At 39.1% G+C, this 144179-nt stretch overlaps 1 protein-coding gene across 2 annotated transcripts; it reads left to right on the forward strand.

The window, feature by feature from the left end:
- Positions 1-17982: 17982 nt before the first annotated feature.
- Positions 17983-115960, forward strand: RAB28 (RAB28, member RAS oncogene family). 2 transcript variants are annotated; one of them, XM_086407488.1, is made up of 8 exons: positions 17983-18283; positions 22757-22853; positions 27944-28032; positions 41571-41700; positions 98339-98442; positions 105120-105197; positions 113676-113770; positions 115024-115960. In XM_086407488.1, exons 1-7 carry the CDS (start codon positions 18209-18211, stop codon positions 113763-113765), a joined length of 663 nt encoding a protein of 220 aa, XP_086263614.1. In that variant the 5' UTR covers positions 17983-18208; the 3' UTR covers positions 113766-113770; positions 115024-115960. The 2 variants fall into 2 exon arrangements, with proteins under 2 accessions (XP_086263614.1, XP_086263613.1); XM_086407487.1 differs by lacking the exon at positions 113676-113770.
- Positions 115961-144179: the final 28219 nt, after the last annotated feature.

Consider the following 144179-nt stretch of genomic DNA (forward strand, 5'->3'; position numbering starts at 1 on the left):
GTTGATTTAGTTGGCTTAGAAATACCATTATTTTGTGTGTGTGTGTGTTAATGTTCCAGCAACCTTAATGAACTTTTTAGTATTATGAGTTTACTAGAAGATTAACTTTGCTTTTCTATCTAGTTGATCATGTCATCTGCAAAGACAATTTTGTATTTCCTTTTTAAAATTTATAAAGATACCAAGTGATAAAAATGTTAATCAAAGTGGGTATCAAGGGAACATATATCAACATAATAATGGCCATTTGTGACAAACTCAAAGTAACATCATATTCAATGATGAAAAGCTGAAAGTCTTTCCTCTAAATTCAGGAAAAAGGACAAGGATTCCCACTTATACCACTTCTATGTTAACACAGTATCGGAAGCCTTAACCACAGTAATCAGAAAAGAAAAAGGTCATCTAAATTTGAAGAGAAGTAAAACTGTCACTAATTATGCTACAAAAGCTGCCATAATACTTTGTACTGGAACTCTCAAAGTCTCCACCCCAAAACTACTAGAAGTGAATTCAGCAAAGTTGCAGGATGCAGAATTATACAGAAAGATACAGAAATCTGTTGCTATTCTACACACTATCAGAAATAGAAAGTAAAAAAAAAAAAATTCCATTTAAAATCACATTTAAAAGAATAAAATACCTAGGAATAAACTTAATCAAAGATGTGAAAGACCTATACTCTGAACACCATAAAACACAAAAGACCACTAATTGCCAAAGCAATCTTGAGAAAAAAGAACGAAGCTGGAGGTATTGTGCTCCCAGACCTCAGACTATACTACAAAGTTACAGGAATCAATACAGCATGGTACTGGCACAAAATAGAGACACATGGACTCGTGGGGTCACAAAGAGTCAGACACAAATTAGTGAATGAACAACAACAAGACCAGCGGGACAGAACAGAGAGCCCAGAAATAAACCCACACATCTATAGTCAATTAAGACAAAGGAGGCAAGAACATACAGTGCAGAAAAGACAGTTTCTTTAACAAGTGATACTGGGAAAAATTAGACTGCTTCCTGCAAAACAATGAGGTTAGAACATTTTCTCACACCATATACTCAAAATAAACTTAAAATATACATAAAATAGACTTAAAGTGGATTAAAGACCTAAATTTAAGACTTGAAACTGTAAACTCCTTTAAGAAAACATAGGCAAAACATTCTTTGACATATGCTTTGACATATCATAGCAATATTTTTCTGGATCTGTCCCTTGAGGCAAAAGACATAACAAAAATAACAAATGTAACCTAATTAAAAGCTCTGGCGCAGCAAAGGAAATCAATGACAAAATGAAAAGACAACACATGGAGTGGCAGAAAATATTAGCAAAGGATATGATCTATTAGGGGTTAATGTCCAAAATATATAAACAGCTCATACAACCCAACATCAAAAAACAAAGAATCAATCAAAAATGGGTGGAAGACCTGAATAGACATTTTTTCAAAGAAGGCATATGGATGACTAATGAGCACATTAAAAGCTGCTCAATAATGCAATTATCAGAGAAATCAAAACAACAGTGAGATGTCACCTCACACCTGTCAGAATGCTGCTGCTGCGGCTAAGTCACGTCAGTCATGTTTGACTCTATGCGACCCCATAGACAGCAGCCCACCAGGCTCCCCCGTCCCTGGGATTCTCCAGGCAAGAACACTGGAGTGGGTTGCCATTGCCTTTTCCAATGCATGAAAGTGAAAAGTGAAAGTGAAGTCGCTCAGTCATGTCCGACTCTCCGTGACCCCATGGACTGCAGCCTACCAGGCTCCTCCATCCATGAGACTTTCCAGGCAAGAGGACTGGAGTGGGGTGCCATTGCCTTCTCCGCCTGTCAGAATGGCTATCATCAAACATCTACGAGTAAAAAATACTGGAGAAGGTATGGAGAAAAGGGAACCCAAATATACTGTTGATAGGAATGTTGGTAGGACATGGGTTTGAGCAAGCTCCAGGAGTTGGTGATGGACAGGGAAGCCTGGCATACTGCAGTTCATGGGGTCACAAACAGTTGGACACGACTGAGTGACTGAATTGACTGACTGAGGAATGTAAATTGGTAAAGTCATCATGGGAAATGGTATGGAGCTTCCTCATAAAGTTGAAAATAGAACTACCATGTGATCCAGCGATGCCACTCCTGAGTACATATCCAGAAAAAAAAAAAAAAAAAACCCACTAATTTGAAAAGATACATACACCCTAGTGTTCATGGCAGCATTATTTATAACAGGCAAGATATGGAAACAACCCAAGTGCCCATCAACTGATGAATGAATAAAGAAGATATACACAGTGGAATATTATTCAGCCATTAAAAGAATAAAATCCTGCCATTTGCAGCATTATAGATGGACCTAGAGAATAATATGTTTTGTGAAATAAGTCAGAAAAAGACAAATACTATATGATATCACTTATACATGGACTCAAACAGATAATACAAATGAAGTATGTGCAAAACAGGAACAAACTCACAGAAATAGGAAGCAAACTAGTGGCTACCAAAGAGGAAGACAGAAAGGGGCAGGAACAAATAGGGGCTTGGGATTAAGAGATGAAAACTACTATACTATGTATAAAATAAATTAGCAGCACAGGGAATTACAGCCTTTATCTTGTAATAACTTTTAATGGAGTATAATCTGTGAAAATACTGAATCACAAGGCTATATACCTGAAATTAATATATTATAAATTGACTGTAAATTTTTAATGTTATTGTAATGTTTCAGAGTAATTTTGCCTCAAAGTAAGAAAGTTCCCTTCTATTCCTCATTTTATAAGAGGGTTTATTTTTTTTTCTAAATCATAAATAAATATGAACTCTTGGATTGTGCTTTTGTTCTCTGTAATCATAAAAAAGTTAACCTCTTTTGTCTTTTCAAGACCTGAAGTCATTTATGCCCATATTTTGACTTCTACCTACTGCTTTAACCTTCTGATTCACCATGATTTGTGTCTTGAATTCTATTTTATATGCTATCTATTCAGTCTTATATGTACATAGTAGAGGAACTTGCCTCCGATAAAAAGCTTATAGAACTATTTTAACTAGGAGCTTGATTGATAGATGTTGTGGGTCTATGTCCTAAGCTCTGAAACGTGCCAGTGAAACCACACAGGAAAAGCTGTCCTTACAGATGTAATTACATTAGGCATCTCAAGACAAGATAATCCTAGATTAACTAGAAAACTCTCAATGCAATGACAATAGTCCTTCTAAGAGACATACAGAGGTCTTCTCCTCCTTGTCTGTATCAGATAGTCACAAGTCAAGGAGTGCTTAGAGCCACCAGAAGCTAGAGGAGGCAAAGAAGGTTTCTTCACTAGTCTTCAGAAGGAGTATGGCTCTATGGACACTTTGATTTTGGACTTCTGACCTCCAGAACTGTGAACTAATACATTTCTATGGGGCAATTTGTTATAACACTTCTAGAAAACTCATAATATTCTGGTTATTAATTCTTTTTCTATTTTCTTTTTTGCAAACCTCTTCTATGAGCCTGTCTCTTGTCCTTTAGTGGAATATGGGTGATCATCATCTTTTTCCACACAGTGAATCTCATTGTCTTCCAAAATGTCTCCTGAGTTGGGGTTTTGTTTTTTTTTTTCTGGAAAGATTTGAAAAATTTTGTTCTGAAATTAAGGTAAAGGCATCACAGTGGTGACATGGAAAGGTCTGTTTCTTCTTATAGGCACTGACAGCAAGGAAGTTAAGTTGTGTCCTGACAAAAATACAAATCAGTTTCGTAGTTGATAGAACATTATCGACAGTTGTCGTCCAGTCGTTCGGTCATTTCCAACTTCTTGCAACCCGATGGATTGCATGCAGCACACCCTTCGCACTTCCCTTCACTTTCTCCTGGAGTTTGCTCAAACTCACATCCATTGAGTTGATGAAACCATCCAACCACTTCATCCTCTGCCACCCGTTCATGCCTTCAATCGTTCCCAGCATCAGGGTCTTTTCCAATGAGTTGGCTCTTCACATTAGGTGGCCAGAGTATTGGAGCTTCAGCTTCAGCATCAGTCCTTCCAATGAATATTCAGCATTGATTTTCTTTAGGATTGATTGGCTTGATCTCCTCGTTGTCCAAGGGACTCTTAAGAGTCTTCTCCAACACCACAGATCAAAAGCATCAATTCTTCAGTGCTCAGCTTTCTTTATGGTCCGACTCTCACGTCTGCACATGACTACTGAAAAAAACCCTAGTTTTGACTACATGGGCCTTTGTTGGCAAAGTGATGTCTCTGCTTTTTAGTGTCATCTAGGTTTGTCCTAGCTTTAATTCCAAGGAGCAACTGTCTTTCAATTTCATGGCTGCAATCACCATCCTCAGTGATTTTGGAGCCCTAGAAAATAAACTCTGTTACTCTTTCCATTTTCTCCCCATTTTTTGTCATGATCTTAGTTTTTTGAATGTTGAGTTTTAAGCCAGCTTTTTCACTCTTCTCTTTCACCTACATCCAGAGGCTCCTTAGTTATTTTTTGCTGTCTACCATTAGGATGGTGTTATCTGCATTTCTGAGGTTATTAATATTTGTCCCAGAAACCAAGACAAAGGACTGTACTTTCACATGGCATATGTGGGCAAAATTTTTATTAACCTAGAAGAATCAGAGAGGGAAAATAAATCTATAAAAGTAGCTGAAGTTTCTACATTGAGCATGGGCTCAGGTGAACAGTTCTGTGTGTGTTCATGTGTGTGTGTGTTTTAAAGTGTGATTGTTTATTCAGGATGTAGCCTTTTGTAATTTCCTGTACATTACCTTTTTAAGTCTGAGATATATCTTTGTTTTTTTTTTTTTAATGAATATTTCCCTTTAAAATGACTTAAATCTGCAAAATCTCGGACAGATAATATGGTACCACTATTAACACGTGACTATTCATCAACTCAGAAATTAAGTACACTATGTGTAAGTAGAAAATTACTTTCAAGATTCCTAGGATGGTATTAAATTGTCATTACTCTCTGAAAGCATGGATCTTCTGCTACCTTAGATCACCAGTAGAGGACCTTCCCATGCATTCCCAACAATAAGTATTCTTCTCATTGACTAAGAAAATTGATATTTTGGGTGAGGGCTTTGGAGAGAAGAAGCTGGAGTCTTGTAGCTTTGCATATTATACAGTAGAGCTCAGAGACAGGTATGGTCCCCTCAAGTACTTCAGCTTGACCTGAACTACTGGAGTTCAGCTTCAACTTAATTGCAGCACAGCAAGGAGTCCCTTCTGGAAACCAGCTGCTTGATCAGGGATTCATTTATCAGGAGGATTATGACTCCAAACATTTTTCTAAACTGTTGTGGCCATTTAAAAAGGGAAAAAAAGAGGAGTCTGGGGAACTAATTAGGAAGGAGTGGCTCCCCTCTGAGTCTTGACCTTAACCCCACTGAGAAAGTGTGGGATTTACTTTACCTAAGTAAGGAAAGAATATAAATAGTTGGCAAAAATGCTTTGTGGTATGAGTTCCAGCAAGTCGTGAATTGGCCTGATACAGAGATGGAGAGAGGTAACAAAACACAAGAAAAACTCCAAAAGCTTTCAAAGTAACAATTAAATGCGTCATTGTAACACAGCATTATTTTGTGCTTTCCTGATTACAGGAAAATAAACTAATTTGAGTCTGTGATTAGTATATAAAATATGAAAAAAATTCTTTTGGTTTTTGTCAGATTATGAAGTGTTATCACAATACGTCTAGGTGTCACTTTCTATTATTCCACTTAGTATATTGTGTTTTCCTATCTGCATTTTAAATGTTTTTTTATTAATTTGGAAAATGCTCAGGCTTAACTTTGTAGAATTCTTCCACATCTTCTCTTCTTTCTCTAACTCTGTATTACACCTTTTTTTTTTTTTATCTTCTATGTTTCTTAATCCTTCTTTCATTAAAAAAAAAATCTCCTGATATATTTGAGTTACATTCTGGGTAATTTCATTATATCTATCTTCCAGTTACTGAGCTGTTTCAACTGGACTTGAGTTTGGACCGCTACTACTAACATAATCCATTCACTAAGATTTTCTTTTTTTTTTTTTTTAGTTTAAATTTGTTTATTTTAATTAGAGGCTAATTACTTCACAGTATTGTATTGGTTTTGCCATTTCAGTGATTGTAATTTTAATTTCTTAAAGTTCCATTTTAAAGAAAAGCAATGTAATTTTTTGAAAGTTTTAGTTTTATGTTGTGAGGACTTTATGCACTTTGCAAAGCTGTTAGGAGCAAATATTTATGCCTTTTTTCAAGTCTATTTCTGCCATATTAAGTAAACTGTAGGAAAAATGAAGATATAATAGCTAGGAAGCTCAAACGAACAAAAATGAGTACCTCCTGGTATAGTATAAAGAGTTCTTCAGAATATCAGCATTTAATTTAGTCAAAGTACTCTTGTGAGGTGCTTATTCTTATTTCCATTTTATGGGTAACAAAACTGAGACTTACCCAAGGCCTCCAAGCTAGTAATAAGTAGAGCTGAAATTAAACTCATGTTTTATGACTCTCATTTTATTCTATATTTCTTCCAGTATTTATCCTTAAACTATTTTTACATTTATGCCACGGGTTATTAGAGTGTTGAGTAAGTAGGTAAAGGTGCATTATATTTCACTATGACACAATTAAACTTTCTCTGAAAAAACCTACTTAAGCTCAGCCCAAGGTAACTCAAAATGTTTCCTGAGTAAATGACAATGAGTTTCATAATAATTTTTTTCCCTTTTTTTTTTTTTTAATTTCCTTACTTCCTACTTTGCTTTTCAATGTTTCTACCCCCTCTCTTAAGGGTCTTATATTCTATAAAGCAATTTATAATTTGCAATTTATAAAAATTTAAAGTGAAAGAAAGTGAAAGTCACTCAGCTATGTCTGACTCTTTGCAACCCCAGAGACTGTAGCCTGCCAGGCTTCTCTGTCCACGGGATTCTCCAGGCAAGAATACTGGAGTTGGTAGCCATCCCCTTCTCCAGGGGATCTTCCTGACCCAGGGATAGAACTGGGTCTCCCTGATTTCAAACAGACTGTTTACCACCTGAGCCACAAGGGGAAGCCCATAATAATTTAAGATCTACTATGTTTTAGCTTGCTAGATCATTATGAGGATGAAATTAGATCATGTATATTCACGTTCCTCATAAGGTATCTGGTTCATAACAGGCACTCAAAAAAAGAGAAATTCTTTTATATGCAAAGGTAGCATAAAGAGTAAACCATAGAGCCTATTATACAGAGTGATGTAAGTCAAAAAGAGAAAGATAAATATTATATACTTTTTAAAAAATATTATATACTAATGCATATATATGGACTCTAGAAAGATGGTTCTGATTAATTTATTTGCAGGGCAGCAATGGAGAAACAGACATAGAGAACACACCTATGGACATGTTGGGCGGGGGGACGAAGGAGAGGGTGAGATGCATGGAGAGAGTAACATGGAAACTTACAATACCATGTGTAAAATAGATAGCCAATGGGAATTTGCTGTATGACTCAGGGAACTCAAACAAGGTCTCTGTAACAACCTCTGGTGTGGGATGGGGAGGGAGATGGGAGGGAGGTTTAAGAGGGAGGGGACGTATGTATACCTATGGCTGATTCATGTTGATATTTGGCAGAAAGCAACAAAATTCTGTAAAGCAATTATCCTTCAATTAAAAAATAAATTAAAAAATGAGTAATCCAATGAAGTCATAATTCCATCACATGTCAGGGTTTCTGCAGAAAAACAGAACCATTAGAGAGTGTGTATATGTGTATGTGTAAAGAGACAGAGAGACAGAGAGAGAGGAACTTTATGGAATTGGTCCACCTGATTGTGTGAGACTGGCATGTCTGAAATTTTTCAGATGGGTTCCTTGAAAGAAAAGTTGTGACAAACCTAGACAGTGTATTAAAAAGCAGAGATATCACTTTGCCAACAAAGGTCTGTAAAGTCAAAGCTAGGGTTTTACAGTAGTCATGTATGGATTTGAGAGTTGGATCATAAAGAAGGCTGTGCATTGAAGAATTGATGCTTTCAAATTGTGGTGGTAGAGAAGATTCTTGAGAGTCCCTTGGACTGCAAGGAGATCAAACCAGTCAATCTGAAAGGAAATCACCCTGAATATTCATTGGAAGGACAGATGCTGAAGCTGAAGCTCCAATACTTTGGCCACCTGATGCGAAGAGCCGACTCATTGGAAAAGACTCTGATGCTGGGAAAGATTGAGGGTAGGAGGAGAAAGCAGTGACAGAGGACAAGATGGTTGGATGGCATCACCGACTCAATAGATAGGAGTCTGAGCAAACTCCGGGAGATGGTGGAGGACAGAGGAGCCAGGCATGCTGCAGTCCATGGGGTCACAAAGAGTCGGACATGATTTAGTGACTGAACAACAGCAACAACAAAGCAGACTGGACACTCAGGCAGGATTTCTACATTTCAAGCTTGAGGTAGAATCTCTTCTCCAGGAAACTAGTTCTTCAAAATTTGACAGTCACACAGCATGTAGTATTAACCCATGGCTTTTCACATATTAGGGACTCTATCACATTTTATTGAATTCATTTGTATTTTTAGAAACATGTTTCTCATGTATCACCCCAAACTTTAATTTATCCATATTTAGTCAGAAAGTTTATCCTCTGTTTACTCAGCTTCCTAAAAGGATATTTTAAAAATATTACCATCACTGGTTTAACCGTATAACTTAACTTTGATTTATCAGCAAAACTCATTTGAATATTTATATTCTAATGTGCTTAAAGTGAAACTATTAGCTGCTCAGTCGTGTCCAGCTCTTTGCGACCCCAAGGATGGTAGCCTGCCAGGCTCCTGTGTCCATGGAATTCTCCAGGCAAGAAGACTGGAGTGGGTAACCATTCCCTTCTCCAGGGAATCTTCCGGACCCAGGGACTGAATCCAGGTCTCCTGCATTGCAGTCAGGTTCTTTACTGCCTGAGCCACCAGGGAAGCCCAGTAAATAAAAAATATCAAAATAAAAAACTTTAATAATAGGGTCTAACACAGATTTACTAACACAGTTGTACTAAGCATTGTTGTTCAGTCGCTAAGTCGTGTCCAACTCTTTGTGACCCCATGGACTGCAGTACCCCAGGCCTCCCTGTCCCTCACCATCTCCCAGAGTTCGCCCAATTTTAGGTCCATTGTATACATACATATATTGCATTGTATACCTACCTATAATGTATGTATATATAATATTGACAAACCCTATAAAGAAAGAATATTACTATAATCTCTGTTTTATAGATGAGGAAACCGAAACTCATAGAATTTAAATTACTTGTTTAAGCCCGTAAACTTGACCACAAATGAAAATTAAATTTCTTTGACTCTAGGCAAGTCCTTTAACTACTCTGCTTGAGTAGATCTTCATGTTCTTACGATACGAATTTATCTGAGTTATAATTGCAAAGGCACTGAGAAAACTTTAAATACATTCTGAATCAAGACATTTATCAGTAAATTGAAGTCTTCACATATGTAAGGAGAAATTGAAATCTTTTTCATATGAATTTTGTATAATGGAGATTTAAGTATTGAAAATCACTTGCTTAACTGCTTTTAATATTTCTTTCTCTATTGGAATTTTTTAGTTTTGGATTTTGTTTGATGTGTACAGTTTTAAAAATCTTTATTGAATTCATTACAATATTGCTTCTGTTTTATGTTTTGGATTTTGGCCATGAGGCATGTGGGATCTTAGCTCTTCAACCAGGTATTGCGGAGAAGGCAATGGCAACCCACTCCAGTGCTCTTGCCTGGAAAATCCCATGGACGGAGGAGCCTGGCAGGCTGCAGTCCATGGGGTCGCTAAGAGTCAGACACGACTGAGCAACTTCACTTTCATTTTTCATTTTCATGCACTGGAGAAGGCAATGGCACCCCACTCCAGTGTTCTTGCCTGGAGAATCCCAGGGACGGGGGAGCCTGGTGGGCTGCCGTCTATGGGGTCACACAGAGTTGAACACGACTGAAGCGACTTAGCAGCAGCAGCAGCAGCCAGGTATTGAACCTGCACCACCTGCATTAGAAGGCGAAGTCTTAACCACTGGACCATCAGGGTAGTCCACAGTTGTAGAGTTTCTGAAATAATGTTGTATACAACATTAATTCTATGCCATCTCAGTACAATAGAACTTTGGTCAAATAAGTTTGGGAAATTTGGGTTAAAAAAGTCCAAAAGAGTGCTCTTTGCAATATTCTCAGAGTCTGTTAGGCTCAAGTGCATCATCGTGTTCCAACAGTGGGGTAGCTATAGCTGTTGGCAAACTTTATTTGAAAAGCAATTCATGGGACTAGTGTCCCAAAGGACTTGCCTTTGGAAAATGCTATCCTGAAGGCAAGATGGTGTTTCCTAACACCATCTTACTTGTCTGAATGTCTGAAACCTAATTTTAAAAACATAGGTAAACTGGAAATCCAGATGATTCAGCTAAGGGATGATTACAGGTAAAGCAGTTATGCTATATAGAGGAGAGCTGCAGAAAACAAGGTTTCTGAAGGGATCAAAGCAAAGGATATTATGTCTTGGAGAATATCTGTAGTGCTGCCAGTGCATGGAATCTGGAAATTCAGATTTTCGTTAATACTCACGGAGTTCTCTATGCTAGTTCTTGATGGCTGGGGAAATGCCCATCCCCAAAGCTCCCACGGACATGTTCCAGGTAGTATTTTGCATTTCTACTGCAACTTTTAATTTTTGGAGGATGTTTTGACACGTATTAGCTTATTTAACTGTGTCAGACTCACTGGTAGGTTGTGATAGGTCTGGTTTTCACAGCTGTGGAGGTGATTTGAGAACTCTCCTGCTTTACAAATTTTGGGTTTTGTCTGGAGCTTTGCTTTAGCAATCAATGAAGCACATCCCCAAGCAATGAGGCAGAACTGTGGACAGCTGGGAATCTGCAGCTCACACACCAGCCTGGGGTTCTCTTACAAACAAGATTTTTTTTTTTCTTTTCAAACAAAGGCTCTTAGATGATTATGAAACCAACAGCTTTTCTATATTAGTGGAATCTTCTTGCCACACAATAAAGTTCTCATCTGCGCACTGTGAAAAGGGTTGTAGGTAACTAGTCTTTTGTTGTTATTGATGTATTTTTGCATGTTGTTTTTCTGACTGCAACATACATTCATGTTTACTATAAAAAATTCATAAAATACAGAAATATATTACATGGAAAATGATAGTTTTCTATAATCTTGCTACTATTAATGGCTATAAATAACTTGGCTTAGAGTCTTCCAGATTTAGTTTTACTGTGCATTTGCTATCAACCATATATGTGTATCTTTATAATTTTTTTTGCCTGGGCCATGCAGCTTATGAGAGTTTAGTGTCCTGACCAAGGATGGAACCTGGGCCCTAGGCAGTGAGAGTTTGAAGCCCTAACCTCTGGACCACTGGGGAATTCCCCAGTGTCTTTATCATTTTAGTTTCAGAATGACATACAAAAAATTGTAGTAATTTTTAAGAATATACCTAAGTGAAGTATGAGAAAGTGGACAAACCAGTAAGCAACCCACCAGCCAAGTAAAAAAGAAGAGAGTGATACCAGTACTCTAAATGCTTCTTTCGTGCCTTGGTCTTCATCATTACCCACTTCTTTCTCCCCAGAGGTAACCATTATTTTGACTTTTAATACCACAGGGGTTTTCTTCAACTTTATGTAAATGGAACCATGGAGGATGTACTCATTTGTGTCTGGATTCTTTCATTCCACATTGTATTGATGAAATTCTTCCATATTGTAATGTAGCAATTTATTCATTTTCATTGCTGCATGATATCTCATTATGTGGATATGTCACAATTCAATGGCTGATGGACATCTGGATATCTTCCAGTTTTGGAGTACTGTGAATACTGAACATTCTTGTGCATGTCTTTAGATGCATTTTGACTGCATAGAGAAGGGGATGACAGAAGATGAGATGGTTGGATGGCATCACTGACTCACTGGACATGAGTCTGAGCAAGCTCCAGGAGTTGGTGATGGACAGGGAAGCCTGGTGTGCTGCAGTCCATGGAGTCACAAAGAATTGGACACAACTGACTGACTGAACTGAACTGATTGGACAGATACTAAGAAATGAAGTTATTGGACTATAAGTGAAGTCTCTTAGTGACGATGAATGAGGAGAGTGGAAAAACTGGCTTAAAACTCAACATTTGAAAAACTAAGATCGTGGCATCCAGTCTGACCACTTCACGGCAAAAAGAAGGGGAGAAAGTTGAAAAAGTGACAGATTTCATTTTCTTGGGCTTCAAAATCACTGCAGATGGTGACTGTAACCATGAAATCAAAAGACACTTACTCTTTGGAAGGAAAGCTATGACAAACCTAATTGTTGTTTGGTTGCTAAGTTGTGTCTCATTCTTTGAGAGCCCATGGACTGTAGCACACCAGGCTTCCTTGTCCTTCACTATCTCCTGGAGTTTGCTCAAACTCGTATCCATTGAGTCAGTGATGCTATCCAACCATCTTATCCTCTGTCACCCCAAACCTAGTCAGTGTATTAAAAAGCAGAGACATCACTTTGCCAACAAAGATCCGTATAGTCAAAGCTATGGTTTTTCCAGTAGTCCTATATGAATGTGAGAGTTGGACAATAAAGAAGGTTGAGTGCCGAAGAAGTGATGTGTTGAATCATGGTGCTGGAGAAGACTCTTGAGAGTCTCTTGGGCTGCAAGGAGATCAAACCAATCAATCCTAAAGGAAATCAATCCCAAATATTCATCGGAAGGACTGATGCTCAATCTGAAGCTCCAATACTTTGGACACCTGATGCAAAGAGCTGACTCATTGGAAAAGACCCTGATGCTGGGAAAGATTTAAGGCAGGAGGAGAATGGGGCAACAGAGGATGAGATGGTTGGATGGCATCGTCGACTAAATGGACAGAAGTTTAAGCAAACTCTGGGAGATACTGAAGGATATGAAGCCTGGCATGTTGCAGTCCATGGGGTCACAAAGAGTTGGACATGACTGAATGACTGAACATCAACAACCAGAAGGTCATATATGTCCAACTTTAGTACCTGATGCCTAACAAGTTGCTGAAGGAGTTACAGAAATTTATGCTTAAACCAGCAGTGCATAGAATGCTCCACATTTTCAACACTTGGCAATGTCAGTCTTTGCAATTTTATTCTGGTGAGGGTATAGTGGTAGCTCATTGTGGTTTTCCTTTACATTTATCTGATTATTAATGAAGTTAAGACTTTTTAAATGTTATTGGCTATTTTTTGAAATGTCTATTCAAGCCTCGTGTCTAATATTCTGTTGATTTATTTGTGTCTCTTTCTTTTTTAACTCATTTATTGTTGCTTAGTTCCTAAGTGATGATGTCTGACTCTTTTGTGTAAACATTTTCAATTCTAGATACAATTCCCTTATGAGTTATATGAAATGAAAATATCTTCTTCCACTGTAGGGTTTTAATTTTTCATTTCCTTAAAGATGTTTTTTGATGAGCAGAGTTTTAAAATTTTAGTATAACTCATTTAATCAGCCTTTCCCTTAACAGTTGATTGGTTTCTTTTGGATTTTCTTTAAGAAGTCTTTGCCTACCTCAAGATTATGAAAATAGTTTTTCTAAGTTATCTTTTAAAACCTTTCTTATTTTTAAACTTAGCTTTATAAAATGCCTGGAATTGCTATGTGAATATGGTGTAGAATACAAGCTAGGGTTCATTTTTGTTCTATATAAATATCCAGCTGACCCAAGATAATTCACTGAAAAGAGAGTCCATTTTTCGTTGCTCTGGGGTGCCACCTTTGTGATGCAGCAAGGAAAAAAATGATCTCTTGGAACTCCAGTTATATATTTTAAAAATATTCTGTATATCTTCTATGGTCTTTTCTGTAATTTCTTCCCCACTGTGTTTGTGTCCTTCATTTATTTTCTTCTGAGTTATCTTTTGCCTTATTATTTATCTCTTCAACTGTGTCTAGCCTTCCCTGGTGGCTCAGATGGTAAAGCATCTGCCTACAATGCGGGAGACCCAGCTTCGATCCCTGGGTCGGGAAGATCCCCTGGAGAAGGAAATGGCAACCCACTCCAGTATTCTTGCCTGGAAAACCCCGTGGACGGAGGAGCTTGGTTGGCTACTGTCCAGGGGGTCGAAAAAAGTCCAACACGACTGAGCGACTTCACTATCACTATCACTAATCTTCTATTAAATTTACTCACTGGGATTATTTCTGTTATTATATTTTTTATTGCTACTTTCCACTTGGTTCTCCTTTACATTTTCAACTTCCCTGGCCAAATTCCCTATCTTGTTATATAAATCCTTTTACATTTCAGTTATTTAACAACCATTATGTCCATTATCTGGATGTCTGTGGGTTACTTCTGTTGTTCACAGTTTCTCTTGATTTTTGGTTACAAAATTTTGGATTGATTGCTAGATATTGATAGTGAGAAACTGTACAGATAATTTGACCCTCCTACAGAGCGAATGGAGAAGGAAATGGCAACCCACTCCAGTACTCTTGCCTGGAAAATTCCATGGATGGAGGAGCCTGGTAGACTACAGTCCGTGGGATCGCAAAGAGTCAGACAAGACTGAGGGACTTCACTTTCTTTCTTTCTATAGTTCCTTTTGGAGAAAGAAATGGCAACTCACTCCAGTGTTCTTGCCTGGTGAATCCCATGGACAGAGGGGCCTGGTGGGGCTGCAGTCTATGGGGTTGCAGAGTCAGACAGGACTAAGCAACTAACACACACAGAGAGAATAGAGCTTTGTTTCTAATACTCAGCATCTCAGTTCAATGAGGAATTGCTGCTGCTGCTAAGTCACTTCAGTAGTGTCTGACTCTATGCAACCCCATAGACAGAAGCCCACCAGGCTACCCCGTCCCCAGGATTCTCCAGGCAAGAACACTGGAGTGGGTTGCTATTTCCTTCTCCAGTGCATGAAACTGAAAAATGAAAGTGAAGCGGCTCAGTCGTGTCTAACTCTTTGTGACCCCATGGACTGCAGCCTACCAGGCTCCTCTGTCCATGGGATTTTCCAGGCAAGAGTACTGGAGTGGCTTGCCATTGCCTTCTCCAAATGAGGAATTGAGGTGACACAAAAATTGGCTTCAGTTTCTGTGGAGGTGATCTATTTCCACTTCATCCACCCTAACTCTTAAGATATAGCTTTTCAGGAACTTAATTTGAAAAATTGGGACTGGTTTACAAATGTTCCTCCTTTTGATATGCCTTGAGCTTCACTGTTTCTGTTTTATAATTTTAATTAATTTATTTAGTTTTGGTTGCACGGGGTCTTCATTGCTTTGTGAGGGCTTTCTCTATTTGTTGGTGAGTGGGGTCTACTCTTCTTGTCATGCAAGGGCTTCTCACTGAGGTGGCTTCTCTTGTGGAGCACAGGCTCTGGGTGCTTGCACTTTAGTAGATGTAGCACTTGGGCTCGATAGTTGCGGCTCACTGACTATACGTGGTGGGCTTCAGTAGCTGTGGTGCACAGGCTTAGCTGCTCTGAGGCATGTGGAGTCTTCTTGCCCCAGGGACTGAACCCATGTCCTCTGCATTGGCAGGTAGATTCTTAATCAGTTTTGCCACGAGGGAAGTCCTCATTGTTTATTTTTTTAAAATTTGGCTGTGCTGAGTCTTCATTGCAGTGTGCTGTCTCTTCGTTACGGGCTTTTCTCTAGTTGTGGCGTGCTGGCTTCTCTTGTGGAGCACAGGCTCTAGAGTATGCAGACTCAGTGGTTGTGGTACACTTAGTTGCACTGTGGCATGTGGGATCGTAGTTCCCTGACCAGGGATTGAACCCAGGTCCTCTGTATTGGAAGGTGGATTTTAACTCCCGGACCACCAGGGAAGTCCTGACCTTCATTGTCTGCCCCTTCTCCCAGCTCTATGAGACTGTTAAAGGGCTATTTATTCTCTCTCTTGACTCTAGTCTTGAATCAGCAGGTACCTCCTGGGGAGAGTGGGCCTCAATGCTTGTTTTTAATTTTTGAGCTTCCTTCCTCTGAGCTCCATAATTACCCATGTCATAACTTGGTAATTCTCTGATATTATCAAATAGATTTAAAATATGTATAACTTTTCTAATTTTCCTCATCTATTTTTTTTGTGGAAGCTTATATGATCCTAATGGTATTTTTTGCCACATGAGTATTTAAAATTTTATGTACACCTAAGTATTTAATTTTTTGACTGAGCTTCATGCCATGCCTGTATGGCATGGCACTTAACTTTTTCTCCTAATTTTTATGAACACATCTAGTGATGTAGACAGTTCGTAGTGATGGTGGTGGAGCAGAGAAGGGAAAGGCTTGGGGACTAATAGCAACTGGGTAGTGACTATTGTGGACGGCTCTATCTACAGGTGAAGGGACTGAGACTCTACACTGGAGCCCTGGGTTTCAGGTAACGTGAGTAGAAAGCAGTGACACATCAATACGGACCATATCTAATGATGTCCAGGAGGTGATACCCACTAGTACTGAGTGCTTATTATATGCAAGCCATTGTACTGTTTTACTTTGCAGTGGTTACTTTAATTCTCAACCCTATGAAAAAAGCGGTGCCTCTCTTTTATAGATAAGGAAATTGAGGCTCAAGGTCACACCTCTAGTGAGTGAGGGTCTGTAATTAGAACTTCAGTTCGGCTGCCAGCATGAGTACTTGCTTACTCTTTACTGCTTTCCCATTTGAATTCCCATATTCTTTGAGAACTACTGCCTCTGAGCTAAGCTTTTTGTGACTTAAGCTTCCTAATTTGTAAAATGAGATAATTCTACCCAATTTATAGGGCTCCCATGAGGAGTGAACCTGATAATCCATTAAAAGTAATTAACAAGGAGACATAGTAGGCCGGCATTAATATTGTGTAATTTATCTGACTATGTTGAAAAGTTCAATAATGTTTTTTACCTACCCTACTGGACTGAGATCATCCATAATAGCAGTTCTCAAAATTTTAGGGTTCAAGGCCTCCCTTTACACTCTTAAGAATTATTGTGGACCCCCAAAGTTTTTATGTTGTTATAATTCTCATTATTCCATTGAAATGGGTACCAAGAAACGTTTGCCCCTTTAGCTCTCACTGGTGATGCCATACAGATTATGCATCCTCTGGAAAACTTCTAGGTATATTTGTGAGCGCATGAACGTGAAAAAGGAAAGAAAAATGAATTATTAGGAAAGTAGTTTCGTCTTTATTGGGACCCTGCAGGGTAACCCGGACCACACTTTGAGAACTGTGGCTCCAGCTTAAGCACTTCGTGAAGGAACCATGGGATTCCGCCGTTTGGCTAAGAAAACGCAGGATCTGAGAGGAGTAAAAAACGAGAAGGCTGCGCCAAGCCAACATTTCACTCTCGCGGCATCGCCCCGCGGCAGTTACACTTTCTTAGCCATCTCTTGCTCCTCGGCGGTATTGCAGTTCTTCCGGGCGCGCGACCCTCAGGACCCAGGCAGCCGCGAGGCCCCTCCTCCCCTGCGCGCGCTCCTCCTGGCAACTGGCGTCCCGGGCGCCCAGAGACAGGCCCCGCCCCGCTGCCTCATCTCCGGGTCCGAACTCCCTTGGCAACCGCGGAGCGCAGCCTCGGTGTCACCCCGCCCACCCGCCTAGTCAGGCTAAACCATTCGCTTCAGGGATCTCCACAGGGGGAGATGATGGAAACAGGGGGATTTCACAGAACGTCTACGCGCTACTTTGCCCCTGTTTTTTCTACCTAGTTTAAATTATACTCTTTTTTTTCCCTCTTCATCTCGCTAACGGTCCGTGCGAGGGGTAGTGTCGCGTCTCGCCCGCTCGGTTCAAAGAGCCCCCTCGGCTCAGGCCGGGACTTGGGCCGGCCCGCCAGGGAGGCTCGCGGTCTGCGCGGGTTGGCGCAGAGGCGGGGCCGCGCGCCCGACGTAGCGCGCGGTGGAGGCGGGGCTGTGCGCCCGACTTAGCGCGCGGTGCTGTGGGGGCGGGGCCGGGCTCAAGGGGCGGGGCGGCGGGCAAGATGGCGGCCGGCGAGTGATTCTTCCCGGATACTTCCAGTGGCCTCTGAGACACCGGGGCCGGGGGTGGGGGGAGTCCTGTCCCCGCTGCCGGCGTTCCTCCTCTCCCCCGCCCCCGGAGATCCCCCTCCTTCCCTTCCTTCTTCTATTTCGCGGGGGTGGGGTCGGTGGGAGGGAGGGTAGGCGGGCCTCGTTCCTGGGACACCATGTCGGACTCTGAGGAGGAGAGCCTGGACCGGCAACTGAAAATCGTCGTGCTGGGGGACGGCACCTCCGGGAAGGTCAGTCCTCTGGTGCGCCCGCCGTGCCAGGCCTGCAAGGAATCCCGGCGCGGCCCCGGCGCCCTTCGAACCTCCTCCTCCTCCCCGTCCCCCCGGGCGTCGCCGTATTTCCGCGAGTGCCTGGGAGTCTGGGCTCAGGCCCGCCAGGAGGTGGCTTGGGGCCCGACACAAATTAGACGCTTGAAGTCCGACGAGAGCTGTCCAGCTCCCTTTAAAAAAAAAAAAAAAAGTCATTTCCTAATCCTTGCCTGGATCGCGAACTCCTGCTTCTCTTCAAGACCTGAGCCAGCATCGCCTCCCTGGGAAGCTTTCCAGCTTCTCGCCTCTGAGGACTAGCAATGATTTGCCAAAACATCTTACCTGTTTTTCCTTTAGTCCAGGTCACACTTTGCGCCTTCCCCCAACCCCGTTTACCGTTTCTGATGCCTCCGCTGCACTGGGAGCTCCCAAGAGCTTGATTCTGGAATCAGGCTCCCTGGGTGAGACAGTTGGGGCTCCCATCACTTTACTGGTCGAGTCACTGGAGGGCAAATTGCTGTCCCTATTTGTGCTTCATCTGCAGGGTGGGTATGTTGATAGGGGTCGTTTCGGAGGGGTAATGTGTGCGAATCCACAGTAAATGTAAACATCTACATGCAGCTTGCAGGACACCGAGTGGACAGACTAAACGTTAGTTTCTGTGTTAGAGCATCATACCTGTTCATCTCTGTTCCCCAGCACAGCACCTGTCAACGCAAACATTCATTCAATAAATATCTCTCGAGCTCCTCTTATAGCCTGGGTGCTGAGGGCAGGGCTGCTGGCATGACAGATGGCATCCTTGCCTTAAAATCTGTCCTGTGACGACAGTTGATTGAATGAAGCGAGTGCGTGAGAATATCTGGCCGCCAGTCCCCTTTACCTCCGAGGCAAGGGTCTTTAACCCAGGGTTGTGGAGCTCCTGAAATGGAGCAAACATTGCCCGGTCCTGGCTCTTTGAAGACCATTGGTAAGATCTTGAAGGATTCTGGATCCGCCCCGCCCCCCAAACAAGGAGCAGAGCCTCTGCCCAGGGAGCCTTCACACCTGTCGCTTCTGTCAGTGGCGCCAACGCTGTCTGGTCATACTGCTAAAGTTTGTCTCCTTGCTTCTCCCGTCCCTTTTCCCAACCAGAAGCTCCAGAAACGCGGGTTTATTATTGTTACCAGTGTTCTGTTTTCCACTCGATGTTTCCGTGTGCCTGGTGTAGTTTGGATGCTGGTTTCTGTGGTAACCATTGCTCGATACCTCTTCCCTTGGCAGTTGGCACTGCACAGCTGTTCGCTTCTTTCGTGCTGAGATTTCAGTTCCTAGGGAAAGGTGTCATTCATAGGCAGAGTTTGGAGAATTCTGTTCATTTCTTTCTTGCCATCCGTGATATTTTGTTACTGATTTTTACTGTTGAGGAGAAACAATTCAATATTCTCTGATTACTTTTAAACGTTTTGAGGAAGAAAAGAACTTGGGATCACTTTTCTTAGTCAAGTATTAATTATATGACTTTTTGTACGTTTATAACAACTTTTTGAGTGGATGAATTATTTTAAATAAGTCAACATTGTCTCTAACACAATAAAAACTTTAAGTTCTATTTTTATAGTTTTTCTCATCATTCGTATTTTCTTTTGAATGCCTTCTGATTTTTCACTTTCTAAATCTTTTTATCCTCCACACATAAAAATTTATTTCCTGTTTAAAATGATAATGACTATAATACTAATACACCTCAAAAAAAAGATGAAAGTTGTCCATTATCCTATATTCTGTCATAATTCTTTAAATTTTTATTTATTTTTTCTCCCAGTACTCATTTGTTATCATGCATGTATTTCTCAGTTGAAATCTGTTCATAACTTTCTACCTAGGTTTTTCCTCTAGCCTGTCATGTATTGTCCTCTTTTTGCTAATTTAGTGTGAATAATTATGACTTTTCATATCTAAAATTCTAATATGTGACAAAGTGTATTTTTTTCATTCTATATTATGGAATTAGGGATACTATTCTGCTCCAAGGGATACTGGTGTTCTTTAAGTCTTTGTCATGTTGACTCATCTGTTTTAAAATTGTAAAGATGTTTTTTCTCCCAGAAATTTCTGGATGCCAGCATCAGACATCTTATCTTTTTTTCATTGTTCTTATGTCAAGCTGCTATTTTTTTCCATGCCATATTCAGTTTTCAGATTATTGGCAGCTACTGATTCCCATTCTGTTTCTTTTACCATCATTTTCTTTTATGAATTCAGCCTCTCTTTCATTCTTACTTGTATCCTGATTTAACTCCAGTCCGTTTTTAGGCATCAGTTGTTTTTTTTTTGCCTAGTTCTAATCAGGACATATTTATATATCCTTACAAAAGCAATAGAGTATTGCGATGACCACTAACAGTTTATGCAAGAGAAGTTTAGCACCTCCTTCCATTAACACATTTTTCTATTTCTTTCCTGTTTTGATTCCTTTGATTCATACTTTGAATTTTATTATATATTAAGATTTTTTTTTGAGGCAAAATATCCTTTTATGGTGTCTTTTCAGTATTAGTAAAGGTAGTATGGTTAAAAATTGTTAGCAAAAGTTCACCAAACAAACAAAAAAAAAACTATAAAGAATCAGATTTGATAGATGGTTGCTCACTTCATAATTGTTTAAGAAAGGTATTTCTACAATGACTTATGAGAAATTATCAAATGAGACAGATAGCATAATATCTAGATAATTGGAGAGAAATTGCCTTTTTCCTGCTGATTCAGATGCTCCTCTTTAATTTTTGTAGTAAGATGTCTGGAGATGATGTAAGAACCCATTTTAATATTCGTTGTTCCTAATGAGCTATACTTTTGACAAGTCATACTTTATTCCAATTGAAAATTCTAATTTTATATGTCTCAAAAGTGTGAGGGTAGGGCTTTCAAAATCCAGAAGTCCTATTTTTAGGAAAAGAAACACTCTGCTGAAGTTACATGTGCTTTGGATTTCTCTTAGACTTATGAAAGTGTTTCAACCATCCATATATTAAACATTTTGAAATATCTGTAATAGTATAAGTAGTGTTAATTATTTTTCTTTAGAACCCTTAGCCTCTTCATAGATAGTTTTGTGCTCTAAGTTAAATGAGTTCTCTGGCATAAACAAGGCTAAATAAAAAAAGGCTTTAAAAAGGAATGCTTACTTTTTTTTTCTTCTTATCTCTCAGTTTTTATGTTATCAAGGAAGCCAAATGAATTTTCATTTTGGTGTAGTGAGTTTATTTCTCAGAGTGTAGCAGAACATCTTTCTTATGGTGCTCAATATATATTTGACCAAATATTTTAGCAGTTTCTTACAAATGCTGATTATTTAAATATTAGATGAATTGGAATTAGTGTGTGCAAATTGTCATTTATCTGAAAAATATGATTCTTATGTCAAAGGAATTTTAGGGTTTTTTTGAAAGAAAGTTTGGCCCAGTTTTCTTTTGCACTTATGTCATAATTATAATAAGCTATCTTGCAAATTTTAGATTTCATTATTTTAGGAGTTGACATCTAATATTACTTTTAAAATAAAAAAGAGTTATTCTTTGAGAATCTGTCTTGAAGAGCAGAAAAGCTTAATGACGCTCCCTTTCTCTTCTTTTAGGGGATGTTTATAAATAAATAGTGCATTACAAATGTTTAAGGAGCTTTTGAGTTATTTCACTAGAATGATTAATTATTTGTTTGCATTGGTAAGAAATGGTTCTGTAAAGAAACTAGAGTTTTGAGTGTAACTTTGATTATTATTTTAAAAATGTAGATATATATTTGTTCTAGTTATAATATTCTTGTGACTGTTAAGCTTTCTACTTCTTGAATATATTTTTGCCTGCTTAATATTAATCTTAAAAATTTCAATTTCTTAATTTAAAAGATAAATACTATGAGTTCTATAGAATCATTTTCATTTACCATTTTTAATGCAGAAAAAAATTAGACACATTTCTTAGGGGGAAAGAAGAAATTGTATAAACAGGTTCTCCTTTCCTTAATTAGCTTTACTTCTTATTAGCTGAGGATACAAACTACTCAGATGTTTGACCTCAGAAATGAAACATCTGTGAAAGCTGTGTTGAGCTGATATATAGGGGCATATAAAATTCAGATCTGTACTCATGTTGTTTTAGTTTTTTCTGTTGATAAATAGAAATTCTAATTTCTAGCAAGGAATAGGAGGTTGACAGTCAGGAGATATAAGGAGATTTAAAGAGATTTAGCTGATTAGTGTGTTGTTGCCACTGATAGCTGGTTGGCAAGTGAAATGTACTTGGTGGAATGAAAAGTCCCTCTTCCCCTTGTAGTTGATTAGAACTGCTTAAAGTTGCTTGTTGGTATAATTGGAGTATAAATATTAAGATTACTTAATAAGATATAGTAGTGATTTTGTTTACATTTCTAAAGCCAAAGACATTAATTTTGATATTCTGTGCATCAATTTTTTAGACCTCCTTAGCTACCTGTTTTGCTCAAGAAACTTTTGGGAAACAGTACAAACAAACTATAGGATTGGATTTCTTTTTGAGAAGAATAACATTGCCAGGTAAGAGACTAAAATGTCTTAACATAGAAAGTTGTTCGTTCACATCTGACGATAAGAGACATAAGCAGAAATGTGTAACATTTGGGTACTGTTTCTGTGTGAAAATATATGTAATCAGTAAATGTGTCTTAGGGAGGTTCTTTCATCAGCATCTATCGTGAAGACATACTGTTCATGTGTGTAAGGAAAAAGTTTATATACTCCCCACTCTACACTGTTTTTGACTGTTGCACGTTTTTTGAGGATAAACAATAGTTGCTTATAAAATTCTAACCTTAAAAACAAAATCAAATGCCATATAATTATCAACAGATATTGTACAAACTAAATGTGAGAAGACTGGAAAGGATTATTTTTTTAAATGTTATTTTGATTAGCCTCTGCTTCAGTTTTTTGTTTGAGAGAAAGTTGGAACAGAAGTATAATGTAGCTATGGAACTTCTGTGCTCTAATATGTGAATGCTGTTTTATGCAAGGCAGCATGAAATTGCTGGCATTTAATAGACCACTAAAATTTAGGGTCCCTAGGCACTCATAAAAATACAGTTTGAGCATTCAAGATGTTTCAGTTCACCATGCAAAGAAACTATTTAGATGCCAGTTGCAGCACATTTTGTGGGAAATACAGGGAAATAATAACAAAAAAGAGTGGTTTCTGTTTTAAGTTAGTTTCTGAACAATTGGGGCTTTAAAATGCTCTGTCCATTCACTTGTGCTTAAATTATGTGTTTAAAGTATTTTATTAAAAGCAGTTTGTCTTGATTGACTTCATAAACCAGTCCATCTCTCTCCTCTCTGAGGAAACACATGTGAATAAAAACAGTTGCAAGTGTAGTGTCAGATTCATATACTGGAACGTGAGTGATATAGTGGGAAGGGGTTTAATAAATTCTAATATTATTGAAATATATTAGTCTCTCAAATACTCCATCCATCAGACAACTCTCTATGAATGTTTTAGAACAGCTAATGAAAACTCTTGGTAATTGAACATATTCTGCATATCTCACTAGTAATATACTCTTATATTTTGATGGTTGTTACTCGACTACCAATGAAAAATAAATAAGAAGAAGATATAGCTTCAGAAGCAAATTCCAATTATCCATTACTAAGTTATTGTTCAGAAAGAGGTTTAATGAGAAACGTGTGTATTTTGTTTCATTTGCATTTTTGTATGTATTAAAAACTGAAAATCTCCTTTTTATTATTAGCTTATGGATAGGTTAATGCTGATATAAATAGAATATTTACCCCAATCACTAGCAGAATACATGTAGAAATCAGGTAATATATTTACTGAAAACTTACTTTACAACAGTTTCTTCAGAGATGCCAGCTGTACACAGAGAACCTCAGTATGTATTTAATTACTGTTTTGTTTCAGTGCTAACTAGCAGAAGCAGTAACTTTCTGTATTATGAATATTGTTTAATTTTTCTGATTTTTGAGTTCAAAGACTTAAGTAAAGGAGCAAGCACCTATTCAGACATTAAAAACATTTTAATGCTGATTCTAAACATTTTATATGTGTAATACATGTTGATGATTTCTAGTTCTTTGCACAATACCAGCCATTTTTGAATTTTGATGACTTTGTAAAAAGTATTTGTTATTTTTGAAATCCAAATTTATAATATATTTTAGAGTAGAAAGTACTTACTCTTATTGAATATATGTTTTAATTTTCCTGATTTTAGCTTTTATTTTGATGGGCAGAGTTCCAGAAAAAAATTTTTTTTTATATAAAAGCAGTTGGTTTTATTCTGTTTAGTGGATTTAAAATTATTGTATAAATATTAGTAGGAAAAAGTTTGGCTTGATTTGATATTATAGGTATATTAAGAAATAAGATGAATAAAGGTTTATAGTATACCCTTTGTATAGTTTAATTTTAATTCATTGTGCCCAGTGATTAATATTTGTATCATTTACTGAAACATTATAGGCAGCATTATTAAATTTATGGTATAGCAGCACAGGAGGCAAATCTAGTATTTGTTAGTATTCTAGTGAGTCTTCTATCCATTCGGTTCGTTAGAGGTATAATACCTCCTGTCCATCTATTGACATTCTCTTCATGCAAGTTTTCAAGGTCATTACTTTGCAAATACTCATCCGTGTTAGTATATTTCATGATCTGGTATGCTGTATAGTCTGGATGCAACCACTGTGCAGATTTTACTGCTTAAAATAGTGTATCTGTTAGTCAGAGATTCTGCTGATAGAGCTTCTTAAGAGCCTTAGTCAAAATACTTTCAGGAAGCTTGTGGGTACAGTCCAGTAAACAGCGTTCTACTGTGAAAAGGATTTCTAAGTCTTTAGTACAAGAAGTGGGCAGACTTGTGTTTTTAGTTCCATCTTGACTGTGCAGCACTTTAAGTAAGGTTAACCAAGGCACCAAGTGTACTTCTACAAGGTCACTGTTGAATCCTCTTGGTGGCTTTGATTCATACCAAAAGCAACTTACCTGTATTTTGTCACCTCATTTATTTATTTTTTTCCCTAGTTAAATGTCATTTCTTATAGAGGAGCAGGAGTAGCATTTTGCATTTAGGATTAGATTGCTGACAGTTTCCTCCTTAACATTCTTTATTAGTTAGAAATTTATTTTAATGGATTCTTGGTTTTTAAAAATTTTGCAATGCTGATTATTTGCAAATTCTTAAATAGTTTTATAGGCTTGTCACTTTGAAAGTATACTAGAAGACTTAATATGTTTTTGCTTGTTAGAACTAAAGGGAATATTAATTTGAATTCTGTATTATTTTGTTTCCCAAATAGGAGGAACTCTGATTTATTTTTATGTGTTAATAAGCCTAAAATTCAAATGTGGAAGTTGAAAATACATTTCTTGATACATGAAATAACCATGAAGTTAATATCATTTGTTGAAGCTGTAACAAGAAAAGTTGTTTGTTTTTTGGTTAACATTGTATATTAGTGGGTTATTAGTAATACACAGCTATTTTTATCTGAGGCACTAGAATATGTATATTAAAGAAAAACAAGCCAAGAACAACAAATAGTGTTTATTTGGAAAGGTATGGATTTAACAAATATTCCTTCAATACAGGAATATAAACCTCTCAGGTGGGAGAGAGTTGAATAAATGATTTTAAGTCTTGAAATTATGTTGTCAGAATTTTGAGTATGTAGTGAAGATGATACTTCTAAAGTTATAGATAGGATAGGGTCTAAATATCAGAATGTAAAGAAAAAAGCTTCATATTTCTTGATATGAAGTTAGGTTTATTGACCTTGAATAAAATGGTATTAAATGCCCTTTATTAAGTTTGCCTAAAATCTTTAAAAAGTTAACACTGTTTGAGGACTGGTTTTTGAAGTAAACATTTAACTAAAGAGTCTTGTTAGTAAAATGAATAGAGTACTGCCTGTTTATTTAGAGACTCCTGAAACTATATGACATTCTTCTGGTGTCAGCTAGCCCTTTCTCCCCTGCTTAATTTGAGACAGCATTGTAGGACAGTGAATTTTGAATTTAGATTTCTTAATTTTCTAGAATTTAATTTTCTCAATTAAATTTTCTTAAATTCCTTAAAAATTTAGATTTTTAAGATACTGGCTTTATACAAGTTGTTGGGTGAGTCTTCGTCTGTAACATTTGGTTTTTGTATTTGTAGAGCTCTAAGAACACTTCAGTCAGTACGCTGTGAGTGTTGGAAGTGTGTATATGTGGGAAGATGACGGGTGATAAACTTCAGTAGCTCTCATTAATGCTAGTGGAAGTTCCTCATGTAAATCCTGCAGGTTGGCAGATGGAACAGAACTACATCCAGATAATGGAAAGATTGTAATACAGACCCTACAAAACTTAGAGTTAAGGGTAAAAGTTGACTGGTTAATCTAGTGTTGTACTTTCTTTCCAGTTGCTAAGTTGAATGGTGTGACTAACATTCTCCAATTTTAGTGTTTTGCATTGGTATAAAAATTCATATCTATATAACATTTTTTGGTTTGTTTTTGAAGTGAGACTAGTCTTTTAGTATCTAAGATTTTGAGTTTTCCTGATTGGCAAATCATTCAGAAAGATACGTTTTTGGTGTGGGAGATGCTGATTAAAATTCTGTCCACCTTTGGAGAAAACAGCGTAATTTTATTAGGAGAAACAGTCTGAAATGTTAAAATACAAAGCATATTGAACTTGGTCTTTAAATTTTGTCTAGTCACTAATTGCATTGATAATAGAGAATAACGTCTTATAAATTTTTTATCCAGTAAATATTTTGCAAAATGGATGAAAGAATTTTAAAGATTGCCTTTTAGTAATTTAGAATGCTTTTATAATGTTTGTATGGGGAAGAGATTTGTGAAATCATCAAATAGATTTACTCTATTTTATGAGGGCTTTGAAGCACATATTATAATTAGTTTCAGTGTAATGCTTTGAACAGATATAAATGCATCATAATAATTTGTGATATCTTGGGTATGTATCCTACATCAGTACTGAATATGGCTGTCAAAATATTTATATTTTATAAGTTAAATTTGAAAACATGTAATTTTAAAATTATGTTCACTATCATATATAGTAACTGACATTCAAATTTAAAACTTCATTCGAATTGAAACCTTGAGACCATTTTTGTAGTGTGTTGGTAATTTGTGAGTTTTATTTAGAACCTGTAGAGTTTAGAAGTTACAGCAAAATTCATTATATGCAATAAGGTAAAGTTCAATTTTAATTTTTAAATTATATATCTTACTCCACACTCAAGTGCTTTATTGTTTTAGTCTCTGTATAAGAAAAAAAATTTAAGGTTTAAGATGTTTGTGAAAAAAGAAAAAAAAAGATGTTTGTGAATTAAAACTTTATTTATTTTCTTTTGTTTTGAAGGTGATTATAAATGTGGTTGCATGGAACTGGGGTAAAGTGTAAACCTAAATTCCCCACTGTTAATCTCTTTTGACAGCATTATTTCACAATCCCACTTATGTGAACATGCGGAATAAACATGCACATTAGGTTCAGAGTTTATCACTGTGACTTAATGTTCTGTGAAACTGTATTGAGTTGTTAAATTGTTCCTGTTTTTCTTATTTTTATATTCCATTTTATATTCTAGGAAGCTTGAATGTTACTCTTCAAGTTTGGGACATAGGAGGGCAGACAATAGGAGGCAAGATGTTGGATAAATATATCTATGGAGCACAGGTATGAAATGAATTTTATGATTATTCCAATACTGAATATACTCAGCTTACAAGTGCATAGACAGGTACATACACAGACCACACACACATAGGCTCTTTCTACCTTGATTTTTATATCATATGTAGGGGGCCGGATTTTACATTTGTGCTAATCCTTTTATTTCATCCTCCCTCAAAGTCGTGTTTGGAATGATTTGGGTCAGGGAACTGGGTATATCTTAATAGCTTTCATATGCTACTTGTATTACTAATATTACTGTCAGAAGTTTAATACATGTAGTAATAAATGATATTTTGATACGTAGTAACTGATTTTGGTCACATTCACCACTTACAGAATATATAAATTGAATGAAAATTATTAGGAAAATTTAATTTCATTTTAAATTGTAAGGACAAAAACATATATATGTATATATTTTTTATGCTATGAATTAATTTATTAAATATTTATAAGTGCTCAGATTTAATAGATATATCAGGAAACTAAGTATGACTATATATGAAGCACATACAGTTTTTTAACATGATAGTCATGTGTAGTGTGTTTTCAGAAGAAAGTCTATGTAGAGTAAGGAAAACTACTTGAATAATTATATAACAAAAAATCATTGGCAACATGAGCTTATATAGATATATAGATTTTAAAATTAAATTATGCTAATAGAAATATGCATAGTAATTAATGTACTTAATTATTGGCATTCTGTTTTTTGCTCTTTCTCCACTTTGAGTTGGTGTGTATCTTTCATTTCATCGTGAGGTGTTGGGGGTAATATTCATGATCCTCATTTAGTTCCTTGTTGGAGTTTGATGCTTTATGTGGAGAATCATAACTTGGTTTTGAGGAACTGTGTTGCTCATAAAAAAATGAATCTAGAAAATGAAGGCAGAGTTTTAAGCACTCTTCTGTATGAAGTTGGTCCTTAACAAATACCATTGCCTTAATTTTGGGTGGAAAATAGATTCTGAGTTATTTTCTGAAATATGCAGAGAAGGCTGAGGCTCGCATGGTTCTTGACGATGTCTGAAGGCCCTCGAGCTGTGTGTTTGCGTTGTTGACATATAGATTAGACTTTTAGGACTCCTCTTCACCTTCTCTTCTACATGTTCTTTGTCTCCTGGAAAAAATTTCGCCTGTGACCATGTGACTTAATATTTTATGCCTGTTCATTTTCCTCTTAAAAAATATGTCTCAAGTTTTTGTGTCTGGCTTTTTTTATTGTTGTTTCTTTCTATTTTAAACTGGTTATATTTAAAGTAGATAGTAAGGTAAAGAAAAATTATTGGGAAGAGGTTTGTGGAAAGCCACAGTCCTTGTTTCATTCACCTAGTTGGTAAACTAGGATTTGAAAAATGACAGTTTCTTTTCTCTTTGATCCATTAAAATCTATCTACATAGATACATATTTGATTTAAAAAAATGAGAACTAGATTAGTTAAGCTTCTAATGATATTTGAATGTAAAATAGAATAACTTTTTATGGTTCATAGATATATCCAGAGTTAGTGGAGAATGGGAAGTTTTTATGCATCTCAGAGTAAATAATATAACATTCAATTAATAAATTTTTTTTCATTTAAAAATTAGGGGAATATAATGTGTGTGGATTAGACTCTCTTAATTTTACCTTACTCCAAATCATTAAAAAATTTGATGTATTTAGTGTTGGTTAAAACAAAATTTATCAAATTTGTAATTTGATTTATAGGAATTTAAAGTTTATTAATATTATAAAATTATTATATAAAATCAATATTGGTATGAAATTCACGTAGTATAAAAACAAACATTTTCAAAGTGTATAACCAGTGATATTTAGTACATGTACGATGCTGTGTGACCATCCCCTCAAATCTTTATAGTTCTTTATAGTGTGTGTTTTATGCTATCAGGTAGCTGTTTAAAGTCAGCAGACATTAATGGGCAAATTTGTAGAAATTTTAAAAACTCCATCATCTTCGAGAATAGTTGAGTTTAATAAAATGTCTGTATTCATTTCTAATGTAATTCATATTTTGGGAGAAAGAGAATGTTACATGAGATTTCTATTTTGAAGGTACTTGTTGATTTTCTTTTTTGACAGTGCCTTACATTGTTTATATATTATAATCTCTGTAAAGCATATACCTTGGTTTATTAAAACAATGCAGTAAAGTATTTCTAGGAAGTACATGAACATTTTCATGAAATCATTCCAGGAAAGTAGGAATTCTGAGATGATAAAATGAATTGTCATAAATGTTTTCTGCTTTCCAGAGATTCTAAGTTAAATGCTATATAAAAATACAATAAAGTACAGTAGTTTCTTTTGTTAAAATATATGTAAACTTTTTTACCCAGACCAGAGAAGCTCTGACTATAGTTCTTTACTATAAATTGGGGGAAATGTTACTTTTAAAAACAATGCTTTCATAAACATTTTAATAGTGTTTAATAATGTTATATAATTATATAACTAGTCTTCAAAGTAGATTTGTGTTTAGAATCATTGTGGATCCTGTATATTGTGCATCTAATGAATACTTCAGATTTTTTTGCACATGCTAAAGGGTAGAAATCTTTGAGAAATGTTTTGACAAGCTATTTTGAGGGCATCAGTATAATGTATTATTTAGGTTTATGTTCTAGGTTCTCTAACTTATGTAATGTGTATGGAAAGAATTAAACATAATTGGGTTATTAAGCTATGAATCTGTTTTTTTTAAAGCATTTTTTATCATCCAGGAAGAAGTTTCTTTGTAGGCTAGGAACTAACTTAGATTCAAATCAAACCGATTGTTTTACCTTCTTCACTTTTTACCGTCTTCACTTTTTCTCAACCAGTAGCATTGAATTTTAGTGATAGTGTATTGAATAGTGTTGGTTAAAACAAAATCGAATTGACATCCAAGAAAGAACTCGTGAGGTGTTTTGTCAAAAACTAGTTCTAAGAATTGTATGTCCCAGTTAAATTCCCTGATTTTAAATTAACTTAAAATTTTCTAGGAGTCTTCAGAAAGATGTTATAGGCTATTTTTCATAGTGGTTGCAAGCAAACACACAGCACATAGTGTTTAGTGCCGTGTAACCTGTGGCTAACAGAGGCTAATAACAAACCTCACAGAAGGACTGGATGTTTCGTTTTTGTAGCTCTTTCCGCCCTGGAATCTAAGTGGTTTGCAAACACTGCTCTACTGAGTATAAACTCAATGAAGTGTAGTCATTTGTGAGGTAGGAGAACATAACTACTATTGTGTGCCACTGCCCCATGCAGATGAGCCACCTTGTTAACCACCAACAAAAGGATATGGTGCTCGTATGACAGCTGGGGAGACAGCAGATCTCGAACTTGGACTCCCTGAGACTCTGCTGTCTTTTACTTTGAATTTTTTTTCAGTTGGATATTTGCCAACTTGTAACTGATTATATTTACAGCCCTCTTTGCTGTTAGTGTTCCTTCTTAGAGGTTGTACGTTATGACTATTGTATAATCTATATGATTTAATTCATTTCTATATTTAAAATCTAAAGTAGATTATTTGTTGTACAAATAAGCAAGAAAAAAATGCCTGCGTTTTGGAAGTGAGCAACCTTTCATTAAGTTGTTTGTATTGTATCTGTTAAATTTTAGAACTAAGTTTGGAAATACCTTATAATATTGTTAAGTGCTGCCACAGTGTTTGTTATTTCAAGATTGCTATTCATTATTCTTTTGAAAATGGTGTCCATTTGATTTACCAACTCATCATACTTATTTGGTATAGTGATAAGTGAAGCCCATGAAAACAAAGTGCTATCTAATATTATTGTAGTTATCTACCAGAAGTCTTAAGGTTTATAAAGAGAAGAGTTTTTGTTTTTTTTTTTTTCGACAATGGTGAAGTTAAGATGGAAAATAGAGGAAATTTTTATCAAGAGTTTGTTAAGATGTAGAAGGATTGTTTGTTTGTAGAAGGATTTTATCAAGAGTTTGTTAAGATGTAGAATCACTTAAGAGTGTGATTTCCAAAAGTCATGGCAGAAAGATTTGGAAAGAAGAGGAGCATTTGGAGGGTCAATTAGGAAGAGGAAGCACAGGGCAGGATAGAGATGAAGATGTAAATAGCAGAAGGATAAATGGTGGATAGATGTTTGATAGAAGAGGGTATCAGGGACATGAGACATGGTGGTGGGTTTAGATGGCTGCAAGGTTGCCAAGAGACAGTTACTTCCAGCAGTTCCCTGGAGATTCTTCTCAGACTTCAGTTGTTGCCAAAATGTGTTACATTTCTGAGGGAGTTGTGCTTTCTGATAGTTTTCTGGAAGAGGGCTGGATTGATTGATGTGGTGAGAGACTCAGGGCTTTGAGGTGCTTGTATTATAGGCTCCCAAAGAGGTGAGTACTTAGAGGTCTGGCTTTGGTGTGCTGAAGCTGGTGGGTAGAAGCTCTGGGAGTCAGTGGCAGCTTGTATGAGTTTTGGCAGTTTGTGTGTTTCAAAGGATTGGTTCGTTTCATCTGTGTTTTCAAATTTTTGGCTGTGAAGTTGTTCATATTATTCCTTCATTATTCTTTTAATGTCTATGGGAATCAGTAATGATCCCTCATTAATTTGTGTCTCTTTCTCAGTCTCTCTCTTTTTGGTTAGCCTGGCTAGAGGTTATCAGCTTTTGCTTTTGTTAATTTTCTCTATAGTTTTCATCTTTTCAGTTTCATTGATCTTTGCTCTAATTTTTATTATTTTTTCTTCTGTTTGAGCTAAGTTTAAATTCCTCTTTTCCCTTAGTTTCCTAAAGTGGAAGCTTAGATTTTTGATGTTTCTTCTTGTGATTATACATCACAAGAGATATATATGTCACAAGATATATGTATCACATTCAGTGCTCTATACTTTCTTCTAATCACTGTTTTTGCTGTATCTTCAAGTTTTGATAGATTGTATTTTATGTAAGATGTTTTAAGTGTCTCCTGGGACTTCTTTTTTTTGACCCATGTGTTATTTAGAAGTATGTTTAATTTCCAAATATTTTGAGTTTTCCCAGCTATCTTTCTATTATTGATTTCTAGTTTAATTCCATTGTAATCTAAGAACATGCTTGGTATGGTTTCTATTCTTATAAATTTTGTTAAGTATGTTTTATGGCCCAGAATGTGAATGTTTGATGAATGTTTCATATAAACTTGAGAAGAGTGTACATTTTAATGCTGTTGGATGGACTGTTTTATAAATGACGCGATTAGATAAAGCTGATTGTTAGTGTTGTTCAGGTCAACTTTCTGCCTTTCTGCTTGCTTGGTGTATCAATTAATGAAAAAGAGGTATTGCTATCTCCAACTGTACTAATGGATCTGTGGGTTTTGAATTCCATACAGTTCTGTCAGTTTGGGCCTCCATATTTTGATATTCTGTTGTTAAGTGTGTATACACAAAGGATTATTATGTTTTCTTGGAGAATTAACCCCTTTATCATTATGCTGATCTTTATAAAACCTCATGATTTCCCTTATTCTGAAGTCTGCTTTGTCTGAAGTTTATATAGCTGCTGCAGCTTTCTTTTTGCTTGTGTTCCACAATATTTCTTTCTCCCTTAATTTTTAACCTGTATCTTTGTATTTAAAGTGTGCTTCCTATAGGCAACATACAGTTGAGTCTTGGTTTTTTGGAGTTTGTGTCTTGCAGCTCTTTCAAATGTAGCCTTCTACTCATACTGGAGGCCTTTTGGTGTGTGGTGAAGTATGGAGGAGGGGAAACATTCTGTACTCCTATGATTAAGTCACAGCCTTGTGTGACTTAAGCGTTTGTGTCCTTGAAAATGTCTTTTAATTAGTAGATTTAGACTGTTCACAGTTAAAGTGTTGATTGACATAGCTGGGTTCATAGCTTTCATGTTTGTTTTCTGACCTTGTGCTTATTTCCCTCCCCTCCTTTCTGTCTTTTCTCATTTTAGTTGAACATTTTATCTCTTCTCTTAGCCTGTCAATTATATTTAAGCATTCTTTTTTAAGTAATTGCTCTGGCATTCACAATATACATTTTAAACTAATCTAAGTCCACTTTCATACAATATTACATTGCTTCTTGCACAGTTCATAAAATATTTCATAAAAGAATATTCTCAGTTCATCTCTGCTGTCCCTGACATCAGTGTCTTTCATTTCATATGCTATAATATAATCACTCAATACATTATTACTGTTACTAAATAGTTATATTTTAGATTAATTAAGAATAAGACAAATAAGTGATTTTATTTTACCTTTTCTTGTTGCTTCTCTGATATGCTTCCTTTCTTTATATGGAACTGAGTTTCTGATGTGTATCATTTCCTTCTTCTTGAAGAACCTCTTTTAACATTTCTTCCTAGGCAAGTCTTTTGGCTGTGAATTCTCTCAATTTTTGTCTGAGTAAGTCTTTTTTCTTCCTTACTTATGAAAGATAATCTTACATTTGAAATTTTAGATTGGTCCTTTTCTTCCTTTCTGTGCTTTAAATATTTCACTTCATTCTTCCCTTACTTGTGTGGTTTCAAATGAGAAATTCTGTATAATTCTTATCCTTGTTCTTCTACAGATAGGGTATTCCCTTGCTCCCCTCAGCTTCCGCCTTCTACCTTTTCTCAAGATTTTCCCTCTGTTTTTTGTTTTGTGGAGTCTTAAGTATATCATGTGCCTAGGTGTAGATGTTTTTGTATTTATCCAACTTGGTGTTTTCTGAGATTCTTCAATCTGTGGTTTCGTGTCTAATTAATTTTGGCAGTTTCTTGGCTATTATTACTTCACATATTTCTTAAGTTCCATCTTCTCTTTCTGATATTCTAGTCACACATATGATACACATTCAGAGTTGTCCCACAGTTCTTTGATATTCTATTTTATTCATTCTTTTTTCTCTTTTCATTTCAGTTTTGTAAGTTTCTGTTATGTTCAAATTTGCTGATTCTTTCCTGGGTTGTGTCTCGTCTACTGATGAGCCCATCAGTTATCTTATTTCTGTTACAGTATTTTTGATATCTGCATTTCCTTTTAATTATTCTTTAGAGTTTCCATCTCTTTGTGTACTTTACTCACCTGTTCTTTCAGTTTTCTATCTTTTCCATTAGAGTCTTTAAAATATTATTCACAATTATTTTAAATTCCTGGTCTGATCATTCCAAAATCTGTCTAATGTTTGACTCTGGTTCTCATGCTTGCTTTTCTCTTCAAACTGCCCTTTAGTTTTCCTCCTAATTTTTTGTTGAAAACTAGACAAGATGTATGGACTATTCAGTTCAGTTCAGTCAATCACTTGTGTCCTACTCTTTGCGAACCCATGGACCGCAGCACGCCAAGCTTCCCTGTATATCACCAACTCCTGGAGCTTGCTCAAACTCATGTCCATCAAGTCAGTGATGCCATCTAACCATCTCATCCTCTGTCATCCCCTTCTCCTCCTGCCTTCAATCTTTCCCAGCATCAGGGTCTTTTCCAGTGAGTCAGTTCTTTGTATCTGGTGGCCAAAGTATTGTAGTTTCAGCTTCAGCATCAGTCCTTTCAATGAATATTCAGGACCAATTTCTTCTAGGATGGACTGGTTGGATCTCCTTGCAGTCCAATGGACTCTAAAGAGTCTTCTCCAACACCACAGTTCAAAAGCATCAGTTCTTTGGCACTCAGCTTTCTTTATGTTCCAGCACTCACATTCATACATGACTACTGGAAAAACCATAGCTTTGACTAGACAGACCTCTGTTGATATAGTAATGTCTCTGCTTTTTAATATGCTGTCTAGCTTTGTTATACCTTTTCTTCCAAGGAGTAAGCGTCTTTTAATTTCATGGCTGCAGTCACCATCTGCAGTGATTTTGGAGCCCCCCAAAATAAAGTCTGTCACTGTTTCCATTGTCTCCCCATCTATTTGCCATGAAGTGATGGGACCAGATGCCATGATCTTAGTTTTTTTGAATGTTGAGTTTTAAGCCAGCTTTTTCACTCTCCTCTTTCACTTTCATCAAGAGGCTCTTTAGTTCCTCTTCATTTTCTGCCATAAGGGTGGTATCATCTGCACATCTGAGGTTATTGATACTTGACCTGGCAACCTTGATTCTAGCTTGTGCTTCCTCCAGCCCAAGATTTCACATGATGTACTCTGCATACAAGTTAAATAAGCAAGGTGATAATATATAGCCTTGATGTACTCCTTTCCCCATTTGGAACCAGTCTGTTGTTCCATGTTCAGTTCTAATTGTTGCTTCTTGACCTGCATACAGATTTCTGAGGAGGCAGGTAAGGTGGTCTGGTATTCCCATCTCTTTAATAATTTTCCACAGTTTATTGTGATCCACACAGTCAAAGGCTTTGGCATAGTCAATAAAGCAGAAGTAGATGTTTTTCTGGACTTCTCTTGCCTTTTTTGTGATCCGACAGATGTTGGCAATTTGATTTCTGGTTCCTCTGCCTTTTCTAAATCCAGCTTGAACATCTGGAAGTTGTCAATTCACGTACTGTTGAAGCCGATCTTGGAGAATTTTGATCATTTCTTTGCTAGCATGTGAGATGACTATAATTGTGTGGTAGTTTGAAAATTCTTTGGCATTGCCTTTCTTTAGGATAAGAGCAGAAATAAATAGCCTTTTAATTAACTTGAGGTTTTATCTTAATTTGGCCAGGAGTTGGTCTGTGTTTAATGCTTACTGAAGCTTTAAATGCCAGAGACATGCAATTCTTTTAGTGTCCTTGTTTTTTTCCCTCCCCTGTCTTTTTGTGCATCTTGAACTCTTCCTTAGTTGGAGTGTGTGTCTTGCAGCTCTTTCAAATGTAATCTTCCACTCTTATCCTGGAGCCCTATTGATGTGTGGTAATGGCGCCCCACTCCAGTACTCTTGCCTGGAAAATCCCATGGACGGAGGAGCCTGGTAGGCTGCAGTCCATGGAGTCGCTAAGAGTCAGACATGACTAAGCGACTTCACTTTCACTTTTCACTTTCATGCATTGGAGGAGGAAATGGCAACCCACTCCAGTGTTCTTGCCTGGAGAATCCCAGGGACGGCGGGGCCTGGTGGGCTGCTGTCTGTGTGGTCGCACAAAGTCGGACATGGCTGAAGCGACTTAGCAGCAGCAGCAGCAAAGTATAGAGGGAGGGAAACATTCTGTACTCTTATGATTAAGTCACCGCCTTGTATGACTTCAGGATTTGTGTCCTTGGTCTATGACTTTAATAGGTATCTTTTAGCTTTTCTCATTTATGTGAGATAGGTGGGCTAGAAGGGGCTGAAGTTGGAAAATGCATGTGATAGAAGACTCTGATTAAGGTTTTTTCCTGGAGAGTATGCCTTTTTTTGGACAATGCTCTGGGCATATTTTACAGTGGTTACTTTCTCTTTCCTCCTACCAGAGCTATGAGGGTGTTTTTCTTGATTCTTCACCATAGGTAAAACCCATGAAAGTATGAGGGTATCCCAAAAGTATGAGGGTATCCCCAGGAGTTTCTGATCCTCAGGCTAGACCATGCTCAGCCTTCAGCAGTTTGCCAACATTACCATATAAGTATTTCTACTATTTACTGGTTCTAGTGACTTTTGTTCCAGGTAAGCAGGTTTTTGATGGTGACTTTCTGGATTCACTCCTCTTTCTCCGGATTTCAGGATGTCATTTTGCCCTACAAACTCAGGTCTCTGTTTTGTCTAAAAAAAAGTCTTTGATTTTCCGTTTGTCCAGCTTTTTTCTTAATGTAAGGACAAACGTGATGACTTTCAAACTCTTTACATGTCTGAGCTGAAACCAAAAGTCCTAGAACTTCTTTTGCTTTAATGTCTTTGGCTTTCTCATTTTTCTTTCTCAGTTTTTCACCACATTGATGTAATTCAAAACTGGTGCAAAGTTGTCATGTTAGGAGCAAAGATAAAAATCATAATTTTTCATTGAATGATATTGAAAAAGGAATATATGAACCGATAGATATTTGGGTTGCTAGATTAATGGAAAAGTGTTTACGCTTCTATCTTTCTTTTTTTTTTTTAATTTTTATTTTATTTTTAAACTTGACATAATTGTATTAGTTTTGCCAAATATCAGAATGAATCCATCACAGGTATACATGTGCTCCCCATGCTTCTATCTTTCTTATGAGTCCTGGACCAATTCATAGGTATTGCTGATTGGAAAATATTAGGATACATCAGTTTAGATGAGAAATTGGCAAACTTCCTTAAGGAACTAGATAGAAAATATTTTAGGTTTTACAGATCAGACTCTCTTTGTTGTGGCTACACAACTCTGCCATCATAGTGCGAAAGCAGCCATTGATAAAACTTAAACAAGTGAGTGTGACTATGCTTCAATAAAACTTATTTGCAAATATAGGCTATGAGCTGAATTTGACCTTGGGGCCATAGTTTAGCAATTCCTAGTCTAGATCAGTTATAGTTTTTATTCTTTGACTCTGGTCTAGTACTGATTATCAAAAGATGCTGGCCATGTTTTATTTGCATATATTCTGTTATGTTCAGATGTTGACCCATGTTGTGATGACTATTTTAATATGTTACTTCGAATAGTTCTAAAAATTTTCAGGTTGAAGAGGCACCATAGGTCAAAATTACTGCAGATGGTGACTGCAGCCATGAAATTAAAAGATGCTTGCTCCTCGGAAGGAAAGCTGACAAACGTAGACAGTGTGTTAAAAAGCAGAGGCATCACTTTGCTGACAAAGGTCCATACAGTCAAAGCTGTGGTTTTTCCAGTAGTCATGTACAGATGTGAGAGTTGGACCGTAAAGAAGGCTGAGCGCCAAAGAATTGATGCTTTCGAAATGTGGTGTTGGAGAAGACTCTTGAGAGTCCCTTGGACTGCATGTATATCAAACCAGTCAATTGTAAAGGAAATCAACCCTGAATATTCATTGGAAGGACTGATGCTGAAGCTGAAGCTCCCCACCTAAGGTGAAGAGCATTTCATTGGAAAAGACCCTGACACTGGGAAAGGTTGAGGACAAGAGGAGAAGGGGGCCACAGAGTATGAGATGGTTAGATAGCATCACCTACTCAATACACATGAATTTGAGAAAACTCTGGGAGATAGTGAAGGGCAGGGAAGCCTGGTGTACTTCAGTTCATGGGGTCACAAAGAGTTGGACTTAGTGACTGTACAACAAATAGGTCAAAGCTCAATTTATGAGAGTGAAAGCTAGCTCAGAGTTACCTTGAAAATGATTCATATTCATTCAGAATAATAATAAAAAAGTTCCCAGTGATTGTATAGTATCTTATTTTTTAAATAAGTCTGTTTTTATTACCTCACTTAATCATGACAGGTATTATAAAGGTGGACGACAGAAGCATTCCCCAAGATCAGTAGATGGTAGGGCCAGGACTATAATCCAAAATTGATTTGACTTCCAGGGCAGAGCTCTTTAAGCATAATACATTGTATCACTCCTGTCAGCTGAAGGTGGAGTCAATGGATTGAGTAGTAACTTTGTTCAGAGGCTGTTTGTAGGACGTTAATTTTAGTAAGAAAAGTGGGATTATGCTTATTATTTCAAATAATTCTGTGCTGAGCATTATTTCAAAGCATTTAGGAATATAGGAATAGGTTTGTAAGTTGCTAAAATAAATCAGACACATGATTTTGCATAAAGATTATAGAGTCATTAAACTGAAAAGGATCATAGAGAGTGTTTAGGCAAATAACCTGAGACCCAGAGAAGCTAAATGACTTGGGGGAGCCAATGTAGTTTAACGAATGACTGTGCAATATATGTAAGTTCAGCCTTCATGCTGTACGCCTTCAACTTGTACAGTGATATATGTCAACCATTTCGTGATAAAACTGTGGGGGAAAAGAGTATAGGACCGAAAGGTCATAACAGTAGTGAGCTAGATCTGGATAGGGAGAGTCAATTGTTAAATTTTTAGGAATTTTTTTTCAGCCAGTTGTTGAATATATTTGGGATTACAAATATATATGTATGTATAAACTCATAAATTAAAAACAAAGATTTATATGATCAAAATGTATCACTTACTGATTATTTTACTGTATATTTCTGTTGTTTGTGCCCTCAAGGTTTTTTGTATCTAGTGTATCAAGTGTGTCTGTATAGTGGAAATGCTGTGTGGTGATGTCCTACCCAGCTCTGTTTCGTGAAGTGACACTGATAGATTTTAAATGACCACAGGAGAGTATTTACATTACAGAAATTGGCAAATGCTACAAATAACCCTGTCTCATCCTTTCCTCTCCTTACCATGCCTTAAGCTGGTTAATTAATATTTACCAGCATACTGTTGCTGATGAGTTTTGTGTTATATACCTGTCTGTTTGTGTGCCTGTCTTTGTTGCAGGGCTCTGAGTTCCTTGAAGCTGGAATTTATGTCCCTAGTACCCAGCACAGTGCCTGGCATATAGCTGACTGACAAATGTTTATAGAGTAAATGAGTGGACTTTATAGTCAGTCCTTGATTCAAATTCTGGGTCCCTGTGACCTTGTGTTTATTAGTGAAAATGAGGATAATACCAGTCTTGCATGATATTTTGTGAGGAGGAATGAAAAGATCCAGATATCTCTCTGGTACATAATAGGTGTAAGAAGTTGTCAACATTTGTGATTATAACTTAAGAAGAAGGAGACATAAATGCCATTAGGGTCCAGACTTATATATGTAGAGCTTTGTATTAAGTGTTTGACCACAAATTGGATGAGAATCAAGAATGTAGCAGTGTTATTTTTGTGTGTGTACATACTTTTCCTTCCCACACAAAATAATGGGATGTATTAAAAGGAATATGATATATAAGAGACAGGAAGCAATCCCTCTGTTATATTTGGCTTTGTTCAGACTCTTATTACAGTATCATGTCCAGTTTTACATTGCTCATTTTAAAGAGGATGTCAAAAAACTATATGTATCATGCCTTGGGAAGAACCAACAACTGTGATTAGAAGGATAGAAAATAGGTCCTTTGAGGCAAGTTTAAGGAATTGAGTTTGTTTATACTGGAAAGGATACTTAACTATCTTCAAGTGAAAGAGTGACTTAACTATCTGCAAGTACATGAAGGGTTATTATAAGGAGGATACTCTCATGTTGTTCTCCTAATGCACAGAGGACCAAAAGAGGAAATCGACTTATTTCATTTAAAGAAAATTGTGTTAAACGCTGAAATTGACTATCAAGGGATGTCACAGTATCTCCATTTTTGAAAATATTTTAAAAGAGCAGCAGCAGATGGTTATTTATTAAAAGGTTTAAATTTTTGACCTCATGAAAGTGACAGGCAGAATTGTAGACCTTGCAGCTTTTTTCCACCTCTATAATAAGATTTTTCTTACATTTATTGAAACTTATCAAGCATATCCCAGATATCTTATTGGGAACTCACTCACAATTTGATATAATCATTCTTTATCTTGCTTTGTATCTTCACATCTTGAATGAAAACATTCAGTATTATCTGTCTGCTAATAACAGAATTAAAGGCAGATACAAACAGGCCTTGCTTGTTATTTTTTATACTCAACGTATCTATTACTTATGAGTATTTAGTATTAATATTTTTTAAAGCAGTATATTACAAATGTTGTGTAACTCTTTTGTGACAGGGAGTCCTCTTGGTATATGATGTTACAAATTATCAAAGCTTTGAGAATTTAGAAGATTGGTATTCCGTGGTGAAGAAAGTGAGTGAGGAGTCAGAAACTCAGCCCCTGGTTGCCTTGGTGGGCAATAAAAGTAAGTTATAAATGTTTATTTATATGTAGTAAATTTATTTGCCTATCTTATAGTTTTTATCCTTAAAAGAAATGATGTTTGAAAACGTAAGTAGCTTTTTTGGAAAAACAGCTTTTCTGGAGTGAGCAAGTTGAGAAAATTCATAAAGATGTGTACAGTCTTTTCAGTAACAATTTTGATGCTTGACCTGTCGTAACTGCTCTGCTGCTTTGGCTGGTTCCTTGTTAAGGTAAGTTGTGTTCTGACAGTGTGTGTGTTTTGGCTTCCTGTGGTCTAAGGATGCAGCGTGGACTATTAAGAATGGCAGCACAGCTGCACGTTTTTATGATATTGCACTGCAGCCTTAGCTCTGCCCCAGAGATTTTGAGAGATACATTTCATTAAATGGTACCCTGTTCCGGGGAAGGAAGCAGTGTCTGCATGGAATTCTGTGTGTATTATTCCTTGCCCTCATCGCTCATTGACTTTCTTTTTCTAAATTTTTGAGGTTTGCTTGTACATTATTATTTTTTTTCCTTGAGAAAGTATATTATTGTGGGGAAGGAGTGGTGCTTTGTAGAAATGATGGATAATTTTTCAAATCTGTCTCTTGGGCTATGATATACAGCATGTAAAAATTATAAGATTGATTTCAATACAGGATTGTTACTTGGTCTGTAGTCCTGCAATGCATTTACCCGGAAAAAGGGACCTTAATAAGAGTTTTCAAATAGATATGATATGACCCAATCTTCTACAACTTATTTGAGGTCAGAGAAAGAGAAATGAATTTAAATTATACCATGGAGGATTCAGGTCAGAAACTGTTTCCTAACTATAAGCGTTGTTAAATCAATACCCAAGTTTACTACCAAGAGAATTATCTCTTCCAGAAGTAAAAATATAGTGAATTTTTGGGGGGGTTTATAATTGTTTAGGAAATAGTACTTCCTGAAGGACCAAACCATGGTTTCTTCATTATGTGGTTTTACACACTTAGATGAACATTTAATAAATCCAAGCCTTGCTTTAAAACCATTACAAAACAGGTGTGAATATAATTTCTCTGAAGAGTTAAAAATATAAATTTTTTTACTACTTTCGAGAAAACAGTATAACGTATCACAAAATGGATGAAAACAATTTCTATTAAGCTTTAATTAAATTTTGCTTATCTGTTTTATAGATGTAACTAAGTGAATCCGATGCTTTTCAACTCATTGAAAACTCATTTTACAAATCATAAGTTTTGATGAGCTTAGGTTCTATTTCTGAGTATAGTTTTTCATTTTAGAAGATCATTTGTTAGTCATTTGTCATGTCACCAAAGCATTGGCATATATTATAGTTAAATTTGTGCTTTATTGGAGGTTTCCCATCACCTTTTGGGAAATTACAGAGTACGGAAGTGATGGGAGTTGGGATTTGTTTTCATTTCTTTCAGGATATAATCTAACTACATCTGGAGTAATGGTGTGGTGGTGCACAATTATATACATTATGTTATGTGTTTATGCTATCCTGTGAGGCCTCCATCATTGGTCACTGTCAGGATGTCAGACTAGATGGGCTATTGGACTGTGCTGGTGATGCCATTCTGAGTTTTAAAAACAAACATTTACATAAGTTATATGAACTTATGCCAAAAATTGTTACAGTGTTATGTTTGAGATTTAATAGCATGAAAATTGAAAGAATTTTTTTACTTTTGGAGTAATCCTTTTCTTGTATTTATATTACTAATACTCTGTTTCAGAATGAGATCATGTAATAGAGTATGTGATCACACAGAATATTATATCTATGTAAAATTAAGTGATTAGAGATGAACATGTATCTGGATATTGTTTACTATTATCTGTCACTGGCCCAGTTTCATATGATCAATATGTTCATGTAGTGAATGATCTTACAATTTGTTTCTAAGAGAGAGTGGTTCAGTTGCTAAGTCGTGTCCGACTCTTGTGACCCCATGGACTGTAGCCTGTCAGGCTCCTCTGTCCGTGGGATTTTCCAGGCAAGAATGCTGGAGTGGATTGCCATTTCCTTCTCCAGGGGATCTTCCCAACTCAGGAATCGAACCCGGGTCTCCTGCACTGCAGGCAGATTCTTTACCAACTGAGCTATAAAGGAAGCCCTTCTAAGAGATAAGGCATTACATTATAGTAGTATTTTCTTTTTGGGGAGGTATAATTATATTAAAAAGCAAAGATTTTTTTTTTTTTCTTTTTTTTTGCTCAAACGACTGAGCGACTTCACTTTCACTGTTCACTTTAATGCATTGGAGAAGGAAATGGCAGCCCATTCCAGTGTTCTTGCCTGGAGAATCCCAGGGACGGCAGAGCCTTGTGGGCTGCCGTCTATGGGGTTGCACAGAGTCGGACACGACTGAAGTGACTTAGTAGCAATAGCAGCAGCAAGCTAGTTAAAGAGATTTTATTAAGAGTTTCTATATCAAGGGCCTCATGACATTGGAAAGTCTTCCAAGTCAAGGAAGCAGCTCTCAGATTCAGAGAATGTTCCAGATGAAAAGATGCTCAGAATTGTTCTGTCCCACCTTTTTCATTCATCACGAGTGTCATATTTGTTCAGTCTGTTGCTTCTTTTTTCTCCTCTTTTTCTTCCTTGCTTAATTGATTATTATTCCATTTTATCTCACTTATTAACTTATTATACATATTATATATTCATGTATTATGTTTTTAGTTGTTTCTTTAGAATTTTGGAGTGGGTGGCCTCTCCCTTCTCCAGCGGATCTTCCTGACCCAGGAATCAAACTGGGGTCTCCTGCACTGCAGGCAAATTCTTTACCAACTGAGCTATCAGGGAAGCCCAGAATTTTCAGTATATATCCTTAATTACTCTACCTTCAAATAATAGTATCACTTTTCATGTGTAGTATTTTTTAATACCCCCTCAATTCTTTGTGTTATTATTGTCAGACATATTTTTAAATATTCTGTAAACAACTTTTGCTTTAAATAGTCATTTAGCTTTCAAAACAATTACAGATAAGAAAAAGGTGCACTTTATTTTGGCATCTCAGGCAGTGCTAGTGGTAAGGAACCCGCCTGGCAATGCAAAAGATGAAAAGAGATACAGGTTCCATCCTTGGGTAGGGAGATCCCCTGGAGAAGGGCAGTGCAACCCGCCACAGTATCCTTGCTTGGAGAATCCCATGGACAGAGGAGCCTGGTAGCACAGAGTCAGACACAACTGAAACAGCCTAGCACACATAGCACACACACATTTCATTTTACCTTTACTTATTACGTTGCCGACACTTTTATTCATCTGTATACATCCAAGAGTCTGATAGTAGATTCTTTCTCTTTGAAGAACTTCCTTTAACATTTCTTTTAAAGTAGATCTGTTGACAATGAATTTAGGAAGACATTTGAAGCTGAATTATGATGATTATTATCTAGAGTCATTGTCTGCCTAACTGTGCTTTTAAAAATTCATCATCGTGTCCTATTCTGTGCAGTTTGAATGGAAAACATATGTTGAAAAGAAGCATGTGTAGACTAGGAAAATACTGACAGCAGAGCCAACTTTTAGCCAAAGTTGAGCAAAAAGATGAGATACAGAGAAAATTTCCGTGCACAGAGTGTGTGTGTGAATTTGCTCCATAGTAAGAACTTATATTACTAAGTTATAAAGTCATTTGCTTTTTATTAAAATATGGTAAATTCTCAGAAATTTGGGCTGAGGATTGAGGATAGTCTTAGCTAAAGGTGAATTACAGGTTTATTTTTGTAAAAATTGTGTTTTATTATGGTTAAATATAGAGAGTAACTAGAGTAGGTTGATGATATAGCCAGCAGAGGAAGGGACTTGCTTTAATGAAATAGAGTGTTAATTAGTAAGTTAATTATTTCAGTACATACTAAAAAATATATAATACATTTGACCCTTGAACAACATCACAGGGTTTATAGACATAGTTCCTTCCTGCAGTCAAAAATTCACGTTTCACTTTTAGCCAGCCCTCTGTAAAAATGGTTCCTCTGTATCTGTGGTTCTGCATCCATGGATTGAACCAATCTCAGATCATGAGGTACTGTAGTATTTACTACCGAGAAAAAAATCTGTGTGTTAGTGGATCTGCACAGTTCAAACCAGTGTTGATCAATGGTCAACTGTACATAAAATAAAATTTTTTATTTTATATTCAATTCTAAAAGGCTATGAAATACTAGTTAATGTTCTTTCTTTGTACTGTTTAAGACAGAAAATGAAGTATTGAGTCATGGTTAAGATCAGACGGTTTTAAATTGAGACAGACTTTCCTTACAAGCCCAGTTTTTTCCCCTACTAGCAGTGTAATATCATACAAGTTACTTTATTTCTTTAATTTCTTCATCTGGAAATAAGGATCATAGTTTCTGTGTGATAAAGTCGATTTAATGATTAAATGGGCTATTACATAAAAATACTTTTCCTATATACGTAAGTGTTGATAACTATTAATTATTATTATTAATCATGTAGCCTTTTAAAAGCATGGACTATAACTTCAACTTGAAAGACCATAATTACAGATTGAAGTGAAGTGAAGTGAAGTTGCTCAGTCGTGTCTGACTCTTTGTGATCCCATGGACTGTAGCCTACCAGGGTCCTCTGTCCCTGGGATTCTCCAGGCAGGAATACTGGAGTGGGTTGCCATTTCCTTCTCCAGGAGATCTTCCCAACCCGGGGATCGAATCTGGTTCTCCTGTATTGCAGGCAGACGCTTTACCATCTGAGCCACAAGCTGAAATAGAAATTTTACAAAAGTAGCCTGAAGGAAATGGTTCTTAAAGAATTCTTTTGTCACCATTTTTTCTTGTTTTTTACCGTGATAGTTCTCATACTGTGTATTGGGTAGGGCAGTTCATTCAGCAGACATTCTCGAGTGCCACCTATGTGTATTCAGGTAGCCATTATTATTTTACACAAAAGTAGAACCCAAGAGAATGCTTAAGCAGTGTTTGGGACCTGCTAACCTGGGTCTTAATTTTACTCTTTTTCTATACCATCCTCAAGTTTTCTAGAAATTTGACCTTTTGCTTTGTTTGGTTGTTGGGATTAATAAGTAGTTATGTTCAAATTTCCATGGAAGGCCTTACTTTTCCTTAATGAGATTAAAAAACTTCGTTTGGAAGTAGTAACTTTCAGAATGGGAAAGAGGGTAAGCCATCTACTTATTCTGTGTGTTTTATGTTCGGTTGAAGTTTGATGATGTTTGCAGCTGCAAGTGCAGTGAGATGCCTCATAGGCTACAATGACTATAGCCACATAAGCACCTGGAAGCAATTATATTACCATCTAGGATAGCTTCTACAATTTGGGGAGCCAAATGCACCAGGCCTAGACCCTGGTTTCCTGGCCTTGAAGGTCTTGCTGTCCCAACATCGGGGCATTCTCAGTTGACCAGAGCCTGTACTGCAGAGCCTAGGGATTTTTAGTTTATCTCCACTTACTACAGGCTTGTTACAAGTGGACCTGACCATCTTTCATGTGAACTATGGCACTAGCTTCCTAACTGTTCTTCCTGCTCCTTGCTTTGTTCTCCTACAATTCAGCTCCCAAACGGCAAATCATGTTATATGACTTTTCTGCTTAGAATCCTCTAGTGCCTTCTCATCACACTTAGACTGAAATCCAAACTCCTTATCCAGTTTCTCAAGCACAAGGTAATCTGGCTCCTACTTACCTCTCAGACTCATTTTCTACTAAATGCTCCCTTGTCCACTGTGTGTGTAAGGCACATTTGTCTTTTTTTCTGTTCCTATAACCTTCCAAGTTAATTTGTACTTTAGGGTTTCTTCTGCTTGATAGACTTTTCCTTCTGGCCTCCGCTTGGCTGGCTCCATTTTGTCATTTGTAACTCATCTTAAATGTCATCACTTCAGAGTTGCCTTCCTCGACCAATGAAATCTAAAGAAATCTAAAGTCTGTCAGGATGTTCTGTTTCAGTTATCTGCCTAGTCTCATTGTCATCTGGTATCATTTCTTGTTTGTTTCTTGTCTGCCTAAACTCTGTGAAAGCTGAGGATCTCATCACTTACAACAGTGCCTGAATGAATGAATACTGAATGAATGAATAAAAGCCTTTTCATGAAGACTCTGTTGAAATTAGAAGTGTTTATGGCCCGGGATATGTTATTCAGGGAAAATGGTTTCTTAATGAGGAAAAATACATATGTAGATACAGGGAATCTGTTAGATGGCCTTCAGACCCAACTGCCCTAGTGAATTCCACTCTGGTTAATAATGTCAGAGTTTCTTAGGAAACACATCGGGGTTATATTATGCTGGATCATGTTTGAGATAAAATGTCATAGATTTTCTGTCATGATTTTAGAGTAAATAAATGTTAAAAAAATTCAGATTTTTCTTCATATTTTAAACTTTTACATATTGGTAGAACTGTACACTTTCAACTTTTAATTTACAGATTAAAAATTTGTGTGTTTAATTTAAAAATCATAATCTGCACTCAAATACAATTTTAGTTTTAGTGTTTCAGGGAAAGTTCAAATTGAAATGAACATCAGGAATATTAATTTTTTTAAGATTAATTTTATATTCAATCCATGTTATAACCAAATGACAGTTTAATTTGTCATTTTGTTATTTTCTATCTTTAAGCTGTTATGTTTTCCTACTATCTGATCCATCACCTAGTTTCTCCCCTGACTAGCTAACATTCTCGGTTGGATAGATTGTAAACAGAAATTAACAGGGTTGCATAGGAGCTGCCCCCTTCCTGATTTATAGCTTCTTAGTTAGTGGAGGGGTGGTGGCTATCAGTAACTTGTATTGGTAGTAGGAATTATCACGCTCCAGTATAGAGTGAATGGATGAATGATTTCTACTCTTAAAGATATTAAACAGATCCTTTCCCAAATAAAGACTAATAACTCAGATTTTTAAACAATCTTCATGACAGATGAGGGCATAGAGAAGAGTGCATCTACACTAATTAACAATGTTGAGTGTATATTCTTCTTAACAGTGATTGATTGTTCTTGGAGTACTATCTCTGCCCAGGAAGTGATGTTTTACACTGTGAGGTTCAAAGGTTACATTTTAATGTACCCTGTAAGTTGTGTTCCCTGAACTCCATGGAAATGTATTAGTAAAACAAGTAAATTTTAAGTTGAAAATTTTACTGATCTTCTCAATAAAATTATCACAAGGCTTTTAGAGACTATTCCTTATTCTTAGTAATAGAGGAGTGTAAGAGAAGGTTATAAGTTCAGCTTTAAGAACTTCATGGGAATTTACATGAAAATACTTGCCTATACTGTGACTTTTTTGAGTCTTCAGAAATTCTTATTTTATCTGGAGAGTGGAAATGTGAAACTATGAAGTAAGTAACGTTTACTTTGATTCCTGTTTTGAAGAATTAATATCAACTTCTATAAAAATTGTCATCTATAATATTATGACAGTGAACAAATGAGTCATTACAAATTTGTGTAAGAGTTTACAATTTATAAAGCATAAACAAAAGCTCTTTTGAGGATTTGAAAAGTTCATTCTGTTTATACAGTCTAAATTAAAAGTCTGCTCCTTATCCATTTATTTTAATACTTTGGTTCTTTTTGTTCCAGTAATAGTAATCCCAAGGTATCAAATCCAAGTGTCTTTTTCAGATGGATCTAACATTTCTGTTTCTGTGGCTTTATATGTATATTGCTTTCTCCTCTGTTTACATGTAAATTTTTAAAATAGAGCTATGATTATGTACTTACTGGAGGATGATGATAGCATCTTATTCTGACACTGGTAGCATCAGTATTCTGTATATTGAGTGAGAGTATTTAATATAAACACTTATACTTGTTCCTTTATGTGCTATTTCACCCTACTACTGTACTTTTAAGAACATTATGATAATATTTCAAGTTTAATTGATTGAGTAGTTTCCTCAAATAAACGCATAAGCTTAAATTCAGACTGTTATTGTCACTGATATATTGGGGGGGAGAAAATGTCATATGAGTGCTTTTTCATAACACTCATCGAGAAACATTTTTCACTTGACAGTTGTTACAGTTATTATGTCATTTCATAGTTACTTTTTTTTTTTTTTAAGATGGCCTGCTTTAAACCATTTTGGCAGTATTATGGTTTACTTAGCTTGGGAAGTTTAAGGACTTTGTGGTTTTGTTTTTTCTTTTTTTTTTTAATTGGAGGCTAATTGCTTTACAGTATTGGGTTGGCTTCTGCCTTATGTGGTTTTGTTTTGTTTGGGAGGAGCTGTGTAAGGATTTTGGGCATAGCAATCTGTTTATATAATTTCTATCTTTCATTGTCATGATATAGAAAGTTTATTAAATGCTAAAGAAAGCATAATCCATCTTTTGTTTCTTTTATGATGAATTTCTTGGAATTTAATTTTTAGAAGAAAATTTAATTACTAAAAATTAAATTAAGTATTAAAGAATGCAGCTATAAAAACATTTTTTGTGTGTGAAAAGGAGATTTGAGATTTTCATCAATGTAATTTAAGCCCCTTTAATAGTGTGCTTTATATTTGCAGTGATTATGTAATAAATCCAAAATGCATTAAAAGAATACTAGAGTGGGGATCAGAAAACTTTGTACTGCTATTGTCATTTTTTCCTAACTTCATTACCTTGGCAATTTATTCACTTAAGATGATCCTCATGTATAAGATGAGGGGATTTTACCAGACAGTCATAAGCACCTTCTATTCCTAAAATATGATGACCCTAACCGTATTTGTTGCTGTACAATTTTAAGAGAGTTTAACTTTATATGTAATTGAAATATCCTTGCAGAGATGATTTTTTAGGCTCATTTTATCATTCAGTTATTAAATATCCATTTTCCATATACATGAATAGATGCATTTACCTAAAATAACAGTAACGATAAATCTTAGTATTGAATTCTGTCTCTTTTGTTCCATTGATCTGTGTGTCTCTTTTTATGCCTGTACCATGCTGTTTTGATTACTGTAGCTTTGTAGTATAATCTGAAGCCAGGGAGCCTGATTTTAAAAAGCATTTCTTTTTAATTGAAATTTGTTCTTGAGTTTAGAATTTAGTTTTCATTTTCTGTCATGTTTTTTAAAATTTCATATGAATGTCTAGTTTCTGCAGTAAGTAAAGCAATTCAGCAGTTATTTTCTTTGTGTGCTTTCTTACATCTTTTCTTATTCATTTATTTCATTCATTCAGCAAATTTTCATTGAGCCCATACCTGTCTAGGTGTTCCAGTAGAGGAAGATGCTGCTAAGTCACTTCAGTCGTGTCCGACTCTGTGCGACCCCAGAGACGGCAGCCCACCAGGCTCCCCCGTCCCTGGGATTCTCCAGGCAAGAACACTGGAGTGGGTTGCCATTTCCTTCTCCAATGCATGAAAGTGAAAAGTGAAAGTGAAGTCGCTCAGTCGTGTCCGACCCTCAGCGACCCCATGGACTGCAGCCTACCAGGCTTCTCCGTCCATGGGATTTTCCAGGCAAGAGTACTGGAGTGGGGTGCCATTGCCTTCTCCGTAGAGGAAGATAGGCAATAAATAAATAAGTATAATACATAATGTATTAAATGGCATTGTGTTGTGTAGATAGATAGAGCAGGAAAGGAGAAAAAGGAATTCTTAGAAGAGAGTGTTAAGATTTTAAATATGGTCATCAGGGAAAGTCTGAGAAGATGACATTTGAGCAGAGGCATAAAGGAGATGAGAGAGAGTGCCACATAGATACCTGGCAGAAGAGTTATCCAGGTAAAGGGAAGGAGTAGGTGAAAAGGCCTCCCTGAAGTATTTGGATGTTGTTTTTTCTCTTTTCTAAGAGGAGGAGGCACACATGTGTCTGTGTGTACATGAGGGAGAGAAAGAGAAGGAGACAGGAGAGTGGGGAGAGTTGGTAGCTGTGTGTATAGCTGTGTATGGGGAACAGTAACTGAAAGACTAGCATAGGATTGAAGCACGATGATAGAGAAGGGGAGGACAGGTCAGGAAGGACTGTTGGCTATTGTAAGGACTCTGACTTTTATTTGCACGAGATGAAGAGCCACTGAGGGGTTTGAGGAGAGTGAAATGATTTAACTTGAAAGGATTACTACAGTTCCTATTTGAGAATATACCATAGTGGGTAAAAGTGGAAGCAAGGTAAATAGAAACTTTTTCACAATCCAGGTGAGAACTACAGGTGGCCCTTGCGGTAAAGAACCCACTTGCCAATGCAGGAGACCTCAAGGGCACAGGTTCAGTCTCTGGGTCAGGAAGATCCCCTAGGGGAGGGCATGGCAACCTACTTCATTATTCTTGCCTGGAGAATCCTATGGACAGAAGAGCCTGACAGGCTATAGTCCATAGGGTCACAAAGAGTTGGACACGATTAAAGTCCCTTGGACTGCAAGGAGATCCAACCAGTCCATTCTAAAGGAGATCAGTCCTGGGTGTTCTTTGGAAGCAGTGATGCTAAAGCTGAAACTCCAGTACTTTGGCCACCTCATGCGAAGAGTTGACTCATTGGAAAAGACTCTGATGCTGGGAGGGATTGGGGGCAGGAGGAGAAGGGGACGACAGAGGATGAGATGGCTGGATGGCATCACCGACTCAATGGACGTGAGTCTGAGTGAACTCAGGGAGTTGGTGATGGACAGGGAGGCCTGGCGTGTTGGAATTCATGGGGTCTCAAAGAGTCAGACACAACTGAGCGACTGAACTGAACTGAAAGTGACTTTAACATCCATGAGAAGTGGTTGGCTTCTGGATATATTTGGAAGGTATTGATGGATATTTTCGTAGATTGGTTATGGATAGAGGGGAGAAGAGGCCGTATAATGCCAAGATTTTTGGTCTTCGCATCTGGAAGGTTAAACTTTAGTTTACTGAGATGAGGAAGAGTGTTGGTGGAGCAGATTTGGATAAGATTGGTCTTGGACATGTTCAGTTCAGTTCAGTCGCTCAGTCGTGTCCGACTCTGTGACCCTAGGTGTACTTAGTAAGCCTCTACGTAGAGATGTTTAGTAGTTGGATGTATGAGTCTATCATTCAGTGACAAGATGAAGACTAGAGATGAAAGTCTGGGAGTCAACACCATATTCTGTAAGTTCAGTTCAGTCACACAGTCATGTCCGACTCTTTGCAACCCCATGAATCGAAGTACGCCAGGCCTCCCTGTCCATCACCAGCTCCCGGAGTCTACCCAGACCCATGTCCATTGAGTCGGTGATGCCATCCAGCCATCTTATCCTCTGTTGTCCTCTTCTCCTCCTGCCCCCAATCCTTGCCAGCATTAGGGTCTTTTCCAATGAGTCAATTCTTCGCATGAGGTGGCCAAAGTATTGGAGTTTCAGCTTCAACATCAGTCCTTCCAGTGAACACCCAGGACTGATCTCCTTTAGGATGGACTGGTTGGATCTTCTTGCAGTCCAAGGGACTCTCAAGAGTCTTCTCCAACACCACAGTTCAAAAGCATCAATTCTTTGGCACTCAGCCTTCTTCACAGTCCAACTCTCACATCCATACATGACCACAGGAAAAACCATAGCCTTGACTAGACGGACCTTTGTTGGCAAAGTAATGTCTCTGCTTTTGAATATGCTATCTAGGTTGGTCATAACTTTCCTTCCAAGGAGTAAGCGTCTTTTAATTTCCTGGCTGCAATCACCATCTGTAGTGATTTTGGAGCCCCCCAAAATAAAGTCTGACACTGTTTCCACTGTTTCCCCATCTATTTGCCATGAAATAATGGGACCAGATGCCATGATCTTAGTTTTCTGAATGTTGAGCTTTAAGCCAACTTTTCCACTCTCCTCCTTCACTTTAATCAAGAGGCTTTTTAGTTCCTCTTCACTTTCTTCCATAAAGGTGGTGGTATCTGCATATCTGAGCTTATTGATGTTTCTCCCGGCAATCTTGATGCCAGCTTGTGCTTCCTCCAGCCCAGTGTTTCCCATCATATACTCTGCATATAAGTTAAATAAGCAGGGTGACAATATACAGCCTTGACGTACTCCTTTTCCTATTTGGAACCAGTCTTTTGTTCCATGTCCAGTTCTAACTGTTGCTTCAGGTTTCTCAAGAGGCAGATCAGATGGTCTGGTATTCCCATCTCTTTCAGAATTTTCCACAGTTTATTGTGATCCACACAGTCAAAGGCTTTGGCATAGTCAATAAAGCAGAAATAGATGTTTTTCTGGAACTCTCTTGCTTTTTCCATGATCCAGCGGATGTTGGCAATTTGATCTCTGGTTCCTCTGCCGTCTCTAAAACCAGCTTGAACATGTGGAAGTTCACGGTTCACATATTGCTGAAGCCTGGCTTGGAGAATTTTGAGCATTACTTTACTAGCGTGTGAGATGAGTGCAATTGTGTGGTAGTTTGAGCATTCTTTGGTATTGCCTTTCTTTGGGATTGGAATGAAAACTCACCTTTTCCAGTCCTGTGGCCACTGCTGAGTTTTCCAAATTTGCTGGCATATTGAGTGCAGCACTTTCACAGCATCATCTTTCAGGATTTGAAATAGCTCTGGAATTCCATCACCTGCATTAGCTTTGTTCATAAATCCTTGAGACTGGATGAACTTTACATAGAATGAGTATAAAAAGAAAAGAGGTCAAAAGATTAGTCCTTAAGTTAAGTCATATTTTAAAGTTGGGAAAGTGAAGAGAGATTAGCAAGGGAATTAAAGTGTGGCCAGTAAAGGTAGGAGGAAAATCAGGAGAGTGAAGTGTCCTGGGAGCCAGATGTACAGGATTTTTAAGGAGAAAGGAGTGATCAACAGAGCAGGTCTGAGGATGGTTAGATTAAGCAGTACAGAGGCAGTTGGTGGTGACCTTGGTAAGCAGGTTCACTGGAGTTGTGGGACTGAAAGCTGAGCAGAGTGAGTTCCAGAGAGAAGGGAAGGAAATGAATTGTAGACAGAGAATGGAGGCAACATGTATATGTAATGCCACTGAGTGATGAGTGGGGAAGCAGCAGGAGGGGACGTGAGTGAGGGCTCACATTAACGGAGGGAAGGTAGTACTGTATGCTTTATGTTCCTTGGAAAAGAGAGAGACAGACATGGAGGGGAAGGAGTTGTGCAAACACCTGATGATGTAAAATGAATGTTTCAATTTTTTTAAAAACTTGTTCTGATTTTAGATATAGTTTTAAATGTCATCTTTACTCTTCAGTTTGTTGTATTGATTCTCATTAAGTGAAAAGGTAGAACGTGAAGGGTGTGTGTGAGAACTTTCCCAATTCTTTTTATAGAGGGTTGAGGGGAATAAATAGAAAAGGACTAGGTAGGACAGAATACTAGATAGTTTCTCCCTTGATTTTAATACTTATTAGCTGTTTTATGCTTTTTAAGCTGTGCCATTTTTCTGAAAAAGTATCACCTTTTTTTAGAGCAAAGTTTGTTTAGTTTTTCCCTTTGGAATCATGCAGGTGTTCTGTGACTAAAGCTCCATGAAGGCAGAGACTGTCCTATTCACTGCTGTCTCTCTAGGATCCAGTTCAATCCCTGGCCACAGGAAGTGCTCAATAAATACTAACACTTGTTATGAATGACTACAAAATTATTAATTCTCAATCTCAGTAAAGGATGGAATTATGGAACTTTTTGAGATGATAAAGAGAAAAAATAATACTTTTTTATTCCCCCTAGCTTTTGTAAAACTCTAGGCTAGGTTTTTCATTTGGAAGAGGCATTTAGTAACAGCTTCACTTGGTGCTTATGACTTACTGTAACACAAGATCATGTAAAAATTCTTTTATATTACACACATAGTTCTTTTGAAAACTAAACTCTTGAGCCCTAATCGCTTAATTTACATTCAAAATTTTAATTTTAAAAGATGAGAAGTTGTATTTATTTCCCCTTATTGATATTTGTTTTGTAGTGTGTTCTAGCACTTTAATATCTTTATTATAAAGGCAGTATGAGTAGTGGTCAAGGACAAAGACTTCTAAGTAAGATCACTTAGGTCAGATATGGGCTCACTTATTTAAACCTGTGACCATGGGGAGCTATTCACCCTCTTGTACCTCAGTTTTGTCATCTGTAAAACAGAAATGACAATACCACCTACCTTATAAGGAGGTTGTTAAAAGAATTAAATACATACAAAACTCCTGGAATCATGCCTGGTATTTAATAGGTGCTATATGTATTAATTGTTGTTTTATTCCCACTGTCTCTCAGAATCCTGTCTTCTAGTTATGGGTAATGGGAAGAGATACTGCTCAGTCCATGTAGATTTTTAACTTAAGGATTTAAAAATCAAAAATACCAAAATTTTTGTGAAATGTCTTTGAATGTATTTCAAATGATTATTAAAGTTTTGGTTATAATTATTGTTTGAAAGCCACCCTTCACTTGTAGTTTAGAAGTACATTTTTTTCTGCAAAAATATTTAAATTCAGTTGATGGAGATGTTATAATTTTGGTGTTCAATCTGAATGGTGAAAGCTGGTGTACAGTTGCCATGATTTTTTATCTCAAGTTTATTTTGCTTTGTAGACATGTGTCTAATAAAAAAAAGATGCTACATAAACCATCGTTTGAGTTTGAATGTTCTTCTGTTTTTGGTTGAGGTATAAATGTTATTTCTGGCTGTGTCCTTCATACTTAGCTCTTCTTACAACAAATGGAAAGGCTCTAATTGTGCCTAAGGGAATAGTTAATCCACAGTGGACATATGGTGGACAAAAGCCGAGTCTAGTAAATGAAATAAAATTATAAATGGTAAACATTTGAATGCTTACAAAGTCTGGCAGCTATAAAAGATAGTGTATTGTTTGAGATTAGCAAATTTTGCGTGCAGCATAACAATTCTTTTCCTGGTGTGTTTGTGTTATGTAGGTGTATGTAAATTCAGTTGAAAGACATACTGTTAATTTATGTATAAAGCATATTTGTTTCCTTTTAGCTTTGTGACTTTGACGTCAGCAATAAAGGCTGATGATCTCACAATTTTGGAAAGTTACTGCTCTTTTGGTTGGGGGCAGTTAATTAGCATTAACCCAGAACAGCTCTTGGACTTCATGGATCTGAGTATTATATGGGGTTGCACTGCTCCAGCAAAAGGTTAAGTATTAATGGAAAATGGTCACAGCCCTTTTACTTAAAGAAAACATGTTACTTGTAAGTTTTCTTTTGATTTTACTTTTACAGTTGCATTGAATGTCTTCATTCATTTAGCCATCCATAAAGCAAATATTGTTGCACATGAGGTGGATAATAAGTCTTTTTAGGACTACTTGTGTGGCATGTCACAGATCATTAACTGCAAGTAACCACCTGACTTGAGGGAAGCCTGGAAGCATCATTATAGTGAAATAAGCTTTTATTTAGGTATCACTGCAGCACATTGATTTATTGAAATGTCACCAATTGCTACTGTGAAAATACATTCTCATTATCATTTAGGGAATGGTTAAGATTAGCCACTGTATACTGTAAAAGATGTATTTTGCTAACAGTGGAAAAAACAAGAATAAATATTGTGGTCTGTATGGCTTTAATAGTTACTTTAAATGATTAATTAGATGGTTAATTAGGCTAAATTAAGTAATTCTTGTGGGGCTTCCTTGGTGGCTCAGTGGTGAAGAATCTACCTGCCAGTGCAGAAAATGAGTTTGATCCCTGGGTCAGGAAGATCCCCTGGAGAAGGAAATGGCAGCCCGCTCCAGTATTCTTGTCTGGGAAATCCCATGGATAGAGGAACAGAGGACTGCAGTCCACGAGGTCAGAAAAGAATTGGACATGATTTAGCAACTAAACAACAACAACAACAAAGTAATTCTTGTAGGATGCTTTAAAATCTGTGTGATTCTATATATGTGTTGAAGACATGTTCTGAGTTCTTTCTAATTTGAAATACCTGGAAATTAAGCAGCATTGAAAGATAATAGCAAACTTAATGAAACTATTTTGTACAGTCAGTTTATAAAGTAACAAATTCTTTTTGTGAGCACAGGGCTGCTTCCTGGGCACATATATCATGAATCCAGCCTTCAGGAAACTTGTCTTGTTGTGGAAGTAAGATTAACATAATGGGCAAAAAGTACAAAAGAAAAACAATGTATTACTTAGCTCTACTTTATCAGTGGGCAGGAAAGGATTAAGAGGAATCTGGAACTGGAATTGAATCTTTGCAAAACTGTTAGGTTTGGATACATCTTGTTATGGTTAAGTCTTGAGCCAATTCAAGGATGTCTCTCCATTTGGAATTTAATGTTGGCTTAAAAATTTTTTTAAATTTATTTTTAATGGAATATAGTTGATTTACAATGTGTTATTTTCAGGTATATAGCAAAGTGAATCAGTTATATATATGTATATATATGTACCCACACATATATAAAATAAAATAGTGTACACACTATTTTTAAAGATTCTTTTCTCATATAGGTCATGGCAGAGTGTTGAGTAGAGTTCCCTGAGCTATACAGTAGGTCCTTGTTAGTTATCTGTTTTATATGTAGTAGTGTGTATATGTCAGACCTAGTCTCCCAGTTTATCCCTAGCCCCTCTTTCTCCCCTGGTGAACATAGGTTTGTTTTCTACATCTGTGATTCTATTTTCCGTTTTTTTAAGATTCCATATATAAGCAGTATCATAAGATATTTGTCTTTGTTTGACTTAATTCACTCAGTATGTCAACTCCAGGTCCATTTGTGTTGCTGCAAATGGCATTATTTCCCTCTTTTTTATTGCTGAGTAATACTCCATTTTTTATACTACTGTATGTACTATATCTTTATCCACTCCTCTGTTGATGGACATTTAGATTGCTTCATGTCTTGGCTATTGTAAATAATGGTGCAGTGAACGTTGTGGTGTATGTATCTTTTTGAATTAATATTTTCTCTGGATATATGCCCAGTAGTGGGATCGCTGGATCATATGATAGTTCTATTTTTAGTTTTTAAGAAACCTCCATGCTGTTCTCCATAGTGGCTGTACCAATTTACATTCCCATTTACAGTTTAGGAGAGTTCCCTTTCTCCACACCCTCTCCAGCATTTATTGTATGTAGATTTTTTGATGATGGCCAGACCAGTGTGAGGTGATACCTCATTGTAGTTTTGATATGCATTTTTCTAATAATTAGTGATGTTGAGCATCTTGTGCTTTTTGGCCCTCTGCATGTCTTTTTTGGAGACCTCCTGGACTAATGGAAATAAAAACAAAAAGAAACAAATAGGGCCTAATTAAACTTAAAAGTTTTTGCATGGCAAACAAAACCATGAACAAAACAAAATGACAACCCACAGAATGGGAGAAAATATCTGCAAATGAAGCTACTGACGAAGGATTAATCTCTAAAAATACAGAGAGCTCATGCAGCTCAATGTAAAAGGAAAAAACAACCCATTCAGAAAATGGACATAAGATCTAAATGTTGGCTTTAAAATAAAATAAAAAAAAATCTATGAACTCATTTTCGAGTGTCTTGCAGTATGAGTTCCATGTCCATATTTGGTGTTTGTTCCCATGCTGCTGCTGCTGCTAAGTCACTTCAGTCGTGTCCGACTCTGTGCGACCCCGTAGACACCAGCCCACCAGGCTCACCCGTCCCTGGGATACTCCAGGCAAGAACACTGGAGTGGGTTGCCATTTCCTTCTGCAATGCATGGAAATGAAAAGTGAAAGTGAAGTCGCTCAGTCGCGTCCAACTCCTAGCAACCCCATGGACTGCAGCCTACCAGGCTCCTCTGTCCATGGGATTTTCCAGGCAAGAGTACTGGAGTGGGTTGCCATTGCCTTCTCTGGTTCCCATGCTGCTGCTGCTACTAAGTCACTTCAGTCGTGTCCTACTCTGTGCGACCCCATAGACGGCAGCCCAACAGGCTCCACCGTCCCTGGGATTCTCCAGGCAAGAACACTGGAGTGGGTTGCCATTTCCTTCTCCAATGTATGAAAGTGAAAAGTGAAAGTGAAGTCGCTCAGTCGTGTCCGACCCTCAGTGACCCCCATGGACTGCAGCCCACCAGGCTCCTCTGTCCATGGGATTTTCCAGGCAAGAGTACTGAGTGACGTGCCATTGCCTTCTCTGGGTTCCCATGCTAGGAGGATCTAAATTACTGAACAATATTAGAGCCTGTATTAGCTTGCCAGGGCTGCCATAACAAAGTACTTCAATCTGGGTGGCTTAAACAACAGAAATTAATTTTCTCAATTCTAGAGGCTCTAAGTCTGAGATCAAGGTGTCTGCAGGGTTGGTTTGTAAATGGCTTTGTCTTCACATGGTCTTTACTTTGTGCATGTCTGTATTTGAGTCTCCTCTTATGAGGTCACTGGTCAAATTGGATTGTTTAGTGTAGCCACCTTCACCAGTTAACGTAGCTCCATCTTCTTCTCGGAACTTCCCACAACTTCTCTATGAGCACTTGCTGGTTCACCTTGTGCTTTCATGTTGATGGAGCATGGCTCCATCTCCATGGAGACGGCTTCTTTCCCTGGACCTTATTCATCAACTTTTGTTAGCTCCAAACATTTCTTCTGCAGGTTCCTCACCTCTCTCAGCCTTTGTTAGTTGAAGAGAGTGCCTTGCTTTGGATTTTGCTTTGACTTACAGGAATGTTATGGCTGGATCACTTTCTATATTGACCTCTAAAACTTTCTCTGCATCAGGAAAATGTTTGCAAATGATGTGACTGACAAGGGCTTAATTTCCAAAATATACAAGCAACTCCTACAATTCAGTAACAACAACAACAAAAAAACCCAATTGAGAAATAGGCAGAAGACCTAAATAGACATTTTTCCAAAGAAGACTTAGAGATGGCCAGTAGGCATGTGAAAAGATGCCCATTATTGCTAATTACTAAAGTAATGCAAATCGAAACTACAGTGAGGTACAGATGTACAGTGGAATACTTCAGCCATAAAAAAGAATGAAATAATGCTGTTCATAAAAAGGAGTGACATAATGCAGCAACACTGGTGGGCCTAGAGATGATTATACTGAGTGAAGTAAGTCACACAGAGAGAGACAAATATCATATAATGTCACTTATATGTGGACTCTGAAAATATGACACAAATGAATTTACTTAGAAAACAGAAACAGACTCAAAGACTTACAAAACAAACTTATGGTTATGAAACGGGAAAAATGGGGTGGGGGGCAGATAAATTAGGAGTTTAGATTTAGCATATATGTGTGTGTTTGTGTGTGTGTGTGTGTGTGTGTGTATATACGTGTGTGTGTGTGTGTATATATAGCAACCCACTCCAGTACTCTTGCCTGGAAAATCCCATGGATGGAGGAGCCTGATAGGCTGCAGTCCATGGTGTCGCTGAGGATCGGACATGACTGAGCGATTTCACTTTCACTTTCATGCATTGGAGAAGGAAATGGCAACCCACTCCAGTGTTCTTGCCTGGAGAATCCCAGGGATGGGGGAGCCTGGTGGGCTGCCATCTATGGGGTCGCACAGAGTCGGACACAACTGAAGTGACTTTGCAGCATATATATGTATACACAAAATAGATAAAGACATACTGTATAGCACAGGAAGTTCTACTCTGTATTCTGTAATAACCTAAATGGGAAGAGAATCTAAAAAAAATTTATATGTTTATGTATGACAGAATCAGTTTGTTGTACACCTGAAACTAACATAACATTGTAAATCAAGTATATAAAATAAGAATTTTAAAAAGTAGTAAAATATTTTAAAAAGCTACCTTGAGGTACTATGTCTGTCAGTTAGAATGGTCGTTACTAAAAGGTCTACAAATAATAAATGCTGAACAGGGTGTAGAGAAAAGGGAACCCTCTTACACTGTTGGTGGGAATGTAAATTGGTGCAGCCATCATAGAATACAGTATGGAGGTTCCTCAGAAAACTAATAATAGTGTTACTATATGATCCATCAGTCTCACTCCTAAGCATATATTCAGAATTATAGTTTGAAAGGATACATGTACACCTGTGCTCATAGCAGCACTGTTTACAGTAGCCCAGACATGATCAATGCAAAGAAATAGAGGAAAATAATACAATGGGAAAGACCAGAGATCTCTTCAAGAAAATTAGAGATACCAAGGGAACATTTCATGCAAAGATGGACACAATAAAGGGCAGAAACGGCATGGACCTAACAGAAGCAAAAGATAGTAAGAAGAGGTGGCAAGAATACACAGAAGACCTATACAAAAAAGATCTTCATGACCCAGATTACCACGATGGTGTGATCACTCACCTAGAGCTAGACATCCTGGAGTGTGAAGTCAAGTGGGCCTTAGGAAGCATCACTATGAACAAAGTGAGGTGAGTTGATGGAATTCCAACTGAGCTATATCAAATCCTAAAAAATGATGCTGTGAAAGTGCTGCACTCAATATGCTAGCAGATATGGAAAACTCAGCAGTGGCCACAGAACTGGAAAGACCAGTTTTCATTCCAATGAGAGGCAATGCCAAATAATGTTCAAACTATCACATAACTGTACTCGTCTCACACACTAGCAAAGTAATGTTCAAAAATCCCCAAGCTAGGCTTCTAGAGTACATGAACCGAGAACTTCCAGATGTTCAAGCTGGTTTTAGAAAAGGCAGAGGAACCAGAGATCAAATTGCCAACATCCACTGGATCATAGAAAAAGCAAGAGAATTCCAGAAAAGCATCTGTTTTATTGACTACACCAAAGCCTTTGACTGTGTGGATCACAACACACTGGAAGATTCTTCCAGAAATGGGCATACTGATAGCTTACAGTGAATGGTGTCAGATTCATGATCTTTGAAGAAGAAGATTTAGCTTTGGGATCAGGGACTAGGCTAGATCACTCAAGAGCTTTTGTGTAGCAGAGTTTTACTAAAGTATGAAAAGGGCCAGAGAAAGCTTCTGACATAGACATCAGAGAGGGGGATGGAGAATGCCCCACTGTCTAGTCTAAGTAAGGGAGTTATATACTTTTTAAATTAGTTATTACAGTAAATCAAATGACTGTCTCAAGGTTGTAAAGATCTTACTAGACCCACTCCAAGAATTTACATTTTAAGATAACAGGATTAGCCAGAAGGTTTTCAGGAAGGAGAAACTATCCTCAAGCAGGATACATTGTTGTTATATAATTTAATCTAATCTAAGCAACAATTAGAACCAGACATGGAACAAAGGACTGGTTCCAAATTGGGAAAGGAGTATGACAAAACTGTATATTGTCACTCTGCTTGTTTTAACTTATATGCAGAGTAGATCATGCAAAATGCCAGACTAGATAAAGCACAAACTAGAATCAAGATTGCCTGGAGAAATATCAATAACCTCAGATATGCAGATGACACCACCCTTATGGCAGAAAGTGAAGAGGAACTAAAGAGCCTCTTGATGAAAGTGAAAGAGGAGAGTGAAAAAGCTGGCTTAAAACTCAATATTCAAAAACTAAGATCATGGCATTTAGTCCCATCACTTCATGGCAAACAGATGGGGAAACAGTGACAGACTTTATTTTCTTGGGCTCCAAAATCACTGCAGATGGTGACTGCAGCCATAAAACTAAAAGAAGCTTGCTCCTTGGAAGAAAAACAATGATCAACCTAGACAGCATATTAAAACGCAGAGACCTTACTTTGCCGACAGAGGTCTGTATAGTCCAAACTGTGGTTTTTCCAGTAGTCATGTATGGATGTGAGAGTTGGACCATAAAGAAAGTTGAGCACTGAAGAATTGATACTTTTGAACTGTGGTGTTGGAGAAGACTCTTGAGACTTCAAGAAGACCCTTGGACTTCAAGGAGATCAAACCAGTCAATCCTAAAGGAAATCAGCCTTGAATATTCATTGGAAGGACTGATGTTGAAGCTGAAGCTCCAATACTTTGGTTACCTGATGTGGAGAACTGAGTCATTGGAAAAGACCCTGATACTGGGAAAGATTGAAGGCAGGAGGAGAAGGGGATGACAGAATGCAATGGTTGGATGGCATCACCAACTCAATGGACATGAGTTTGAGCAAGTTCCAGGAGTTGTTGATGGACAGGAAAGCCTGGTGTGCTGCATCCATGGGGCTACAAAGAGTCAGACATGACTGAGTGACTGAACTGAACTGTGACATGGACACAAGCTAAATGTCCATTGACAGATGAATGGATAAAGAAGATGTGCTATGCATGTGAGTATATATGTGTATATTCTACACACACAATAGAATATTACTCAGCCATTAAAAAGAATGGAATAATGCCATTTGAAACAACATGGATGGACCTAGAGATTATCATGCTAACTGAAATAAACCAGAAAGACATACCATATATGATATCTCTTATATATGGAATCTAAAATATGGCACAAGTGAACATATCTACAACATAAAAACAGACTTACATATATGGAGAACAGACTTATGGTTGCCATGGGAGGAAAGAATTGGGAATTTGGGGTTCAGTTCATTTCAGTTCAGTCGCTCAATTGTGTCCGACTCTTTGTGACCCCATGAATCGCAGCATGCCAGGCCTCCCTGTCCATCACCATCTCCCGGAGTTCACTCAAACTCACATCCATCGAGTCAGTGATGCCATCCAGCCATCTCATCCTCTGTTGTCCCCTTCTCCTCCTGCCCCCAATCCCTCCCAGCATCAGAGTCTTTTCCAATGAGTCAACTCTTCGCATGAGGTGGCCAAAGTACTGTAGTTTCAGCTTTAGCATCACTGCTTCCAAAGAACACCCAGGGCTGATCTCCTTTAGAATGGACTGGTTGGATCTCCTTGCAGTCCAAGGGACTCTCGAGAGTCTTCTGCAACACCACAGTTCAAAAGCATCAATTCTTCGGTGCTCAGCTTTCTTCACAGTCCAACTCTCACATCCATACATGACCACTGGAAAAACCATAGCCTTGACTAGACGGATCTTTTGCAAACTATTATTTATAGGATGGATAAACAACAAAGTTCTACTGTATAGCACAGAGAACTATATTTAATATCCTGTGATAGACCATAATGGGAAACAATATGAAAAAGAATATATGTATATAACTGAGTCACTTTGTTGTGCAGTAGAAATTAAACACAGTATTGTAAATCAATTATACTTTAATGAAATTAAAAAAAAAAAAACTTTGTTCATGTTAGCAGTGAGGCTGTTTTGGTTTTTTATCATTTGTATATTCACCAGAGTAATTTGCAATCTTATATGGGCTCAATTTGTGATACTGATACTGTTGTTCAGTCGTGTCTGTCTCTTTGCGACCCCATGGATGGTAGCCTGCCAGGCTCTTCTGTCCATGGCATTCTACAGGCAAGAGTACTGGATGGGTTGCCGTTCTCTTCTCCAGGAGATCTTCCAAACCCAGGGATTGAACCCGGGTCTCCTGCACGGAGGCAGATTATTTATCATCTGAACCAGCAGTGATACTCCAAAACAATTACAATAGTGACATCGAAGATTGCTGATTATGGGTCATCATAACGAGCTTCCCTGATAGCTCAGTTGGTAAAAAAATCTGCCTGCGATGCAGGAGACCCCAGTTCAATAACTGGGTTGGGAAGATCCCCTGAAGAAGGGAAAGGCTACCCACTCCAGCATTCTGGCCTGGAGAATTCCATGGACTGTATAGCCCATAGGGTCGCAAAGAGTCAGACACAACTGAGCAACTTTGACTTTCACTTTTCACTAACATAAGAAAAATGAAAAAGTTTGAAATATTGTGAGAATTGCCAAAATGTGACACAAAATCCAAAGTGAACAAATACTGTTGGATAAATGGTACCAATAGACTTGCTCAATGCACTTGTTGGGGATTTTTTCTTCAGGATTTGGAAGCAACAAACCTGAAAGAATAACACTCGGACCGTCTTTTGCAAGGACTGATAAGTTTATTTCTGCAGTCAAGCCTTTTTATAGAAGCAGGAACAAAAAGCTTAGACTATATGGCCAGCAGAGCGCATACGGGGTTAACACATAATCAGTAAAAACATTTCAAGGACAGTGCACTCTAAGTGACTCATGTGCTTATCTCACCACCTGTTTTCTCAAGTAACATCCCTATTTATTATTAAATCTTGGCGCCGAGCATAACCAAAGGCAGGAGATGTTTTTCTGTCCGCAGTACACAAAGCCGGGGTACTTCTGGCCCTTCGCCATTTTCCCAAGGACTTTCTCCTAATACGGCTATTTTGTACTACGCTTCCCAACAGCAGTTTTCCCACAACTTTCATTTTTTAGAAAATGCAGTACCTCAAAGCACAGTAAAGTGAAATGCAGTGAAATGAGGTTTGCCTGTATCTAACATTCAAGTGAATTGACTTTAAAACAAAAACAAAAACAATATATTTGGCTTAATTCCAAAAGATTGGCTGTTTTACCTCTTTTTGAGCTAATGTTTTCTGTTGACTTTTTTTCAAGTTTAATGAATATAGGAATGTTAAGAGGGGTTCTCTAGACTGAAACTAAGCAATCAGGTGCACTGTTTGAACTGTTCAGGTTGAACATTATCTCAAGATAATCCCCAGAGATAATAAATTGGTAATATGATAGTCATAAAATTTAAAATTGTCAATGTGAGATTTTAAATCAAATCTTAAGTTTAACTTAAGCTTTTATTTTTCTTCGTTATTTCACTGCTATAGTATTAATACAAGCAAGTGTTGAAAGGGAATGGAAGAGGAATAGTACCTCAAAGTGATAATCCTACGAGGATAATCACTCGTGTGTTGTTTAGAACTGATGCCGCTCCATAGTATAACTACTCTACTGTCTTTCTTGCCATAGAACTCCGTGTGCATGTGTTTTTTTTTTTTTTTTTTAAAAAGAACAGTTGAATAGAATTCCTGAAATTGCTAGAACCTATAAAAGCCAAGAACTTTGTCAGAGGTTAAAAGTTTCTATTAATTCTCCACTAATGCTGAATTTATCAAGATCTTAAAACAATATATATGGACCAAATTTGGCTTTTTCTCAGAATTCCTCCTGGTCTTTTCCAAACACACACACAGGCATGGGTGCACACACATACACGCAGAACACTATAAAGTAGAATCTTGAGTGCTTTTCATGATGCTGGAGATTGACTTTGCTAGTGTTGAGGTTTCTGAGATAGAAAAATCTGCATTAAATTACCATGAAGGATTAAAGTATTGAGGAAAACAGATTTGTTGACATTGTTTTATATGAGGTTCAGTCCTTAATTTTAGTAGTAGCCAAGGGAGCTTAATTCCAAAACCGACTGCCTGCTTGCTGATATTTAAAAATTAAAAAAAAAAAGTATTGGGACTTTTATTTTTTTGAAGTAGCTTAAGTTTCACAACAAAATTGAGGGGAAGGTACAGAGATTTCTCATATTCTCCTTACCCCCACACGTGCATAGTCCTGCCTCATTAATAAGCCCCTGGAAGTGGTTCTTTTGTTACCGTTGATGAACATGTAATGGTACATCATAATCATCCAGAGTTCACAGTTTACATTGTGATTCACTCTTGTTACACATTCTGAAGGTTTGAACAAGTATATGATGGCATATATATCCATCATTATGGTAGCATAACGAGTATTTTTACTGTCCTAGAAATCGTCTGTGCTCCCCACGTGTCTGTCTCCTCCCTGCGACTCCTGGCAGGCACTGGTCTTTTTACTGTCTCCATAGTTTGCCTTTTCTGTAATATTATATATTAGTAGTTTGAATCATGTGGTCCTTTCCCATAATATTATATATTAATAGTTTGAATCATGTAGTGTGTAGCTTTTTCAGATTGTCTTCTGAAGGCAATGGCACCCCACTCCAGTACTCTTGCCTGGAAAATCCCATGGATGGAGGAGCCTGGTAGGCTGCAGTCCATGGGGTCGCTAAGAGTCAGACACGACTGAGCGACTTCACTTTCACTTTTCACTTTCATGCATCAGAGAAGGAAATGGCAACCTGCTCCAGTGTTCTTGCTTGGAGAATCCCAGGGACCGTGGAGCCTGATGGGCTGCCATCTATGGGGTCGCACAGAGTCGGACATGACTGAAGCGACTTTACCATCAGTGTGTAGCTTTTTCAGATTCTCTTCTTTCACTTAGTATATGTATTTATAGCTCCTTCATGGCTTTTTCGTGGCTTAATAGCTCATTTCTTTTTAGTGCAGTTTATTTATTCATTCACCTACTAAAGGACATCTTGGTTTCTTCTAAGTTTTGGCAGTTATAAATAAAACTACACCAATGTTTACAAACATTTACAAACATTCCTCAGCGATCAATGCAAAGAAATAGAGGAAAACAACAGAATGGGAAAGACTAGAGATCTCTTCAAGAAAATTAGAGATACCAAGGGGACATTTCATGCAAAGACGGGCTCGATTAAGGACAGAAATGGTAATGGGCCTAACAGAAGCAGAAGATATTAAGAAGAGGTGGCAAGAATACACAGAAGAACTGTACAAAAAAGATCTTGACGACCCAGATAATCACGAGGGTGTGATCACTGACCTAGAGCCAGACATCCTGGAATGTGAAGTCAAGTGGGCCTTAGAAAGCATCACTACGAACAAAGCTAGTGGAGGTGATGGAATTCCAGTTGAGCTATTTCAAATCCTGAAAGATGATGCTGTGAAAGTGCTGCAGTCAATATGCCAGCAAATTTGGAAAACTCAGCAGTGGCCACAGGACTGGAAAAGGTGAGTTTTCATTCCAATCCGAAAGAAAGGTAATGCCAAAGAATGCTCAAACTACCGCACAATTGCACTCATTTCACACGCTAGTAAAGTAATGCTCAAAATTCTCCAAGCCAGGCTTCAGCAATACGTGGACCATGAACTTCCAGATGTTCAAGCTGGTTTTAGAGAAGGCAGAGGAACCAGAGATCAAATTGCCAACATCCGCTGGATCATGGAAAAAGCAAGAGAGTTCCAGAAAAATATCTATTTCTGCTTTATTGACTATGCCAAAGCCTTTGACTGTGTGGATCACAATAAACTGTGGAAAATTCTGAAAGAGACGGGAATACCAGACCACCTGACCTGCCTCTTGAGAAACCTGTATGCAGGAAGCAACAGTTAGAACTGGACATGGAACAACAGACTGGTTCCAAATAGGAAAAGGAGTATGTCAAGGCTGTATATTATCGCCCTCCTTATTTAACTTCTATGCAGAGTACATCATGAGAAACGCTGGACTGGAAGAAATACAAGCTGGAATCAAGATTGCCGGGAGAAATATCAGTAGCCTCAGATATGCAGATGACACCACCCTTCTGGCAGAAAATGAAGAGGAACTCAAAAGCCTCTTGATGAAAGTGAAAGTGGAGAATGAAAAAGTTGGCTTAAAGCTCAACATTCAGAAAACGAAGATCATGGCATCTGGTCCCATCACTTCATGGGAAATAGATGGGGAAACAGTGGAAACAATGTCAGACTTTATTTTTTGGGGCTCCAAAATAAATGCAGACTGTGACTGCAGCCATGAAATTAAAAGACGCTTACTCCTTGGAAGGAAAGTTATGACCAACCTAGATAGCATATTCAAAAGCAGAGACATTACTTTGCCAACAAAGGTCCATCTAGTCAAGGCTATGGTTTTTCCAGTGGTCATGTATGGATGTGAGAGTTGGACTGTGAAGAAGGCTGAGCGCCGAAGAATTGATGCTTTTGAACTGTGGTATTGGAGAAGACTCTTGAGAGTCCCTTGGACTGCAAGGAGATCCAACCAGTCCATTCTAAAGGAGATCAGTCCTGGGTGTTCTTTGGAAGGAATGATGCTGAAGCTGAAACTCCAGTACTTTGGACACCTCATGCGAAGAGTTGACTCATTGGAAAAGACTGATGCTGGGAGGGATTGGGGGCAGGAGGAGAAGGGGACGACAGAGGATGAGATGGCTGGATGGCATCACTGACTCAATGGACATGAGTCTCAGTGAACTCCGTTGTTGGTGATGGACAGGGAGGCCTATTATGCTGGAATTCATGGGGTTGCAAAGAGTCGGACATGATTGAGCGACTGAACTGACTGAAACATCGGTGTGCAGAGTTTTGTGTGGACATATTTTCAAGTCATTTATGACCAAGAAGTGCAATTGCTGGATCATATAATAAGAATGTATTTACTTGTGTGAGATACTGTCATGCTATCTTCCAAAAGTGCTGCACCAGTTTGCATTTTTACCAGCACTGTCTGAGAGTTCCTTGCACTCTGCATCCTCACTTAAATTTGATATTGTCAGTATTCCATTACAGTAGGTTATGTCATTTCATTGTTGTTTTCTTTTCCATTTCCCTGATTGATAGTATGATGTAGAACATCTTTTCATATTCCATTTGCCATTTGTGTGTCTTCTTTGGTGAGATCTGGCTTGTCTTCTCATTTTTTACACATCATCTTTCCCAGGGTAGTTCTTAATTTTAACAAAGCTTTATTAGCTTTTTCTCTCATGAATTATGTCTTTGGTGTTGTATATAAAAAGGTATCACCATACCCAAGGTCATCTAGGTTTTTTTCTTTTATCTTCTAGAGTTTTATAGTTTTGAATTTTACACATAGTTCTATGATCCTTTGGGGGTTAATTTCTGTGGAGGGTGTAAGGTCTGTGTCTTGATTTTTCTTTTTTTCTTTGCATATGGCTATCCAGTTTTTCTAGCACCAGTAGTTGAAAAGACTTATTACCTTACTACTTATCACCTCCACTGTATTACCTTTACTTCTTTCTCAGAAATCAGTTGACTGTATTTATGTGGTCTATTTTTGGTCTCTCAACTCTGTTCCATTGATATATTTGTCTTTCTTTTGCAGTACCACATGGTCTTGATTATTGAAGCTTCATAGGATAGCGGTTGGGTAGTGTCAGTACTCTGTTTTTCTCTTTCAGTATAGTTTTGGCTCCTCTGGGCCTCATGCCACTCCATGTAAACTTTAGAATGAGTTTGTCAGTATCCAAAAATAACTTGTTAGAATTTTGATTGGGATTGCATTGAATCTGTAGATCAAGTTGGATAGAACTCACAGCTTAAAAATAGCGACTCTTCTTATCCAGGAACATGGAGTATACCATCATTTATTTAGTTTTTCTTTGCTTTTATCAGAGTTTTGTAGTTTTTCTCTACATGTACAATTCCTCTATAAGATATAGATCATATACATGATTTGTTAGATTTATACCAGGGTGTTTTATTTGGGGGGTATTAATGTAAATGGCAGAACGAAAACCACAATCACAGAAAGCTAACCAAAATGATCATATGGGTCATAGCCTTATGTAACTCATTGAAGCTATGAGCCTTGCCATGCAGTGCCACCCAAGATGGACCAGTCATGTTGGAGAGTTCTGACAAAACATGGTCCACTGGAGAACAGAATGGCAAGTTCATTCAGTTCAGTTCAGTTGCTCAGCTGTGTCCGACTCTTTGTGACCCCATGGACTGCAGCACGCCAGGCCTCCCTGTCCATCAACAACTCCCAGAGCTTCCTCAAACTCATGTCCATCGAGTCAGTGATGCCCTCCAACCATCTCATCTTCTGTTGTCCCATTTTCCTCCTGCTTTCAATCTTTCCCAGCATCAGGGTCTTTTCTAAGGAGTCAGCTCTTCGAGTCAGGTGGCCCAAGTATTGGTGCTTCAGCTTCAGCATCAGTCCTTCCAGTGAATATTCAGGACTGATTTCCTTTAGGACTGATTGAATCTCCTTGCAGTCCAAGGGTCTCTAAAGTCTTCTCCAGCACCACAATTCAAAAGTATCAGTTCTTTGGTGCTCAGCTTTCTTTATGGTCCAACTCTCACATCCATACATGACCACTGGCAAAACCATTGCTTGGACTACATGGACCTCTGTTGACAATTTAAGGTCTCTCCTTTTTAATATGCTGTCTAGGTTGATCATTGTTTTTCTTCCAAGGAGCAAGCTTCTTTTAATTTTATGGCTGCAGTCACCATCTGCAGTGATTTTGGAGCCCAAGAAAATAAAGTTTGTCATTGTTTCCACTGTCTCCCCATCTATTTGCCATGAAGTGATGGGACTGGATGCCGTGATCTTAATGTTGAGTTTTAAGCCAGCTTTTTCACTCTCCTCTTTCACTTTCATCAAGAGGCTTTTTAGTTCCTCTTCACTTTCTGCCATAAGGGTGGTGTCCTCTGTATATCTGAGATTGTTGATATTTCTCCCTGCAATCTTGATTCCAGCTTTGAGTCATCCAGTCTGGCATTTTGCATGATCTACTCTGCATATAAGTTAAACAAGCAGGGTGACAATATATATCCTTGTACTCCTTTCCCAATTTGGGACCAGTCCTCTGTTCCATGTCTGATTCTAACTGTTGCTTCTCGATTGGCATACAGATTTCTCAGGAGGCAGGTAAGGTGGTCTGGGATTCCCATCTCTTTAAGAATTTTCCACAGTTTATTGTGATCCACACAGTCAAAGGCTTTAGTGTAGTCAATGAAACAGAAGTAGATGTTTTTCTGGAATTCTCTTGCTTTTCTATGCTCCTGCGGATGTTGGCAATTTGATCTCTGGTTCCTCTGCCTTTTCTAAATCCAGCTTGAACATCTGGAGGTTCTTGGTTCACATTCTGTTGAAGCCTCAATATAGAATTTTGAGTGTTATTTTGCTACTGTGTGAGATGAGTACAGTTGTGCAGTAGTTTAAACGTTCTTTGGCATTGCCTTTCTTTGGGATTGGAGTGAAAACTGACCTTTTCCACTCCTGTGGCCACTGCTGAGTTTTCAAAATTTGCTGGCATATTGAGTGCAGCACTTACTTGGAGAACCACATACACAGTATGAAAAGACAAAAAGATATGACAGTGGAAAATGAACTGGATTTAGTAAAGGCAGAGGAACCAGAGATCAAATTGCCAACATCCAGTGGATCATAGAAAAAGCAAATTCCCAAAAAACATCTGTTTCATTAACTACTTTGGGGTCAGTGCCTTTGACTGTGTGGATCATAACAAACTGTGGAAAATTCTTACAGAGATGGGCATACTAAGACAACCTTACCTGTCTCCTGAGAAACCTGTAGGTAGGATAAGAAGGAGCAATTAGAACTGGACTTGGGAACAACAGACTGGTTCTAGATTGGGAAAGGAGTACATCAAGGATATATATTGTTACCCTGCTTATTTCACTTTTATGTAGAATACATCATGTGAAATGCCAAGATGGATGACTCACAAGCTGGAATCAAGATTGCCAGGAGAAATAGCAACAATCTCAGATGTGTGGATGATATCACTCTAATGGCAGAAAGGGAAGAGGAACTAAAGAGCCTCTTGATGAGGGTAAATAAGGAGAGTGAAAAAGCTAGCCTAAAACTCAACATTGAAAGGAACTGAGATCATGACATCTGGTCCCATCACTTCATGGCAAATAGAGGGGAAAAGTGGAATCTGTGACAGATTTTATTTTCTTGGCCTCCAAAATCACTGTGTATGGTGATTGCAGCTATGAAATGAAAGACACTTGCTCTTTGCAAAAAAAGCTATAACAAACCTAGAGAGCATTTTAAAAAGCAGAGACATCACTCTGCTGACAAAAGTCCTTATAGTCAAAGCTGTTTTTTTCCAGTAGTCATGTATGGTTGTGAGAGTTGAACCATAAAGAAGGCTGAGCACTGAAGAGCTGATGCTTTTGAATTGTGTTGCTGTACTAGACGCTTGAGAGTCCCTTGGTCAGCAAGGAGGTCAAACCAGTCAATCCTAAAGGGAATCAGTCTTGAATATTCTTTGGAAGGACTGATGCTAAAGCTCCAATACTTTGGCCGTGTGATGCAAAGAGCTTACTCAGTAGAAAAGACCCTGATGCTGAGAAAGATTGAGGGCAGAAGAAGGTGAAGGAGGATGAGATGCTTGGATGGCATCACTGACTCAATGGTCATGAGTTTGAGCAAACTCCAAGAAGTAGTGAAGGACAAGAAAGTCTGGCATGCTGCAGTTCATGGGGTCAGAAAGAGGTGGGCATGACTGAGCAACCCAACAACAGGAATATAGACATCTGCCTATACTGTATTTGATGTGTAGATCTGGCGACATGTAGAATGTCTCTTGACTAGTTTCTCAGTGAAATGGGAAGCACAGTCCTGGTGGTTTAAATTCTTTTCCCCTAACAAAATACATTGAAATCTTGACCTCCAGAATCTGTGAGTATGACCTTATTTGAAAATATGGTCTTTACAGATGTAAGCAAGTTAAGATGAGTTGTACTTGATTAGGATTATTTGTAAATCCAATGACTGGTATCCTTACAAGGACAGAGAAATTCGGACAGAGACAGAGACACTTAGGGAGGAAAGTCATATAAAGATAGAGTCAGAGATTGGAGTCAGGGAGCTACAAGCTTTGCCAAGGTATGCTAGTAACCATAAGAGGCTAAGGAGGGGCAAGAAAGGATTCTTCCCAAGAGCCTTCAGAGGGAGCTTGGTCCTGCCAATACTTTGATTTATGACTTCTTGCCTCCGAACTCCAGGAGAATACATTTCTATTATCTTAAGCCACCTATTTTGTGGTGGTTTGGTTCCAGCAGTCCTTGGAAACTGATACCAGTCTTCAGCTTTGAGTGAGAATAGGGGAAGGCTTGATGTTTTGATTTCTCATGGATTTTTAAAAAAAAAACTTTTCTTTCTTTGACCTAAGACTTTAAATGATATCAAGCTTCCTTGACATTTTCACTGGCTGGTGCCTAGAATGTTACTAGGCCAGTTTTTAATGGACAGAGCATGTCTTCAAGGCTACAGTCTTGGTGGTAGTTTTCTTACCTTTTTGCAATTCCAAGCACGTGACTTCTTGCAGGTAGGATTTAGAAAAGCTGATTGCCACACTCAGAACTGATTGACCCTTCTCCTCCCAATGGGCCTCTGTTGAATCAGTTTATGATTATGTCTTTGCTTTTTAACATTCTTATAAAAATTTTTAACATAGAGGGAAGTTGAACTTTACAGTAAACACCTATATACTCACTGTCTAGAGGAAAAGTTTGGCAGACTTTTTCTGAAAAGAGCCAGATAGTAAATATTTTAAGCTTGGCAAGACATACAGCATCTGTCACAAACTATTGAACTGTCCCATTGTGGTGCTTGTCTAGCCATGAAGAATTTACAAATGAATGGATGTGATTGTGCTTTATTTATAGACACTAAAATTTGAATTTTGTATTTCTTAAGTCAGAAATTATTCTTTTTGTTTATTTTCAACTTTTTTCAAGATATGAAAACTGTTCTTAGCTCATGGGTCCTAAGAACAGGTGGCAGACCAGTTTTAACCCACAGGCCATATGTGGTTTATTGACCCCGATCTGGGGTTTGCAATGAATATTCTGTTTTGTTTGCTTGATCACATATCTGTGCATCTGTCCATCCCTCTATCAGTCTAGCAGTTCATCTGTATTTTGAAGCATTCAAAATTAGTTGTAGATAGTACCTTTTATATCTAAACACTTTCATTATACATATCATTACTTAGAGGTCAAGCTTGCGGGGAGTGTGGTAAAATTTTCTTACAGTGAAATGAAAAAAGTCTTAAGTGTAGCATGTGTTGACTTTGTCAGGTCACACCCCTGCATAACCTTTATCCTTATAAAAATACTGAACATTATCATCTCAGACGAGCCCCAGCTTTCCTCCCTGCCCTCCACATCCTGCTGTAGCCATTGCTACGAGCACAAAGCTGAAGTATTGGAATCAGCAGCAGCTGTTGCCGCTGCTGTACCCTCCACTGCCAGAGTGGGAAGAGATTGGTGATGACAAGAATGGGATGCTCACATTTGTTTTCATTGTCCTTCGTTTTCAATATTGGCTGTTTTCTTGAGGGTTAACAGCTCTATGTCCTCCCATTCATGTTCTTGATTTCTTAAGATCTGTAGACTCTTGCTTGTTCCTATTTAAATATGAATGTAAAATTGAGTAGTATTAGTACCTGATCTTGGAGAAGGCAATGGCACCCCACTCCAGTCCTCTTGCCTGGAAAATCCATGGATGGAGGAGCTTGGTAGGCTGCAGTCCATGGGGTCGCTAAGAGTCAGACATGACTGAGCAACTTCACTTTCACTTCTCACTTTCATGCATTGGAGAAGGAAATGGCAACCCATTCCAGTGTTCTTGCCTGGAGAATCCCAGGGATGGCGGAGCCTGGTGGGCTGCCGTCTGTGGGGTCGCACAGAGTCGGATACGACTGAAGCGACTTAGCAGCAGCAGTACCTGATCTGGGCTTCCCTGGTGGCTCAGACGGTAAAGAATCTGCCTGCAGTGCGGGAGACCTGGGTTCAATCTTAGAGTTGAGAAGTTCCCCTGGAGGAGGAAATGGCAGCCCACTCCAGTATTCTTGCCTGGAGAATCCCATGGACAGAGGAGCCTGGCGGGCTACAGTCCTTGGGGTTGCAAAGAATCGGACATGACTGACTGAGCAACTAAGCACACACACAGTAGCTGATCTAGGTTTTAAAATTTATGATGAAGGTCATTTTTGGATTTTCTTAGTAGTTCTTACCTTGAAGGTGAGGACAGCGTTCAGGGTTTGTACCCTGACTTTAGAGTATTGGTAGTATATTGACAATCAGGCTTCTAACATGTGTGTATAGACAGGTAATATTGGAGACCCCTGTCCATTGTAGATGTTAGAAAGGAATTATTTTGGACTGACTTAGGGGAGTTTACCACTCTTTACAACTGTTTTTCCTTTCTCTCTTTATACCTTATGGCAGTTTAAGGAGAAGTGGGTTTACTGCTGTTTCTCTGGTGGCATTGTACTAGGTCAGCTTGGCTAAACTGGAAATATATTTCCAGAATTTCCTTTCCTGTACTGGTCATTTAGCACTGGTTACAAAAGACATTTTGTGGAAAAGCTGAAAGAGAGAAGTGAAGTGGCAGGCATCTTTCTGGCTCTCTGAGGGTCAGTGCTGTGTTCCAGGTGCTGTGGCAGCTCTCACACTGTAGCGCTCATTTGCTAGCTCACCTTGTAGGTGTGGGATGGCAGGTGGACCTGCAGTCCTTCAGCACCTGTCAGATTTCCCCCTTCAGCATCTCTGAGTATTTGCCCTGCATGTGCAGCTCCCTAGAGAAGCTGTGTGTTTCTCCTTTTGGTCACCCTTGGCGTCAGGCTTGGGTTGGTGAGAGAGATGCGAGTTCAGTTTGGTATTACTGTCATCCTCACAGGTTCCAGTTAGTTCTTGCAGACTTCATTTCTCCTTATCAGTTCCAGCTTATCCTGACAGGTTCCAGTTTGTCCTTGCTCTTTATCCAGTTCCCTTCCTGACTGCTGGTCTGGCTGAACTACAGCATGATTTCAGGCTCAAGACCAGATGCAGGGGCAACAGCCTGTACCTGTTGCTCAGCAGCTCCCACAGTGTTGCAGTCTGACCACTGTAATAAATCTTTCTTCTTATCATCTATACTGTTCTGCCTCATTGATTGAACCCTAATTGATACACCTTGGATATTCTAGGGTTCACAAATTTATAACATTAGATCCCATATTTGGAGAGTTATTTCTACCAGTTTATTTTATCCCAGAAATTTTTCTGTTTCTCTTCTATTCTTGGCACCTTTCCTTTATTTTTTGTTTCCAATGCTACTGTGTATTCTCATTTATAATACTTCTTATCAGTGGCATTTCAAACCTTTAATAGTTTGGATTTAAAAATCCTTATTGTGCTTAAGTATTAGTTTTAAAAACATTTAAACAGTTGTAATCGGAGAAGCCATGAAATTAAAAGACGCTTACTCCTTGGAAGGAAAGTTATGACCAACCTAGATAGTATATTGAAAAGCAGAGATATTACTTTGCCAACAAAGGTCCATCTAGTCAAGGCTATGTTTTTCCTGTGGTCATGTATGGATGTGAGGGTTGGACTGTGAAGAAAGCTGAGTGCCGAAGAATTGATGCTTTTGAACTGTGGTGTTGGAGAAGACTCTTGAGAGTCCCTTGGACTGCAAGGAGATCCAACCAGTCCATCCTTTCTAAAGGAGATCAGTCCTGGGTGTTCATTGGAAGGACTGATGCTGAAGCTGAAACTCCAGTACTTTGGCCACCTCCTGTGAAGAGTTGACTCATTGGAAAAGACCCTGATGCTGGGAGGGATTGGGGGCAGGAGGAGAAGGGGGCGACAGAAGATGAGATGGCTGGATTGCATCACCAACTCGATGGACATGAGTTTGAGTGAACTCTGGGAGTTAGTGATGGACACGGAGGCCTGGCGTGCTGCGATTCATGGGGTCGCAGAGTTGGACATGACTGAGCGACTAAACTGAACTGGAGAAGGCGGTGGCACCCCACTCCAGTACTCTTGCCTGGAAAATCCCATGGATGGAGGAGCCTGTTGGGCTGCAGTCCATGGGGTCGCTAAGAGTCGGACACAACTAAGTGACTTCACTTTCACTTTTCACTTTCATGCATTGGAGAAGGAAATGGCAACCCACTCCAGTGTTCTTGCCTGGAGAACCCCAGGGATGGGGGAGCCTGGTGGGTTGCCGTCTATGGGGTCACACAGAGTCAGACACGACTGAAGTGACTTAGCTGCAGCAGCAGCAAACTGTTGTTAACAGTCTTTTAAAAACAGCTGAAATCTTTTTACCGTAAAGACCCACTTAAAACAGTGAGCTGGGAGTATACCAAAAACCCAAAGAAGTTTTTGGATATAAATGGCCTAGAGTGAGACAGCAGTGTCAGTTTAAATCAGCACTATGGCAGAGGCACAGTGAGAGGTGTTTGACACCCAACCTTGAGACCTATTTTCACATTATGCTCTAGACATGTAATATTATGTGATCAATTATGAAGTAAGGTCTTACACTTTTCTTCTTGGCAACTTTAAAGTTTGATCACCTATTTCACTGACATGATTCTCCATTGGAGTCGATTTGTGTATCATTTGTTTTCAACATGTTTGTTTATTATCAGTATATTTTTTATTTCTGAGGTTGACGTTTTTTGTTGGCAGTGAAGTGAAGTGAAGTGAAGTCGCTCAGTTGTGTCCGACTCTTTGTGACCCCATGGACTGTAGCCCACCAGCCTCCTCTGTCCATGGGATTTTCCAGCCAAGAGTACTGGAGTGGACTGCTGTTTCCTTCTCCGGGGATCTTCCCAACCCAGGGATCAAACCCCAGTCTCCTGCATTGCAGACAGACACTTTACCGTCTGAGCCACCAGGGAGACAGAATTATTTAACCATTCAGGTTAATTGATGCCACTTCGGCCCCAAATGAGATTTTATTATAATGCTTTATTTTTTTCTGAGACATATATAAAGGACTATGAAATAAATAATTGTTGAAAAAATTATGCCAAATGGAGACATTAAAAAATATTATTATTATTTTTAGAAATATATTATTAAATATTGGTGAAATAATTTTGTAAAGTATAAGATTATCCTTGATATGGTTTTTAAAAAACACTTATTTCCATGTATTTATATCTCATATTCAAGTATTAGCATACTGAATTATTTAAAATTTATCACTTGTATAATATAAGACATTGGCTTAAAACTGAATACCAAAAATGGTTGTATAGTTTTAGTTTCTTCTTTATTCCTACTTCTTCCCTACCCCTGCCATTTATATAGAGAGTTATAATTGGATATGCTAATATATAGAAACTGTGAACTGAATTCTTAATCAGTGGAGATGAATGTTTTCTGGGCTTGCACCCAAGCTCACTCTTTCCTTCAGATCTTTTTTTTTAACCTCTGAAGATTACTGACAGCTATTCTATATTTTAATAAGAAGTGGTGAAAATTGATGAAGTTTTTTTATGTTTAGTCTTAGGTTCAGAAATGATGTTTTCCTGTTTTGAAACGTTTTTTGTTAGGAATTATCTGTATTTGTGATTTTTCTTAAATAGTTCCTTTTTTTTTTAAGAGGAAGCATTTTTTAAAATCCATTGTCTTATTATTTATTGGCTTATTGATGTATCAGGCTAGCACCATCTTCTGAGAGTTTGTTACATTACAGTTTAATACTGAAGTCTAAGAGATATTTTATAATTAAGAAAATGCTTTAAGTTTTTGTGAGAATTTAAGAATTTTCTTCTATAATCAGTTTGGTTAAAATATGTTTTGATGATCATGAAAACATAACTACCTGTTTGAATTGGACTTTGTTCTTACTATTGTGAGCAATTCAGTTTCCTCTTACAATATTTTAAAGTATTCATTCGGTCATTCATTCATTAATGAGTGCCTTTAACATTCTAAGTACAGTGGTAGTGCAGTTGGTGTGATAGTGCTGTCCTAGCATAGTGTACTTGGTGTACAGGAGGACTTGATGTACAGGTGCAGAAGCAGACTCTTAAGGGATATGCAGGAGTGTGCCATACGGAGAAGGACAAGAAACACCAGACAGTTCAGGAACAAGTAAAAGAATGAATAAAGCCTCAGAAGCTAGGATATAGCCTGAGATATTAAGGGAAATTTAGCTTCCCTGGTGGCTCAGACGGTAAAAGCGTCTGCCTGCAATGTGGGAGACCTGGTTCGATTCCTGGGTCGGGAAGATCCCCTGGAGAAGGAAATGGCAACCCACTCCAGCACTCTTGCCTGGAAAATCCCATGGACGGAGGAACCTGATAGGCTACAGTCCGTGGGGTCACAAAGAGTCAGACATGACTGAGCGACTTCACTTTCCTTTCTTTCACATTTTGTTGTAGCTGTAGCTTAGGGTGTAAGGCAGGAAGAGTTGAGAAACGGAGACTATATTTTAAGGAGTTTGGATTTTCTCCTAAGAGCTGTAGAAAGCCCCTCAGGGATTTTAAGCAGAAGAATGATTTGAGCAGTGGTGTAGAGCAAGGGTCAGGAAACTGCAGCTTATGCCGCTTTTTTGTATGGCCAACTACCTGAGAATGGTTTTTACATCTTTAAATGGTTGGAAGAAAATCAAAAGAAGGATAATATTTTCTGACACCTGAAAATTATATGAAAATCAAATTTTAGTGTCCATAAATAGTTTTATTGGAACAGAGCCACACTCATCTGTTTACATCTTGTCTGTGCCTGCTTTTTCACTACAACGGCAGAGTTGAGTAGCTGCTGTAAAGAACATATGACCTGCAAAGCCTGAAATATTTACTGTCTGGCCCTTTACAGAGAATGTTTGCCAGCACCTGGTCTAAATATACCAATTAAATTATAGAGATAGTCAGAATGGGTAGAAAAGCAAGACCCACCCATATCCTGTCTATAAGAAACCCACTTTAAATATGAAGATTCAGATAGGATAAAAGTAAAAGGATGAGAAAAGATAAGTTCTATAAACCCTAATCAAAAGAAAGTTGAAGTAGTTTTGTTAATACCAGAAACAAGGAACTTAGCAGGGATAAAGAAGGCTATTACAGTAATGATCAAAGGGTCAATTCAATAAAAAGCCATCACAGTCCTAAACATATATAAAGCCACCAACAGAAAGAAACTGATAGAACAGAGAAGAGTGATAGACAGATCTACCATTGCAGTTGAGACTTCAACGCTCCTCTCATTACTGATAGGGTAAGTAGAAAATAATTAGTTAAGGATGTAGAGACGTGAGCAACATCAACCAGCTAGATCTAACTGACATTTACAGTACATTTACTCTGACAACAGCAGAATACATGTTGCTTTCAGGTGTATATGAAACAAGGCCGTATTCTGACCAATAAAAACAAATTGAAAAGAATTGAATATATTCTCTGACAGTAATGGAATTAAATTAGGAACCAATCACATAAAGATATTTGTAATATCTTTAGTTATTTGGAAATTAAACAACTCACTTCTAAATAACCTAAGAATCAATAGAAAATTAAACATTTTGAACTGAATAAAAATGAAAGCACTGCATATAAAAATTTGTGGGATGCAGCTAAAGTAGTTATTTAGAGAGAAATGTTTAGTGTTACTGAATGCTTACATTTGAAAAAAAGAAAAATCCCTATAGTCCGTAACCCAAGCGTTCATCTCAAGAAAATAGAAAATGAAGGGCAAATTAAATCTAAAGCAAACAGAAGAAGAAAATGTAAAGCTAAAACCAGAAATAAAAGACAGTAGAGAAATTAATGAAATCAAAAGCTGATCCTCTGAAAAGATTGATAAAACTGGATAAACCTCTAGCCAAACTGACCATAAAAAAAGAGAGGAGATACAAATTATAGTATCAGGAATGAAAGAGGAGAATTTGTCGTAAATCCTGTGGATATTAAAAGGAGAATGAGGAATATACTGAGAAGTTTTATTTCCATAAACAACAATTTAAATTAAATGAGCAAATCCCTTTAAAGATATAAACTACCTGAGTTTACTCAAGAAGAAATAGATAACCTGAATACTGTGATATTTATGGAAAACAAAACAAAACTGAATCCATAATTTAAAATGTTCCTACAAAGAAAACTACAGGCCCAGATGGTTTTACTGGTGAATTCTGCCAAACATGCAAGAAATAATATCAATTGTATGTAAATCCTTCCAGAATCCCAAAGAGGATGGAACGCTTCTGAACTCATTTTGTTGTGATAGCAGTGTTAATCTGATACTAAGCCCAGGAAAAGACAAAGTGACTACAGACTAATATCCCTCATGAATATAGACATAAAAAATTCTTAATAAAATATTAATGAATTGAATTTAGCAGTATATAAAAAGGATACTACATCATGACTGAGTGGTGTTTATCATAGAAATGCAAGGCTGTTTTAGCATTCAGAATCAATTAATATAATTTACTATATCAATAGGCTTAAGAAGAAAAGGCATATGATGATCTCAATAAATACATAAAAAGCATTTGATAAAATTTAATATCCATTCATGGTATTAAAAAAAAAACTGAACAAACTAGGCATGAGGATTGACTTCTTCAACCTGATAAATGGCATCTATGAAAAACCTACAGTTAACATCATACTTGATAGCAAATGAGTGAGAATGCTTTCCTACCAAGACCAGGTACAAGGCAAGGATGTTCACTTTCACTGTTCACCATATTCAACATCATTTTTGAAGTCCTAGCTATTGTAAAACAGTAAGAAGAAAGATACATGACATACAGATTAAAAAGGAAGAAATAAAACTGCAAAATTCTCAGATGATGTGAATAACTACTTCAGAAATCCCTGTGTTGAGAAAAGTGTACAGTTTAATATAAGGTGTAAATATAAGACCCAAATAAAAGATAACTCCCATTTTCAAGGATACAAAGACTCAATATTATAAAACTAACATTTCATCTCAAATTGGTTTACTGATTCAGCATAATTTTAAAACCCAATGCTATTTACGTGTGGTATTTAAACTAACTGACTCTAATATGTGTATGGATGGAAAAAAGGGCCAAGGATAGTTAATATGTTCCTGAATTACATAGCAAATGGTGAGGACCATTTGCTATGCTAGTGATAAAAATTTTTATAAACAGCTTGTAGTAAATACATTGAGGAATTCACTAAAGAAAATAGAGTGGAAATGCTAGAAACAAACCCTCATATAAAGGGAACTTTGATGTTATAATGGAAGTGATATTGAAGATCTTCTGAAAGGATTGTTATAGTTCAGTCGATAAGTCATGTCCAACTCTTTGCAACCCCGTGGACTGTAGCCTGCCAGGCTCCTCTGTCCATGGGATTCTCTAGACAAGAATACTGGAGTGGGTTGTCATTCCCTTCTCCAGGGGATCTTCCTGAACCAGGGATTGAACCTGGGTTTCCCACATTGCAGCCAAAAGATTTTTTTTAAAAAAGAAATTTTTTTTACCTTTTGTGCCACCAGGGAACCCCCGTAAGTAATAATGTACACATCAAAAAGCCTAAGAAGTAACAGAGATATAGTATGAATCTACAGGAATTCATGTTCATTGCTGGGTGAATTGTAAATTGATATAATGACTTTGAAAATAATTTGCCATTATTCTGTAAGGTTTAACATTCATAGACCCTAGGATTCAGCAGTTTTATATCTTAAACAGACTGCTGTACGTATGTATCAGGTGACCTGTACTAAGAGTAGTCATGCTGCTTCATTGTTGATAATAGCTAACAATTGGAAGCAATTTAAGTGTCCACTTGGAGGAAAGATATATAAATTGTGGTATATTCATACAAAGATGTGTTATATGGAAATGAAAGTGAATGAAGTATTCCACTTGGGATAACATGAATGAAACAGCATCATGGGGAAAATGACAGTTGTAGAAGATTGTACTGCCTGAGGAGAAAGCTGAGTGAGTTAAGAACGCAGACTCTGGAGATGGACTACGAGGGCCTTGAGTTCTGGCTCCTCTCCTTACTAGAAATGTGTCCTTATATGTTATTTATCCTCTCTATGCTTTATTTTCTCATCTGTCAGCTAGTGGTTATTGTGAGGATTAAATAATTTAATATATATAATGTGCCTGTAAAACACTTTCAGTTCAGTTCAGTTGCTCAGTCGTGTCCGACTCTTTGCGACCCCATGAATCGCAGCACACCAGGCCTCCCTGTCCAACACCAACTCCCAGAGTTCACCTAGACTCACGTCCATCGAGTCAGTGATGCCATCCAGCCATCTCATCCTCTGTCATCCCCTTCTCCTCCCACCCCCAATCCCTCCCAGCATCAGAGTCTTTTCCAATGAGTCAGGTCTTCACATGAGGTGGCCAAAGTACTGGAGTTTCAGCTTTAGCCTCATTTCCTTCCAAAGAAATCCCAGGGCTGATCTCCTTCAGAATGGGCTGGTTGGATCTCCTTGCAGTCCAAGGGACTTTCAAGAGTCTTCTCCAACACCACAGTTCAAAAGCATCAATTCTTCGGCGCTCAGCATTCTTCACAGTAAATGTTAACTATTCTTATTACTCTGGATTCTGTTGCTATTGGGCAGTTTTGTATTTACTGTTTACTTTTTGTTGTGATTTTAAATCATATTTTATCATTCCCCCTCTCCCAGTGGATCTAATATATGGTCATTGAGGGCAATTAGAAAAGAGAGGAAAATATAAGAAATAATTAAATAACCATAGTATAATTGCCAGTTGAAGCAGTTCTTAACTATTGCCTCTGGTCCTTGCCAGATCCCAGTCTATACTGGTATCTAGGAAAGACAAATACACTTCTTTTTTTTTTCATGCAAAAAAAAGAGGTGCTTTTTTTTTTTTTTTTTTTAATGAAAGACATAAGTGAACTGGGACCTTGTTATACTATGTAGCTATCATGCTGATCTTTGCAAATAAACCTATGTAATACTGGCCAGTATGAGATTCTCCAGTAAGAATTCCTATGGAGACTGCCTGAAACATGAGTTGCTTACTCCATGGTATTACGTTGCAATTTAGACCTATTATTACATTTTAACGTGAAGTTACAGGAGAGGTGGTTATCCATTACCTACCACCAGAGAGAATTTAGATAATTGAGTTAATGGTACTAAATAAGTTGAAATAATATGAATTTTTACATACTCTCCTTCCTGTCCTCTCGATTCTGCCTGCTGTTAATGTTATTCTGGTGACTCTACAGAGTAAATGGTATTTATCATTATCCCCTAAGAATCCTTGTAGGTCTGGTTTTAGATACGTATGTGATTATACAATAGAAAGAGGAGAGTGAAAAAGTTGGCTTAAAGCTCAACATTCAGAAAACTCAGATCATGGTATCTGGTCCCATCACTTCATGGGAAATAGATGGGGAAACAGTGGAAACAGTGTTAGACTTTTTTTTTTTTGGCTCCAAAATCACTGCAGATGGTGGTGATTGCAGCCATGAAATTAAAAGATGCTTACTCCTTGGAAGGAAAGTTATGACCAACCTAGATAGTATATTGAAAAGCAGAGATATTACCTTGCCAACAAAGGTCTGTCTACTCAAGGCTGTGGTTTTTCCAGTGGTCATGTATGGATGTGAGAGTTGGACTGTAAACGCTGAGCGCTGAAGAATTGATGCTTTTGAACTGTGGTGTTGGAGAAGACTCTTGAGAGTCCCTTGGACTGCAAGGAGATCCAACCAGTCCATCCTTTCTAAAGGAGATCAGTCCTGGGTGTTCATTGGAAGGACTGATGCTAAAGCTGAAACTCTAATACTTTGGCCACCTCATGTGAAGAGTTGACTCATTGGAAAAGACCCTGATGCTGGGAGGGATTGGGGGCAGGAGGAGAAGGGGACAACAGAAGATGAGATGGCTGGATGACATCACCAACTCGATGGACGTGAGTTTGAGTGAACTCCGGGAGTTGGTGATGGACAAGGAGGCCTGGCGTGCTGCGATTCATGGGGTCGCAAAGAGTCAGACACGACTGAGCGACTGAACTGAACTGAACTGATGCAATAGAAATACAGTGCAAAGTAATTATGCAAATCTTACAGCAATATAGAGAATCTATAAAAATATTAGAGAATTACTAGAATCAAAAGTAATTAAGAACTGAAGGATCTGGAGGAGTCAGGTAATAAATAATTGAAGAGAAAATCCACAAGATTCATAATGTATATGGAGAAGTTGAAAGAGTGTGATTTGATAATTAAGGGACTAAAGAAGTCCTTGGTAAAATTGTGAAAACTATGAATATTTTTGCAGCAGTGACCTTCTTTATGATAATATGAAAAATTCAGTTTGAAGAGAAGATTGTCATATTAGTGTAATTTTATTAGACTTTTTAATATAATGATATATACATACAGAAAAGTACATAAAATATATGTGTAGTTTAAAGAATAGCTGTTCCTGTGTCATGAAGTAGAGCATTGCCAAGCACCCCAGAGGCCAACCAGGTGCCTTTATCAGTCCTTTCTCTTCCTTCAGAGTTAACTGCTATCTTTTGTCCTAACATTTTCCTTGCTGTTCTTCTTAGTTTCATCATCTGTGTATTCTTCACTGATAGTTAATTTTGTCGTTTTAAAATTTCACATATTTCATTAAGAAATGAATGTCTTTCTGTTTTGCTCAACAGGTTTGTGATACTCATTCTTAATTGTGGTGTGAGACTCTAGCTCAGTTTTTCAGTCCTGTATAGTATTCCTGTAAAATGAAAGAATACATATTAGTTTAGACACCTTTGATATTTTGTATTTGTTTTAAGACCCTAAAAATGTTTTTCTTTCTTTTTTAAAAAACATTTGTTTATTTTCTGTTGTGCTGGGTCTTTGTTGCTGTGCAGACTTGTCTCCAGGTATGGCGAGCGGGGACTTCTCCCTGGTTCAGCGCACGAGCTTCTTGCTGTGGTGGCTTCTCTTGTTGTGGAGCATGCGCTCGAGGGCACACAGGCTCCGTGGTGGTGGCGTGTGGACTCAGTAGTCGCAGCTCCTGGACTCCGGAGCACAGGCTCAGCAGTTGTGGTGCATGGGCTTAGTTGCATGCAGGATCTTCCTGGATCAGGGATGGGATTTGTGTCTCCTGCCTTGGCAGGCAGATTCTTTACCACTGAACCACCAGGGGAGCCCCCCAAATATTTATCTTTATTCAACAAATATTTTTGAGTGGCTATTGAGTTTTGTGCTTTTTAAAAAAATTTGTTTTTTGTTTTTAGCTGCTTATAAAAGAACCAAGAAACGTAGCTTAAGTAATAATGAGCTTATTTTCTCGGCGTATTTGATTTCATAAAATCTTAATTTCTGTGAATCTAATACATCGTGAAAAGGAGAATCCTAACCTGAGGGAAACGAACACTGGAAGAAATATGGCAGGTGTCCTTCTTATAGAAAACACACATTAATAGGATAAACATTAAAAACAGTAGAAATGGGGAAAGGAGGGAAAAAGCATTTCACAAAGAAATTATAAAAAGTAACATATAAGAAAAATGTTAAACTGCATTGAGGTCTTTTTTTAAGATTTATAGTAGAAATTAGTTTCTTTGATGACACCTTTTTTCTTTATGTATTTGTGGAATCCAGTTTCAGGCAGTTGCATTTTTTAAGAAGTTTGGTTTAAGAATCTCCAAAGTCAAATTCTGGTAATTTTTTATTTTCTTGTGTTAGCAATTCTTCTAATACAGTATGATTTACTATGTCATCACAGAAAGACAGCATTAGAGAGTGTGCATGGCAGGGTAAAATTAAACATATGCTCACAATCAAATTAATGTATTTCATCTGTCTTCAACTAATAACAATCTGTCATGTTATCTATCTGAGTAGGGGCATAAACAGTTTATTTTGTGTTTGGAGTAACTTCCTGGAGGTAGTTAATGTGACAAGTAGTTTGTTTGAATTGAGTATAACCAGATCAACACTCTAGATGTTTCCTTGATAACCTAAAAATTACTGTGAAAATCCATACAAGTACTATATCTGTATTTTGCTTCTTTAAGTTAGACAGCGACATATTTTGCAATAACTTCACAGAGACTATTGTTTTTGCCATTATATATGGACTAAGAAGCATAAATAGTTTATACTTTTAATGCTTTCTTTCTATTAACAGGGAACAGACAATAATGTAATAAGTTAGCATCGTACGGTACTTTCGCTTTTTTAAAAAACATGAAGTAATACATTCTGGTTTGAATGAAAAAGTCATATTCATTATAGAATATGTTCTTAATGGATGTCGAAAAGTGAATATTTAGGAAAATAGAAATATCTTAGGCCAATATAAAGCAATATAGAAACTGTTGTGATTTAAAAATTTTGCTTAAAGTTTTATATTTAGTTTGATTAGTAGCTCTGATTATTATATATTTGATACATAGTTTTTAGGCTATTTATTACATTTGGGACTGTATCTTGGGAGGCTGTTCTGTTCATTGCATCAACGATCCTGTAAGTAGCTGCAGTGGAGATTCTGAACATGGATGCCCGGATGCCAGGAAACAAATAGGACTAAAAAAGAGAAGTTGTCATATACTTGGCTTATTAGCATTAGTGTGTGTATATTAGAAGTCAAAATATATACATAATTTTAAGCACATGTAAATCAAATTTAATAAATTATTAAGGGTATTTTACTTGTCATGTGTGGGCTAATCATGATGGATCATTTTTAAACATTATGTAATTTCACAATTTGTATGTACAGCTGCAAGTACTTTGTAAAGGACTTTATATAATCAAGTGCTAAGGCAGAGTGTCTTATTTTGTAATGCTGATGGGACCAGTTTTATGATTTACTGTTATTAATGAATGTTTTTAAAGTACTAGTAAGCAATAACCAGGTATATAATAGTTCACGTTTTTACAGTAATGAGCATTTAAAGTTTGATATCTTTATTCTTTGAATTAAAACTCTGAATAAAAGACTGTTACGTGATCATCCCCAAAACTAAGGTTCCTTCTTCGTTGTGAGCCACTGGCTGGATTTGGAGCAGGGTGGTTTGGTTCTCTCCCGTGCTGCAGGTGGCTAGCAATGGAACTTGGGTTCAGTCCCTCTGAACCTCAGTGTCTTGTGTGTGAAGTTAGCTAATGCTTTACCTGTCTGTCAAGATTGTTATGGGGCCCCTAGGCGTTCTGTAAATTTTGAAATGGATTTGAGGTGCTTCAGAAGTCTCTTGAAGTGGTTTCTCTGCATCTGTTCTGCCCTTCCAGCTCCCTTCTCCTCTTAGTAGCCAGAGTAAATTTTCCCAAAAGGCAAAGATCACATTGTGTCCTTGCGTACAGCCCTCCAGGGACTTTGCTTTGCCATGTTTGAGTGATATCTTTGTGTTTTACCACACATGCTCAGTATGCTTCTTTGTTTTCCTCAGTTGTACTCAGTCATTTTCCCTTTTACATTGTGTCCTAGTGACAGAAACATTTTTCTCTTCCAACTTCCTCCTATCCTGGTTGCTTATTCTCATCTCTCAGATCTCAGACCAAAGAGGTCTTTCATGGCTACCTTATAAAATTGCCATAGTTGCCATGGCAGATTCAAGTCAATGTATGGCAAAACCAATACACTATTGTAAAGTAAAATAAATAAACAAATTAAAAAAAATATTGTCATAGTTGCTATCTTGCTTCTGGTCACTCTGTTACTCTCTATCTGCTCAACAACTCCCCCACACACAATTTCTGATTATAATTGTTACATTGACTTGTTCATGTATTTGTTTACTTGTTTCAGTCTTTAATGTGAGAATAAGGATAGTATCTATTTTGTTCTCTAATTTATTGCTTACACTTAGCATAATACTTGACATAATAGGTGTTTATTTAATAAACTAATTTTAAGGTGGTGTTTTCTTTTAAAGAAGTACATGAACTATTTTCTCGGTAGCCTGTGATTTTTGCAACTGCATAGTTAATCTGAATCATCTTAGGTTGACTAATATGCAGTGTAATGACTAATGACTTTGTGTATAAGTATAAACCTTGCCATCTTGTATTTTTAAAATTATAACATGACAGTGGCAACTATTTATGTATACAAGATGCCTGAACAGAAAGAAATGTGTCATATTCCTGAAATCTGTAGGAGTGTAACATTTATCATTTACAGTTTTCTTTTGAATAGTCTCTGAAATTAGAAACAAAAGTTGTCACTGTGTAGTTAATAGAAATATTTTGAGTCCAGCAAGGGAAAGTTGAAGGTTTTCCAGTGTAGATCATCACCTGTAGGATTTCCTTTCAGTGCTTATATTTTGGCTCAGGTCGACTGGAATATATGAGGTACGATAAATGAAAGTGTAGTGGTGTATTTGTTATCTACATGTATATGAACCTCTTAGTATCCTATAGAAGACCCTTATGCACCAGCCCTGCTGATTTTACCATCTCTTGGAAGCCAGGTTCTTCAGATGCTTTTGCACACTTTCCTTGGTAAAGAATGTGTGTCTCCTCTGTTTCTAAGGTTGTCTGGATAATTTTTCCTCATCCTTCAGGAGTTAGCTGAAGCATCATCTTCTCTTGTGAGATCTTTCTTGTCCCCCTGTGGAGTCTTAGAAGTTTTCTGTATTGCTCCTGTTGTACCTTATCTTATACAGACCACTGTTCTCTTGGTCTTAGAATTTCATTGTATAATATCTTTCCACATGTGTTCCTCTCAGCCTTCTTAGCAGTTAGCACTTAGAAGACCCTGGATAAATAGTTCATGAATAAATACATTAATGACAGTAATACTTATTATATGCCAGTCACATACTATGTACCTTGCTATGTACCAGTCATTGTCCTGTGTGCTTTATATGTATTTAGTCATTTTATCTATTACATATTAATATTATGTGGTAGGTACTATTGTTGTTCCCATTGCATGAGCAAACTGAGAGAGGTTGGTTGTTCAAGGTTCCACAAACAGAAACCACAAGGCATCAAGCCCAGGCAGTTTGGCTCTGCAGACTGTATTCTTTACTACTTCTCCTACATCCTTTCCAAATAAATAGTGAATGATTGAAGAACCATAGTTTCTTCTATTTTTGCCATAATGCAAACATTTGAGAAGTTCAGAAAAGTTATTTCTTTTATTGAGACTAGTGTTTATATATAATCTACCACTCCAGATAGTAAAATAGTAACAAAGATCATCTATTGGGATATGAAAAATATTGTTGTAATGATACTTACTTTATGATGATATTTGACATAATGTCATTTTTATCAAGATTGTGTATTGTTTATTAAACACCATTCACTTTCTGTTACTCATCAAAATCTGTTTCTATATCCTGATATAAAGGCCACTTTATCCTGAAAGTTATCAAGATAAGTAAAGTTTGAACCATCACATCAGTTTAGGGGATTAGTGTCCCATTGGAATCAGCAGGACCAAATGAAGGATGAAAGTGACAGCTTTAGATTCAGAATTCTCATGTGTTGCTTCTAAATCAAAGCTTTGTTCTTCATTAAAACCAAAAAAAAGCATCTTAAGAATATATCATAAAATATTTATGGTTGAAATGACATGGCTTTGATTTGCTTTAAAATAAGAATGTGGATATGGATGAAACAAGATTTGTCATGACTTTATAATTTTTCACATATTTTGTATCTTCTAGCAAAATGAATTAACAAAAGGAGAATGCACTTTTGTTTTCATACTGTTTTCCATGTACATATTACTTGAACTGTTTAATGGCAGAATAAAGAACATTTCTCCAGTAGTTTACATTTGGTTTGTATTTGTTTCCCTGGTAACTAAAAATGTAATTGCCTTTCAATTTATAATTAAGTTTGATGTAATTTTTAAACTGTTCTGTTGAATATGACATAACCAGAATCTAAGAGATGGTTGTAATGCTGGATTTTATGATCTGACTAATTATAACTTCAAGTTTTCATTAGTTAATAACTCAAGACCCTATATAGGCTCAGGAAGAGGTTTATTGTTAACAAGAGTGATGAAAATCTATATTTTATGTTAGTTAAGGTAATTAGTGGTAAAGAATCTGTTCAATCCCTGAGTCGGGAAGATCCCCTGGAGAAGGAAATGGCAACCCACTCCAGTATTCTTGCCTGGGAAATTCCATGGACAGAAGAGCCTGGAGGGCTACAGTCCATGGGGTCACAAAAGAGTTGGATATGACTCAGCAACTAAACACCACCACCAACAGTCTGTATTAGTTAAGGCAATGCTAAATGCTATAAACAGACAGCCCCTGAAGTTTCACTATCTTAACACAATAACAATTTATTTCTTACTTATATAAAGACCAAACCCTGTTACTGCTTATCAGTGTCTCATCTCCCTTTCAGAAACCCAGACTCCTTCCATTTTTCTGGAACTGCCATTTTCAATAGATGGCTTCATAGGTTACTGTGAAAAAGGAAAGTAAGGACTGTCACACCAGAGTTCAAGCCTAGTAGTGATCAGTTCAGTTCAGTTGAGTCACTCAGTCCATGTCCAACTCTTTGCGACCCCATGGACTGCAGCACGCCAGGCCCCCGTCCATCCCCAACTCCCGGAGCCCACGCAAACTCATGTCCATTGAGTCCGTAATGCCATCCAACCATCTCATCCTCCATCGTCCCCTTCTCCTCCTGCCCTCAATCTTTCCTAGCATCGGGGTCTTTTCTAAGGAGTCAGCTCTTCGCATCAGCTGGCCAAAGTATTGGAGTTTCAGCTTCAACGTCAGTCCTTCCAATGAACACCCAGGACTGATCTCCTTGAGGATGGACTGGTTGGATCTCCTTGCAGTCCAAGGGACTCTCCAAGAGTTTTCTCTAACACCACAGTTCAAAAGCATCAATTCTTCAGCGCTCAGCTTTCTTCATAGTCCAACTCTCACATCCATACATGACTACTGGAAAAATCGTAGCCTTGACTAGACGGACCTTTGTTGGCAAAGTAATGTCTCTGCTTTTTAATATGCTATCTAGGTTGGTCATAACTTTCCTTCCAAGGAGTAAGCGTCTTTTAATTTCATGGCTGCAGTCATCATCTGCAGTGATGTTGGAGCCCAAAAAAATAAAGTCTGACACTGTTTCCACTGTTTCCCCATCTATTTGCCATGAATTATAGTAAAAATTGTACATATTAATTTTTCAAACAGCTTTCCAACTTCTTATCCAAATTATTCTTGTTAGCCAAAGTTAATTGGCTTCTAAGACTTCCATCTCATGTACCATGTGAGTTTTAAGAATATGGCAGATAGATTTAGTATCTTGATAACTTATTTTCTTTTGTTCCATTTTAATTTCCAGGTTAGGGTGAGTGAGCTAAGGGATTTTTTGGGGGGCTGAGCGCAGTTGGTTTTGACAGTGAAAAATTTGGGTTTTCTTGTCTGTCCAACACCATCTTAGAATTTTTTCATCTCGTGTTTTTTTAATCTCCGTTTATGTCAGCTACACAAGAAAGCCTTTGACATTGTTATTATTGATTTACTTCCTGCATTCTTATCCTATACAGTTCTGACCTTCACTTTTCAGACCCCTGTTTCTGCCCTTTCTTAACTTCTGAGATTCTTCTATTGGGTCTTCAGGAACTTACAAATAAGATATCAGTAAAATTCCTATACTCTCAACATCTTCCTTGAACCAAAGTTTTTAAACTACTTCTGTCACTTAGCTCTCCTGTAAGGACAGTACTGCTGTCTCCTGAAGCTCTTTCAAATATTGACGTCCCCTCCTGTGTCTGCCTTATCACTAGTACTGGAGGGTGGGTAGTGACCTTCTTGTTATTGCTCTTTCCAGATCTTTCTTCTTTATCTTGCCTAAAAACCCTTAGATTTGACTATCAAGCTGTATGATTATACATGAGCCAACCCCTGAATCACTCACTGCCTTGAATTTCTTAAGGATTTTGGTTCCTGGGTCAGTCACTGCATTACTATTGCTTTCTTGATTAGCAATTTTAGTTGCATACCGATTCTCCTTTTAATACTTTGGTCTCTCAGTTCCTTGAATTCATCGTCTGCTATAATGTTGCCACCCATCAACACTAACATAGTGTTTGTTGTTGTTGTTGTTGAAGGATAATTGCTTTACCGAATTTTGTTGTTTTCTGTCACACCTCAACATGAATCAGCCATAGGTATACATGGTTATTCTGAAGACTTACTCTCTCCATAATATCAATTATCACTTTCTTGTGTCCCAGTTTGTCTGTTATCTCTCATCTTTGGTAACCCAATTTCAGTAATTTTTAAACCCACTTAAGACTTTGACATTGCTTAATCTTACCAATTTTTCATTTTCTAACTTAAATTCCATGCTTTTTTCAATATAATCTACTCCTTAACATTTTTTATCTTCAATTACCTGCCCTTCTTTTCAGTAATTGTACATGATTGGGAAAACTCCATCACTACTTAACTGTAAATCTTTATTTGCTCAGCAGCTGCATCCATGCAGCTGTGTGTACCTGGAACAACACCTACGATACACTGTTTCGCTTAAAGTCCAGGTTAAACTATCTTCAAGTGATTCTCTTTATCTTCTACATGCATGGCAAATCTATTAGTATTTCTTACTCACTTTTTATTCCCAAAATATATTGAGAATCTACCCTACTTTTTATCATCTCTCTTGCTCCCACCTTTGTCCAAACTACGGTCTTCTCTTTCCTAGAGTTTTACTGTAATCTAACGCAGTGTCTTCTCTGCTTTACATTTAATTACAGTTTATTTCCCAGTAGCTCAGCAGTAAAGAATCCACCTGCAATGCAGGAGATGCAGGTTGAGAAGATCCCCTGGAGAAGGAAATGGCAACCCACTCCAGATTTTAGCCTGAGAAATCCCATGGACAGAGGAGCCTGATGGGCAGTCCATGGGGTCGTGAAAGAGTCAGACAGGACTTGGTGACTAAAACAACAAACAGTGGTTTATTTAGCAGCCCCAGCCTTTTAAACTGTAAGATGACATCTTAAAAATTTTTTTTTTCCTTACAAACCTCCCAGTAGCTTTGCATCTCTCTTTTAGTGACCTATATAGTTCCTGGCTTTTAAAACTTCATTTCCTGCTGTTTCCCTCTCTTGCTAACTCATCAGTCACTCTAGCCTCCTGGCTTTTCTTTGAGTGTGGTGAGTGTGGTCTTCACCTTAAGGGTCTTTGACCTACGTGTTTGAAAGAGTAATTCCTCTCATGTATATTTTATTTTTTTTCAATAAGATATATCAACATTTGCAATACTTTGTAATTTACTTGTTGCTCTGTTTCTCTGAATTAAAATGTAAGTTCATTGTTACATATGCAGCTCTTAGGACAGTGCCTAGCCATGTCTGTGTTTGTGTTAGTTGCTTAGTTGTGTCCGACTCTTTGCGACCCCATAGACTGTAGCCCACCAGGCTCTTCTGTCCATGGAATTCTCCAAGCAAGAATACTGGAGTGGCCATTTCCTTCTCTTTGCCTAGCCATAGTAGGCACTCAAATATTTGCTGAATGAGTAGAGTGAGTGATCAGTAAACTGGTTATCCACTGAAATTGTTAAGCATACTTTAAGCAGGGTATAGTATAGTAGAGCTGAAAGAATGTTGCATATTACAATGTTAATGCCCATGTCTTTCAGTTGTTTAGATATTGGAAGGATATACACCAAAATTTTAACAGTAGTTGTTTCTAGTTAGTGACATTTTTTATATCCTTTTGATAATTGTTTTTCTGAATATTTGGGAAATGTTTATGTATTAATGCTGTTGGGAGATTTTAATTCTGTTTTCAAAAATAAAATACAGGAACTAGCTGTATTAAAATAAGAAAATAATAAGAGTAAGTATTTTATTAAAAAAAATAAAATACTGGTTCACTGAAGTAGGGTCCCCAGCCCCTGGGCCATGGACTGGTACCAGTGTTTGGCCTGTTAGCTACTGGGCCGTACAGCAGGAGATGAGTAGCAAGCCGGTGAGCGAGCGAAGCTTCATCTGTCTTTACAGCCATTCCCCTTTGCTCACATTGCCTCCTGTCAGATGTGCGACAGGCATTCTCATAGGAGTGAGAACCCTACTGCGCTTGAATTGGTCATGGAAAAATTGTCTTCAAGAAACTGGTCCCTAGTGCCAAAATGGTTGGGGACCCCTGCACTGAAGGATATAAGGGAAATTAAATCATATCAGTAAGATGGTTACCACATGTATGCTAGATGAATACTGGATAATAATTTTAAGGATGCTTTCAGAAATCGAAGAAATGAAAGAATTTACCAGTATCTCACTGTAGTTTCATTGTCAGAATTTATTTCTGGATTATTTAGAATGAAGTATTCTAGTAACTAGGGCTTTCCTGGTGGCTTAGCAATAAAGAATCCATCTGCCAATGCAGGAGACGTGGGTTTGATCCCTGGGTCAGGAAGATCCCCTGGAGAAGGAAATGGCAACCCACTCCAGTATAGTTGCCTGGGTAATCCCATGGACAGAGGAGCCTGGTGGCTGTAGTCCTTGGGGTTGCAAGAGTCACAGCTTAGTGACTGAACAACAACAGACTCTAGTAATTAAGGCCTTTTAAATTTTGCTCACTAAATTCTAACACAACAGAGGAAAACAATGGTCAAATTCTGCGAGGGCCTTTTCTATATCTGCTGTGTCATTCTCAAAATCTCGGTTATTTAAGATAACTTTTATGTTTCTTAATGGTCTTTTATATTCCTAATACTGGTGGTAATTTTTTTAGGACCTGGATTGTATCTCTTTGGGTTCTCACTGCCTACCATAGAGCTTGGTATATAATAAATACTTACTGAATAATTTTGTATCAATTGATTAGTGATAGTTATTAGTCTCTAATGATTATCTTTGTTAGGGAAAAAACTTTTGCCTAGTAAATCCCCCAGTGCTATATAGATAAATTTATAGTAGTTTATCTGTGTAAGTAGTTGAGGAGTTATCTGGTAGGCAAGTGGAGAAGGGAGAGAAGAAAGAAAGGAAGAAAGACACAACCGTGGCAGACTGTGTTCCATTAGAAAAGACAAACGTACATACATGTTGAATGACAGACTTTATTTTTTTAATTTGACAGTGATTTCACTGGGGAATTTTCCTAGTGACATGATTTGTTCTTACTCTTGTTGAATTAGGAAAGTATTCTAACTTCAATATTATGGTAAACTAGATGTACAAATGTCAGTGCTAATAGCTTAGTATTTTAGTCGTCAACAAATTGATGCCTGTGGTATCTGGACATTTTTTGGCCTCTTCTTGTAAATAAAGTCTCAGTGATGTTTAAGGAACAGCAAGTTGTGGCCAGAAAAGAAAAAAGGTGCATATTATCCTAGTTAAGCAGTATAAATGGGGCTCAGGAATCCCCCAGTAGATCAAAAATCTCCTAGAGAAAGATCTCTTGAGCTTACAAACTAAAGACCTTCAATGTAATTTCAAATAAAGACTTTTACGTATTATGAGAGCATTTTTTAGTTGATAATCAATTGCCACTATTATGTAAGCTTACTAGATTTGCAAATTTACAAGTTTTTACAAGTCAGTTGGGTCCCTTCCTCAGGAAATCAGTTTAAGTTTTTTTTTCCTATATTGACTCAAAGAGCCTAGTTGTCCTTAAATCCTGTGAATATATTTGCCTTATAATTTGACAGCATTGAATCAACACCCTTATAGGGTTTGTAGTGTTGTAAAAAGAGAAACTGTTCAATAAAAGATCACATTTGAAAAAATTAGACTGTGTTGGATAAAACCAGTATTGGATATGAGTACTATGCTTTGCTTTAAAGCACCTACCACTATTCAAGAAAATATATTCTGGCCCATTACTGCTTTGAGAATGGACACTTTTAGAATTGGAAAGCAAATGAGCTATGTCTTTGTGAAATTAAACCATAACTGTAAATAAAGTAAGTAGACAATGAAATATTGATATCTTTTGGCAGAAAATTAATAATGTGCTTGTGTTAACATTAAAGTTTATAGAGATTACAGAACTATTGTAATTAATATATTAAGGTAATTAAACTTTCAAACCAAATATGCTGTGGAAAGTATATGTTACAATTAATCACTATGTTTAAATGCGTTATACTAATGCGTATTTTTTGAGTATCATCAAATGTGCCTCAAACTATATAGATAATAGGAATGATAGCTTTTAGTTTTCTGGGCACTTAACATGTGCTGGTCATTGTGCATAAAAGTGAAAGTCACTCAGTTGTGTCTGACTCTTTGAGACCCCGTTGACTATACAGTCCGTGGAATTCTCCAGGCCAGAATACTGGAGTGGGTAGCCTTTCCCTTCTCCAGGGGATCTTCCCAAGCCAGGGATCGGATCGAACCCAGGTCTCCTGCATTGCAAGCGGATTCTTTACCAGCTGAACCACCAGGGAAGCCCCATTGTACACTAAACATGGATTAATTCTCAAAGAACTTTGTATATAATAGATCCATTTGTTTTTCCCAGGTTTTAGATTTAGAGACTGAAGCATAAAGAGTTTAAAAGAATTGCCCCAAATTATACCACTAGTGTCTAAGCTGGGGTATAATCTTGGAAAAGAAGTCACATTTAAACTTATTAAATATTTATTGATTGACTTTATTACTGAATTTTGTTCTCTGTTTTTGTTTACCTTTCTAGTTGATTTGGAGCATATGCGAACAGTAAAACCTGAAAAACACTTAAGATTTTGCCAGGAAAATGGTTTTAGTAGCCACTTTGTCTCAGCAAAGACAGGAGACTCTGTAAGTAAGATAATGAATGCTAAATATTATAAATGATGTTTTACTTTTATTTACTGATACTCATAGGAAGTATACTTTCATTACTTAACTTTTAGATTAATTCCTATTGAAGACATAAAATACCATTAGGTTATATACAACATGCTTATTCTATTGATACTCCTCTTATAATTTATTTAACATAATTTCATGGTTCTTTTAGGGAATTAAAAATACAAAAGTTAAAAAGAATATAAATCACTCATAATCTCACCCTCCAGAGATGATCATTCATAACCTCATATAATAGTCTCATTTTCTGATGCTGCTGCTACCACGGCTAGTGGACTGTGTTTACTGAGTGCCTACTTTGTGATGGACATGTACTGCTTTGATTATCTCTATTTAGTTGTTAATTAATTAATTGTATTTGAATGGATGCTTATTCTGTAAATCACCATAACCATTTAAATAAGAAGTTTAGAATGATGTTAAAATATTTTTGAATTAGTCTAAAATATCTTCACATGTAAGTCAGATTTATTTTCTAGAAATCATAAGTAATTATCTTTGTTTTATAGAATAGTCTTATGTTGTGGGGGTTCAGGGTACACAGAATAAGTGGTGGAGATAGGATTTGTAAACCTAAGGGATTGACATTCCAGGGTTCACCATATTAACCATGCTAAATGTTTATTTTTTTAAAAATTGAGATCATAATATAGAAATAATTTTGTATTTTTTAATTTAATATGTTTATCTGTAGAAAATTTTCTTGTGTCACTTAATATTACTAAATAGATTAAAATCTCACTAGATTTAATAATCCATTAAATAAATGTTCAGATTTATTCAACCAGGTCCCTATTGTTAGATATATAGATTGTTTCCAAGTTCAGGACATTGTAAAATTTTGTCTGTAAGTTTTGATTATTTCCTTGGAAGAGAATTGAAACCTTTTGCCAAATTACCACCAGAAAGCCTAAGTTAATTTATCCTACCATCAGCATTGTATGAGTGCCATATCTCTGTAATCTTTTTTAACATTCAGAATTTATTTATTTTTAAAACTTTGTCAGTTTGGCAGACAAGGGATTAAAAGGTATTTTACTATTTAAATTTCTTTGACTGCTATTGAGCTTGAAATTTTAAAAATTTTATTGCCTACTTTCTGCTTATTATCTGTTTATAATATTATGTACTTATTATAAATTTATTTATTGTTGATTTTCTGCTTATTACCTGTTTATTATATTTTTGTTGCTTTTTAAAATTTTCTATGACCTTTTTGTGTTAGGGATAACATAACAGCCATTTGTCATAATTTTTGCAAATATTCTCTTTCCGCTGCCCAGATTTTTGTTTGATCGTTCATTTTCTTGACATTTTCAACCAAAGGACGTTTGAATTTTTCTGTGGTTTAATCTTCTTCATGTTTTCCCTGTATGATTTCACTGATGGTTTATATGCTCAGGGTAAATATTAAATAATATAAAAGTTATTTAATCTTTTGAGGGATCAAACTCATTTAAAAATGTGATGTGTTAGAACCCTTTACCCAGGATAATGCTAACGTGAGACACCTACCTACTTTAAAAATGTATACAGTATGAATATTCCTTGATAAACCCATCCATGAATTGGGCTTTTACCCTCACTTATCTTCCTGGGGGTCTCTTGTCATTTTAGAATTATTTTAACTTCCAGTATTTTAGCTTGTGTTTAACGACTTAGTATTTTTTGTGTACTTTTAAAAATCCTCATTGTTTTCTTTTTAAAGGCAACTTTGAAATGGTTTGTTCTTGTGAAGTCACTTTACGTCATCTCCAATCATGGGTTACTTCCCTTCATTGCTTGAGAAGTTGATCTCCGGTCTTACTGTACTTTCTCTGATACTACCTTTGTCATAATTCTTAGTGGTGTCAGTATCTTTGTTCACCACCCCACCTCATCCATGCACCCCCATGCTCTGTCATTACAGATTACTGTAGCCCTTCTGTTATCTCATATCTCAGTATCAGGCATGCTAATCACTGACCAGCTTGAATGCGCTAGTCCAGTCAGTCTGCAGCCGCAGCAGGGCCTACATGACATTGATCCTAACACTTGCCCCTGACCTTTCATGTCCTCATTTTCCTTTCTTCCTTACTCATAGTCAGTCAAAATCATTACCATGCAATACTCTGTCAGTTTCCTTTCCCGTCAGTCACTTTATCTGACTTATTTGACAAAACCTTGACTATGCCCCTTTATATGATTGCACTCATGTATTTGAACATGACGAGAGAAAAAAGCTTAGAGGCATGTTGGAGGTTTCACTTACAGTCCACAGTCAGCTCACCTCAAGTGGACCTTAATGCTGCTTAGTACTTATGTCCTTAGGCCATTGTCTCTCTCCTTCACCTAGATGAGTGTTTCATAGCTTCTCTTCTCAAATCTTCAAACCTTCATCATCCATTCTCTTAGCCGATTCCCTTGTTTCTTATTTTATAAAAAAAATATTGAAACAAAGGGAAGACAACTTTGACATACTCTTGCCACCTCGTCTCCCCCAACTCTCCTTCCCACCCACTGTCCATTCCCACCTCTCTGTCTCCTCTGAGATTCCTGTGGGTTGGGCTGTCTCTGCTCGTAGCTAGGCTCAACTCCTCCCTTGTGCATTAGTCCCATGTGTCTTTGCCTCGTAACAAACATGGCTTAAAATTCTCACTCCTGCATCGTTTTTTTTCCCGTCTACTGGATTATTCTATCAGCACACGAAATGTTATGACTTCTCTTACCTTAAATATAAGAAAACGCTTGATCACCCACATTGTTAGCTGTTTCTTACTCTTTGCTACTTACCAGTAGAATGTTTTCAAAAGAGTTATCTCCAGTTCTCTCCTCCCGGTTTGTCTTCAACAGTTCCAGTCAGACTTTTGCCCCTAATATTTACCCCAAAATGCTCTTATTAAGGTCATCAGTGACCTCCTTTTTGCTCAATTCAATGGCCAGTTCTTAGTCCTCATCTTACTTGATTTAGTTGTAGCATATAAAATAGTTGATCACTTGCTCCTCTTGGGAATACTTTGTTCACTTAGTTTCCAGAATACTACATCTTCTGGTTTCCCTCCTACCTTGACAACTACTCTCTTATCACCTTTGCAGATTCCTTCATTGAATTGCCCTAGGCACAGTCCTTGGATATCTCTCTTTTTTAAACTTATTCCCTTTGTGACCTCATCTAGTCTCATGGCTTTGGCCAAACCTCTTTGAACTCCAGACTCATATACCCCAGCACTCCTGCTTAAGTGTCTTAAGAGTCAGTCCAGTTTAATGCAGGATTCAGGTCCAGAACTGAGCTCTTGATATTTCTTCGTCAGATCTTTTCCAGTCTTCCCCACTTCAGTAAATGGTAGATCTCCTATGTGTTGCTAAGACCACGAAGATTTTGGAGTCATCCTTGACTCCTGTCTTTGACATACCACAACTCTCACCAAGTCCTGTTTTTCTGCTTTTAAAATGTGCCCATAATCTGGTGACTTTTCTTGCCATTGCCACTGCTGCCACTTTGTTTCAGGCCTCCATCATCTCTTACATTAGTGTTCTTGCCAGGTTCTCTTTTTGACCCTTCATCTTCTATAGTGAATATTCAGTACAACAACCAGATTGACCTTGTTAAAACAGAAGTCACATCAAGCCACCCTCCATTTCATTCAGAGTGAATGAAAGCCAAAGTCCTCCCCATAATAGCCCAACAGATCTTACCTGATTTGTTAGGCGTACCTGATGCTCTTAGTCACTCTGCTGTTTTTCTTTTACAGTCCTCCTTTTCTCTCCATTTCACCACACTAGCTTTCCTGTTTCTCCTTGAACTTTGACCATCAGTGAACTATAATATGTAATGCTCTTTGGGGTACAAATGACATAAGCCTTTTGGGGACATCATCTCTTTTTGATTAGAAGTTAAAATTAAGTTGTTGAAAGTGAAAGTCATTCAGTCCTGTCTGACTCTTTGCAACGCCATGGACTGTACAGTCTGTGGAATTCTCCAGGCCAGAATACTGGAGTGGATAGCCTTATTGAAGTTGTGATAAATATTCAGTAAGTAGTCATGAGTATAAAAAAGTTCTTCATGACCCAGATAATCATGATGGTGTGACACACTCACCTAGAGCCAGACATCTTGGAATGTGAAGTCAAGTGGGCCTTAGGAAGCATCACTACGAACAAAGCTAGTGGAGGTGATGGAATTCCAGTTGAGCTTTTTCAAATCCTAAAAGGTGATGCTGTGAATGTGCTACACTCAGTATGTCAGCAAATTTGGGAAACTCAGCAGTGGCCACTGGCATGGAAAAGGTCAGTTTTCATTCCAGTTCCAAAGAAAGGCAGTGCCAAAGAATGCTCAAACTACTGCGCAATTGCACTCATCTCACACGCTAGTAATGCTCAAAATTCTCCAAGCCAGGCTTCATTCAGCAATATGTGAACCGTGAACTTCCAGATGTTCAAGCTGGTTTTAGAAAAGGTGGAGGAACCAGAGATCAAATTGCCAACATCCGCTGGATCTTGGAAAAAGCAAGAGAGTTCTAGAAAAACATCTATTTCTGCTTTACTGACTATGCCAAAGCCTTTGACTGTGTGGATCACAATAAACTGTGGAAAATTCTGAAAGAGATGAGAATACCAGACCGCCTGACCTGCCTCTTGAGAAACCTATATGCATGTCAGGAAGCAACAGTTAGGACTGGACATGGAATAACAGACTGGTCCCAAATAGGAAAAGGAGTAGGTCAAGGCTGTATATTGTCACCCTGCTTATTTAATTTATATGCAGAGTACATCATGAGAAATGCTGGGCTGGAAGAAACACAAGCTGGAATCAAGATTGCAGGGAGACATATCAGTAACCTCAGATATGCAGATGACACCACTCTTATGGCAGAAAGTGAAGAGGAACTAAAAAGCCTCTTGATGAAAGTGAAAGTGGAGAGTGAAAAAGTTGGCTTAAAGCCCAACATTCAGGAAACTAAGATCATTTCATCTGGTCCCATCACTTCATAGCAAATAGATGGGGAAACAATGGAAACAGTGTCAGACTTTAATTTTGGGGGGCTCCAAGTTCACTGCAAATGGTGATTGCAGCCATGAAATTAAAAGACGCTTACTCCTTGAAAGGAAAGTTATGACCAACCTGGACAGCATATTGAAGAGCAGAGACATTACTTTGTCAACAAAGATCCGTCTAGTCAAGGCTGTGGTTTTTCCAGTAGTCATGTATGGATGTGAGAATTGGAATATAAAGAAAGCTGAGTAGTGAAGAATTGATGCTTTTGAACTGTGGTGTTGGAGAAGACTCTTGAAGAGTCCCTTGGACTGCAAGGAGATCCAACCAGTCCATCCTCAAGGAGATCAGTCCTGGGTGTTCATTGGAAGGACTGACGTTGAAGCTGAAACTCGAATACTTTGGCCACCTAATGCGAAGAGCTGACTCTTTAGAAAAGAACCTGATGATGGGAAAGATTGAGGGCAGGAGGAGAAGGGGACGACAGAGGAGGAGATGGTGGGATGGCATCACCGACTCAATGGACATGAGTTTGGGTAGACTCTGGCAGTTGGTGATTACTGGGAGGCCTGCTGTTCTGCAGTTCATGGGGTTGCAAAGAGTCGGACACGACTGAGCGACAACTGAGCTGAACTGAGTCGTGAGTAAGTAGGGGTCAGAATAAACTCGGATATTTAGGGGGTAAAGACAAGATATGCAGACAAGCAAAGACTATTGGAGCTCCAGGAATCATAGTGGACCCCATATAAGCTATCTATGTACGAAAGGATGTTTATAGAAGTCTTTGCAGATTTTTGTTTCATGATACTGGATTGTGAAAGTGAAAGTCACTCAGTGGTGTCCGACTCTGCAACCCCGTGGACTATACAGTCCATGGAATTCTCCAGGCCAGAATACTGGAGTGGGTAGCCTCTCCCTTCTCCAGGGGATCTTCCCAACTGAGGGATCGCACTAAGGTCTCCCGTATTGCAGGCAGATTCTTTACCAGCTGAGCCACAAGGGAAGCCCAGGAATACTGGAGTGGGTAGCCTATCCCTTCTCCAGTGGATCTTCCTGACCCAGGAATCAAACCGGGGTCTTCTGCATTGCAGGCTATCAGGGAAGTCATATACTGCTACTTTTGTGTTTGACAAAATACAGTAAAGTTTACTAAGTTTTTTGCTCCAGAGAGAATTTATTAAAATTGATTAGAATCTTAGAGATTATGAAAGAGTGGAAAGTAAGACCTTTCAAGGCAGGCTAATGCCATATCAAAGATCAGTGTAAAATTGGCAGTGAAAAACTTTACCCTACTTTCATTTTCTTCAGGACTTACAGCAGTTTATTATTTGGCTAGTAGTCTTTTTTTTTTTTTAATGTCATAGCTGTAATTAATTATGTTAACTCTTTAAAAGTGTAAGTTTTTCAGGATAAGTGTGTAAATTTAGACCAGTTCAGTGAAGTGTATGAATTTTCAAATTATGGTTTAATCATTTAAAAAATTATTATACTTTAAATGTTGCTGTATTTGACAAATAAAGGTATTTTTGGAACAACCCGGTACATCATATTTTTGCAGCTCTTGCTGTTTATCATTTTTTAGAAAGTTCTATTTGTTTGAAGGTAACTTAGACATGCCTGTTTTAAATCATTTAAACCTGTTTTTGTTATGCAGGTCTTCCTGTGTTTTCAGAAAGTTGCTGCTGAAATCCTTGGAATCAAGTTAAACAAAGCAGAAATAGAACAGTCACAGGTGATTATATTGAACTGTATACTTAAAAAAAATAATTTATTTCTTAAAAGACATTAATTTTCTCTCTGAATCCTTTTACATTTGTGCATTCTATGTACATATCCCTAACAGCCTTAAAAATAGATTGTGTGTATGAGTCATTGTTTATTGCAGAAGATGGAGGATGTTAAGTTTTTGCCAAATGATGATACCTTGAAACCTCATTTTGTCTTTTTTTTGTTGGAAAAATGAGATTAATGTAATAAAAATTTCATCAGCAGTTAAATAATGGCTAAGGAACTGACCATATTATTTTGTACTTCTTTATTTAAGTTCTTCTTCCATGATTACTGTATAATATCCTTTTTATGTTTTATATAAAATCCCAACTATTTATTAAAGTTTAGCCTTAAGTAGTAAGAGTTTACCCTATTTGGCATCTTCTATGTTTGGTTTGGTGAAACACTATAAAAAATAGTGTTGCTCTCTGTTCTTCTGTAAAATATCCTGCATTGTAATATTAATTCTTGATGTTATTTTATTGTTAATTTAATAATGGTATTAATTATTGAGGATTTCTGAATTCTTCCACTCTTCCTAGACAGTTCTCTTAGACTAAGAAATAAACATGAATACCAATAGTCAGCTGCTTAAAGATACAGTAGCACACTACTTTACATGTTTGATTGAATAAAAAAATCAGAGCCTGTAGTTTAAAATTAGACTTCAGAAGTGGTTTGCTTAGAAGCAACATATATTGATAAATAACATTTTCCCTCAACCCTCTCTACTTTTTCCCTGCTTTGTGAAGCTACAAAGGTATAATGATCTTTCTCCATCCTTAAATTTTTCTTTAATTCTTTTTGAGTTAATTCTGTGTCTTCTTTTCATGGTTAGTCTTTGTGTGTGCATGTTTTTAGACAATTTAAGCAAATATCAATTGAAAATTGTTATGCTGATATGGCTGTTTCTAGAGCTTCATTTAAATATTTGGAACTCTGGAAATCTACCTTTACTTCTCACTATTCAAAAGACATTTCAACACTTACTGTGGCCAGACACAGTGTTTAGCTATTTGTGCCTTATAAATTGTTCCCAGACCAAAGTAGTTACTTGATTTTGGCCTAGGAGGATGGATACAAGAAGAGAAATCAGTGATTTGCTTGACTATACAGACCTTGGCAGATCCAAGAAGTCACGTGATGCCTCTGCTTTGTAGCTTCACTTTCTAAATGATGTTTGTGCCTGGTTAACTAGGTAGTCCATCAGTGATTTTCAGGCGATCATAAATGATTAATTGATCATATAAGTGTGGTTTACTGCTGGATCCAGAGGAGATTTAAGAGTTTAAGATGCAGTGAAGAAAATTAATAAATGTGCCAGCTACTGTTACATCATTTAATCCTTACAATAACTCTGGGGCAGGTGGCACTTCATCATTTTATGGTTGGAAAACTGAGACTGCAGAAAGGTTAAGTAACTTGATGTGCTTATCCACAGCTGGGCAGTGATGGACCCAGGACTTGAACTCATGTCTTTCTGATGGCAGTGCCCCTAATGTTTCCACGCTACCGTACTGGGGGAAGATTCACTGGGTGGTTTGGAGTGGGGAGTTGAAAAGAAGCTGGAACAAGCAAGTTGAAAAGTTTAGATGGTATTTTGGAAAGAGAAGAGCTGTTTGGTTAAAATAAATGACCATTTGTGTTGGAGTGTGAAGGAAATTTGAAGAAAGATTATGGAGATTTATGAATGCCAAGTTGATAATCTTAATCTCACATATTGACAGTGGAAAATAATTTTAAGCAGGGAAATAAACGAAAGCAGTTTTTAGATGGGATTAATCTAATGGAATTTGTGTGTGTGTGTGGATGGGTGCCAGAGAGGTTGAAGCAAGGAGACTGGGTTACTGCCTTCGTGTGATAAGGACCGGAATTGGGTGGAAGGGGAGGGATGGATGTAAGAGACATTTCACAGAAGAATCAGTAGGACTTGTGGAATGACTGGATAAAAGGGAGAAGTCATCCCAGATCACTGGAGGAATGGAAAACGGGAGAGCCAGTGATGAGCCCCTCTAGAGGAGAAGGTGTGCTGGTGCAGCGCTGACGGCCCCCCGGACAAGGGGTCTGTACTCGCCCGAGCCCCCAGCAATGCTCAGGTTCTAGGGTATCTCCAGAGAGGTGGAGTGACTGGGGTACTGCTAAAAGGCAGAATTCTAGGGACGCTTGATTCGTATTTTTAGCTCACTCTTGGTCACAAGAGACAGAAAGTTACTCTTTGAACTTTTAGAGATCGACTTAACAGCTAGGCACGTTTTAGCTAAACCCGTGTCAGATGTGTTCACTACAGAGCTCCTCACCCTCCCTGTACACTCCACCTTGTTTGTAAGTGCACCCCGGCTTCTTAGGCCATGAAGTTTAGTTCTGTTTTCGACTTGTTGGTGTTTACTTTGAATGCATTCATTTGAAGATGAATTCAAGCTACTAAGCCCTCCTTCACTGGGTCTGTCAGAGCCTTTGTGTAGGGAAACCTCATTCTCCATTCCTTAGACCAGTGAATTTGGTGCCTTTGCCAGTTAAATTATGTATTTCACAGTTAAGTTTTCTCAGTGGAAGGAAACATTTTTGAAAGTTCATTATTTTTAAAAGATGTTTCTAAGAACATACTTGCGAGCTATCTTGAGCACAGTATTATTTTTTATTGATATATACTTGGCACAAAATATTATGTAAATTTAAAGTATATAACATGTTAACTTGATATCTTTATCTATTATAGTATGATTTTGCCATTATAGTAGTAATTAGTACCTCTATCATGTTACATGAATATCTTTGTTGGTAGTTGGAATAATTAAATTCTAATCCCTTAGCAAGTTTGATGATTATAAAACAATATTGCTTTCTGTATTGACTGTACTGTGCATTATTTCTAGGACTTATTTACTAATAATGGTAAGTTTGTACCCTTTAGAGGACAGCTTTCCTATCCCCTCATCCTCCGGGAACAACCATTTTATTCTTTTCTTTTTTTTGCAATTTTGCTTTTTAAAATTTCATGTGTAAGTAGTATCATACAATTCTTGCCATTTTCTGTCTGATTTATCTCATTTTGCACAATGTACTCGAAGTCCATCCAAGTTTTTACAAATGGCAGACTGTTATTTCTCATGGCTAAATAATATTACATTGTGTGTATATGTACATATATTTATATTCCACATTTTCTTTATTCACCTATCAACAGGCACTTTGCTGTTTCCATATTTTGCTTATTGTAAATAACACTGTAATGAACATGGGAGTCGATATATCTTCAGATAAATACTCAGACATGGAATTGCTGGATGGTATGGTAGTTCTGTTTTTAACTTTTTGAGGAGACTCCATACTGTTTTCCAGGGGCTGTACCAGTTTACAGTCTTCATTCAGGGTTTCCTTTTTTTCCACATCCTCTCTAGCACTTATCTCTTATATTTTGAGGACAGCCATTTTAACAGGTGGGAGGTGATATCTCACTGTAGTTTTAATTTGTTGATTAGTGATATTGAGCCTCTTTTTATGTACCTATTGGCCATTTGATGTCTCTGAAAGTTCATTTAAAAGCAAAGAAGTTCAGATAATCTGAACTTCATTTCTATATATAATTTATATACAGAAAGTGGAGGAGTAGGGCAGAAAGGAAGGGAGAGAGCAAGAGCTTGTGCACCTGCGTTCTGTGGTTTTATGTCATTCGAAAGAGTCCTGAAGGAACTCAGTGTCACAGAATGATAAAGTGTTTTGTATTATTTTATACAGAAGAATTTAGATTGTAGACTCACCAGTCACATGGAAATTGATGCTATAGTAATTTTGTTTGTGACAAATATTTATAATAAGGCCTCAGTCTTAATTCCATTCACTGATTAAAGAGATTCTGCTATTTTAGTTTTAACCTAGATTATTCCCATTTGACAGTTATATAAAATGAGTTATATATGAGTTATAAACACACTTTACAAGCTGTTCAAGGAAGAGAAGATGGAGAAAAGAAGGAATGAAGTTTACTAAGACAGCAGATGTTTTTTGAGGGTCTTTATGCAAGAACACTGAAATCTGGGGATACAGAGATGAATAAGTCACAGTCCTTATCCTCAGGGAGCTCCCAGATTACATGAGGGCAGACAGATATGTCAAGTATGCTCTAGATCCGTTTTTTATTTCTCTATTAGTGACATTTTCACTGGCCAGTTAATAAATTATGACTTTGTTTGCTTTGAACTAGGTATGCGTTCGTTTTAGTGATCCTATATTTTTATAGATAATACTAAATATAAAGTTATTGAAAATAGTAACTGTACATTATTTCCATGTATTTCATTTATTTTTATCCCTAGTAGGTTGTGCCTCTTAATCCCTGTCCCCTATCTTTCCCCTTTCCTCTTCTCTCTACCTACTGGAAACCACTAGTTTGTTCTCCGTATCTGTGAAGCTATTTCTGTTTTGTTATATATAATTAGTTTGTTTGTTTTATTTTTTAGATTCTGCATGTAACTGAAGACACACAGTGTTTATTTTTCCTCTGTCTGACTTATTTCCCTACACATAATAACCGCTAAGTCCATCCCTGTAGTTGCAAATGGCAACATTTCATTCTTTTTATGGCTGAGTATATTCCATTGTGTGTGTGTGTGTGTGTGTGTATCACATATTTCTTACCCATTTTGGGCTGATGAACACACGTGACTTCCATATCTTGTTTATTACAATTAATGCTGCTGTGGACATTGGGGTGCATATATCTTTTCAGATTAGTGTTTTTGTTTTCCTCAGATATATACTCAGGAATGGGATTACTGGGTTATATAGTATTTCTATTTTCAGTGTTTTGGGGAGCCTCCATAGTGTTCTCCATAGTGGCTGTGCCAATTTGCATTCCCACAGCAGTATGGAAGGGCTCCCTTCTCTATACATTCTTGCCAACACATGTTATTTCTTGTCTTTTTGACAGTACTTATTCTAACAAGTGTGAAGTGATACCTCATTGCGGTTGTGATTTGTATTTTCCTAACTGTTAGAAGTGTTGAGCATCTTTTTCATGTGTTTTTTGGCTATCTGTATGTCTTGTGTGGGGAAAAATGCCTATTTCAGTCCTCTGAACATTTTTAATTCTGTTTTTCTGTTGTTTTGTTTTTTGATATTGAGTTGTATGAATTCTTTATATATTTTGTATATTAACTTCATGATATCATTTGCAAATGTCTTCTCTCATTTAGTAAGTGGCCTTTTCATTATTTAATGATTATTTAATGTGGCCTTTCATTGATGGTTTCATAATCATCACCCATTTTGTTGATGGTTGGTTCCCTTGCCTGAGGAGAAAGTTCCAAAAAAATATTGTTAAGCCCTATGTCAGATCAAGGCTATGGTCTTTCCTGTGGTCATACATGTTTTTTGTATGGTTTTTCCATGTATGATTGTGAGAGTTGGACTGTGAAGAAGGCTGAGCGCTGAAGAATTGATGCTTTTGAACTGTGGTGTTGGAGAAGACTCTTGAGAGTCCCTTGGACTGCAAGGAGATCCAACCAGTCCATTCTGAAGGAGATCAGCCCTGGGATTTCTTTGGAAGGAATGATGCTAAAGCTGAAACTCCAGTACTTTGGCCACCTCATGCAAAGAGTTGACTCATTGGAAAAGACTCTGATGCTGGGAGGGATTGGGGGCAGGAGGAGAAGAGGACGACAGAGGATGAGATGGCTGGATGGCATCACTGACTCGATGGACGTGAGTCTGAGTGAACTCCGGGAGTTGGTGATGGACAGGGAGGCCTGGTGTGCTGCGATTCATGGGGTCGCAAAGAGTCGGACACGACTGAGCGACTGATCTGATCTGATCTGATGTCAGATCATATTCCATTTTTTTTCTTTTTCTATTCACTTAAAAAATTTTTTTTTTCCATATAGTTTCAAAACCAAATGGGATCTTAGCTGCCACATAGATAAACCTTGTGTTTTATAGATTAGGAGAGTGTGAAGACCAAAGAGGTAAAGTAGCTTGCCCAGAGTTGTGACTGTTACTGACAGCCTGTGATGACATATTATGCAGTGTATGCGTATGCCATTACATGGAAGGAAAAGGAGAGTTGCTTTCTTTAAGCTCCTACTGTGTGCACGGTACCCTGCTTTTAAAAAATGCTATATCTGTGCTTTGAGTGGTAACCTATAACTTTTTGCCCTTTGAATTTGTATCAATCATGGTATTCTTTAATAATTTATGCATTTGTTTTCCTTACTAGACTCTTAATGCATCTCAAAAAAAAAGAGAGATCATGATTGCTTGCAGGAATGTTTCCAGTACCTGGAACCGTGGTTTGCTTTGAATGAGTGATAGTGACAGGTGTTTTAGCTGTTAGAGTATGTTTCCTCTCTATCCTGAGGGTGACCAACTATGACTTTTGTAAGGTAAATATGTTTGTACTCTCTGGGTTAGAGCACAGTTCCAGAATTGACCAGATTTATCTTTCCCGAGTCCATCTCTACTGCTTATACCTTACCACTTCAACTCCTAAGTTGCTTTCTTGCTTACCCTAATGGAGAGCTCCCACTTCCAGTTCTAGGACCTGACTTGGACAACCCTGACAAAACAGGGGTTAAGCTGGTGTTCAGCTACACAGCTCCCTTTCTCTTAGGGCCACTGCATTGTTTTCCTTCACTTGACTAATAGCAGAGAACAGAGTTTATAGCAGAGTTGAGTTTACTCTGTAGCTCCAAACATAAAGACTGGTGTTTTGTAGGTAACACTTTTCTCTGAAAACATCAATGATTGAATGATTTGTAAACAAGAAACTACTGTGAAGTCCCCTACCATAAAGTTTACATCATAGAAATTATGCTTTATTTACTCAGAGAAAGCAAAGTCCTGAATATGTAGAACTTTGATTCTGGCTTCCAGTTCAGAAATTTTGTATAGAGCTTTATGTCAAACAACCAAGGCCCTCAAGAAAGATGTTGCCTTGTTAGTTCTTAATTAATTTGATGAGAATTAGTGGTGAAAATCCAAGTCGTTTATGTTAGTCAATACTTTGACCAGAATGTCTTGACCATAGGTCAGTGACCTGGTTGTGTTTATAAGATAGGATTTAAACCATCATTTTGGAGGATTAATGAGTTGCTTGCTGATTATGAAAATCCCTTCTCTTTATTGTAACCCATAGTTTGGCATGAAGCAGTTAGGTTTGCGGAGGCCAGATGATGATGTTCAACGGGTCACTGATGCGCCCCCCTCATACGTCATGTGGCAGTTGGCAATGCTCCTGTGATAGCATCAGGCTGAGTGCCTAGTAAATCATGAGTCTTGTCCAGAAGTTAATACTGCTTGCTGGAGAACTGGAGCAGAGCCTGTGCAAGGCTAATACACCTTAGTGTCCTGTTCATTTACTCTCAGTTGTTTATCCAGGCTTTATAAACATTAGCACAAGCAGCAGCCTGATTAATATGTTTTTCTCTATGTGCTAATTAATAGATGCTATGGTGAAGGAAGATCTTTCCAAAATAAAATATTGGAACTCATTAAAAGTGGATATAGTTCCAAGTCTAAAAAATTTGGGGAGTGTGTTATCTCTGTCATATTTGTCTTATGTGGTCTTCTCATCTTAAGGGTTATAGTAATCAAAAAATCTGACTAGTTTTGATTTGTTACTTAGCAAAATTCATTTGAAAACATCAGCTGTCATGCTTAAAATATGGTATGTTTTTTAACTATAAAAAATGTATTTTGATCTTACTTATTTCTGTATGAAATTTCAAAACTTGGAGGTTAGGGCTGTGAGAGCCGGGGAAGTGACCATCAAAAGGAGGTCTTTGACAATAACGAATATGATTAAATGTAAAAACCGTAAATGACATGCAGTTTCCTCTGATGTATGCATCCTCTACCTTCAAAGAAAATGAACCACTCTTTGTTCCCTCCACACATGTTATAAATCCACTAGTAAATTTCTTATCTGGTATGACAGTTAGCTGTGTGCATGTTCCCTTCCCAGAGCAGCTTATGAACAAATCCTGTGCAGTTCACCATTTGTTCCCAGTGTAGAGGGACTGGCCCACGGTAGATCCTCAGTAATGTTTGTAAAAAGAAATTGAATGAGTACCTCAGCTGCACTTTAGTAGAGAAAAGCCCCCAAATTCTTTGTTGTCTTCTGAAATACTGGGCATTATATGCGTTACATGTAATTGTGATATCAAAAATAGAGCCCACAGCTTTTCTGGGAGGCTCAGTAGACATGTCCATTTCAACAATTAAATAGAATTGTAATGTTTCTTGTATCTTTGTTCATTTTCTTTCCTTTTATATGCATATATTCTGCTATTTCTTTTGTGGCTTGTTTAAATTTATGTGCGTATTTCTTTTTCTACTTTGGTGTTCCCATCTATTTTCAGTCATTGAACACACTTTCCATTTTTTTCTTTCTTTCTTTTTTTCCCCCTTTCTTCTGCATCTTGTTTCTGTTATACGGAATTGACAGCGTATTGTCAGGGCAGAAATAGTGAAGTACTCGGAAGAAGATAACCAACATACCAGCTCTGCTCAGAGCAGAATCTGTTCAGTACAGTAGTGCAGGTATTAATCGATAAACTATTGCAATTTGTGGGAGGAGGGTGGGGAGAACTGGTGAATGTTATCTTGTTCTTTATGAATAAAAAATTCAAAGATTTATTGTACATTCTTGGGAATTAATATTGCATAAGTCCTGTTCTGGAACTTTGAAAAATTGATCCTTTGCCAGACTTACGACTTAAGGAATTGGGAACAAATTAAAATAACATTTCATTTACTTTCAAATGTATTTGTCTTTATGGTCATGTTTATTACATGTGCAGTGAAATGGAGAATTGAAGCAGTTATTTCATTATTCTCTCCTTACTGTTTTTCCTGAAATAGCGTAGTAATTGAAAGAGTATTTTTAAAGTTTGCCTTGAATTACCCTTCTTTGTCTGCTTATGTGTGCAGACTTAGTAGGAGTTGAAAACAGTTCAGGATTTGTTTTTCCTTAAATTATTACTTAAAGAAGAATGTTAGGGCATGTCGCTAAATTCATTGTTTAAAATATTCCTTGAAGTTGTGTTAGAGGAAAAGAAGGAAGAGTTAAAAGTGTCTTTTGATTTAAATTGTTTTAAACACATGAATGTGAGGTAATATAAATTTCTCATTATTTTATATTTTGTTAGAGTCATTATTCATGACCCAGTAGTGGAGCCATTTGGAAGTAAGTCAGGGATTTAGGAGAAAAGTTTTAAAAATTGGAAAAGTTCTGCTCAAAACATTTCTTCTTTATATGTGACTTCTCTTTAACATTTTTATTTCCTCTCACTAACTCACAAATTGATAAACATTTTTAAAAGAGTTATGCCTGAGTATAATAGTATATGGAAATATTAATAAATAATATTTTTTACTTTGAAATGATGAGGCCTTATCTGTGAATCAAAACTTGTAATGATTAATTTTAAATCCTTTGCTTTAAATTATAACCGGGGTTTAGTTTTTCATATTGATTTGCCAGTTTTTTATTAGACTTGTGATAACCTCATAGATGTCATAAAACCAGAGACGACTGAATTAAAAAATTGCTATTACATCCTTAACAAAACCAACCCCTTCCCCACCCCCCCTTAGCCCCCCACCCCCCCAAAAAAGAAAATCCCAGCTTGACATGAGTTGGTTCTGGCTGATTCTTTTAATATCAGCTTCTGCTTCATTTATGATGTCTGTCATCAGGAGTTCACGAAGTTCAGAAAATAAAAATATACTTTAAGGAGCTCTTTCTAAATGTTCTGATGTCCTGATAATAACTCTGTTTTCTTTTATGACAGAGAGTGGTGAAGGCAGATATTGTAAACTACAACCAGGAACCCATGTCAAGAACTGTTAACCCTCCTAGAAGCTCTATGTGTGCAGTTCAGTGAGCACATTTTTCTTTTGTACTGATAGTTCTGAGTGCCCTTCGCCTCTGTGTGGGCCCCGAGGACCTCTAGGAACTTGTTTTATCAGTGACCATCTCTGTAGTTCAGTTAACACTTTCCGCTCAACTCGCTTCATCATTGCCTGTTGCCTCAGCCGCAGGCAGCTCCTCCGACTGGAAAGAATTCAACTTCGGGACCACACACTTTGAATTCGGCTTGGAAAGCCCATTCTCTGGAATCAGACTGCTCCATTGAGAAAGAATAATGTTGGCTGTCTTATGGCCTCACTTCTTTTTTCCGTGATGTAAATTTTTGTTTAAACAAATATGAAAACTATCCAGGCCTTGATTATCAGCCAGGATTTTGCAGCAGCACAGTTTCATTCTCTTATCTGAACTCATACCTGGCAAAGTACGCTTCAGAGTGCAAACATCCGAACGAGTAATATATTTTATCTACTGATACTTAAGAAAGGATTCTTTTGCTATCTCTTGTGAGTAAAAATATATAAAGCGGTATCTAACTGAAAATGCTTGAAATAAAGCTGTAATAGAAATATTTTCTTCATTTTTTTTAAGAAAGAGCCTAACTTGTTTATATTTTAGCTATAGCTCACAAAGTAGTGAGTATTTGATAGTGTATTTTTATTATTGTATCATGGTCATTATGTCTTGTGTAATACTCTGGTTAGATGGTTTTGTGATTCTGATGCTCCGTGCGGACTTGCTCCTACAGCCTGTGTAAGAGTCCTCCCAGAATGAGCTGTGACTATTATTGGATCATTGTGGATCAGACTGTACCTGACGGGCAGATATTTTTCTCCTGCAAATAAATTTATTTAAATTACCTTTGGGGGAGAATTTTCTTTCAGCCACATCCCTTTTCATTACAGAAAAGGTATATTTGGATACAAATCAATGATTGTGTGAAGTTTAATAAACATTCAGTCACTTAGAGTTGTTAGGACTTCCCAGTGGCTCAGCGGGTAAAGAATCTGGCTGCAACACAGGAGACACAGGAGACAGGGGTTCGGTCTCTGGGCCGGGGAGGATCCCCATGGCAACCCGCTCCAGTGCTCTTGCCTGGAGAGTCCCACGGACAGACGAGTCGCAGAGCGCCGGATATGACTGAGCACACAACCCACGTTCAGTTGGTAGGTAGGTAGAGCTGTTAGGGAGCTTAATTGAAGTGATGAAAATCCAGACCCCAAAGCCTGACATTCAGGGGCTCCATGTCAGTCGCATCCTGCCCCCTGCCTTTCCTCAGGCTGCTCTTCTGGACACAGCCTCCCGCTGTGCCGGCGGAGTCACGGCCGTGCCTGGGTGCTTTGTGACACGCTGCCTTCCTGTCTGCGCTGCACAAGTCCCTCTGCCTGGAATTCCTGCCCCCTCTCTGTCTCCCTCCTGCCATCAGCCTTCAGGCACTGTGAAGGCAGGTGGCTTGGTAACAGTTTTGTTTTTTTGTGCTCGGGCACAGTGCCTGGCATGTGGGTGCTCTGTGTTGGCCACATCGAAACAGGATGAATGCTGCCCCTCTGCAAAACCTCTGCTGTGCCCACAGCTGCGGATTCCACATGAGCACCTCCTGGCTGGCCATTACCCCCTTCCTGCCTGGGATCACGGTTATTTGTGTCCTTTGTTTTATTGCTCATAGACCATAAGTTTATTGGAGAACATATCTCTCTTTTGGTCTCACATCCTTCAGGAGTGCCTGTCAGGGCACCTTACTCATAGGAGACCTGCCAGAGGTGTGTGGAGAAATTTTGGCATCTGATTTTACAACTAAAAGATTTTAGAAAGCTTGTTACTTCCATCTTGTGTGGCTAAAGAAACTGAAGTCTGAAAAGAAAAAGGAACTTGACAGAGATGGGGAAGCCCCTAGGGGTTCTGGCTCTGGGCGAGCAGGACTGCTTCTGATTCTTCTTGCCGTCCCAGCCCTCTGTGTAGGGGCTGCTCCAGTATAATCATATTTAAGAAGAAGAAAAGGAATTTGCCAGAAGTCATGGAATCACAGAGGTAGATCCCATAGGAGATCTTCTGTCTCTCAGCTGGGGAGACACTTTTTCAAGAGTGGTTGGAAATTTATGAAAGGTAAAAATTGTGACTGCTGTATTTATTAGGCAGTGAGTTCACTTTTTCCCTAATTTCTGTATTCATTTTATAGCAACTAAGCAATCTTTTAAGCTCTTTTCCAAGGTGGCATGCCCTTCAAGATAGTTCAATTTATCCTTCCTTTCAACATCTAATATATCCCAGTCAGTCTGCTAGGACCTTTAGGAGAATATAAAGTGGGATAAAAGATTTCAACCCTCAGGGACCTTACAATCTAGTACGAGAGATGTTTGTTGTCGTTACTACTATTTTAAAGCTACGACTGATTGAAGTCTACTATTGAACTAAACTTGCCCAAGGCTTTACATTCAATAAGGGGTTAGGACATGCCCTTTTGATCATTTCATGTTATTTATATACCTATGTGAAAATTTTGAGGATTTACAAAAGTGAGTTTTTTTGTTTTTTCAGTCTCATTATTGTAGTACTAAAATGTATGACTTACCACTCATATGTGATGGTACAGGCATCTGGAGGAAACAGAAAAGACAAAAAGATCTGTGATCAGACCAAAATACTTGAGTTGTGTGTTTTAAAGTCAGAGCACTGAATGGGACTGAATGGCCTTCATGGGCTTGCTCTGTCTGGTACACATCCAAGAACTTGTCACAGGAGCTATTTTATGTGCACACCAGTCACGAGAAGGCATATCACAGTTCCTTTCATGCACGTGGGGATGTGGAAGCAGGGAGTAAGTGATTATACCAAGCCCCTCCTCCAGTAAGTGGTAGGGTCAGGACCCACATAAACCATTTCTGAGGTAGGTTGGACCAGGCCGAGTACCGAACTAGGTTACCTTCCATTAGAAAAGATCACGAAGCTGGCCTTCCTGGGGCTTGACTAGGCCTGGGTGTTACGTTGCTCGTTTGAAAAGTGGTGATGGCTAACGCTGGTCCACCCACTTTCTCACACTGACCATCTAGACCTGCAGGCAGTGTGTGTCGAGAGAGGCTGATAATCAGTTGCTAAGTCGTGTCCAACTCTGCCACCCCATGGACTGCAGCATGCCAGGCTTCCTCGTACTCCACCAGCTCCTGAAGTTTGCTCTCAAGTTCACGTCCATCGAGTCGGTGATGTCATCTAACCGTATTATCCTCTGCCTCCCTCTTTTGCCTTCAATCTTTCCCAGCATCACGGTCTTTTCCAATGAGTTGGCTCTTTGTATCCATGGCCAGAGTATTGGCACTTCAGCTTTAGCATCAACCCTTCCAATGAATAGTCAAGGTTGATTTCCTTTAGGATTGACTGGTTTGAGGCTAATGGGTATATTTGCCCTCTGATCACTGAGGTGAGGATGGAAAAATGCCTTCCCTGCATTTGATCTCCTTGGTCTTCTGTCTCTCCCCTCTAAGCCTGACCAGTCAGTGAGAGCCGTTTGGCTCAAGGAGAGCAGGCACAGTGAACATGCCATAGCGGACAGGGCCAAAGCAGATTTCTGAATTCCATATTACAATTTTCCCCATACCTCGGGTGTTATTTTTGAAACAGAAACATTGGATTGATGCTTATTTTACTTTGACTGTTACCTCTCCTGTCCACACTTTTTAATTTAAAAAATTCCAAGTCTTTGCATCTGGTTTTAGGACTTTGTCTCCTGAAGACGCATGCTATAAAGTTTCAAACACATTGTGGCCACTTGTGGTGCTTATTGAACTTTCTGAGAACACAAGTTTTCAGCCAGAACCGGTCATTGGGTGCTGCCTTTCAAGTGCACCCTCTATTATGTGTGGCAAACCACTCTGGAGTGGTTTTTGGAGTGGCCCAGAGAACCCCTCCTGTGACTGCTTTATTATTCCAGGAGGAGGTAAGCCAGGGCCCTTTAAAGTTGATCACTGAAACAATGTGATGGGGCATAATAATGTGTGTGTGTCATTTTAAAATAGAGAAGTTTTCTGGCCATAGCCCATGCTGGTGATTGCCACAGTGCTGGACATCCTGAGAAAACGCTCGCAGGATTCAGAGGAAATGGAAATGCAGACCCACGGAGCATTGAGGCCGACATCTGTTGGCCTCCTCCCCAGCGTCGCGTTGCTACTTCTTCCAGCAACAGTCGTCTCCCTGGTGGAGCCCTCCTCCATTTTCAGCTCCGAGGGCTCTCGGGAGTGCGTTCTCATTGGCTTAAAACCCTATTAGGATCTTCATTTCTCTTGGCCTCAGGGATTGGCTAAGAAGTGAGTGGTTAATTCCATCAGAGCTAATGAAACTGGAGAGGACTTTGCTGAAGTTTCTGAAAAAGAGAAACAAGAAGGCTCTTATTGCCTGAAGTTTGCAGATGACGCTCTGCCCGCTGGGCTTGAATGAGAAAGCTGTAGCCCCTGAGGGTAACCCTGCCCAAGTACAGGGTTGACGCTGAGGGAGGGAGGTGAGAAGTGGGGAGAGCCCCTGTCCCCGACACGGCTCCAGGTCATGCATGCCATGAATCGTTTCCTTTATCCTTCCTGGGGCAATGTTAGTTCATTTTTTCTGTTACTTCTTACATAAAAGTGTTAGGTGGTTAGAATAGGAAACTGGAGTCCAAAATGGCGGTGGCTAAAAGACAAGGAAGGGAAAAGTCCGTGAAAATAGAACAAAGGAAGGTCAAAGGAAGGTCCGAGGACCGGAGTGAGGACCTCAGGTAGAACAAACAGCACTCCTGGCTAGCCCAATTTACACAGGGCAGGCCCAGGGGGAGGAAAAAACATAGAAGAGGCAAAGGGCCAGGGGTCTCTCTCTCCCCCGCGTGCGTGCTCTCTCTCTCTCCTCTTTGCATCTTTTGGGTTGGCATGCCCTCATGCCTCAAGGATGTATTTTCCTTTATTTTCTAAATAAAACTGAGGGAGCTATAATACTGTCCCAGAGCTTTGATGCGCTGAGAGCTTTATTATCTGTCGCTTCAAATTTTTGTTGAGATGAGACACAACCGAGGAGAATACACTTTCCTGACAAAAACAACAAAGATGAACATGATCTGTGTTTGGTCCTTAACATCCTCCTCTAGGCACATGTATAACTCATCAAAATGTAATTGGACTGTTAAATGCTTCCATAAAACTCAATACATAGGAAGGTATGGCTTGCTGCTGCTGCTGCTAAGTTGCTTCAGTCGTGTCCGACTCTGTGCGACCCCACAGACGGCAGCCCACCTGGCTCCCCCGTCCCTGGGATTCTCCAGGCAAGAACACTGGAGTGGGTTGCCATTTCCTTCTCCAATGCAGGAAAGTGAAAAGTGAAAGTGAAGACTCGCAGTCGTATCTGACTCTTAGCAACCCCATGGACTGCAGCCTACCAGGCTTCTCCATCCATGGGATTTTCCAGGCAAGAGTACTGGAGTGGGTTGCCATTGCCTTCTCCAAGGCATGGTTTAGTGAGTGAAAAAATGGATTTCAGATAATAGGACTCAGGGTCAACAATATAACTGCCTCTTAAAAGATTGAATCATGTAATCTTTTTCAGTTCAGTTCAGTTGCTCAGTCGTGTCTGACTCTTTGCGACCCCATAAACCACAGCATGCCAGGCCTCCCTGTCCATCACCAACTCCCGGAGCCTACCCAAACTCATATCTATTGAGTCAGTGATGCCATCCAATCATCTCATCCTCTGTTGTCCCCTTCTCCTCAATCATTCCCAGCATCAGGTAGCCTTTTCAAATGAGTTAGCTCTTCGCATCAAGTGGCCAAAGTATTGGAGTTTCAGCTTCAACATCAGTCCTTCCAATGAACACTCAGGACTGATCTTTTTACTAATTTTTATTGCAGTAGAGTTGCTTTACGATGTTGTGTTGCTCTCCTCTGTACAGCAAAGTGAATCAGCTGTCTGTATACATATATCCCCTTGTTTTTGGATTTTGTTCCCATTCAGGCCTCCACAGAGCATTGAGCAGATAGAGTTCTCTGTGCTGTACAGTAGGTTCTCATTAGTTTCCTGTTTTATACACAGCAGTGAGTATATGTCAGTCCCAATCTCCAACTTCATCCCACCCTTCCTTCCCCTCTTGGTGTCCATACGTTGACTCATGTAATCTTAGGCTATGTCAATACAGAAAGAGGCTCTGTTCTCTGAGTTGGTTTGTGCGAATCAGCTGAAGAATATTGATTCAGTAAGTCTAGGGTGGAATTTGAGGCTCTGCATCTGTAACAAGCTGCCAAGTGATCCTAGTGCTGATGCTGGCTTTTGGATTGCACTTTGAATTGCAAGAGATTAGAGCCTGCCTGCATTATTTGTTTTCCTCTTATGAGTGCTCCTCTTTTCAGATGCGTGCATGCTCAGTTGTGTCTGACTTTGCAACCCCATGGACTGTAGCCCACCAGGCTCCTCTGTCCACAGAATTTTCCAGGCAAGAATACTAGAGTGGGTTGCCATTTCCTTCTCCAGGGGCTCTCTCCAACCCAGGGATAGAACCCATGTCTCCTGCATCATCTTGCATTGATTGGCAGGTGGATTCTTTACCACTGCGCCACTGGGAAGCCCCTTTTTAAGAAGGTGCTTTCTGATTATGGTGTCCTAAGAAACAGTGTCCTAAGAAACAGATGAAGACAGACAGTGAGCTTAACATGGAAAAGAGAAGGCCTCAGTCTCTGATGATGGTTTCCAAATTGATGAAAGAACTGCTTTAGAAAAAGGTTCAACTTCCAATATGGAACCTATAGAACTCTAGATATAGGATAGATAGATAGAAGCTATAGAAAGGATTTTGATCCAGCCCAAGAAAGAACCTTGCAAACATCCATTTTACGCGTTATGAAATGTTGTGTCATACTGCAGGGCTGCAAACGCATATGGCATCAGGGGCTAGGAGGTAAGTAATACAAAGCAGGTAAGAATAGAAGACAGCAGGGAGTGGGCTGCAATTTGGAGAGCATGTGCCCGTCTCAATTCAGTTCAGTTCAGTTGCTCAGTCATGTTCAACTCTTTGTGACCCCATGAAGGCCTCCCTGTCCGTCACCAACTCCTGGAGTTCAACCACCCCAATCCCATTTTTAAAGTTCCACTGGCGAAATGAAACCTCTGTATGGATAAGGCCACTGCCAGTGGGTATAGAATCATTGGATCAACTAGAAAAAAATCTTCCTTTCTCACACCACTTTATTTCCCTCTTTTAGAAGACTGCCACACTGTTTTGTTAGAACAGATCACTTTATTATCCTGGAAAATGGGTGATTGAATCTACAAGACCTGTGATGTGAATGGCAGCCCTATTGATGGGGGGATTCTGCCCTTGAGATCACACCCTCAGTGTCTGGATGTGAAGCCTATGAAACTGGGAGAGAAAATTACTTGTCAAGGTCTTTCAGAGAGCAGAAGCGGTGTTCAGGCCCTAGGGACTGAGATGCCTAGGGACATGGTCTCTGCCCTCAGCTTAGCAGGGCACCCTCCCTGGTCTCAGGAGAGGGTCCATCGTGGTAAATGGTGGACAGGGTGCTGAGAGCAGCTCCATTCCTCCAGGCAGGCTGGGGTGATGGGGTGGTCAGACAGATTGCACAGGGAAGTGATGCTCAGCCTCATGGCCTTGAGGGAGACAACTCTATCAGCACCTCCATCCCTGGGAAGCCAGCCTTTCAGTGGAGCAGGGCCTTGGGGCTGAACTCGGAACCACATTCATCCCATCCTGCCTGACCCTTCATTTCATCAGTTTGCCACATTGGAGAGCCGGAAATGAGAGGAAAGACTCTTTGCTTTAAAACCCTGCTTCCAAGTGGGTTGGAAGCACTGAATGTTTTTAGGCCTCTGACACTGTAGATTGAAGCAGACACAGGGCTGGTGATGAGGGAGAGAGGCGTTTATTGTTGCCGCTGTGCACGCACTGGCTTGGCAAGCCACTCTCACCTCAGCCTTGCCAGCCGGCCTCCTTCATCCTTCCTTAACCTGCATCCACAGGTGGCATGTGGATAGGACACCTGGACACGGTGTCTCGTGGGCATCCTTTTCCACCACTGCCTTCATTCCCTGATCCGGGAATGTTCCAAAAGCCTGCTGAACTTTGACTCATGGGTTTGAATCAAGTCACTCTTGTTCCAAACTCCCCATGGCTCCTCATGACCTTTTCCATCAAAGGAAAATGACTTCCTCAGCTAGATACTCAGAATCCTCTCACAGCTTCCCTATCCTTCCTTCTGAGACGTCTGTTCATCTTCAACCCTGGTAACCGACTTTGTTCTGTTATAGCAAGTGGTTGCTCACTGCTGTGGCTCCACTGGGATTTCCTGTAGGGAAAGAGTTATAAACCCTAGCAGAGACAAGTTAGAAAATGTGCTGCTTCTCTCGGCTCAGAAACCCACTGGCTGTATGACTGGTCAAACCGCTTAACGTCTCTGAGCTGGTTCATGGGGCTCCTTTGTGAGTAGTTATATGTCTGTGTTATCGTCACTCTGGCTTATAAAGAATGCAGTGCAGATACACCGAGCCCTTTATAAACATCTCCTCCTTTGATGAATGGGTTGGGTTACTCAGCCTTCAAGACGGCCCCCATGATCTTTGCCATCAATTTGCCAGCCCTTGCATGCAGTCGAACCCTCTGGCTTTATCTGACTGCAACTTTGGCAGATACCTCCAGCTAGAAGCACCCAGCCGAGGTCCCCCCAAATTCCTGGTCTGCAGAAACTGTGAGATAATAAATCATTATTGTTGTTTTAAGCCATTAAGTCTTGGAGTAGTTTGCTTTATAGTAATAGGTGACTAATACCATGGGTACTGGTGTTGCCTTTGATAGGGAAACTGAGACTCAGGGCAGTTTAATATCCTAAGGTGGTGTACCTGGGGAGTTATGGAACAGCGATGCAAACCCAGGTCTGCCCGGCTCAGCAGCCTGACTTCTTAGCCATCATGTTGTCCCCCTCACTTAGTGTTACACCATCCCTGTGCCCCCGTTCATAGTAGTGCTTATTAAACAGTTTCAAGTGAATGAACAAACTGTTTTCATGACTGAATATATAAATGAATTACATGAATGTATATTAACGGAGAGGAGCCTGTAAAAATAAAGAATGAATGAATATTTGCAATCTCTATTAAATCAAGTTGGAACTAGCCTCGTTTCTTCAAACGTTTTAATCTCCAAATGAAAATAGCTCTACCGGTTGTTCTTACTGTAGAAGCACTATAAAATACTTACTGTAGGGAAAAATAAATAAACTAAAATCACCCCCACCCTGCTCATTATTGTTGACATTTTGATGAAAAATAGTCTTCCAAATATGCGTGAATACACATGTCCAGGAGCTATATTTAAAATGCATTATAATAAATAACTCACTTTGAAATTTGCTTTTCTCAATGAAAGTGATAACAGACATTTTCCAAATTCATAAACAAATGCACATCGTCATTTTTAATGGCTTCAGAGTTTTCAAGAAAAGAAGAAAATGGAACTTGTTCAGTCGTGTCTGATTCTTTGCAACCCTATGTACTGTAGCCCACCAGGCTTCTCTGTCCATGGGATTTCCCAGGCAAGAATACTGAAGTGGGTAGCCATTCTCTTCTCCAGGGGATCTTCCCAACCTAGGGGTTAAACCCAGGTCTCCCATGTTGCAGGCAGATTCTTTACCATTTGAGCCTTAAACCCGGGTCTCTCACGTTGCAGGCAGATTCTTAACCATCTGAGCCACCAGGGAAGCCTTAATAATAGTGAAAACATGGGGTAGGGGAAATAGCCATAGATTGTGGATATTAGACTAAATTATCTAGTCCTTCTGCAATCTATGGGCATTTTCCCCCAAAATTTTCACTATTTTTATAATGTATGCTTTGTTGAACATCCTTTTCTATGTTTTCCTTTATACATTTATCCTTGAGATAAATTCCTAGAAGTAGAATAGCTGGTTCAAAGGGTAGTTTGAAAGTATTTTATGTATATTTTTTTAAAATTTGCCAAGCCGCACTTCAGAAATACTGTACAACGTATCCTGCTGATGGCGACTGAAAGTGTTCACTTCCCTATGACCTTGGCAATGACCCTCATGACCCTCATGCAGATGTAGGGACCTCGCTGACCTGTTCAGCCCTCTGCCTGGCCCTGGTGTGGACCGATTTTCACCAACAACCGTGAGCCAAGGCAGATGTGGTCTCTCTGTGGTCGTGAAGACTTGTCCTACAGGGCTGTTTTCCTGGTGCCTCTATTTTGGTCTTAACATATTTCAGTCACGTCACATGGTTTCTTATATGCCCAGTAAATAGCCTTAGAAATCTTGAGTTCACCATCGTTTATTCTAACTTGAATAAAGTCACAGCACACAAGTAGCTTATTAAAACAAAAGTAACCCACCTTCCATAAAAGGAGCCTTTGTTTTCCTTATTTTTCTCTCCCTTCCTCTGTCTGAAGCCTCATGCCTTCCCCATGCAACTCCCTCCGCCCTCCTAGCCCCCAGCCAAGCAGCAGTTACCAAGCCGTCTTGTGCCTTTTGCTCAGACGTGGACATGAACCCTCCAGCTCTCTGTCTGACCGCAGCGACACTGGAGGCCCTGAGATAGAAGCACCAGCTCTGAGCTCATGGCACCCCCAGGCCACCCAGGATTCTAAGGCCAAGATCCCTGTTGTTTGTATCTCCCTGGCGCCTGGCGCTGAAGAAGCACTCAATAAAGGTTTATTGAATGAATGAAACCTCTCTCTGTTGTAGGTTGTCATGAGCAACGAAACAAGCCAGGGGATGAGCTGGGAGGAGCTCTGTCCTGGAGACTGCCGGCCCAGAGACTGACTTTGTCTCTGCAACCGACCGGCTGTGTGACCATGGGCTAATTCCTCTCCTCTGTCAGGCTCCATTTCTTTATCTGAAGTTAATTTGTTAGATGTGATCAGTGGTTTCCAAACCTGTTGTCATCAGAGTCACCTGGAAAGCTTTTAAAAAAAAATACTGATTTGGGGGCTCCACCGCCCCCCCAATGCAGAGTCCTGGAAGAGAAAATGGCAACCCATTCCAGTAATCTTGCTTGGAAAATCCCATGGACAGAGGAGCCTGGTGGGCTACAGTCCATGGGGTCGCAACAAGCAACTGAACATGGACACACACTTCTCTCTGTGTATCTGCTTCTCCCTTATGTGACCAAGAACATGTTGCCAGCTTTGAGGCTTCTGTTAACAGATCTGTAAAGTGGGGATGATAACCACGGAAAGTGCCCTGACAACTAACTCCATGGGGCTGAAAAGAGACTCTAATTATGGAGGAGGGGGACGGACCTCAGAAACTTATAAGAATGCCAAACATGTGCAAGAACTATTGGCCTCTTCTGTCTGTTTTTCTCAGTGTGACTTGGGGTCCGGTTTTGGATAGCCAAACCTGGTGCTTCTGTAGTGGCTCAGATGGTAAAAGAATTTGCGTGCTACGCAGGAGACCCAGGTTTGATCCCTGGGTTGGGAAGATGCCCTGGAGAAGGAAATGGAAACCCATTCCAGTATTCTTGCCTGGGAAATCCCATGGACAGAGAAGCCTGCTGGGCTACAGTCCATGGGGTTGCAAAGAGTTGGACATGACTTACCAACTAAACAACAATAAAAACCCCTATGTTAGGTAATGCCTTGCTGAGGCCCCTGTGTTGCTTGTCCCACTGGGAGTCCAGATTCTCTTGAAATCTCCACACCCCACCCCACTCCATTTGTTTCTCACTTTAGAGCAGGGGATAGTCTGTTTCCAGCTTCCCCCAAAGCCTTGGCTCTGAGCTAACTAACCCATTCCCTCTCATCCCGCCTCTATCCCCTGTTCTGTCCCTTATCCCAATCCTCTGACACTTTCTCAGATTTGTCTTCCAAGTTGGCAGGTGGCCCACTTCCAGATTGGCTGGCTGCCCTGTGTTGGGGTCAGGGTATAGGGATGATGCTGTAAATGCTGACAAGAAGCTGAGTAAACCAAGACGTGGGTACCATCTCATTACCTCTCCCGTGACCAGGCACGGAGGGGACCCGGTATAGTTTTTCTCATGCTCTCTCTGAAGGCCTGCCCCCTGAAGACTGTTGTTGATGAGAAGCGAGAGAAGGAAGATAGAGCGAAGGCATCAAAGATTCACTCAGGAGCTACTCTGTCCCGGGTCCCATCCTCGGCCACTCTGTGCATGGTTTTCATGACAGCCGAGCTTTACAGCGCATCTCCTTTATGCACAGTCTCCTTCAGCTCAGCACAGTCGCTCAGTCGAGTCTGACTCTTTGCGACCCCATGGACCGCGGCACGCCAGGTCTCCCTGTCCATCACCAACTCCTGGATTTAACTCAAACTCAGGTCCATTGAGTTGGTGATGCCATCCAACCATCTCATCCTCTGTCGTCCCCTTCTCCTGCCTTCAATCTTTTCCAGCATCAGGGGCTTTAGGGTGTCTAATTTAGCCCTCGTCTCATGCCTGCAGTGGGATTTGTGATCTTCACCTTCCTGGTGAGAAAGCTGAGTTGGAAAAGTGACGAGTCTAGTCCAACCTCACCCATCAGCAGGAGGCAGAACCGGGGTTTGAACCCTGTGCAGGGGACTGACTCCAGGGTCTGCCCTGCCTGACGGGATTGGGTGCTTATTCGTGCTCCATGTTTAGCATTTAAATTTCCAGGGAAATGCTTGAACCTAGAATGGGATTTCATCTTAAGTTTTTGGAGCCAAAATTATTTTAATTTTATGGCTAGGAAAAATGTAAACTTACATTTTCAGCGGACCAGAGATGATAAAGTGTGCATTTGTCAAATAAAATTCTTTGCCGTGATAAAGTAAATTATTCCTTGGCCTTGTAAAAAATTAGGCCTCACTTGAACTGTTTTCACTTCAGCCTTTGCTAATATTTCTGTTATCTCCATTAGGGATTACAATGATGAATGCCTTTTATTCGCATCGTTAAGCACTTCAGTGAATGTGTGAGCACACAGAACATCATAAGTCACAGGGAAATGAAACAACATGGTCTCCCGGAACGGAGGGAAACCTTGAGAGCCTGACAGATTGGGGTTAGCAGCCTGTCTCTGCCACTCTCTGGCTATGCAAACTTGGTCAAATTCCTCAGCTTCTCTGGGTCTCTGCCTCTTAATGTGTAAAACACAGATAACAAAACTTATCTCGCTGGGTAATTTTAAGGATGGAATGAGATGACATACTTACAGCACTTTGCACAGTTCCTGGCATGAAGTAAGTGCGTAATAAATGTCATGGTTATTACTGGAATGGCTCTCTTGCTAACTAACTGTTTAATGACACGCCCAGCACTCACTCCAGTTATTAGTCCTTTGGGCAGCAAGACTGAGTTTAGGCCTTACTGTTTGATGGACCCCAGCTGCTGATGTACTTCTGCCCCTGTTAGAAATAGGTCAGGCAGTAGGCAAGTGAAGCTCATTAGTGGGTCTTATCTGTTGAGATCCTTTTGGCTGCAAGCAACAGAATATCCTGGCTTCCCAGGTGGCACGAATGGTAAAGAACCCTCCTGCCAATGCAGGTAGACATAAGAGACACAGGTTGCATCCCTGGGTCTGGAAGATCCCCTGGAGAAGGGCATGTCAACCCACTCCATTATTCTTGCCTGGAGAATCTCATGGACAGAGGAGCTTGGCGGGTTGCAGTCCATAGGTTTGCACAGAGTTGGACACAACTGAAGCGACTTAGCACTCATACACACATGCAACGGAATGTACAACTTAAAGTGTCTTAAAAATTAAGAATAGTGGTCACCTCTCACAACAAGAATTCTCAGGGTAAGGTGATTCTGAGGTTAAGTTGCTGAAAGATGCCACCAAGTTCTCGAAGTCTTCCCTTTCTTCTTAGCCATTCTCAGCCTATTGTCTGTTAGGCTGGCTCCCTTATGGTCACAAGATGGCTACAATAACACCAGGCATCACATTTTTACAGCATTAAATCCAAAGGTCAGAAAGAGCAAAGGGAAACCATTCCATCCTCATGCCCCTTTTAAATAAAGAAGAAAAATTTTCTCAAAGCCCAGCCTTCCAGAATATTTCTCACCACCTTTGTTGGTTAGAGTCATTACCAGACACTCATCCCAGACCAGTGCTAAGGGGCATAGTTCAGGCCAGTGATTCTCAACTCTGGCTGAGATTGAATTCAGTTCAGTTCAGTTCAGTCGCTCAGTCATGTCCAACTCTTTGCAATCCCATGAATCGCAGCATGCCAGGCCTCCCTGTCCATCACCAACTGCTGGAGTTTACCCAAACTCATGTCCATTGAGTAGGTGATGCCATCCAGCCATCCCATCCTCTGTCGTCCCCTTCTCCTCCTGCCCCCAATCCCTCCCAGCATCAGAGTCTTTTCCAATGAGTCAACTCTTCGCATGAGGTGGCCAAAGTACTGGAGCTTCAGCTTTAGCCTCATTCCTTCCAAAGAACACCCAGGGCTGATCTTCAGAATGGACTGGTTGGATCTCCTTGCAGTCCAAGGGACTCTCAAGAGTCTTCTCCAACACCACAGTTCAAAAGCATCAATTCTTTGGGCTCAGCCTTCTTCACAGTCCAACTCTCACATCCATACATGACCACTGGAAAAACCATAGCCTGGACTAGACGGACCTTTGTTGGCAAAGTAATGTCGCTGCTTTTCAATATGCTATCTAGGTTGGTCATAACTTTTCTTCCAAGGAGTAAGCGTCTTTTAATTTCATGGCTGCAATCACCACCTTCAGTGATTTTGGAGCCCCCAAAAATAAAATCTGACACTGTTTCCACTGATTCCCCATCTATTTCCCATTAAGTGATGGGACCAGATGCCATGATCTTCATTTTCTGAATGTTGAGCTTTAAGCCAACTTTTTCACTCTCCACTTTCACTTTCATCAAGAGGCTTTTTAGTTCCTCTTCACTTTCTGCCATAAGGGTGGTATCATCAATTGGGGAGCCTTTAAAATATCAAGATAAACAAATGTCCAGGTTCTGTACTTGGAGACTGATTTAACTGAGCTCAGCTGGGGCCCTGTTGTGCATACACACTTGTGTGTGTGTGTGTGCATTCCAAAGAGCTCTGATAAGCACCTAGGGTTGAGAATCATTGGCTTAGACTCTCCAGGTCTCTCCCTGTGGGACAGAGCATCCTGGTCTTCAGTGAAGCACATGGCCATAGGACATGTGAGCCAACAGAAGTTCTAGAAACGGGACTGTGGTTGATGTCCAAATGCATCTGCCAACACAGGCCCGGGCAGAATATCTGGATGAAGCCACATGGTATTATGAAAAAAATACACTACAATCTGACAGACCTGAGAACTCCAGTTCTACCACTTGCAGATTGCATCAGTTTGATTAACTTCATCTCTCTGAGTCTCAGTTTTTTTACCCAAACAATGAAGAGAATACTACCATCCTCTTGGAGAAGTTTTGAGGTTACTGATGGCCAGGCAGTGAGAACTGCTGAAACAGATGAGGGCTCAGCACATGCTGGTTAATGTCCCCGGAGGTCAGATTTTCCTTTTCTAGACCAGAAAATATAATTGGCTCCACCCCGGGGCCCTTTTGCCCTGTCCACTGTGGTTGTGACCTGAATACTTGACCAAAGCAACAAGAGCAATCAATGTTCCTCTGTCTTGTTTGGATCAGAGGCTTGGCACAGAGTGGGTCAGAACGGTGCCCTAGGCAGGGTTGGGTGGAAGGTTTCGGAGACCATATAGGAAAGAGTGAGGTGTGAGTTCTGGCTGGATTTGAGGTATATCAGAGGCTGCAGAGCCCGGGCCTAACTACTTAATGGAATCCGCTCTGGGCCTGTCCAGCCTCCTCCCTGTCAACCTGGTGGCCTCTTTATCTGCCTACCGGCCAGAAAAAGAGTCAAGTGTAAACTGGCAGTTCATGGAAATGGGTTGTCAGGTCATTGAATCAATATATTATGGTTAATCTGTTAGAAACAGCAAGTCTCCCCATTTGTAAACGTCTCCTTGATAAGCCCGTTAGAGCATATACAGCTGGGAAAATGAATGGCTTCCCACCAGCAGCCCTGGGATCAGTGTCCCCCTGTGCTTGTCCAGATGACCTCCCAGTTCAGCTTGACCCAGCCGAGCCGACCCCAACCCAATCCTACACACAGGGACCCACTGGGCAGAGCTCTGTGCTTTTCCACTGGGGACAAAGGATCTCCAAGGAGAAGGTGCAGACCTCCATTTTTTAAAGGCTCAGAGAATGGGGGATGGAGTAATTCTAGGAGTCTTCCTGGTGTAAGGATGTGATTGTGGGCTGAATACTCAGAGGACACTGGGCTTGGCTCCTGGTTCTCAGCTTGATGCCATGTGGCTCCAGTAAGCTGCTGAATCACATCCTATGGGCGCTTAACCTCCATAGATATAACGCCACAAACTTGGTAAAAGAGCGGGTGAAGAAGGAAGATGGTTATCTACAATGTGGGTGGTTTTGCCTGCCCGTCTGCACAGTGAGCATGTACCCTGGAGTGAGAAGTAGGCGATATGGATCAGAGTTGTCTAAGTCAGTGTTTGCTTATCCCCCGTGCCACGTGCATCTTACTGTGTTGGGTGTGATTCAAGCTGCTGCTGCTGCTGCTGCTAGGTCGCTTCAGTCGTGTCTGACTCTGTGCGACCCCATAGACAGCAGCCCACTAGGCTTCTCTGTCCCTGGGATTCTCCAGGCAAGAACACTGGAGTGGGTTGCCATTTCCTTCCCCAGTGCATGAAAGTGAAAGTGAAATCACTCAGTCGTGCACGACTCTTAGCGACCCCATGGACTGCAGCCCACCAGGCTCCTCCGTCCATGGGATTTTCCAGGCAAGAGCACTGGAGTGGGTTGCTGTTGCCTTCTCCCTGTGATTCAAGGGTCTCGGGCAAATGTGTTTGACTATAGACCTCTTTTGCCAGGCTTGCTAGCTTCAGAACCCAAGTCCTGTGCAGGATGGAATTCCATTCTCTCAGGCAACAGTGGTGGCAGTGCCTAGGCTGTGTTACCTCATTTTTCCTTCCAGAGTGGGAGGCTCCTTAGGGAGAAATCTAGTTCTTCTCCAGCTTTTAGTTGACCTTGCTTCCTCTCTCTGAGAACCTAGTGTAGAGCCCTGCACTTAGTAAATACTGAGACTAATGCTTGCATGCTTGCGTGCTAAGTCACTTCAGTTGTGTCCACCTCATTGTGACGCCATGGATTGTAGCCCACCAGAACCCTCTGTCTGTGGGATTCTCCAGGCAAGAATACTAGTTGCCAAGGCTTCCCCCAGGGAATCTTCCCGATCTACGGATTGAGCCCATGTCTCTTAAGTCTCCTGCATTGGCAGGTGGGTTCTTTACCACTAGAGCCATACTTGGTGCCCATCTATTGCCACTTCCTTCTTAAATGGAAGCTGAGGCAGAGATACTATTGTGACTCACCTTCTCTAGCCAAGTTGGTCTCAGTGGTGAGTTTCTAGCCCAGACAGACCAGTGAGTTCCTTCTTTAGGATTCCTGAATTTAGGAATGGCACAGTGGCTCAGGAATAAAAGATGGAGGCAGAATTTTTAACAGCATTCAAACCCCTGGTTTCAGTATGTCCTGGAGTCCAAATACTGCTTGCGTGAGACCCAGTATCCTTATGCACTGGGATGACCCAGAAGGATGGTACAGGGAGGGGGAGGGAGGAGGGGTTCAGGATGGGGAACACATGTATACCTGTGGCGGATTCATGTTGATGTATGGCAAAACCAATACAATACTGTAAAGTAATTAACCTCCAATTAAAATAAATAAATTTATATTAAAAAAAAAAAGAAACTTGCATGCTTGCCTAGTTCAAGGTCCGTTTCAGTTACCTGAAGCCAAAGGAGTTTTAAAGCAACACAATCAATTGTGTAGATTAGACAATGACCCCATGTCACTTGGATCAAAGGTTCCAGGTAGGCTTATTGGCAGAGATTCTCACAGGCTATTCCACCTTAAAAACGAACTCTGTTAAATCTGAAACTAATGCAACATTGTAAATCAGCTATATTCCAATAGAATTTTTTTTTTAAAGAAATATATATTTGGTCATTCAGATCATCAAAAACAATAACCAAAAAAAGAATGAGCCTTGTTGAAGATTTTGGAATGGCCGCAGGGCTGAAGCTATTAGCTGATTGTCTCAGCCTGGCATGTTGAGGCTTGAGCCAGAGCTAATATGAGGGTACTCTATAGATGGAGATCTCTCAGGCCAACCAGTTAGGAGACGCTGGTTATGTGTCATCAGACATAACTAAGGACTCAGATGAAATGTGGAGACTTGGTTTTGCCTTTTCCATGATAACTCTTCCCTCAAGCAACTGCATGTTGGGAAAATGGCTCAGCTTCAATACTTTGGTTCAGTCTGTGAAATGAAAATATCTCCTGCCATATAAATAAACAAGAAATGTCACAGCCATCAGCGATTTCTGGCCTCCAAATGTAAATGAGGGCTCCCCAAACTGTGATCCAGGGATGCTGCCACCCGCCACGGGGATTGCTGAGGAGCTGGGGGAACACAAGAAGCAAGGGGAAGAAGGAAACAGGATTGGCCCCAGATAGCTGCGGTGTACATGAAGGAATGAACTCGGTGAGCCCAGAGGCTTACATCATCCCACACACAGAATGCCAAGTTCCTTAACTGGATCCCTGATCTCTGATGTACAGACTGCCTGCTCCCTTTGTTGCAAACTTGTATATAGCCTGACTCTCCCTCCTGCCTCCTTGAAGTTTTCTCAGAGCTCCTGGGATGCTGCCTCCTGGGCTAAACATTCCCACTAAATAAAATAACTTTCTACTTTCAGGTTGTGACTATACTTTTTCGTCAACAGTTCTAACCCAGAACGTGGCCTTCCTATTCTGTTGTTTATGGTGAAACCGTAACAAAACTTTCAGGAGGCAGTGTGGATCTGAGACTTAGAAGACCTGAGTTCTGGTTTTCTGTGAATGATTTGTTTCATCTCTCTGGGCCTCCATTGACTGATTTTAAAAGTTTTAAAATCAGACCAGAAATGGGACAGAAGGTTTGTCTTGCCTTCTCCTTCCACACTTGCCAGCTGACTCAACTACTACCTTCTCACCCAAATTAGCAGGTAATGTTCACTGCACAAACTCAGGAATGCAAGACGTATTTATACCTTTGTGTTTTTCTACAGTGAACTTGATTTTTGTCTCAAGCCCCATTTACACTTGAGTAGTCTGTCCTATCTTTCACCAGGGTCATGGGCAACTTCTGGAAGTTTTTTAGAGGCTGATTCATTGACCTTTAATTACCCTCTTCATCCCCCGTTATGCTGTCTTGTCCTCAGTCTTTGGTAGTTGCTCTTGCAGAGGCCCTCATGTGAATCCCATGGACCTTTCTAAGGGTGTATCTTTATGACCTTGCGTGTCCTCCTGACTTCCTTGGTCTCTGGGATGTCTGTCTTTTTCCCCCTCCAAACTCTCTGCATCCCCCAGTCTCCATCTGTCTTGCTTCTTGGTGCTCCTAAAGATCTCATTCTTGGCCTTCTCCTATTGCTTTAGACACTCATTCATTCTCTGAAATTTCATTATTTCTCAGTTTAAACCACTCTCAGTAAGTTACTAACCCCATCAAACCTCTCTGGGTGTGTGTGTGTGCCTTCTCAGCCGTGTGCTACTCTTTGTGATCCAATGGACTGCAATCTACCAGACTCCTCTGCCCATGGAATTTTCTAGGTAAGAAAACTGGTGTAGATTGCTATTTCCTTCTCCAGGGGATCTTCCAGATCCAAGGATTGAACCTGTGGCTCTTGCGTCTCCTGCATTTGCAGGGGGATTCTTTATCACTAGCACCACTTGGGAATCAAACCTCTATTCCTATGTTAAACTCCTCTCCTAAGCTTCATTCAATTTTCCAAGAGTTTTATGCATGCCAGGGTTTGCCCTAGATTGGATTCAGAGATGAGTAAAGCCCACTGTTTTTTGAAGACATTGGCTTTTGGACATCTCAACTGGGGTAACACATGCACGACTCTTACTGAACTCACCGTCTCACCCACACCTGCTCTGGTGCCTGTGTTTAGTTCGTGGTGTTATCATCCAGCTGGTTGCTCTAGGTAGAAACTCAGGGGTTATCCTAGACCAACTCTAACCTCAATCTCTATGTCCTGTGGTCTTTTTCGATGAATGTTTCTGAATCTTTATGCTGACCCTCTGGTTTCTCAGCACAGCTCCACCCTTGGTGTCACCCCCTGGTTAAAACTTCTGAGGGCTTCTCCTGGTGTCTGGAGTAAACTGCAGATACTCTACTGTGATATCCGTGTGATATCCTGTGTGTCTTGGCAACCTTGCTCACTCCTCTTGCTGTTTCTCTGCCATTCTGTGTCTTGCTTTCAAGCACTGAGCTGCTTGTAGTTTAGCCACCTTAATTGTTTTTTAGGTGCATGACTCCCCTTGCTTGTAGTCTGCTATGCTGATGTCTCACTTACCTAGTTCCATTTTTTCTTTAAACCTAACCTCAGGCATCAGTATCTCAAAAAACCTTTCCTGATCTCGCTCTCCCCACCTCATTGTACTTAGACACCCTGGGTTCTGTGCAATCATACCAGTCTGTTCATGTCTTTCCCATTACACATCCCATTGTTTTATCTGTCCACATATGTCTACCATTGGAATTGAAATAAATGTTGAAAAAATTAAGTTAAAAATCCCATGTATGTGCTTAGCTGTTTTATGTTACTTACTCAATCACCCTGGCTCAGAAGAATTGTGGGGCAGGGGAAAAATGTGTCCACAGGATTGTCTAAAGCGCCCAGCTGGGCCAAGAACTGAAATTTCACCTCTGACCTCCTGACTTTCCATCCCAGGCCTTGACTTTAAGACCACAGCAAAGCTCCCAGAATTTCAAGGCATGGGACAATCTCTCTGCCCCACAGATTAATTTTAGAGTCATTGAAATTCTGCCAGCTCTGGGGGCAATGATTGGGAGCCAGGCTGACAACCAGCAAAGGAGGAAATTACTCTGTGTCTATTTCAAGATGAGGGAGCTGTAACCACTGGTGCCTCCCCCAGTGATGGTGTTCGAAAAAACATAAATTTAATACTTTCATGAAACTCAATCTTCTAACCATAAGTGTTTCAGGGCTCTCTTTGATGTTCAGGAAAAGTTTCCTGGTGCCAATGTCTTTTGCACATATGGTGTGAAAGCCTCCTTGTACGTGAGTCCTGCATCTTGGGTCCCCGGCTATCTGGAAGGAAGAATTAACACTTGTTTTAGTAACGCAACAAATATTTATTCAGCATCTGCTATGTTTGAAGCACACTGTACTGCAGAAGGATGAACACAGATGCTGAGTCAGTTGAAAGGGTGTTCAAATCCTCTCTTGGCCCCTCACTGGCCAAGGATCATTGTCAAATCCCTTCTTCCCTTGAACATTGGTCTCCTCGTGTGTGAAACGGGCTTATGAGACTGACCTTTCAGGGATACGAGAAAGATTGTATAAGGTAGAGTGAGAAAGAGCCTGCCTAGCACAGTGCCTGGTACCTAATTCTTTATTTAAGATAAACAAGGAGAAGCCAGTTTCCTACAAATATAATTTGAGCTGACAAGTGGTAGCTCTTCTTTTAGGACAAGTAGCATTAAAAACCCTTAGAGACGCATCGATTGGAAATGTATTTGGCTGCAGAGACACAAAGCCAGTGGTGGATCAGTAAATGATTAACAATTGACTCTGGGGAAAAGTGAAACCCCAGTTTGCAGTGTTTTCTGGTTTTCACAGTGGAAATACACCCACCATGGCTGGTTTTAAGCTACCAGTGTGATGGAACTTGATACGGAGTTGTAAAGATATATAGTATCTAGTACAGTATATACTATGTACATAATATGGAATGGGGAGATAAACAGAGGGATATAGTCTCAGGAGCATAGAGAGTAGTAAAACTTTAAGTGAGTGAAAGTCACTCAGCTGTGTCTGACTCTTTGCGACCCCATGGACAATACAGTCCATGGAGTTCTCCAGGCCAGAATACTAGAGTGGGTACCTTTTCCCTTCTCCAGGGGATCTTCCCAACCCAGGGATCAAACCCAGGTCTCCCACAATGCAGGCGGATTCTTTACCAACTGCGCTATCAGGGAAGTCCCTAAAACTTGTGCAATATTTAAAATGTTGCAAATATTGTAAAAATTTTTAATAATTCCCTCTCAGAAGCTGGTTGAGTCAGCCCCAGCACACAAAGTCCTACCATAGTGACTTAAACATGTCATATGTTGTTTGTCTTACGTGACCTGAAGTTCAAGGATGTCCAGCCCAGGGTAAAGCATCAGAGACCCAGACTGTGCTGGCCCGAGCATGAGTCCTTCATCCTCGTGGATATTACTGCAAGACTACAGGAAGGCTGCCAGCCCACCGGAAGCTGTATCCACATCCCATGCAGCAAGAAGGGGGAAGGAGAGAGTGAAGCATGTTTGTTTGGGAAGAGACACTGTATAGTTCCGAATTGCTGCTGTAACAAACTGCCACAAACTTAACACCAAAATAGCAATGGTTAAAACGGCACAAGTTTAGAGATCAGAATTCCAAAAGGATTCCCAGTGGGCCAAGGTCAAAGACCGGGCAGGGCTGCATTCTTTTTTTCTGGAGACTCTGGGGGAGAATCTGTTTCCTGGATTCTTCCAGCTTCTAGAGGAGACCCACATTCCCTGGCTTGTGAATCCCTCCAGCAGGGCCTGGTGTGTCCCTCATCACGTCACTCTGTCTCTGATGTTGTCACATCTTCTTCTCTGATTCTACTGCCTCCCTGTCTCACTTGTAAGGACCTTTGCAGTAGCAAAGGGCCCACTGGATAATTCAGAATAATCTTCCCATTTCAAAATCCTTGCCTTAATCTCATCTGAAGTCTTTTTTTTTTTTTTTTTGCCAGAGGAGGAAACTTTCACAAGTCCCAGTGTTTAGGACAGGAACAACTTTGGGGACCATTTTTATGCCTACCCTAAACACCTTCCCCAAGGACAATTTCCTATCACCCACTGGCCACAGCTGGACTGTCCCAAGGCCATCCCTAGTTCAAGGCAAGCCAGGAGATCAAGCTTTAGCTTTTAGAGAAACACAGAAAATGTGGATAAGGCAGTCGCCTACTCACTCAGTTGTGTCCGACTCTTTGAGACCCCACAGACTGCAGCCCTTGAGTCTCCTTGATCCATAGGATTCTCCAGGCAAGAATTACTGGAGTGGGTTGCAATTTCCTTCACCAGGGTAAGGCAGTAAGGGGCTGGAAATGACCATTGGAATGTGACAGCCAACCAATGTTGTCTGCCACACTGGGAAATGATTAGCAAATACCTAAACAGTTCTGTTCAGGGGGAAGGACACCTCACAGTCTCCTTTGAATCAATGGAATTTTTTTTTTTTTTTTTTAAATAGAGTACTATCCTAAATTGGTCATTGGTGGGCTTACTATATTAAAGGTCATTGTCCAAGCATGCTTCTTGCTTGCCTGCTGCACTCCTCTGTCTCAAGCGTCCTGGCCTGTTTTCTGGCAGAGGAGATTGGTTAGGGTGCTTGCTTTTGTGTCTCACACAGGGTGGACGTGAAGCTGACCCCCATGCTCTTCACATCAGGCAGGAAGCAATAGGATGCAGCCTTGTGACCAGCTACTTCCATGGATCCACCAAGAATCACTCTGGAAAAGTTACAGACCTCTTCTGTCCTCTCTCCATTTGTTAGACACCATAATGGGAGGGCCCAGTGGGTAGGGAGTCAGGTGAGTGAAAGTGAAGTCACTCAGTCGTGTCCGACTCTTAGCGACCCCATGGACTGCAGCCTACCAGGCTCCTCCGTCCATGGGATTTTACAGGCAAGAGTACTGGATTGGGGTGCCATTGCCAAAGGCATCTGAAGGTCAAATACAGTGGCTTAGAGAGTAGAGTTACCTTTAGGGGAGGAGGGACTTCATGGTGCAGCTGACACCATAGCTCCTCATTGGCTTTGCCATGGGACCTGAGTTTTCCCACATAATATGAAATATGGCATGCAAAAATTTGTAACTGGAAGGACTCCTTTTTGGGGGGGCTTTTGTGAAGTACTTTATTTTAAAAAATTTATTTGCCTTTAATTGAAGGAGGATTGCTTTACAATATTGTGTTGGTTTCTGCCATACATCCACATGAATCAGCCATAAGTCCTCTTGAACCTCCCTCCCACCCCCCACCCCATCCCACCCCTCTAGGTTGTCACAAAACCTCGGTTTGAGTTCCCTGTATCATACAGCAAATTCCCACTGGATATCTATTTTATATATGGTAATGTATGTGTTTCCAAGCTATTCTTTCCTTGCCATTCATCCTACCCTCTCCTTCCCCCTTCCCCTGTGTCCATAAGTCTGTTCTCTGTGTCTGCCTCTCCATTACCAGTGAAGTCCTGTCTGACTCTTGGCGACTCCATGAACTGTTGCCTGCCAGGCTCCTCCATCCATGGAATTTTCCAGACAAGGGTACTGGAGTGGGTTGCCTCTCCATTGCTGCCCTGCAAATAATTTCAGCAGTACTATCTAGATTTTAGATGGTAGAATTATAGATTATATATATATATGTTAATATATATTATTTATTTTCCTCTTTCTGACTTACTTCGCTCTGTGTAATAAACGCTAGGTCCATCCACTTCATTAGCACGGACTCAAATGTGTGGAAGGATTCTTTTTTAAATTAATTAGTTTGGCTGTGCCAAGTCCTAATTGTGGCATGTGGGATCTAGTTCCCTGACCAGGGATTGAACCCCAGCCCCTGCACTGGGAGCCCAGAGCCTTAGCCACCCAACCATCAGGGAAGTCCCTTGGAAGAACTCTTGATCTCCAACTTGGTTCCTGCAAACAGAATAGAAGCCAAGAGAAAATGGCTTCTATTCTCCTTACCAATAGAGAAGTAGTAAACGTGGAAACCCAACAAAGCCAAATGAAAATATTCACATCCCAGGAAAGTGTTGACCATTTCTCACTAACTCGATGTTCCTTTTCCTTGGCCAGGTGGCTTGTATGATTTTAGTTCCCTGACCAAGGATCGAATCTGGGCCCTTGGCAGTGAGAGTGCGGAGTCCTAACCACTAGACTGCCAGAGAATTCCCCCTGTGCCCCTTTCTTAAAGTAAAACACTTCAGAATTGACTATCCTCAAAAGCACTGTTTCCCTTAGAAACTTCTGGGCGTCTTCATCTTAGCACCAAGAACTGGTGTAACAATGCCTCTCTGTCTTTGAAGCTCAGCTGCAGTGGCTGTGTTAACTCGCGCAGCGTAAGTATTTTCTTTCTCCCTTTCTTCCTCAGTCATGATTGTGTTATTTTGCTAACCTTTATGCATGAGATCAGCCCTGGGATTTCTTTGGAAGGAATGATGCTAAAGCTGAAACTCCAGTACTTTGGCCACCTCATGTAAAGAGTTGACTCACTGGAAAAGACTCTGATGCTGGGAGGGATTGGGGGTAGGAGGAGAAGGGGACGACAGAGAATGAGATAGCTGGATGGCATCACTGACTCGATGGATGTGAGTCTGGGTGAACTCCGGGAGTTGGTGATGGACAGGGAGGCCTGGTGTGCTGCGATTCATGGGGTCGCAAAGAGTCGAACACGACTGAGCGACTGAACTGAACTGAACTGAATGCATATGTATAGGATTCCCTTGTGGCTCAGTGGTAAAGAACCCGCCTGCTAGTGCAAGAGACTCGGGTTTAATCCCTGGGTCAGAAAGATCCCCTGGAGGAGGGCATGGCAACCTACTCCAGGATATCCTTGCCTGGAGAATCCCATGGACAGAGGAGCCTGGCGGGCTACAGCCCATGGAGTCGCAGAGTCAGATGTGACTTAAGTAGGAGCAACAGATGTTTCCTTTGGTCAAGCAGGTGAAGTAAGGGTCGATTTGAAAACCAGAAGAACGAGTGAGAGAGAGAGAAAAGCTAGAAAATCAGCTATGGGCATCCAGGGGAGGCCAGCACATTCAGAGGGGGCAGGGAGGGGAGAAGCCACATTCAGAAAGATAGGCTGAGCCACAGAAAGCAGGAGGCCACTTGGATAAACACTTGACATCTCTATATAGTGCTGAGGCCGCAGGAGGCCCGGAAGGAATTTGCAGGGAAGAGATATTATAGACTGAGAACTTCCCTTTTGAGCCTCCCTAAACAAGGGCTTCGTATGCATATGGAGTGGTGTGGTTTGGGTGCTGCTGTTTCTCCTCCTGTAAACCGCATGTGCTACAGAAATGAAGCCAGCCTCCCCGGGAGCGGGCTGAGGACACGCGGGCCACTGCCTCAGACTCTGTGCCTCTTAGGGCTCCCCCAGCCATTTGAAACACCAGGGGTTTACCGTTCAGACCCCGATGTCCAATTTGTCCTTGTCCCTTCCTGTTCTCTGCCACTCGGGGGTAGCCTGGGTCACTCAGTTCAGTTCAGTTGCTCAATCGTGTCCGACCCTTTGCGACCCCATGGACTGCAGCACACCAGGCCTCCCCATCCATCACCAACTCCCAGAGTCCACTCAAACGCATGTCCCCAGGATCTCGTGAATCCACTTAGATCCGTCAGCAGTAGGAGCCTTCAGTATGTGTCCGATTTGTTCAGCACAGTGATTGAAGCCACTTCCTGGTGACAGGGCATCCGTCTTAGCAAATGGTGTGGGGCCAGTGAGAGCCAGAGATGCTTAATCTGAACGTGTGATCTTTGCTCAAAGACATTGGAGAGTGTGGTGCGGACAGATTTGCTTTTTTAAAAGTTGTGGTGAAACATTCACAATGTAAAATTGACCATGCTAATCATTTTTAAGTGCACAGCTCAGTGGCAGAGAGTCTATTGATATTGTTGTTCAGCTATCATGACCATCCATCTTCAGAACTTTCCTAGTTTACTGAAAGGAAACTTTCAGAAGTTCTCCTTTCTAGAAGTGAGGGAGAGGTAGAGCCTGCTATACAGAGTGAAGTCAGAAAGAGAAAAACAAATTTATATTATCGCATGTATACGGAATCTAGAAAGACGGTACTGATGAACCTGTTTGCAGGGCAGGAATAGAGACACAGACAGAAAACGGCCTTATGGACACAGAGGGGAAGGAGAGGGTGGGACGCCTTGAGAGTAGCACTGAAGCGTATACACTCAGTTCAGTTCAGTTCAGTCACTCAGTTGTGTCTGACTCTTTGCAACCATGGACTACAGCACACCAGGCCTCCCTGTCCATCACCAGCTCCTGGGGTCCACCCAAACTCATGTCCATTGAGTCGGTGATGCCATCCAACCATCTCATCCTCTGTCATCCCCTTCTCCTCCTGCCCTTCAATCTTTCCCAACATCAGGGTCTTTTCCAATGAGTCAGCTCTTCGCATCAGGTGGCCACAGTATTGGAGTTTCAGCTTCAACATCAGTCCTTCCTTATGTTTCTCTTTGCCATTTCCTTCTCCAGGGGTAAAAATAGATAGTGGGAGATTGCTGTTTAACACAGGGAGCTTGACCCTGTGCTCTATGATAACTTAGAAGGGTAAGGGGTGGGAGGGAGGTTCAAGAGTGAGGGGACATATGTATACTTATGGCTGATTCACATTGTTGAATGGCAGAAACCAACACAATATTGTAAAACAATTATCCTTCAATTAAAAATAAAATTTAAAAAAGTAGGTAGTGAAGTGAAAGTGACAGTGAAGTAAGCAAGCAACAAAAGATAACAATAGTTCTGTTTCCCTGCCCCACCTCAACCTCTGGCAACCACCGTTCTCCTTCTGTTTCGACGAATCTGACCACTCTCAGGATCTTGTAGAAGTGGAGTCATGCACTATTTGTCCTTCGGTATCTGACATTTCATACAACACAATGTCTTCAAGTGGGCTTCCTAGGTTGTGCTAGTGGTAAAGAACCTGTCTGCCAATGCAGCAGATGTGAAAGACGTGGGTTTGATCCCACTGGAAGGGGATCAGGAAGATCCCCTGGAGGACAGTTTGGCAATCCACTCTAGTACTCTTGCCTGGAGAATTTCAAGGATGGAGAAGCCTGGTGGGATATGGTCCATAGAGTCGCACAGAGTTGGACGTGACTGAAGTGTCTTAGCACACATGCAGTGTCTTCACGGTTCATCTCTGTTATAATATGTGTCAGAGTTTCACTCCTTTTTCTGGTCAAATGATATTCCATTGATATACCCTATTTTGTTTATCCATCCATCTGCCATGAAATGGTATCCCATTATGGTTTTGATGTGCATTTTCCTAATGATCAGTGAGGTTAAGCATCTTTTCATGGGCTCATTGGCCATTTGTGTGTCTTTTTGGGGGGAAATATCAATTTATATCCTTTGCCCCCTTTTAAATGAGGTTGTTTGGATTCCGTTGTTGAGTTGTACAGATTTTTGGATAACAGACCAAGGACCAGTAAACTGTGATATTTAGAGTCAGTCCCTGGTAAACAGGTCTGCGTATACTTCCCTCATTTCAGATGCAAGATTTTTCAAGCGTCATTCATAGATTTGTTTCTGGGATATTGCAATCTCATTTCATCACCTTGACAATCACTGGATATTTCCATTCAAGGGATCCATGCTAGTGGTGTTGCATTGTTTTAGAAAGAGAGAATCTACAGAAGGAAGAATCGGAAATCCGGCTGCTGGTCCAATTTGAATCTATAATGTCGACTTGGGCAGAGGGCCCGAAATGGTAGAACCCAGGATGTCCATGTTCTAATTATCTTCTGACCACTGTAGGGAAAAGAGTCATCTAGCCTACCTCGTTGGCAGTTTTGCTGCCCAAGCCATATCATCTTGGAGAAACAGGGTGGCTCTCTGTACAGAATGCTATGGAACATGAAAAAACAGAGAAACTCAGTCTCATTGCAGGGGTCACAGGCAGGGTGGGAGTGGAGTGGGGAGAAACTCCAGCCTCCAGGTACCCTCAAAGCCTTCCACAGGGTTCTAAGAATCCCAAGAAGGCAGTCCATCTTCTGTCCTCTAAGAACTTGCCCTTTTGGAGTTGTGTGGCTTTAGCTTCATTCCTCTCCCAGTCTTGGTCTCGACAGCAACATGGTTTCTGGGCTTTGCTTGTCAAAGCTTTTCACCAGGGATGGTGGTACCTGCCAGTGCCTGCCTGAGGCTGATGAAACTGGTCTCAGGCACACCTTGACCAAATGATGCCTCAGCTGCTGGCTTCAAGGTTGCGGGTAACTTACAC

Source organism: Bos grunniens, chromosome 6 (genome assembly GCF_055505025.1).
Source record: "Bos grunniens cultivar Pamir isolate PY7600 chromosome 6, Bosgru_T2T1.0, whole genome shotgun sequence".
Lineage (NCBI taxonomy): Eukaryota > Metazoa > Chordata > Mammalia > Artiodactyla > Bovidae > Bos > Bos grunniens.

Excerpts from the sequence above, each read along its gene's own strand:
- RAB28 (XM_086407487.1), top strand. The coding sequence starts at position 18,209 with ATGTCGGACTCTGAGGAGGAGAGCCTGGACCGGCAACTGAAAATCGTC. Across the intron at positions 18,284-22,756 it reads GGGACGGCACCTCCGGGAAG|ACCTCCTTAGCTACCTGTTT; the intron begins GTCAGTCCTCTG and ends TCAATTTTTTAG. Across the intron at positions 98,443-105,119 it reads CAGCAAAGACAGGAGACTCT|GTCTTCCTGTGTTTTCAGAA; the intron begins GTAAGTAAGATA and ends TTTGTTATGCAG.